Source organism: Manduca sexta, chromosome 6, assembly GCF_014839805.1.
Source record: "Manduca sexta isolate Smith_Timp_Sample1 chromosome 6, JHU_Msex_v1.0, whole genome shotgun sequence".
In the NCBI taxonomy this organism is placed as follows: Eukaryota; Metazoa; Arthropoda; class Insecta; order Lepidoptera; family Sphingidae; genus Manduca; species Manduca sexta.
In genome coordinates, this window is record NC_051120.1 from 4198948 (window position 1) to 4312561 (window position 113614).

General features: G+C 34.5%; 2 protein-coding genes and 2 non-coding genes across 4 annotated transcripts; 3 read left to right on the plus strand and 1 right to left on the minus strand.

Moving 5' to 3' along the window:
* Positions 1-4053: 4053 nt before the first annotated feature.
* On the plus strand, positions 4054-4192 carry LOC115444456. The gene has a single exon (XR_003938733.1). It is a non-coding gene; the product is annotated as a U4 spliceosomal RNA (small nuclear RNA).
* Positions 4193-29360: 25168 nt separating this feature from the next.
* Trnaa-cgc lies at positions 29361-29432 on the plus strand. Its single transcript has one exon. It is a non-coding gene; the product is annotated as a tRNA-Ala (tRNA).
* A 3286-nt stretch (positions 29433-32718) lies between these two features.
* LOC115444445 (protein trachealess) lies at positions 32719-102071 on the plus strand. The gene is made up of 10 exons (XM_030170224.2): positions 32719-33427; positions 55358-55596; positions 71497-71573; positions 77014-77103; positions 81881-82049; positions 87394-87518; positions 89656-89849; positions 90128-90237; positions 97260-97407; positions 99014-102071. The coding sequence occupies exons 1-10, from the start codon at positions 33204-33206 to the stop codon at positions 100221-100223; spliced, it is 2586 nt and encodes an 861-aa protein (XP_030026084.1). The 5' UTR covers positions 32719-33203; the 3' UTR covers positions 100224-102071.
* Positions 102072-102521: 450 nt separating this feature from the next.
* LOC115444453 lies at positions 102522-108539 on the minus strand. Its single transcript, XM_030170234.2, has 6 exons — positions 108357-108539; positions 107956-108192; positions 106751-106818; positions 106441-106560; positions 105467-105517; positions 102522-104505 (listed from the first exon to the last, which is right to left on the minus strand). The coding sequence occupies exons 2-6, from the start codon at positions 108140-108142 to the stop codon at positions 104419-104421; spliced, it is 513 nt and encodes a 170-aa protein (XP_030026094.1). The 5' UTR covers positions 108143-108192; positions 108357-108539; the 3' UTR covers positions 102522-104418.
* Positions 108540-113614: the final 5075 nt, after the last annotated feature.

Consider the following 113614-nt stretch of genomic DNA (forward strand, 5'->3'; position numbering starts at 1 on the left):
GAAATCCCATAGTAATGTACGACGACAGCCATGACATCAATCACATTGATTATTCCGCTCAGGATTCGAACCCACTACCGCTTCCTGCCAGCCCGTCGGTTGGGCAGTAGTACTCTGTTACCAACCACCATATAAATGAAAATAAGATAATAAATCAACTATCTATATATGGTTATGTTTTGTTATAACTGTCGGAGCTTTCCAAGGGCATGGAAGCTTTGAAAGCTCTGTTGAATGATAAGTTATTCAGGCTGTGGGAAAAAATAAACTGATTGTGTTGGGGATCATGGGACTCATTTGATATGTGGAGCTAATGAACGTATTTTGTGCGGAGCTGTTTAGTTTCATATATCACACCCATATACTCACGTCAGGACACCCACTTTTCGCCTGTGTGTTCTGTCCCATGATGTGATAGGGGGTGAGCCAATCATCATATCGGGCACAAATTCCAAACACCGAGATATTGAGCAGAAAAACCTAAAATATAATTTTGTCTAACCCGGGATTCGAAGGACCTCAGAGCGCTACCGTATCGCGCATGCAGTACAACTGCGCCACCGAGGCAGTCATTCGCGAAAAACTTACAACAATGACTCATTCTAGTGATTCGTTTCTAGGCCAGCAAATATATCCGGTTGCTATAAAGGCGCATGGCCGATGTGGCTGATGACACTTGGAGGTTGGTTTTGATATAATATTATTTTTTTATAAAAAGGAGTAGGAATATATTCATTTTTTAAACTTCGTAAACATCAGACGTTGATAAAAATATTATTGACATTTTAATTTTTACATTCAGTTTAAATTAAAATGTATGCTCGTTAGCAGTGCCGTTGGGTCCATATAACCCGAATTCTGCCAGCTTCCCTTTACGCAGAATCTTATATCATCAGAAAGATTTGCAGGTTGCATTTATGCATACCTATATGTGGGGTACTCTTTCGAAAAATTTCACCTTCCGCTACTTCTCGATAGACTTGTTTTCTATTAGATTATGGGACGGAATAAGCTTTAGAACGTTGTTTTTTGTTATGAATGGTCTGTAACATTGCTGGTCCAATCCCCTCTTTCCAATTCCCATTCTCTCAAGCACCGCGTCATTTCAATTACCAACATGATTTTTAAAACAATCACCTATCAAGTAACCTATAAAATCATATAAAACATAAAAACGCAAACAAATCGCACCACAATTATCAACCGATTTAATCCAAAAAATCAACCCTCCAACATTAATATTGGACTACCCCATAAATAAACATAAAAAAACCTCAAAGACATTGTTAAAATATTCATCTCTTATGGGATGCGGTTCACACCTCGAGTTACTTAGCGATTTTTTCTGCGGAGATTTTGCTCTTTCCTTTGGAATAATATTAACATATTTCATTTGTGTGTGAGATTACTCTGCTGATGCCTTTGGGAATTGAGAGTGGTGTAGTCATGTTTTGACGTTCGAAGTTGTATTTTTAAATAGATTTTGTACTAGTTGAAGGTTAATAAACAATGTTTAAGAATTTGGCGAGCGAAAAATAGTTGTACCATTTATTTAAGTTTAAGGAATTATTTCTCAAAAAAACTACAGTGAAGCCGTAGGTAAAATAATGATCAGACGAATTAATATTTAAGAGAGCTTGGTGAGCGAAAAATAAATGTCTTATAACTTTTTAAAGTTAAAAATATTTTCAAGAATACTACTGTAACTTACATGGGAATACAATATGCCTAAAAGTATACACAAATTTGATCATTTTTGCACAATGAACTCGTAACATAAGCACCATATTAGTACTAAATAAAAACATCATTATTTTTTTAAAACATATTGGGCCAGTTTACTTTAAATGTGTTATTTTGTTATAACTTTGTGCACCTTCATAATTACAAGTAGACGCCATATGATAAAGGTAGATTTTATATTAGTTGTTTAGATGATTTCTATTCAAATGTTGACGTTTTGCTGGTGGTAGGATATATTTATATCCGCCCGGATAGTGACCACCGTTCACAAGGTATTAAAACCCGCCAGATTGGCTCATGTAAGTAAGTCGCGTATCGAGATGAGACTATGTATACCTGGTTTCAAAAGGCCGGCATAATTGTGGCGACTGCCCAGGGGTAATCATCTCTCGTCAGTCGATATTCTATTGGACCTCATTCCACTTACCATCAGGTGCAGCGGGGTAAAAAAAACTAGTAAAAATCGATTACAGTTCTCTATTTGTATACATTACTTTGTTATAAGTTTTATCTCTCATACAATTTCAATATAAATAAACAATATGTGTTAAAAAGTTTGAATTAAATATAGATACTTGAGCTAAATTATTAAATAAATAATCCGCTATGCACTGAATGAAATAAAATTTTGATCATAATAATGAAATCAAATAAATTATTCTTATTTATTATATAATATGAATTGACCGGTTTGATGCTATTGTAAGCGGCAATAAGAATGTTGAAGACCGATAAAATGTTACCCCTCCAATGCACGGTTCAAAGGATAATGGACCTTTTAGCCTATAAAGATACTGGTTATTATTAATCTAGAGTCTAGACTTAATCAGTTTTACCTATAAACTTGTTTTAGCCTTAAGAGTTGATTAAGAAATGCTTCAATAACTGTCAAAAAGATCACCGGTTTCCTAATTTAAACCTTATTAGGAAGCAAGATGGCTGGTTTTGACTTACAGCTGATCGAGTAATTATGTGTTTTAACTAAGCATAGCTTTGCGAAATTTTTATAAGACTGTATGACTAAAGAACTAAACGTTTTAAAAATCTAAATTTTTTGCACAAAATATTTTTTGCTTTGTTTTATTTAGCAAATAAAGTGGAAATTTTGATTTACATCGCCATAAACAAGAAAACATATTCATGACGAGTCAAATCTGTCCACCAAGCGTGTGACGTCATATCGCCAAAATCTGACATGACAAATGATCGTTTTTTATCACCACCACTTTACTTTGACACACCCCGCCCCGCTCCGCATCTTAAGTGGCGTACAAAAAAGGGATAAATCATCACCGCGCGCGGATCAAGATAAACTGGTCGCGTAATATCCGGCTAAAACAAGGGACTTTTTGATAAACGCCCGAGCCAAGAGAGTTTGCACCCTTTCAAAATGTGAAAGATTATTATATTTGTGATAAGAGGAAAATATATTTACGCGGAATGATTTCTAGCGGAGGGTGGGCAGGGCTTAAATTGACTCTCCATTAAGTCTTAAATTTTTTTTGGATTTTGTAGCGAGATAATGCATAAAACGATTGTATTATTTTCGTAATCAATTACATTACTGTTTTTTATTTATTAAATATTACAAAATGATTACTATACTTGTTATAACTACCAAAAATATTTTTCCATTTAGGAAATCACTAAACAATCGTATCTAATTTATATGCATGAAGGCACATCATCATTGTAGGCTTTGGCAGAAAAATTTAAATTTGCATACAGCACAAGTATTTATATTTGGAAATTTCTGTCATCCGTTTCCAACGCGCTGAATAAACAATGATTTATTTTTGAAGCTTTCTAAGAATACCCGCATTATAATGTTGAATTGCAGCATTAGTTTTTATAGTCATTTTAGTGAGGAATGCGCGCGTACTCGGCGCGCACTCTGAATATTTTATATGCAATATAAAATGAATAGACTGATTAATAAACGTCTCATGAAACGCTACCGTCAACTGTACTGTCCACCTACTCAGTATGGCCGGTGTGTTCTATTTTTGAAATGTGCAAGTAACGGTCCGTCTGTGCGTGATCGTGTTACGATTCGAATTTTGACGTTCGGTGAAATTCGGCCGCGTATCCCCGGCCAATCGCGGGGCGCCATTGCGAAATTTGCATCGTTTCTCTTTTTGAATATTTAAATCGAAATGCCTTTATGCAACTCCGTGTGTCACCCCAGTTTGTGTTACTTTGTGTGATGTTTAACAAAATCGTCAACAGATGGCGCCACAGTAGAATTGAATCGCGCTATAGAGTTGTGCACTCCAAAATATGACATGCCTCGGCCGCGCCGAGATTGTTAACTTTGCGCAGAGGCAATATCGTAACCAATGAGGTTTATCCGAGGTGCGATTATTGCTAGTTGAAAACTTTACCAATACCCCGCCGTGTGGACGTGAAATACCGTCCGCTATGGCAATTTTTGGAAGGCCGTTAAGGCCTCATATACCCAGAAAATACTTGAGAAATATGCTCTATACCGTTCTAATACTAACTAATCTTACAATTTTGTTGATAGTAGACAGTCAATCAGCCTTAGTGTCTTTAAAATATAAATTTGAAGAAAGAATCATGTATTTCTAAAGTAAATATATAATTTATAGTTCAGTAATAATCGTAGAACTACGTATAAGCCGCTCTATACAGCTCTAGCATTTTCGTTCAGTTAGTATATTCATTTATAATCCGACTTAGATTCTTGGAAATAACAGTTTGGTTTTAGAATTCTGTACTTTTTAAAGCTTATATAGAATTTATGATTAAGAAGTTATGAAGTAGTAACCATAGCTTGATGTAAGGACCAACATCACGCCGGTACAAAACATCATGAAGTAATTCTGAGATAAAACTCGGGTACAGCTATCGTAGAGTTCTCATTAACCTTGTGGTAACTTGAGCAATAAATTACACAATTAGTGCAATAAGTACTAAAGCAACGAATTAGAATCTCTACATTAAAATAAAAGGAATGAAGATAAAATGGAACCTAATTTTGCTAAATTAACTAGCACATTTGCTCACAACCGCTCTAGCGCCCCATGCAGTGTGCTGCATTTGTAAAAAAAGACGAGAAAATGTGTAGAGTCGATTTGAATTCATATTCTTCACTATTTTTTTTTTTGGATTCAAAAGTTACATACAAGCCGCGTCTTATTATTTGTACTGGAATGGTGAAGTTATTTGAAATTTAAAATAGAAAATTATATAAAGAGGATCTATTAAAGAAATAAGTCCTTCGCCACTGCAAAATAGAGTTTTAGAACGTATAATACAATCACAAATCATATAAATAAAGAAGTCTCTCTTATTGATTACCATTTCTTTATAATTTTATGTTTACGCGTTTACTTCTCACGGGGGCGTGACCACGAAGGTTGCAGTCTTCGCAACGTCGGGAGAAAATATTAAAATATAAAAACCGCGATAAAATCCGAAGAATAGTTTAATTTTAATATCCATTTCTTTATAATTCAACATACTTTTTAACCGACTTCAAAAAAGGAGGAGGTTATCAATTCGACGTGATTTTTTTTTTTATTTAAGATTTAATTTCCAGTAATAAGTCGACTCCACACCTTCCTTTATTTTTCTATGGCAAAAAGCCAGTGGTACAGTATTTTCGATGGTAATGAGGGGTCACGTTGCATTGAATGGTGTGTAATGATCGCTAATCGACAATTTGTCGCGCTATTGGGCAAAACGTACGCAATATTATACTTTATAAATTGGTATTAAAATATGAAATGGTTAAGCAGTTTTTTATCTTAGCAGGGTAATGGGATTACATTGCCGTAGTTTATGACGGCGAAGAAGGTAATATGTATGAAATTGTCAATTTAGACTTATATTTTTTTTTTGTTTAAGTTGTTTGAACGATGTATTCGATTATCTGTACTAATATAAACCTGAAGAGTTTATTTGAACACCTTTTGAACTGGTTTTGATTTTCACTAATAGGAAGATAATTATTCCTGAGTGCTATAGGCTACATTTTATCCCGCGAAAATATAAAGCGGGACTTTTATGATGGAAAAAATTTTAACGCGGGTAGAGTCGGGAGCAAAAGCTATTTGATTTTTTTGCTCATTATTAGGTCCACAAAACTGATTACAAACACTTAACATTCATAAAATAAAGTTATACTGTTAACCTTCAAAATATTTGGAACGTTCTTGAAATGAAGTCGACATGCACAAATTAGTGATAGCATAAATGAGGATGAGAAATTGTGAAACCCAATGAAATGCACGGTACAAATTTTGTGTTTAGATTTAATTGTATGTTTAAATATATTTGTTGCAGAGGCAAGTGAACTAAAATATATGTCGTAATAATTAGAAATACTGTTGTAAAAGCACATGCGATAGAGGAGTGAATGTGGCCCAAATACGTTTTCTTTTGTATAAAGGCCGAGCAAAGATTTTTAGATTTGGTAAGCTGCTTATAAATAATGTCAAGTTGTATTCGGACCTACGACGTCTGTAAAACTTGTGATGTTTAAAAATGTAATTATAAAAAGAAATCCATCAATAAATTATACATCCCACATGTATAAAAAAATACAAAAATAATTACCGTTTATTATTTGTAAAAGTTCTAATATATTGCTTTTCTCGTAGAGTTAAAGTATAAGGGACCAAGACGTTGTTTAAGGGTAAAAAAGTCCCCAAACAAATTGTTTCTTGTGCGATTCTAAGCACGGACAACGCGGGACCTTTCATTGTACCCGGCGTGTAAAGTAGTGTAACCGAAAAAATCACTTTTTTTTGTTGTACGTTTTTAAAAATAATGAAAAAGTATCTTAGTATTTATTTCGATTACAAAACATACACAAATAAATAGTCATAATATATTGTAGAAAATGCTATTTTTTATCTTGATTTGAAGGAGCTTGGTCGTAATTTCGCGACCATGTCGCTCCATACGTCAGTCCGACGACGACATCCGGTATTCACTCATTTTTCACGATTTTGAAATATTATTTTAATAAACCCTTATGCCCTTTCGCCGCAGGAACCGACAAAAAATATTTACAATGCCCACATATGAAATACTTAAAGCATAAACCATGAGAATGTGTTTATTTAATGAAAATAATATTGTATGAAAAACAAAAACTGGGGTGTATATTAATAATTTTAATCACAGCAATACCTTGTGCATGTAATCTTAGCTTTTACTTTATCGTTCCTCAGTAATCATCATACTATTTTCAACATAAAATTATTTATCAAAATTATTTACTTACCTATCTCTGCTCCCCGGCTCCAAGGCTAGGGTTGGATGAAAAACGACCGTGCAGAAATTAACTCTAGCGAATGAAAAATGGTTTTCCTCGTGGACAACGGAGACGGTATAGCAAACACGTCGGCTATAATCTTTGATAAATTTACTTAACGTATGGCGAGTTAAAAGCTTTTGAAGAACTATCGATCAACGTGATATCAGATTCGTTTTTTGGAAGCAAATATGAATCGGTAATATTTGGGTGCCGTAATGAAAGATCCGTAGTTGCTGAAACAATTCATTTTGATACGGCTCTTTTTGTATTCTTTCTTCTAATTTGTGTTTGACCCCAACATAACCGCTCAGTCGCCCCCTACGAAGGCTAGGCGGTAGTCATAAGGCACTTTCTCCGCGAAAAAAAAAAGGGGCTATGGTGACAGCGCTCTGTAGATTATCGATATTTCTACTCAGTACAAGCTAGGAAACTAGAATTTGTGCCCGATTTGGTGATAGGTTCGCCCCCATTATATCATAGGACGGAAATTGTATAGCGAACAGCGGAGTCTCCAGTTGATTGTATCGTTTTTTTGTATCTCAGCTCCCAAATTAGCCTGAAAGGTCTCCCGTTAATCGATTATACTAAGTAAAAAAGGAGAAGTGGCGATAGCCTAAATGGTTGTGGAATGGACTGCTGAGACGAATGTCCGCAGGTTCAAATCATAAGGGCACATACCTCTGACTTTTCTAAAAAATATGTGTGTATTCTTTGTGAATTATCGCTAGCTTTAACGGTTTAGGAAAACATCGTGTGGAAACCTGCATACCTGAGAAGTTTTCTATAGACATTTTGAGGGTGTGTGAAGTCTACCAATCCGCACTAGGCTAGCGTGGTGGACTAAGGCCTAATCCCTCTCAGTAATAGAGGACCCAACAGTGGGACAGTATACAGGTATACAGGGCTGATATTATTATTATATTATTAAGTTAAAAAAAAATACATGTATTTCATAGGTAATAGTAATAGGATGTAAAATATTATCACAAACTGTTTTAAAATTCAACGCCAAAAATAAAAACGAAAGATGGAATTCAACAAAACTTTTTAAGTACATTTTGAACCCAAACTCACGCCCTAAAGGTCTAAAACAAATGTCTTCTAAAAGCAATAAAAGTTACACACAAACAAATTGCTTACAAGAATCAACAACGATCTATATGATTTATAATTTTTTTTTATAATATTCCCAGCATTTCGCTCGGATTAAGTCATATATTACCACAAATAGCTAAAGATAGAATCAGAGGTGTTCCCTTACGTCTCTTAACAAAAGGCGTGTTTTTGTGCGAATGTTTTAATTTATTATCTATTAGTTATTTTTGGTAAAGAATTAGATGCGTATTGAGGATGGTTATGGTGATGCTGATGAGATGTGAATGATGAGAACTTATCTTGTCATTTTGTATCCGTATAGGGGTAGTTATGTATACTGGTAGTAGGTATCTCATATGTGAGAGTACGCCTGGGTAGGTACCATCGCAATGTCTATTTCTGTCGCCAAGCTGCAGTGTGTAGTCGCTGTCGTGTTCCGGTTTGAAGGACATTGCAGCCAGTGTAACTTTTGGACATAATAAGATCTCACGTCTCAAGATGGCGAGCGCAGTGGAATACCAAACAATACTTTGTAATTTAAGGTGTTGGATGGTGTTTGTACTGTTTATGGTCGTATCGCTTACCATCAGGCGAACGGCAAGCTCGTCTCGTCAAGCAAGTGGATTGCTTGATTCGGGCCGCATCCAATAGGTCGATCTGGATATATTTAGGCGAGGCCCATGTTCAGCAGTGGATATCCTGCGGCTGATGATGATGATGATAGGAGTAGCGATTGGTTAAGTATATTTTTTATGATAAGGAATTTTCCAAGAGTTATTATGATCAATTTTTGGTTTCGTGTCTTTGTGCCTTAGAATATTTTATTGGTAAAAAATCTTAGCTTTTCCTTTTTGCAATGGCATTGAAGGAGCTATTAGTTTTAAAAATGGTCTTAATTTTTTTATATTTTTCGTTAATTTGTGCTGATATGATTGAATATTTCAGAATTGTCATTTCTAATAAACGCCAATGTATTATTACCTGTCATAAATAAAAAAAACAGTCTCCCACAAATCACAAAAATCTCTACGTCACATCAAAAATACCTAATCAAAATTAACACCGACATTTATTGCAACAAACAAAAAATCGAATGTAAATAAATAAAAACAAAACAATCCCGATTAAGCCATAAAAATGCTACTGTTTTTTGACACTGTCCCCATTCCCGGAACACGTATAAAACTGTGCAACGATTTGTTTATATCACATTAACAGGAATAGAGGACCCTTAATAAAGTAATAAAAACCCAAAAGGACGGCCACGAGTATAATTTCGCTATTAATATTCAATTTTATACACAAAACTTTATTTCAACTTCAAAGAAAAATCTTAGATGTGGATCTCAAGTTTCCGAGTACGCGCGAAGGGTTAGCGGAATGTTGTCAGTGTGTGCGTGAGGTTTGTGTGCGTGTGCGGTGTAATTACAGAGTGTTAACACTTTCGAAGCGCGCGTGATGAGATTGAGTTACATATTTTGGCTTCTGAAGTAAGAACAAAGCAGTTCAAAGAATCTTTATTTGTTAACGTTTGAGTTTACGTATTTTTAATTCATGATATTAAAAATAAATAGGATTATAAAATACTTTAGGCGTTAATTACTTATTGTATTATTCAACTTTTTTCATGAAAAATATTTTAATTTTATATTTTTTTTTAATTTGACATATTTCGTCATGATTTAGAAAAAACATTTTAACGTCTCCAAAACAAGTTAATGTTTGTCTTAGAAACCCAGCCTACGTAATGGTCAAGTGTGTAGGCTTCAATGTGTCCAGATCTAGGGCTGATTAGTGCCCAACTTCTCTACGTGTAGGTGTCTTCATTACAACAATGCGTAGGAACAGTCGTAATGATGATCTTATAGTATCCATCTAAGTAGTATTTTTTTATGACGCAATATTACTATGTTTATGATGAAATATAATTTGAAAGTGAATTTAATAATATAATTTTTTTGCTGACTTTACGACAAAATATAATTTGAGAGCCAATTTAAAAATATTTTTTTTGCTGACTGTAAAAAAATACGTTTATGTATAAGGAGCTTTTTATAGTGTTTCATGTTACTAGTGGCTTGTCTGAGCCCGTTGAATTTCCTACGTTCATGGTTGATGGTGACCACTTACTATAGGGTGGGTTGCTTCTTCGTGTAACTACGGATATGATAAAGAAAGGAGCCGGCTTGAATTATTATCACTTATATATCAAATTACGTCAGCTCTATATTCTACAGGGACAAAGTAGAACGATAAAGCCCTATTTATATCTAAACTTAATCTAGGTCCAAAATCACATTGCAGTGCACAAAACATTTTTATGGTCTTTTTTTAATTTCACAGAAAACTCAACCCCTCGGTGGTAGGCAGGTACACCTGAGAGTTTTGACAGTTGATTATCGAGAGATCATAATGGCATGAGATTTACGACGTCGTAAACTGCGGCGCCCGCGCACCACAATGACTTGTTGACAAAGCGGGCGCCCACACGGCTATCATAGGGAGGATGGGGTTTGAATATTAGTAAGATAATTGTTTAATGATATCTTATGTTTACGCGAATGTTAGACATCGAAATAAAACTAGTTTTCGGATTTTATCGTGTTTTTTTTTTATTATAATTTTCTCCCATAGTGTATAATATATAATTATTGAATATAGAAGGTATTTTAAATTATTTCCCTGTATAAAATACGGCTGTAGTTGTGGAGATCTTAAATAAAATAAATAAAAAAACACAATTCAATTCTACTCCGCCCTGTATGAAAAAATAATTATGCACTAAATTTTTCAGTCAACAAAATAGACAAATACACGAGTTATAGAAACCGTGGAATATCCACAACATCCTATCGTTTTATGAATCGCATCAACCATACAAGTTTGACCATAATATCATAGCTACGACCACAAAAAGCGGTATATCGACGGCCTCCCATATTTTTAGCACTTTACGAGGCATCACACTGGGTACGGTAGCTACAAGTTATAATTATTGACAGAAATCACAAGAATATTATATCAGTAAGATAGTTTTGTATTTGTAAAATCATGATTTGGCGATGAAATTGGATATTATCAGTCTTATAAAAAATTCGCAAAGCTACGATCAGCTTTAAGTCAAAACCAGCCATCTTGTCTCTTAATAAGGTTTGAACTAGGAAACCGGTAATGTTTTTGACAGCTATTTAGGCCATTCTTAATCACTTCTTAACGAAAAAAAAATATATAAGTAAGATTGTATATCTTAAACTAGTTGTTGTTTGCGGATGCACCTGCATGGAAAGCCTCTCCCGCTACAAAGGTCCTTAAAGCACTTAGAGATTCATAGAGTTACATTTACAAGGCCAGCGCTATCTATTTAAAAAAATAGATTAAATATCCCATTATTTATTATGGAAGCAAATTATTAGTATAAAATAGGCTATGTGTTAATCTAAGACATTGTTTATCCATGTGTAAAAGTTTATCTAAATCTGTTTATCTATTTCATCGTTTACTTCTAACAAACATCCAAACCACCATAATTTTTTTAAACTTTTGCATTTATAGTATTAATAAAATAAGTAAGATTTGGCATGACAATCATCTTAAATTTTAATGTCTAAACCATTTTAGCTTTGAAACTGGAAAGAAAGAAAAAATAAGTTTTTACGCTTGGACAAAAAATAAATTCAAAAACACTAAAAGCTTTTATAGTTTTAGAATTTCTAAAAAAAGAAACAAAATTTTCATAGTATATAAAAATGGTACAATAAACTTGAAGTTAACCCTCAAAGGCAGCGCTAAATTAAAAAGTACCCGCGCGTGCCTATGATTAATGCTCAACGAAATTAAAATAACTTGCGATAATGTTATTTTTATCTCTCTCGCTTTATTTACGGCTCGGTGTCGCGCCCACTTCCTTTTAGATTTTGTAAAACTTATTCGGTGATATTTTTTCCATTAAAATTAGCTTTTTGTTAAAATACGTGCGGTTGTTGTCGCTTTAATGTTATTTTAATGGCGGTGATTAAAGTTCGTTTTTTGTATATGAGTAACAATATTGTAATGAAACCTAGTATTTTTTAAGAGACTTGCTAAACATGAACTGAATAAAATTCTTGTAAGTTACAAAGACTAGCGAGCTATTAGCGTTGTGGGTCTTTTTATGAACTTCTTACAGTGTTTGATTTCTTGATAGACAACCAATTCGGACATAATATATATCGTTATTTTATGAATTAATAACTATTCATTCAGAATATAGCCAGGAACATGTATAAGCTAATTTAATTATCTAAAAAATATAATCAATGATATAAAATGCTGTCATAAATATTGATACAAATCCAAAAAAAATTGAGTGCTTTTAAAATATCTTATAAAATTCAACTTCTGAAAACATCGTCAGGCTTTTCATTAGCATTTTCATTAATGCGGCGACGAAAAAAGCGACCTCCTCGGTGCAGTTAAAAGAAACGCGCAACGACACCCGCGGGCCTCCTATACCGCTTGTAGTGAAAATTCGCGAGATTTATTTGAATAAATTACTTCACCCACCTGCAGTGAAGGGTTGTTAAGATTATTTATGGTTTTATTCCGCCTTAGATTTTATATTTCTGTATTTATATATATTTTAAGGTTTTCTTTAGAAATTATTGGAAAATTATTTAGATTTTTTTTAATTATACAATTTTAGTTTACTGCGATTGACTTTTTAGCAGGTTTTTCCGTTCCGATGTGTAATATTTTTCAAGGTTATATACATTATTACTAATGTTTTACCTAGATATTTCGGTAAACTTTTGATTGCAAATAAACGGACTTATTTTCAATCCTGTTGGTTTTTAATGTCAATTAAGTATTATAAACTAGTTTAGTGAATATTTTCTTATACGGCAATTATGAGGTCCTTTGTTTGATTGTTAGGTCGAGCTCTACCTACATTGTTTTCCTTTAATTAAATTACGATTTATTTTCCTTAATATCAGATCGTAGTAGAGCAAGTTGGTTTTAAAATTTCAATATCCTACAGTGAGTAAGAACCCAAAATCCTTTACTCACAAACTTTAAGAAATTAGGAATACAATCGCGTTCGCAAATTGCCCCGTAAATAACAATATAGCGATCCGACTTCCGTAATGACTCAAAACAACTATGTACATAAAACAAATGTACTTATATAAAACTTATATATTTACGATTCCCTTGAAAGCCGCGGTGACATCATCGTCGGTTCAGAGATACCAAACACAATGGGCGAAAGAGACCTTTAACAGGAAATAGTTTATATTCTTAAAACAATTGCAATAAACGGTTGATGTCTTCTGACGATACAGATCCGTCAAAAACCAACTCTACTACACGATACATAAAACAGAAAATCGAACGCGCAACGATAACTGTAAAATTATATTAGAAAACACGAATAACATCTGTAAAATTGAAGTGATTGGTTTGAAAATTGATATGCCGATGTGTTGCTTTAAGCCCGTTCGTAATGGAGGCGGGTGATTGGTGATTTTGAATTTGGAATTCAGCGCGCGAACGCGGCTGATAGATCGGTGATGGGTACACGCAGGACGGCCGGCGGTGCATTTGACCAGAAAAATTGGCGAGCGTGGCCTCTTTCACATGACGACGGTAGTGGAGGGTTATACGTAACTTGGATCAAATTGATTGAAAGTCTGGTGTATTTTGTTATGTAATGTCTTGAAATTTATTTTCGGTCTATGATTTTCTATTGATCATGAGTTGTTTCTTTCTAGTTAATTTCAAATATAAAATATTGTGTATGTCAATTCATTAGTCAATTTTTATAATAATCCTTTCATTTAGATTGTCGCCAAGGGTCGTAGCACGAATGAACAAGAGGCTAAGGACACTACACAAGTCTCGTATCGTAAGCTCATTCAGGGTCGGGCAAAAAGATATTTCGTTTTTTTTTCAGTGTTAGGTCGGTCTGGAATTTGTGCCCGATAGGCGATATGTTCGCCCCCTATCACATCATGGGACGGAATACACAAGGCGGGAAGAGGGTGCACTAGCCTTTGCCTATCCCTTCGGAGATAAAAGACGTGAGTTGGTGTGTGTGTGTGTAATTTTTAAAACACAGAGGTGATATGTAGTTACAACTCTCCATCCGTTATCTGATACAAACATAAGCTTATATTTTTCTTTAAAACCTCACCGCAATTTACCATATTCCATACAAAATTTTTAGCATTAATTTTCAACTCGTCCATCCCTTTCGCTCTTCCACATTTATACATGTTAGAAAAGGGCAGATATATTCACGATCCTGTCTCCCAAAGCCCAGGAGTCAGTCGTGCGTGCCGCCAACAGAATTGAATTGCGGATCGATGTAAGAAAAACGTCGCTTTGTGACACGTCGAATTGTTGAGAATTGAAATGGCGGATTTTTGGAATTGTCAAGTGAAATAGGAAACTTTAACTGTCTAAAACAGATTTGGGATGAGTTTATGTAATTGAATTATACAGCTGATTGTATGTATGTGCTTTCTCTTGAGACAGCACTTTAGATTTTAATAATGCTTGTGAAGGGTTCCTATAATTCCTTCAGGCTACGTTTTATGTAGAATCTAATTATCGTAAGAACGATTTACAAATGCAAACGCTTCTCTAGAAATACTGTTTCATTTTTGACTCTCTGTTGTTTAAACGTTTAAACGATTTACGGACGCACACACAAACACTTTTGATTCCCTGTTGCTTAAACGCGTAAACAAAATGTAAATCCGTTATTGGCCTTAAGAATCCATCAGATTGTATCACTCTATTATTAAAGGTTGTGGATTTTTAATAAATAAATAAATACAGACTACATTTACGCATATTGGTAACTATATGTTGGAGTTCCCTTTCGAAAAATTTCACCTTTCGCCACTGGTGCTTGCTTGGCAGTGAGCAGAGCACATAGCTCGTAGAAATGACAACTGGTAGAAAAGTTCTCGAGTAGAGACCACGTACTGGTAAGTTTAGCCTTGGTAGTCCTCCTACAAGGTGGGCCGATGACTTCTTAAAGGTTCAGGAATCCGCTGGATGTAGGCCGTTTCTAACAGCGCTTCTGGCATCAGGTTGGTCAGGAATTTTTTGGGGGAGAATTATGTTCAGCAGTGGACTTCCAAAGGCTGATGAAGAAGTGCTTGCTTTGATCGGGAAGAGGCATTCAGGCATTCACGTGTAGAATGGACTTGCTTGTAATTATCAATTGGTAGGATTTTTATTATTTGATTATTAATTGCATATATCTTGTTTTTGTGCTTTAATAAATGAGATAATATTTACAGCCTTTAACTAATTGACTGTCTCGGTGGCGCAGTTGGTACGACTGCAGTGCTGAGGTCTCGGGTTCGATACCCGGGTCGGGCAGTGTTATTGGTTTTCTACTTAGTTAGACCGGAGTTTGGAACTTAAGATATGGTATTAGGCTAGTCCTTATCACATTATGGGATAGAATGCTCGGGACGGAAATCGGATGTACCAGGTGCGCCTCTGTCTACCTCCTCGGGGATAAAGATGTGTGTGTGTATGTGATACATTCAATAATTAAATTTTATATATTTGAACTCACTTTTGGGTTTGACTGCCTAAAATTGACTAATGTTATAAATATGCATCAGCTTATGAAGATACTTTGATATTTGTAATAAGTAAATGCCGAAACAGTTATAAATTAAATTAGGTTTAGAGTACTTTATATTCCCAAAAAGTATTATCTTTGGAGAAAAGTCTCAAACACAAGCAGAGCCGCGAGTAATACTTAGTCATAGAAATTTCCTACACGATGTAGCCAATGGTTTAACAAACTACATAATATTATCAAATGACATACGAACAACGAACCTTGATTCCCAACACGTCCTCAATACTCTAAAATAAACACGAAATTTTCCTCCCAGGTCGGCCGATGTCCCACTGTGGGCTCAAAGAAAATCCATCAACGCCTTATAGAGTGATGTCAAAGCACCTAATTCTGCCTTCCACTATTCAGATTTCCCGACGGATCGTTGCGTGGGAGGAGGACGGGTAGATGCCGGGTTGTGTACGAGTGAAAGGGACAGACGTATGGTCACGGACACGCTTCAGATGATTGGTGTACGTGCGCCGAGGACCGCGCCTCTACGTGACTTTTGAGAACATCCGAGTGTACAGCGATTGATTGATTTTGATACTTGTGAGGTTCGTTTTGGAATGATGAAGGCGTAATTTATTGAGTGAATATTGATTTTGATGTTTTTCGGGGTTTGCTTGTTTGATATTTCGTTGTGAAATATAAATTACTTTTAACTGATTTAGTTAATAACTTACGAGAATATAATTGAATTTGATGGTTTAGTTAGAGAATTGACATAATTATATTGTGTTTTAGATTGATCAATTTGTAGAAATTATATATTTGTTACTGTGTAGATTTTCGCACGAATTACTAAATGATTACTTCTGTTTGGCGGGTAGCAAAAATTACACTTCCCACTCAAATTTCATTAATGTGACCATTATAAAAAAGGAGAGGGCCAGGTTATAGATCCAATTCAAAAACATAAATAAGTCAAGTCAGTAATAATGATAGTCATTGTTTCTTATCCTATATATTTTTTTGTTAGTTAAGATTTTTATAAATGAGTTCATGTCATAATTATAATTGTGTTTTTTATAATAAACCATATTCGACTATTAATTAATGAAAAAAAAATCATGGACTACTAACCAAAATTAAAACACACATCACGCCTTTACTCTGATGCTGTAAGGTAGAGGTGTGCTCGCTTTCGCCACATCAGACATTAATTTAAATCTCCGGGCTGATACTGAAGAGAAAATCCCAAAATAATTTTGCCCGAACTGGGATTCGAACCCAAGAACTCAGTGCGGTGTCATACGCGCATACGATACAACTATGCTTCTGAGGCAGTCTTATAATACGTATTCTAAAAACCTTTACTAATTTATTATTTAAATTTATAAATATGATTTTATAAATCAACATTTCACTGCACTAATTCGTACATATTTAAATCAATTCAAGTATCTTATCGCTCGCATCGCTGTACCGTGCAGTAGGCGTTGAGTCTACGAACTATCGCATACCAAGGCTACCGGCTGTCCCGTTCATTCATTGTTTTGTCTATAAAAACAACGGGCTTACTAATTGTAATGTATTATTATAAAAAAAATGAAATTCTGAATGGTAAGCTGGTACAGCATTTCATTCTACTCGGTATAAGGTTCGGATTGATGTTATTTCTTCTTTATTTAACAACACACAGACATACGCTGAGATAGTAATGAGGGAGACTATCTTATGTTTATTTGCGTCAGTTATTTCAATTTACGCTATAGTAGTGTAGTTGTAGACTGCAGTGTTGAGGTCTTGGGTTCGATACCCGAGTTGTCCAGTGATGGGTTTCTATACAGTATTAATCTGGAGTTTGGAATTGTAAGATGTGCCTGATATGGCGATACGCTCGCCCCCTATCATGGAACAGAATATACGGTGAAAAGTGGTGCACATGATGTGCCTCTGCCCACCCCTGATAACAAGAGCGGGTAGATACCCACCACCTTACGTAATATCCGCCGTCCAACACCCACAAGTCCAGAAAGCTTATTGACGACCAGTCCTAATGACATAACTAATCAGGATCTGGAGCCAAAAAACCTTTCCACAATCGTTAACGCAAAGATTATGTACGGGAATGATATGTACTAGCGAAAGACTTATCGTTAAGTAATGTCATTCTAGTTTTAATGATTGTAGAAGGTATCATAGTATCAGCCTCAGGTTTATTGATTAAATTTTCAAACCGTAGTTTAATGATAGTTCCAAATAAAAAGCCAAGATAGTTAGTTTAGCTCGCATAGCTGAGAAAGTTATGATAGCTTGGTTTACGATTTTACAAATATGAAAAAATATCTCAGATCTGCGAGCTGAGGTAAACTAAAATAGTTAAGTTTTGGTGGCAAAAGGTGAAATTTTTCGAAAAGGAACCTGACATAACATGTTGGTACCTACTAATAGTTCTAATGATAATTAGATATCACATCGACGCTTGGAAGTCAATCACATCTAAGCGACAATCAATAAATTTTTGAGTAGAGAGTTTTAAAGTTTTAATTTCAATATGAAAATTCATAACAATTCACCTTTTTATTTTATAAAGATATAATCTAATGATATTAAAATTGCCCTAGATCTACAAAACCTAGATTAAATGACGCAGAAAAATATGGCGATTCTAAATATTTAAACATTTTATTTATGGTATTTGTCGCTTAGATAGGATTACCTTTGAAGCGTCGACATAAAGTGCGAAAGGAAAGGTCAGTTTTCGATGTGCATCCCGTCGAACATTAACTTCATGATTTTCCATTGAATTTTATAAGTAATTGTTTTTAAATAAATATAAATGTTTTATTATAGAATATGGTGATAATGTAACATAATAATGTAAATTGGCAACTATTTAGACCTTTTAATTCTTTCTTAATGCGCGACTCATGTTTTAAAGAGGGACGTTTTTTTACATTTTTTTTTCGATTTAATTTTCCGCTCACCCACAAGATTGCCCTTCTTACTGCTGAGTCTGGGGTGGACTGTAGAGTTACTATGATATTAGACAGATTAAAGAAAAAAAATACATGATTATGATTGACTGTTTTCAAATTCAATTTTTTATGGTAGAGCCTGAGTGATGTTGCTTAAAGTATTTGCTGGTAATTTTATTGTACTTATCTATAGTTGTATTTTGTTATTAAAATTAGATATTTGTAAAAAGGTTTTAATGCTAATGGTGTTTCGATATCGTTAAGCATTTATGGTGATTTTATTTTTCATAACACAGCTTTAGTCGATTCGTCTATGTTTGAAAATCTTATGTAATCTTTTTAAAGTGGTTTATTTCTTTTGTACTAACTGTAACTTATAAAAAAAACAAAGAAAAAACAATATTATTTATGATCAATCAAGTAGATTTTACGTTACAATATTTATGTTCAGCGCATTTCATTTTTTTATATAATATTATTATTCACTTTGAGTGCCTGTCTATAAGTTTCTCGCTCTACCGCGAGCGTCAGAGTGTACAATCGTGGGTGGGTAACATTTTTGCCGGCTGTCAACACGTCATTGACATGCGCTTTTTGACTTCTGTTCTTTACAACCAATTGTAAGTGCACTTAGCACAGTTATAATGTTAAAGAAAAAATATATAAAAGAAAAAAAAGTTTTCTTTTTTTAATATTCAATATGCATTATAGAACACCCTAATATAAATACGTCATACTTAACAGATATTGAATGAAATATTTTTAACCAATATATTTAGTTTATAAAAGACATGAATACATGATGTAGTCTGTATTTTAAGTAAGTTAAAGTCAATTTTAGTTTGACAACCGAATATTTTAATAAAAATTAAATGATAAATATACCTTACAACTGGCCACATAAAAAAAAAGATATCTTTCAGTAAATATTTAAATAACATTTTAATAAAGACTAAAACTACCCAAAAATATAACTGGCCACGTCTTTTTAAAAAAAGAATATATCTTTCAGTAAATATTTAAAACGTTTTTTCTATATTCTTGAGCACATTTCCTACTTCACTATATTGAAGAGCACCGCAGAGTGAGTGTAATGATGACAGATGGAAGATTTCACGAGTTGTTAAAGCGAACACTGCTTGTCTAACAAAAAGAACAATATTACGAGAAAGAAAAATCGTATGCAAATTGTTTGGATGGGTTTATGTTAGATGGAGCATTTCGTTAATGCTCAAAATTTAAGGGGTTATTGAATAGGTCTTTATGCTATCGCTTTAAGAAGTGGTTTGCCGTAGCCGAAAATAATTTTTTTTAGCCACATGTATACTTTTACCGATAATGCATTATACAATGTAAGTGTATGCGAAAAAGAACATGAGCAGATATTAAATATAATATGAGCCAGTGATGTATCAAGATAGTTAATTGTTCTTATATTATAATACTTAAATGATAATATTTTTGCTTCCGTGTAGAGCTAGACATTTTTAAATGACTTAACAAACACAATTCATGATCTTTCTAACTTGTATCACCATTATCCACAAACAGTACCAATACCAATATCAAATAAAAAAAACACATCATTTTGAGAAAACAACATCAAATCTAAAAATAATTTACAGCTAGATAAAAAATAAGCATTTTCGCACTCCATGCATAAACCCGTCCAAAAAAAAGCTAACACGGCCAATTGAAAAATTACCCCGCGTTATTAGGTTCCGTAGCACCTTAAAATTCACGCCCTTAGAAAAATGCAAGGACAGGGGGAGTTAACGTAATCTCACTTTAAATGAATGCGGCAATTTGTACAAATTACAGGTTTTTTCTTTGGAGCTTTTTAAGGCGCCGCGCAGACGTCACCTGGCTGTCACATTGATGAGAAATACTATAGTGCCATGAAACTAATGGTTACTATAGGTTGGCTTTATAATACTATGAAAATAAAAAAAAAAGATTTAATGTCTGCCTTGGTCTTCGATATTGTCTGACAAGAAAACTCTTTGAGATTTCACTTTCCATTAATGGATACCAGAACAATTTCTATATGCTGTAGGAAAATTTTCATGGTAATAACTGATCATAATCTAAGTTTTTATAAAAATATTTTAAGTCTAAAAGGTCATTTTGCTATACAATGAGAAGTACAGTTTGTTTATTTGTTATGATTTATTAATTTCAAATTATGGCTAGAGTACTTCGTACCTACAAAAGCATTGATATTGCAGTTATTTTCCGACAAACGTATTGTAAGTTACGAAATAAATAGTAGAGAAGTGACATATTGGCACATTTACCCTCATTCTTAAATAAATTATGTTTAGAGAAACCTTTACTTTTACTCATTACTCCTATTTGCAATTATTCAGTAAACATATCGCTGGCTCACAAGGTCCTATGTTCATTTTTAATCTTGTGAAAATAAAAATATTAATTTTCATGTTGGTAAAAATTAAAAAGGGCAATAATTAATGACTCCCTTAATTTTACCTTTCAGTATTATCCGAACTTTTCACTGAAATAATCTTACAATCATGTGATATATAATTCAATTTGCACATCAAATATAACATATAATATAGTCAGCTATATTTAATTACTGAGGCCTGCCTCGATTGCGTGGTTGTACTGCATGTGGGGTACGGCAGCGCTCCGATATCCTGGGTTCGAATTCCGGGTCGGGCATTTGTGCCCGATATGGCGATAGGCTCGCCTTCTATCCCATCATGGGACGGAACACACTTGGCGAAAAGTGGATATCTTGGTTGCGTCTCTGCATACCCTTCCGTTGATGCGTGATGTGTGTGTGTGTGTGTGTGTATTGAATTACGAGACGAAAAGTAACTTTTCAAATTATTTTTACTGATCCTGGAATTTTTAGATCTTCAAAACATTTGTATTATTCCAGAAACAGACGTCATGTCCTTCAATCGAAACGGCGTACATAAAACTATAAGCATCATAATGAACCTATTCAAATGTTAATCAAAATACACAAAAGGTAATTCCATTTGTAATACTGCGTGCTTGTATGTGTTTTACGACTTGTATTACTGTTGAGGAAAATATGCAGAATATAATGAAAAACTTTGTACTTTGATAATAAGTCATTAATAACAACTTAATATTAAGATTATTTAAGTTTTAGTTGAAATTATAGTATGAATTTCTCGTTATTTTTAAAGCTCTTTTTAACATTTTATATATATTTTTAATAAAAATCAATGAATATAAAAAAAAAAAATTATCGCCCATCAACGGCAAAGCTCAAGACCCAAGCCACTAGTGGTTAGGGATTCAAAGAGAGTGAGTCAACGTAGTTCGTAAAAAAAGGTTGAGTAATTTTTTAACCTTATTTAGGTTCTGAATATAATGCTACATAGCTATAAATTAGAGAGATATAGCAAACATTTGCTACTCTTAATTTACTATGTAGATAGATTCTTGATTATTTTAATACAGTCTTGTGCGTTCATTTATCGTTTTCAATAAAAAGTAATATGAGTGTTCGATTTAAACAGATTTTTGCATTAATTTATCATTTACAATAAAAAGAAACATTAGTGACTAGCAGTAGCCAAACATCAATGTAACTTTAATAAGAAAATACATGAAAATAGTCGGTAAGCGCCATGAGATTGTAAACAATCCTTCGAATGCCCTCGCCCGCCGCGCCGCGCCGCGCCGTGACGCGCATACCGATCGTCAACTCCCAAACTCATATCCGGCTTGGTATGATTTTTACTTGCCCTGTCAAGATCCTTTTAATATCTTTGTTTATTGTCGGATGCGGGATTAGGTAGGTATTTTGAAATTAGAAGTTATGGTAGAAGGGGAAAATATTTATTGAGTCACTATTGGGTATCTTGACCATGAAGGCTGCAAAGTCTTCGAAACGCCGGGAGAAAATTAAAATAATTAAAATCGCGATAAAATCCGAAAAATATTTTTATTTTAATCATTAATCATAACCTGAAATTAGTTGTTATTGTAGAGGGGGTAAAAGGATCACCTAATGGTATCTGATCAGCAACATCATACTAATTTTTAGCCTTTCAAAGTCCACTGGCGAACATATGTTTCCCCCAAAGATTCGTAATCAGCAGTGACCTGCATACAGCGAGTTCCTGCGACTTTTATGACTACGTTTGTCACAAATAAACATCCACAATAGCAAAACAACTCCTGCATTTTGAGGTAGAAATGGCCTCTTTTCTTAAAGATCTCAAAAACCATAAAAGTCCGACCCGTGACCATGCAAGCTGCAGTCTTCGAAATGTCGGGAGAAAATAATAATAATAACCAGCGATAAAATCCGTAAAATAGTATTTCAATGTCTAAGATTCAAGTAAATACAAGAGATCATTGTCTAAATCCTATCGTTTTGAAAGTACAGCAATCGAAAGCTGGTTCCATGACGTTTGACATGCAAGGAAGTTGCTTGCTAATCGGTCGACTTGATTTCGGATTAGGACGTCAAAACCTTCGACTAATATTGGAAAGAAAGTAGGAAGGTATATTACAGAATATAAAATTAATATTTTTTTATTGTATTGATATGAGTGAAACAAACAGAGCAATATTAGACTTTAAATAAATTAACACATGGGTGCATGGGTAGCGAGACCAAGAGCACAAGAATCGCCTAGGGGGATGAAGTTATATGTTCTAGAAGATTGTTCGAGCTTGTATACTGTGTAGATAATATATGAATTGACGATGTAAACTATACTAAAATATAAAGCTGGTGACTTTGGTTTTGTATTTGAGCGTGCTAATCTCAGACACTTATGAACAGATTTTGAAACTCTTTTCCCTAAAAAGTTACATTACTCCTGAGATCATCACCATCATTTCAGCCCTTGAATCGTCCACTGCTGGACATAGGACTCCCCCATTGAGCGCCACAGGGACCGGTTCTGGGCCGCCCTCATCCATCGGACTTCGGCGACCCTGACCACCACCGTCCTGAGATAGGATACATTTAATCCGGGAAAAAAAAATCATACGGATGGTGTTGCATGGCAAAGGCTAGCATATATAGAATAGGCAACTGCAAATTGTAAGATACATGAGAAGATTATAGATTTAACTGCAACGACTCTTTGTTGAGATTGTTTTGAACAACTAATATGTATATATAATAATATCAACCCTGTATTATATACTTGCCCACTGCTGAGCACGGGCCTCCTTTACTACTGAGAGGGATTAGGCCTTAGTCCACCACGCTGGCCTATTGCGGATTGGTGGACTTCACACACCTTCGCAATTCCCATAGAGAACTTCTCAGATGTGCAGATTTCCTCACGATGTTTTCCTTCACCGTTAAAGCGAACGATAAATTCACAAAGAATACACACATAATTTTTTTGAAAAGTCAGAGATGTGTGCCTTTGTGATTTGAACCTGCGGACATTCGTCTTGGCAGTCCGTTCCACACCCAACTAGGCTATCGCCGCTTCAATAAATAAGAATATGTATATACCTCCTGAAAAATACAATGGACAATTCAGACTCGAATTTATGGTTTATAAGTTTCGTCAGCCTGCAAAAACTAATAGACGCTGTTCTTGTTCCAGTTTTTATGATCGAGTAAACAGACAAGTTCGATTATAAATTTGATTTAATTTAACAATTCTGATCTAAGTATTAAATAATTAGATCCGGGAGACCTCATTGAAAAAGTTAATTTTTAATTAATTGGTTTAAAAATATTGCATTCAAGATGTAATTCGCGCGACGATCTGAAGATCTTTTTGTGTCTAACCAGCTGACAGCTGCAAGCTGCTTTATGTTTAAGTTAATAAAAACTTTAGAAATAATATAAAATGGAAAACTTTAATTTTTGGAGCAAGAATCAAAATAATAAAACTTACGAGTCAAAAATCATTGCAGAAGTTTTTATACGACGCGCATACTTTGACGGAATCAACCTATCGAGTCATCTATATAAATAGATATTGCAACGTCTGAGATGGTATATATGGTAGTTTTAAAAATAGAGACTAAAAGACTTAGCACACCAACAATAACTTTTATTTTTAATAGTTAGTAACGGGTCTCTCTAAACACTAGCTTAGCCTAGTCATTTATTCTTTCATTCGGTTCTCACACAAAAGAGCATGTTATAAACTTTCAAAGCAATAGCATTTTGGGTTAACTGATATTTTTATTTTATGTATGAGTACCTGTATATTAGTACGTATGAAAACAATTTTGCAATCCTTTTAAAGACATTTACAGGGCTGATATTATTATGTTGTCGATTATATTATTTAATTATATTATATAAATTGTTTTACTGGTGGTAGGTCTCTCATATGTGAGTCTACCTGGGTAGGTACCGCTGCAATGTCTATTTCTGCCGCCAAGCAGCAGTGTGTAGTCACTGTTGTGTTCCGATTTCCGAGTGCAGTGGAATACCAACCAATACTTTGTAATTCAAAGTATTGGATTGAGTTTTTCTGTTTATGGGCAGTCGTATCATTTACCATCAGGCGAACAGCGGGTTCGTCTAGCCATCAAAGTAACAAAAAAAATATATAAAAAATCAATTCTGAAAAAAGTTCAACATAGAAAAATTAAAGTTCAACGTTAAAGCAAGCGATAATTCACATGGTTTAATAATTTATTTTATATAAAACCTATTAATAAACATTTGATTATAATATAATACACCAATGTAAAAGTTATTCCAAAATTATTTACAAACATTCCCTAACACTAAACTTGGAGCATTAAACGGAAGGGTTGAAAGATCATATCGTTTCGTTTAAATCTTAACCCTTCCCAGAGGGTTGTTTTATTAATTTATTTACGCGTATCTCGACTTTATGATACAAATACGACCATAATTGGACCCATATGCAAAGTTTAGTGTTGTTCAGATTTTATCTACGGTTAATACATTTCCTTGGAGGGTTTGCGGGGTTATATTTGATACTGAAGTAAAACTCATGGTGTATAAATAAAAGTAGCAACGCATTTATAGAACATACTAGCTTTGCTCGTGGTTTTTCTGGGATAAAAACCCGCTTTATATTTTCTCGGGATAAAATGGAGCTTATATTTTAAGTTAGACCTCTAGCAATATGTCGGTGAAAACTGTATGCAATTCCATGCAGTAGTTATGGCGTGATGCGTGTACAAACAGATAGATATAAATTCCTAAGACTGTTTTGGCTTCCGCTGCTCTAATAAAGACCCCTAAGACATAATAGTCTTTCTTCAATATCTGTAATGTACAGACATCGGCCTATTACAATTTCATTACATGTATAGATTAATATTTTCATGTCAGTATTAATATTATATAAAATTAAGGTAAATTAGAAAAAAAAAATTTGATTTTGACACTTTTGCACAATATTAATGGATTATTGAAATGATTATGCTTCATAATCAACATCATATATAAATAAGAATAAAACATGTTTAAATTATGAAGTACATATAATCGATATTTATATTTTGTGAGAGACCAATTATAATCAAAAATGGAGAATTTATCTCTGAACATTTATGTCAATAGTGCAAACCTATTACAATCTATAACCAATGAATTAATTAACCAATATTCTAAATAGATGTTATTAACAAAACTTCCCATCTCCAAACAATTACTAAAGATATTACGAAGACCCGTCCACAACTTTACCTTAAAACAAAGGAAATTCCCTTAGCAAGCAACACAGAGACATCTAGCAATTAAAATTAGAATATCTTAATTCATATCGAAGTATCTGGGTTGCCATCTTAATGCGCGCTACCCTAATTCTGGCTTAATTTGGGGATAACTGTGTGCATGTAAGTGAATGTTATGTATGCGTTTAGGAGATTGTAATCTGGATTTTTGGGGAATATGTGGACTTTGGTATTTTTGTTTTAATTAAATATTTAAGAGGTGTATTTATAAAAATTGTAACCTATACGTGAAATATAAACTTAGTAACCCTGTTTTTTTTTTTATTGCTTTGAATGACGAAACGAGCTTGCCGTTCGCTAAGCGGTAAGCGATAAACAGTAGAAATACTATCCAACACCTTGTATTTTCTTTTACATTACAAAGTATTATTTGGTATTCCATTGCGTTCGCCATCATGAGACAAGTCTTATATTTAGTAGTTACACCGGCTACAATGTTCTTCAAACCAGAATTCAACAGTGACTACAAACTGCTGCTTGGCGACAGTAATAGACATTGCGGTGATACCTACGTAGAACTCTCACATATGACAGACCTACCACCAGTAATGTGATGTTTAGATAATTACGCGAATGAATGAGTATGAAATAAAGCACGGTTAAAGTTTATGTTTAAGCTAGCTTTTGTTCACGACTCCACCCTTGTGAAGAAGCTTTTCCGGGTTAAAAAACCGTTTTTTCGGGATGAAAAGCAGTCTATAGCACTTAGGAATAATGTAGTTTCTTAATAGTAAAAAAAAAACAAAATCGGTTTAATAATTTTTGAGATTAGCGCGTTCAAACAAACAAACTCAGCTTTATATATTAGTATAGATTATAGATAGGTCAAGTCTTAAAGGTCATGTGCTGAGTGGAACCTATGAATGACCCCTATCAAAAGTCCAAAGATTTATAGGCACCAATAACGCGGTCAGGTCGATGTACGTGAACGAATGTGGGGCAGAAACGATCGATTCTGCTTAAAATTCCGCATCGTTACTGAGGGAGATGAAGGGTATATGGAAGGCGCGGGTTTACTCGCGAATTACAAGCCTTACTTAATATTATAATAGTGAAGTTAGCTATAATAGAACGAGGAAACATCGCGAATTATTATTAGTCTTACTTAATATTGTAAATACCAAGTTGGTTAGAAGTTAATGAAGACACGGCCGAATCAATTTGGGTGAATTTGGGAACATAAATAGATTATATCTACAGTTGAAAGGGTTGAATAAGCGATATTATTTTGCAAAGTATTATATATATTTAAAATCATCACTTTTTTCTATGTTTTTTAACGTACATAAAATTTTTGGAAAAAATATTCGCTTATGTCAATTCGATTTTTACCGGTGTATTATTTTGAATTAATACATGTTATTATGTCGGTATACAGTGAGACTGCTTCGAAGAAGTTAGGCGATGTTAAGCCGTTCCAATTTGGTACATGGTGCAAAATAAACTAGCAAGTATATAGTCATTTTGACTTTGCGTTAATAAATGAAACCATATACTCGTTTTAACCTTTATTAACATTGTGCTAAATCATTCACGAAAAAAAAAATACCAAAAATCGCAGTTTTACTTTTCAATTATTTTTTTTCTTTTTGTAGTTTAGTGCGAATATGTGTGTGCGTGAATTTATTTCTGACTGAAAGTGTGATGTTGCCGATGCGACAAATTCTCTTAGAGTAGTGTGCCATGAGGACATTTAAAATTAAAATATTTTTTCATTGATTTTAATTTTGTAGGAAACTTACACTATTTTATTTTACATCTACACTTTACAGCCAGAGTAACTTATTGTAAAGCGTTATTTTCAAGAAGATTAGTATGTTAAAAGCCCTTTATAAACTGGAATCAACCAATTATCATATCTGGAAATCTATGACAATTACACTATTCTTCGGAATATCTTTTATGTGGACGCTGCTGGGGGCAAACCCGAGTGTAGACATAAAAACAGTTAATAACACTATTGGTTGATATTAATGTTTGCTTTATTTCCGAATACATTATCTCGAATTTGCCTGTTGTCAATTATATACAAAGATATTTACAATGTATTTAAATAAGTTTGCGGTATTCAAATTAGTTTTAGCATTGCATTCGTAATATGAATATTAAACGAAATCATCTATTTAGATTGAGGAATAGTCTACGAAATAACTGTTACTCAAATATTCAATTTATTCAATGTCATCACAATCAACGTGGCAAAAAAAAGAAATTACTTATTGAATCCCGAGAGAATTATTCGAAAACTAAAAAAAAATCTCGTTTAAAAATCAAATAAGATGATTGGTGCAAAAAGCTAATTTATATCACGATTTCCAATATGATCAACGAATCACAAATCTATAACAAGGATAACTAAAATGGAAAAATAAAACCAATTCGTGAAAACAATTTTATTGAAATCATCGGACACAAAATCGCCCACATTACGCACAATCGAATCGGAAGCGATTATTCGCGTCGTAATCGATTACGTGTAACTGTACAATCGATTTGTCAATAATCGAGTTCACTGACACCCCTCGCCATTGGTGCGTTCTGAAATCTAAACAACAATGTCAAGATCGTGGACGGCAGGTCTTCAACACCTGTCGCAATGGAGCGCGCGAGAGAAAAAAATGAAAATCACGAATAATTATCCAATAAGAAGCAAGTTTTCTGGCAGTTACAGGCGACTAAGGCGCGGACATAGTGGTAAACATTGCTTGGAGAAACACACTAAAGATATAATTTTTTTGTTGGAGGTTCTCTAATTCAGAATGTCATGATTATTTTGAAACGTATTACATATTCGATTATTGGCGTTAGCAATATCCTATATCTTTAGTTTAGTCACTCAAACGTTGTAAGCTTAATTTTAACTAAATAAATCTATGCGCTCGCTCAGTTCAATTGTTTGTTGCATTCTCTTGAGCCCTATTTATACATAACAAAATACTCGAATGTGATCCTTAATTTCGCCAACGTACCCAACGGGGGTGTAACTCAGTGGTAGAGTGTCTGCTTCGCATGCTGAAAGTCCTGGGTTCAAATCCCAGCACCTCCAATGACCTTCTATATTTATTTTTACCGCTCCCGCTGCCGCTTTCCCTCGCCACTAAGCCATCACCCGGCGTACCATCGCGTCCGCACTTGAGAACGTACCCCGCGTGACCGTGTCCACTAGAACGATCTCTTTATTGATCATAGCCAGAGGATTCCCGGGTTTTCGAACGCTCTTTATCGTAATAGACCGACAAAACATTGCATTAAACATCTCAAATATTTTAATTTGTATTTAGAACAGCCAATATGCGTTCTAATTTTTAAAATTGAAATTTGAAAAGTTTCACTTTTCACGCTATTTGTTCGAAATTTAAAATCAAAACGGTACGTATATTTAGAAAATACCTAATATATTGTTTTATTAATCTAGTTACTGGCAGGCAGTTCACGCAGAACGTTGCCTTAGTGAGATAATTTACGCTACGTTCGTAAATTAAAATGTAAATAGAGTTTCGCGGATGAAATTTGTTTTGATTTCTATCACGTTGGACTTAATTTAAGATTTGAACGTAAGGTCAGATTCCTACACCCGGTTACCTAAATTTTTATACGTAATTTTACTACTCGTTTAATTTGACGCACATTAGCAGAGGTTAAACAAGACGAATTTTTAATTTCGTTCGTTCTATTTTTGAATGTATTAAAAAGTTGAAGATATAAAGATCTTAATTATGTTTATTATTTTAATGATTTATGTACTAAATTCTTTTTTTACATAATGTTGACTTTTTAATGATATATCCAATCTATTTGTTTATGAACGTAATGTTGACTAGTGAATTTATTTAGTAACTTACATATAGATAACATTATTTTATGGCATAATGTGTTCAAATTCTTTTTAATCATTTAATTTATATTCTAGATTCTATAAATTTCGGTTAACGCTCCAGTAAGCGTCGATGGAACTAATCGATCCTTCACAGAGGTATTACATAATTTCGGTCTATTTTAATTCTAGGAAATGCTGAAATGGTTACTTAGATATTTAGTTTGGCACGAGTATTGCATTTCTGGGAACGTGGTGCTCAAAATAAAGTCTTTGAGATAACTTGATAAACTTTTTATTGTATATTATTTATGTATTAAGTAAAAGAAATGGGATTTTAATTTGATTTATAAGCCTTTTTTGTTAAGGTACATTATTCAACAAACTAAGCCTCGGTGCTCAGACGGTCTGTTATAGTATTGTAGGTATGATATATAATATCGACTACGTAGGATGTTTAACTGACATTGAATGCAAGTTGTTATATCCTTTAAAGCGATTATCAATGGCTATTTTTATAATTTATTTAACTATATTACGTATAGGTACACGATGAAGTACTAATCCTTATACACCATCAAACAGGCCGGCATAATTGTATCGACTGGCAAGCAGAACCATCTCGGCACTCGATCTGGCTCCCGCTTGCCATCAGAGCTATTGGGGCTAGTTTAACGTGCCTGTATGAAATAATTGAACCTTTAGTATCAAAGTCGCTTGAACGCATTTCAAAATTACGAACAGCAACATTTAGCAAAAGGCTCTACATACAAATAAGAGTTTCTTTATTTACAATAAACGTATAAGATACCTGTGTGTTTTCTAGAATTTAAATATCCGGTTATAAAACGAAGCGACGTAGAGACAATAGTTTCTAACAATGTGTTTAGTTTAGCACACAAATCGGCGCATAGAGCCAACCGGAAGCCGCAACAGCGGCAGTTCCGGCGCGCGGTCATCTAACTGGACCGGACCATAGACGGGTGTTTAGATCATCGACAATAATCATTTGCACTGGACAAATTGAGTGGAAAATCAAACGGATTTGCGGCGTGGAATAAATTCGTCTATTGTTTATTGAAATTGCCGTTTCAATGTAATCGATGAGGACGAATTTGGCATAGATAATTTCGGTTTGAATTTGGAATTTTATTATTGTTAGTTGAAAAAATTGGTGGAGCAAAGAGATGATAAAAATACGCATTTGAAAGGCAGATTTTTATTAAAAATTAAAATAATGTTATGGGCAATTTACATTTGGATACTGGCCGTTAGAATTTCAATTTCAGGTTCTAATTTCGAATTCAAGATGTCTATTGTTTTATTTTCCGTATTTTTTTTTAAATATTATCAAAACGTCATTTGCAGTGCTTCGGAATTTTACTATGAAATCAAAAATATCTATAAAGATATAAAATTTTGAAAAGACAAATCAAAATACAGCTTTCATTTAACTTTCAGCTTGATGTTCCCTGTTATAAGACACAAAATGCGTGTTAAATAGCCATTATTATAATATCAATCGAAATAGCCTCAGCGGAGATGCCCTCGCGACGGCTCGCGCTACGTGACCGAACTTGAACTCCAGTATTGATCTGAACAATAACAAGACTTTAGGGAACATAAGGGATGTGAGTTCGAATCCCGGAAAGGAAAATTTATAGTTAGTTAATTTTTCGTATCGGATTAATTATGAACGTTTTGAATTCCTACATATTTAATTTCATAAATGTTGATTGCATTTATCTCTCGATTACGATCCGTGCGCGTCATTCCGTCTGTGGATATAAACAATGCATTTAACTAATGCCGGCATAAATCAGCTGAACGACACGCCCGCGTCCATTCAACCGACAAGTTAGCATTCTATAAACACAGCTTACACATTAACGGCCGAACATAATTAAAAAGCATTACACGCTATCCGGGAACTAAACCGCAACAAGCCACATCTCGCCCTGGCGTGGATCCAACCAGCTGTGGAAGTCAGAACGGCCTATGTCCAAACTTAATGAAAATACACTCAAAATATTAAAATAAAATTTTATAATTTGCATATCTGATAAATTTATCGGTGGTTTATTTTTCGGAATGTTCTTTTTTCAAAATGCTCGTAGGGCTGAGTGTGTGTACAAAAAACCGTTTTCCAATTGAGATGAGTCCACTAACTCATTCCTGAATAAAATGTTGGTTAGGCCGTTCTGCGCTCGCGGGCTCACTCACTTATTATATTCTATGAGCGAAGGCTATAAGCGTATTCCTGAACATATCACGTAGTCGACTACTAGCAATTTCAACCAATCAGGGCGCGACAATTCAACTTAATAGGTCGGGCCACGCCCAATCACGTAACCGCCTATTACGGGCCGTGTAACGACGCAGGCTTTTAACTCGCCGACGGCGGCCGATCGATGCGCCCGTACTCTTTTTGTATAGCGCGCTGTCCTCTTCGTATCGCCGAGCGGCAGACATCCACGGTTGTCTAGGCCGAGTGTGATAGAGTCGCGTTTGGCGCGCGTGCTTGGTTTCAGTTGCACGTCCGAGGTCGCAGGAGGGGGACGCATGCAACTGTTTTTGATAATCGGCCGCGCGTTCCGTACGTGAAAATCGGACAGTATCGCGCCAGTCACGTCCGCGTAAAAACGGATATATGCCCAGAATATTTATTAAGTGGGTGGCTGTGCGTGACTTTTCCCCTGTGAATAGCTAACCGCGTAAATGATCGGTCCCACGAAAACGCGTTTGTTTGATAACTGAAAAGTTCTGCGGCGCGCCGGGCCGACGTTGCGTGGACTGTGAATGCTGTGTGACATTAACATTGTTTGGACTGTGTTTGTGTTTACTGAAGAACTGCAGCTGTGTTCGAAATTTAAAATATAAATATGGAACACTTTTGAAAAAGGAATTTCACCCTGGACACAATGACGTCATGCACGAAAACGCGGGAACTGGACAGAAATGTGCAGTCAGACTAATCAGTTGCAATAGTAGTGTTTAGTGACGATGTTGCCGTACCAAGCGGTAGCTATGGACTACGCGGTGGCCTCAGCTGGTTTCCACCACCACCAGCGGCCCGGCGGGTTGCCCGGAGTGATGGGCCTCCCGGGGCCAGGATCCGGGCTGAACCCGGGCCTCAACCCGGCCTTCACCCATTCCTGGTTCGTACAGACAAGCCCGGATATCTGTCGGCAGCAACAAGCATCCAACCAATCGCATCTCGAACCTGGGCACGTTTCATTTTTCTTTATATTTTTTATTTATTAGTTAGTGTTTTTCTTGTGTTTACGGTAACTTGTTGAAATTATTTTTATTTAAACAATTAATGAATAATATATCAATAAATTACAATAATAAATACATTTAAATTAAATATTATTGATAAACATTATTTTTCAAATAAATAAATAATAATTACAATGAAAATAGTCAACAAGTTAACCTAAAATAAGTAGAATTATAAGTTGCTTTACTTTCCGTTGCAGTTACTTTTTATGTGCTTATTATTAACGCTTTTAGAACTCTTACAACTGTTTAAATTAAACCTCTTTTGACGTTTCACGACACTTCAAAACGTCAATGTGACAGCTCATGTTATTACGTCAAATGGCCCACAGAGTACGAGATAATAAAATTTAAATGACCACGCGTAAGAAATTACCGTCCAAAAATACTTCCTGATTTTTATCTTCATGACATTGTCATACGGGTTTTCTAACGTTACGATTTTGACGTGTGCTGTCATATTACCTTAAAAGCGGAGAGAATATGTGACAGGAAGTAATTTTTTTTATTGCTACACAAGCGAAATAATTGTGCTACTTATTTAGAAAGCTATAAAAACCTTGATAGTTGTGACATAAATGTTAGAATGACATGAAGATTTTTTCTTAATAGCATTAAAATAAGTCGATTACAATTTCCTTATAGCTTCCAACACTACAATTGTAGAGACAAACATCTATACTACTTTATGTAATTCGAAAATTATATTCTTAATTGTGCAAGATTTTAAATAAATGATTCATTACTGTCCTAAGACTCTCAGTCTTCCAATCATTCCTTTTTTAAATTTAACTGTTTTTAAGAATTGTAGCGTATATTTTTTTAAACGCGTATTGGCTGACGTATGCTTGGGAATATCGAAAGGTTGGTTATTTATAAAAAAAAAGAAATTAAAACCTATGTCATTTAAGAGTAAAATGTCACTGGCCGTTAACTGATAGCGGGTATTTTTTAACTAGACAAAGTCATTGGTGGCTTTTTGCTGATCAGTGTGTAATTGAAGTTTTCACATTAGCCGCTACTCTTTCTATTTTAACCCCTGATTTAAATACTCGCCTTGTACAAATGGTCACGAACACAAGTGTGTAAGCTTATGGACGTACTCATTACTCATAAGTTATACTCATATTCGAGAACGAATTATTAACCAAGTTATTCAGCGAATTATTCGCCAATAGTCTAAATGAGACATACATTTATTTTCTAAATTCAAACGACAAAATTTTAAAGATTATAAAACAATAGGTATACCTGTTCTGCTAGTATTAAACAGAGGTTCCACATTTAAAATTCAAACTTATCCGAAATATTTTATCACAAAAAATAAATTTAAATTATATTTATTATTTTAATATTTATATAAATGTTTTATTTTATTATTGTACAATTCCAATTAGAATCCTCAGCCCCATCGAACTTGCCGTTTTTAAACAATTTGAAGGTTAACATCTGAAGCGGGTCCGTTTAAAATGCTCAGCCTCGAAGGAAAACGATGTTTTAAGTCGAGACAATATCTCTGCGCGGAACGAGTTACACACAAATTAAGATGTTATCGTCACATGACGGTTGTCGAGCCATGCAGTCTTACGAAAATAAAACGTTTATTGTAAAAACATTTTGTAAACTGAACTCAACATACTTATTTCTTGTTGACAAGTCGTATACAAAATAAAGAATATTGAGTTGTTAAACTATAAAGAATATACACACATCACGTATTTATCCCCGAAGGGTTATGCTGAGGCCAGGGCACACACTTTTCGCCAAGTGTGTTCCGTCACATGATGTGATAGGGGGCAAGACTATCGCTAAATCGGGCACAAATTCCAGACTTCGGGCTGATACTGAGCAGAAAAACCCAAATATCACTTTTCTAACCTGGGATTCGAATCCAGTCCCTCAGAGCGTTACCGTACCGCGCATGCAGTACAACTACGCCACTAAGGCAGTCAACTATAAAATATAAAAAAATTGTCGCAGAGGGGTTTGGTCATTGATTTTAGAGGATTTGTCAGGCTGCGAAGAGCAGGTTAGTAATAAGTCTTGGTTAATATCAGTCAAGTACATCCATGCAGATGAGGATTTGAGGTTAACAACTTATTACACTCCGACAATGGTTTGTGATCACATTTATATGGAAATATTGGGAAAGATTTTTGGTTCCGAATAAAAAATGGCCCTATCGTCGGAAAGCTCGTCTTCACTTCGAAATATGGTTTGAGATTTTTAGTATTTTAGCAAAATCATTGAACGTTCTTTTTATTTATTTCGAGATAACTATTTATAAAATTTACATTCTAATGAACAAGACTTAAGTTTCCCTATCCAATGCACGATGTACACATAAAAAATCCTCATTAATTTTAATCACATCACAAATGAATTTTAACTCTACTAAAATAACAATAAAACTTTTTATCCAACAAAATTCCAATTACGTCAACTAATGTAAACACAGAAACGCTGAGTCATGCAAAAATTTCGGCGTTGCAAAGTAAGCTTGGGAGAGTGTCACGATTCGTGGACATGTCATGATCAAGCTATAAATCCATTGTATGTACTGTTAGGAAGGCACTGGATTGAACTGGATCGAAAGCGACTGAAAACTCAATGACTCAAGAAGATGCAAGGTTATGTATTTTATATTATGGGTTCCATTTTATATTATTTGCCAAGTTTGAGTAATGATACAAGCAGTTTAAATCATGCTGGAGAGTGAACAAGTTCGGTAAAACATAGTTGCTGGATCAGTTAAGGCATTGTACTGGATTGGATAAGTGTGAACTATATAAAAATTCAGTGATTTAGGCTAAGAGAAACTAGATTAAATCTTACTGGATAATCAACATTGTCTTGGTGAATCTTAATGACATGCAGTTGCACAGCGGTCGCTATCCAGTTTAATACTAATAAGTACGTCAAACTTATCCCACTCTAGTATAGGGCTAGATGCTAATACCATCTTGCAAAAAATATCCAATTTTATAACCTGCTAAGATCCAGATCCAAGAAAATGGGAGTAGAAATGCACACAATTTTTTCTCTAACAATTGAACCTAGGACATCCCATTGCACAACACATTCAGATACACCATCAATAACCCAAGAACGCACTGATGCTAAACACCCATTAAGAATATAAATCAATTATTTCCAACCATCTTACAGCATCTTGCCAAACGAAAGGTATTACCCAACAAATTCAAAGACAAAGTAATATAACAATAAAAAGGCCAAACAAAAGAGAAACGGTTCAATTATATGTTTTTTTAAAGATGTAAATCTCGGTTAACTACTCAACATACAGAGATATTACGACAGGTTCACCTTCATAATTTGGCGTTTTCCCAGAATGTAACTTAATGAGATTTATGAATTGTAATATGCAGGTTTTGAGGTACCGAATTGGGATGCGAAGGTCATTAAGGTTGAAAACTGCTTAGAGGAGCACGCCTGGTGGTAAGCGACTTCATTGTCTATTAGCACCGGAACTGAGTTATACAGCAATGCTTGCACTTAATTTTGGCACGATAAAATAAGTCTTAGTAGTTATAAGGGTCGGCAAAAAACTTGAGAATACTATAGCATAGTGGACAGCGTCGGCATTGGGCCGTAAGACTGGTGAAACCAACATCACCGCTTCACTTCCCGATGTTATGGCAGTGAAAGTGCGTTTTTTGCCCGCGAAAAAAAAGAAAAAGGGGTAGTGTGCTCAAGTTGTTTGACTAATACAATGACAACCGAAATATCAATGCTTGAAAGAAAAACAGACAATGCAATGGTACAAACTCGTGTACAAGACCATCGAAGTTTGGACATTGCAGTCATACCATTATCTGATATCTCGTCAAGGCTGTTGGTCCTGCGCCTGATATCTCTCCGGTCATGTCGGATTCCCGTCTCACCGGACTATAACAGTCAAGGAACAGAGAGTGCACCTGTGTATTGCGCACGCACTAGTGCACTATATCTCCTGCGTGGCTGATCTCCGTTGAGAGGCTGCCGTGGCCGAAATTTGTCTACGAAGGATTCATATAATAATAATAATATTATTATATGAATCCTTCGTAGACAAATTGTATGTAGTAATTTTAGAACTAGTTAACATTCAGTCATCTTACTGTGCCTGGATGGTTGTAATTTTAGAACTAGTTAATTATAAACGTGTACTCTAATTTTAAACGTCTAAAATTGTTATAATTATGAGCGGCACATTAAAGTTAACGCCGCACTAACTATAAACATAATTACGTAGACCTTGACGGAATTATCAAAATATTCAAGAGTACACAAACGCTGATGACGTCTAACTTCTCATGATGAACGCAGCTATAGGTCATTATCTGCAATAAGTCCTTTGCTGAAAGACCTCTCCTAGGATTTCCAAACCTGTTAGAAGCGGTTTACATCCTGCGATTTCCAGCGACCTTTATCAGAAATGGTGCTTAGGCAAAGCGGGATAGTTCTGTCTAAATTATGAATATTCCTTTTTTTAAAAATATGGTGGCACAGACTTATACTTCAGTTGTTATAATATGGTATATATCTATACATATTATAAAACAAAGTTCCCAAAAAGTTGTCTGTCTGTATGTGATCGATTTTCTCAAAATCTACTGAACGGATTTTGTACGAGTTTTTGGTAAAACATAGTGCAATTCTTGAGGAAGTTTTAGGTTCATAGTACATTACGGTATTATATAAATCGTCTGAAATATAACGATTACACTTGAAGAGGTCGCGTGTTTGTAAAAAATCTTGTGGGTCGGGATTTACACGAGAAAACCTTTGTGTCACATTGATTTCCACGCGGGCGAAGCCACGGGCACAGCTAGTAATATATCATAATACGGTAAATAAAAATATGGTAGAAAATATTCCTATTGTATACAAGGATCCCAGCAATATGATGCCTAGTGGTCCACCTATTTTGTTGTAGAAAAAGCGGTAAATGTATTTAAAAATTTCACGCAACTCTAGTACCATAAAAAATAATATTTTGCCTCAACACCAACAATCTTAAGTACTGACCAAACGCTAAGACGTATTTGAAATATTTCCAAACCATCTACACTTTGATAAAAAAAGCATCTAAATAACAATAACAATAGAGTACAAAACAGGGTGTTTCACTTTTTTACTTTGACAACACCGAATCCTTTGACTCAATCAGAAACAAGAAACCCTTTCACACTTCATCAAAATAACTGAAGCACACACAAAAACGTAGTTTAAAAAACCACATCCGTTTACAAAAATATTTTGATTGGAAAATAAAGGGCGTGACTAAATCATGTGAAAAGGGCTATTGTGTGTAAGATTTATTTCTTTTTAATATTTTTACTGTGGAAAAAGCCAGATCTCCAGATGGTATTAAAAACGAAAAAACATCAGGTATGTTAAAAAAAATAAAAATAAGTAATATTTTTAGTAAGTGAAAGTTTACAATGTAGAATATGACTATAAAAGAGAAATCATATTTATTGTTAAAATAACTGCAAAAAACAATATTCGTATAATGTAAAACCATCAAATTTCACAATCATAAAATATAGGTAGCGCCTGACACAAAGAAATCAACCGCACTTGTGAATAATTCGTAAAAAACGCTTATTGCGAGTATGCGATTTGAGTGTAAACCGCAGTAACTGCCTGTAATCACAACACGTTATTTTTCTGCTATTGCTATACCAACGTATTATTTTTTGCTATAAAACAATAAATAAAATAGAACCGTTATTGAAAATATTAACGGTTTCAACAATAGAACTTGGCCGTTAAGTTCGTAACTTATTTTTAAAAATGGAATATTCATAATTTGAAAATAGAACTATTTCGCTTTGCATAAATACTATTTCTGTAATACCTAGAAGGATGTAGTTTTCCTCAAGTTGAGGTTGAATAAGAATGATTGATGGAAGTTTATATACATTTATAATAGAACATACATTACAACTTTAGATCTAAAGTTAATCTGTAATACAAAAAAATCATTTAATAATATTTTCATAATTAAATATATCCACTCTCTCATATTTGCGCGACACAATCGATTGTTATTTATTGGGGTACCAACATAATCATAAAGTAGTAACTAAAACTTTAGTAGGTACTTTTTGTCCATCTTAAACGTCTGTAGTCAATTGTAAGGTAATGAAACAAGTTTCCAGTTCATTTTCATATAACTCAACCAATTTAATAACACATAGACTCATCGTCTGTCACGATTATGACCTACATTTCTCAACAAAAAAATCAATAAACATTACTCCACGTAAAGAATATTCAATAGTGTTGCGTAAAGTTATACAACGGATGTTTTTTTGCGATTAAAAAGCATAAAACGTAACAAAAAAGTTAATATCAAATATCCGGGTTAAATATTGTGTATTATCTGTCTATAATACGTCTGAGATTGGTCCACTGCTGTCTAGATGGATCAGTTGGTTATGAAATTGTTTATTATACAATTTTCAACTCTAATCCGTTGCAATAATGATTTATGATGGATTGACAATCGGCAAACCGTGATTGGTCGCGACACGCCGGCCCTTGAATGTATGGATCTATAACAAATTGTCTTGTTGTTGTTTTTTGTTTTGCTAATTCACAGGTTGTTGTTATTTTTGCAGTAACTTATTTATGTACTAAGATGTAGTTTAAGAATATGGGAACAATTTTATGTAGAGTTCAATACGTACAGGGTGTTTGAAATATAATTAGTTGGTTCGGAGTGCTCAAAGCGGTAATCTCTATCACACATGATTCTAAGTAAGATTTTTGTTTAATAATTTTATTAATAAAATAATGAGATTCTGCAGAATTTGTATTTTCCAGACTTTATGAGTTTTTTTTTTGCTTTGAACTAATACACCAACAGTCAATTGTATTCATTCTTTTATTTTAACCAACGTTTATTTTTAAAACAGAGAAATACAAATTGTCAAAAAAAATTCTAAGTTCCTTAGACCTCACTTTTAATAGACTAAGTACATTGCCAAACAAAAACCTTAATATTTCCTCAAGCCTTAATAATTTTCCTTAAAAGATCAACATACATTCCAAACCTACCCACCTTTTTACTTATATTAAGCATAAATTAACAAATTTCCATTGACAGTAATTATATAAAACACCCTGTAGCTCAACTCGACCTCAATCAAGCTCTAACCGCTGCATCACTGCAATTCGTAACGCCTCCGTCTATTCCAGTTTTTACAAGGCCCCAACGTCAAACCGAACGCGCTACCCGTTCCGTATCGCATCTTCAGGTAGTTTCAAAGGTGGTATACTTTCCTCAATATTCCGAAATATGCTAACAGTACTCCGAGATATGCTAACAGCTAGTATTAGGACTGGTCTTTCGGTTCGAGGAAAGTCCTTCTATAGATCTCAATCAGCTAATAGAGGACTGGATTTTCGGTAGCGGAAGTTTCTTCTAGAGCTCATAGAGAAATTGGGGATTTAAATTAGTATAAAAGACGTAGGAATCTGGTGGCTAGTTTCAAAGGTGCTATTATAGTTTCGTTCATTCCGAGATATGCTAACAGCTAGTATTAGGACTGGTCTTTCGGTTCGAGGAAAGTCCTTCTATAGATCTCAATCAGCTAATAGAGGACTGGATTTTCGGTAGCGGAAGTTTCTTCTAGAGCTCATAGAGATATTGGGAATTTTAATTAGTATAAAAGACGTAGGAATCTGGTGGCTAGTTTCAAAGGTGCTACTATAGTTTCGTTCATTCCGAGATATGTTAACAGCTAGTATTGGGCCTGGTCTTTCGGTTCGAGGAAGGTCCTTCTATAGATCTCAAACAGCTAATAGTAGGACTGGATTTGCGGTAGCGGAAGTTTCTTCTAGAGCTCATAGAGGAATTGGGGATTTTAATTAGTATAAAAGACGTAGGAATCTGGTGGCTAGTTTCAAAGGTGCTATAGTTTCGTTCATTCCGAGATATGCTAACAGCTAGTAGTAGGACTGGTCTTTCGGTTCGAAGGTCCTTCTATAGATCTCATAAAGAACTTGGGCGTTTCCAATTGGTACAAAATGCGTTGGCGATAGGCTCGCCCCCTATCACATCATAGGAACACACTTGGCAAAAATTGAGTGCCCTAGTCGCGCCTCTTCATACCCCTTCGGGGATATATACATGATGTGTGTTTAAAAGGTGTTGAAGTCTCGTGGCCAGTTTCAAAGGTCCTATAGTTTTGTCAATATTCCGAGTTGTGCTGACAGCTAGCAGCAGTACTGGACTTTTGGTCCAAGGAAGGTGCTTCAAAAGAACTGATAGAAAACGACTTGGTTTTTGTTCGGTACAAAAGGCGTTTAAATCTGGTGGCCAGCTTCAAAGGTGCTATTATAGTATGGTTAGTTAGTATTTCGATTTATGCTTTAACGACTAGCAGCAGGACTGGACTTTTGGTCCGAAGAAGGTGCTTCTAAAGAGCTCATAGCGAACTTGGGAGATTTTAATTGGTATAAAAGGCGTTGAAATCTGGTGGCCAGTTTCAAAGGTGCTACTACAGTTTCATCAATATTCCGAGATATGCTACAACTAATAGTATGACTGTATTTTCGGCTCGAGTAAGGTCCTTCTAGAGCTCATAGAAAATTTGGGGTAAATTCAGTACAATTTACTGGGACTAGGTCTCTCATATATGAGAGTCTGGGTACCATCGCAATGCCTGTTTCCGCCGCCAAGCAACAGTGTGTAGTCACTGTTGTGTTCCGGTTTGAAGGACATATTAGCCAGTGTAACTACTGGACATAATAAGACTTGAGATCTCATGTTTTAGGATGGCAAGCGCAGTGGAATAACAAATAATACTTTGTAATTCAAGGAGATGGACTAATATATCTAGCAAAGAATAGTGGGAATAATAATGTCAACTTTTTTTAGAGTTTACAATTTACTAAAGAATTACCATCCAGCACGTCAAAAAATCTCAATAAATTTTACTAAAATCAAAACTTTCTTCCACCACAAAAATAATAATTCCTGTAATAATGAAATTCACAAAAAACTCAGCCGCAATAAAAAGTTCGCCCGGCGACCGCAGACGGATCGGTGCTTTTAAAAAATCGATTTTTGTAACATTCATTCGATTCTATAATGACAGATAATACTCGGTAATCGATATGATTTCAGTTTATATGTTTAAGGGATCGGAAATGTAAAATCAAATTGGTTTTGGTGATTTTTATCTTAAGAGATTATTTTAAAATTGCACCACGATTAGTCAACATTTCGTATAATAGCTATGCCTAAAAGTAAAAATACACGTTGAATATTATCAAACTCCTCGTTTTTAAAGTCGGTTAAAAATGATAAATCTCGTGACGTCAGACTAGTTTAAGATATTTAATACATCACGGTTTTTAGGGTTAAGTACCTTACCTAATAAATGTTATACTATGATTTTCTTTTGTCAAAATGACCTAGAATAACCTTTATTCTTGATTACTACGTATACTATAAAATTACATTGTTATATAAATGAACTAAAAGCTTCCGCAATACAGTAATAAATAACATTATGAAGGACGGTTGCGCTTTTTTGTACATTTATTATTATTTAAATCTGTTTTGTAGTATTTTTATATGACAATAGTGCCTTACTAGTGTATTTTTATTCAAAGATCTAGACGGCATTGCTTCCACTGCCTGAAAATTTTATCCGTGGCGTCTTTATTTAGGGTTGATGTTCTTGCTTCATTATTTTAAACATTTCTAATCACATAAAACTTTCCTACCAAAAACATAAAAAAATCACACAACAAACAACCCTATCGAAATTCTATGTTTAATGGACATTCCAATAAGAAATAGCTTGTGCGGTCATCGATCAGCGGGTCGCTCAGATCAACTGCACGACAAGTGTCCCGAAAATGATCTATTAGGTCCCCTTTACCTCATCAGGGAACTTTTGTGCCAACCCTTCATTTTAATTCCTTTATTTTAGGGTTGAGTTGGCAGGGTTGATACTTGTAGTATTGTAATGTAAAATATATTTTCTTATTTCTGATTTGAATTTTTAAATAAAGAACACAACATTACCTAAACAAAGAAAACAGACGAAATTTCCAGACAGTAACAAATAAATTCACCAAACAGAAAAGAGAACAGTAAATAAAGTTAGCGAACAGTGCGCCGAAACTGCAAGTTGTCAGACAAAACACGGCAAAAATTCTAGCGCGCCCCGGGCGCAATCAGCCGTCCCTTCAGCCGATTATTGCAAATAACTATTATTTCCTTCTCCTTTCAATTGGCGGCGAACGCGCGCCCGACGTTTCTCTTTGTATTGCTAATTTCGCCGAGGCTAGTTTTATTTACTCAGAAACAGTTCGTATTGTACTCAAATTTTCTTCGAGAAAAGGGTGGAAAAATCGAATCCAATTCCGTCGCATAATAAATAAACATTTGTCCGTCTGACATCCGAAAACCGCTATCACATGGGGCCGGCAAATCCTGGTTATTTTATTCATCAGAATGCCATAAACGAAATCCCTGTGTATTGCATTTATGAATGAAACAATTTTCCAGTTTCGCAGCGATTTTGGCAGGCAATTTGCTAAGCGACGCAAGACCATTAGTCATGGCCGTATCGACGCGCCTACCAGATTGGTCATTTTTTGTAAACTAGCGGGATCGCCCACTGGGGTGCGTGGGCGATATCATCTCTGTACGATTTAGTTTATGCGTTTCTTTACCTCGTGATGAGCATAAATGGTTTATAAAATGTTTATGACTTTGTTTAAAAAAATATGAAATGTTTTTTGACATTGTTAATTAAAGTACTATTGAAGCAGGTTGTCGACTTCCTGAATAATTGCGTATTATTACTTGGTAACCAAATAAAACAAGGCTCGTTAATTCTCAACTTTAATCTCCAAATTAAACCATTATTTTCCAGTATTGTACCTTGCACTTGAACCAACACGAACTAATTTATAACATATCATTATCACAAACGATTGCAATATTCAATCAACACGGCACATTTGTATTCCTTGTGCGTTTCAAAGGAAAATTGGATATGACGTGATTATTAAAGTCCGTCTAAAGAGCGGCAATTTGGCGAGCGTACAAATCGCTTGTCCCACCGGACCGGGCCCGGGGCTCGGCCATCGCTTTATTTTTGTCCAAATACTGATAGAAATGCGCCAATGTGCATCGGATTTTTTTGTCCAGATGTTTGTAGTAAGCCAATGGTTCGGATTTGATAAGAATTTTTGTTCATATTAAGAATATTATTAAAGTTATTATATTACCTATTGAAGTTTAAAAAACACATTTCAACAATTTTCCAATTTTAAAAAGCTAATTCAAATTTTGAAAATGGAACGAGATAATTTCGAAAACCGAATCATCCATGAAAGCATAATGCCAATCGTTTAATTTCCACATTTTGTGTACCCGTCCACAATTTCCGTGAGGTTACCTGTCACGTGGCCATCGTGACCCCAAACCTGCCGACTCACTCGACTCATCTGTAAAACGTTCCTCCGAGACTGCCCTTGTGATTATTTCGTACGGGGAATGAGGTGTTTTGATAGTTTCGGATTTTTCCCTTATTGCGATTCAAATGATTTGGCTTTCAGATATCTTTACTGGATATATTTTTTTTGTCTGCGATATTATTTTCCTGGAAAAAAATAACAGTAATTCAAAATAAGCTGAAATATTTTCACTTCACAAAAAGTCTGCAAAAAATGTGCGTATGAAAAAAACGAGAAAAAAATAACTTAGACGTCTTTTTTAAAAAAGTTACGGACAAGTTTTTAATGTAAAAAATATCACGTTCTGCGAATCATCACATCATTAGGGTCTGGTCATACACGATTTTTGTTGCATCCACGAGTAGCGAAATACATCCATCATGGTCGCTACGAACATTCCAATCTTATCGATCATTCTAGAAGCTACATTGCCTACGCTTTACACCTAGATAAATCTTAAACAATAGCGGCCACGCTGCTCATCACTTCAGGCCAGAAACTCTATAATATTTTTAGTAGACAAGTAAAGTGACTACACCGAACCTATCCTCTCTATTTTTCTATTTGATTTATTTCGTTGCGTTGACAAATTAGTTTTTCTTGAGACCTGAGCTTCACCGCTCGGTGTCATAATGCGTGCCACTGCTGATCCTGGCTTACAGGAGTTGTAGTGGTGGTTGTGCGTTAAAGTCTCTACACCGAACCTAATGCTAAATGTCCAAACAAATGCCAACTAGATAATGAGATATCTTGATCATAGTTCTAATCATTAATGAATATTTCCTTCGCTATTTATAGTAAAATATCCCATTTATGTGAACAAGCCTTTATATTTTATTGTCCGCCTCTAGGTGACATTTAATTCGACAACGTGACCCCTACTTGGACATGGTTCGGAGCGCTTTTTGTCCATTTTCAAATAAAAAAAAATACAATGAAATGATACGTCAATTGTGCTGAGCCTGTTACAAATATCGATACTTGAATAAGATATCAATGATAGTATCGCAAAAAGTATCCAAAAATATTTTTAACATTAAATCGTACTTTTACGTCTGAAAGTTTTTTAAAAAAAATATAAAAGTCACGACTTTTTAGAGAGCAGCTTTTTTATTTGTTACATAGAAAATAATTTTCTACGTATTTTTTGTATACATTAATTGAGCCATTTAAGGATCAGACTTACAACGATAAAACAATTATTACAGACAATGCTCAATAACATTAGCCTTACATATCTTCTAATCATCAATAATCCACGAAGCACAATGAATGCCATTAACAGCACAATGCTAATAATCTGCGAATATCAAATACAATTCGCTCATATCAATAATATCTAATAACTGGATGACATTTTCATTTCCTAAATCAAATAGTGTCGCCCTGTCGCCCTCGCTGTCACCCCTCGTATAAATACGACGTCATTAGATCATTTAGTCAGACGAATGACTGACGTATATTAGCAATAATATTTATTATGTGCATAAATTTTATTTCAATTAATTGTATACCAGCCAGTTTTATTCATTTGCGTTCTAAATTTGAATTTTCAATCAACGTCTCTAATTTCTATTAACTAAAATTAAAATTGTAAAATTTGCCACCATTATTTTTGAATTTTAATTCCAAATTGGAATAATTTTAAATTTGTTTAAAATAATTGGTGTAAGTTCGTACGATACTTTTCTTTTAATAGGCAAACATAATTCATCCAGCGTGGTGGACTAAGGCCTAATCCCTCTCAGTAGTAGAGGAGGCCCGTGCTCAGCAGTGGGCAAGTATATAATACAGGGCTGATATTATTATTATTTAATTCAAGCAGACAGCCTTTTAATAAATTCCACGAGCAAATGAAAACATATCTATAAATCCTCTTTTTAAAATGTAACAACAAAGATTGTAAGAATGTGTCGATTTATTCGAATTTCCTTCTAAGTGACCGTGGGGCGAGCCCTAGGGACGGAACGCTTGACTAAATTCCGAGGGTACAAGTGTCCGCTCCTTTAAGAACCACCCTTTAGGGTGTGAATATCTTTTGAAGAAGTTATGTGGCATTCAACGGCTACTGGAAAATTGGTTAAAGGTGACTTGGCAAAAGGCAAGGATAAGATGGATGTATGTATCGAAGAGTTAACTTGAGAATATATTCTGACGCCATTTTCATAGATTTTTTTTATCTAAGGACGAAGCATTGCTGTAATAACAAGTCTATTTCTCTTCTTATTGTGGTATCTCAATATTAGCCATTTACAATGGCCCTATGTCTATGCGCGAGTTAATTAATAAGTGAGTTAATGTATAAAGATTCTTTGGAACTGTAGCCGACTAAACAATAAAATAATCTTTTTGTATTTGTATAGATATTTATGAGCAAAATTTCATACCTCCAAGTTAATAAATTATATTAATACATTAGTGAAGTACATACTTACATTAATTAATATAAGCATATTTCTTTACTAAGTTTGTAATTAATTAAAACATTTATTATAAGTAAGTACTTTATTCTTTTGAGCACAATAAATAAAGTTAGTAGACACTCAGTTCTATGATAGTATTCCCATGCCAGGATTTTTACCATTATAGGAATGCACACCACTTGCATAAAGGACCCATCCCACATTGTGTCACACAGCGGGAATCGATCCCGTAACTATCGGCAGCTCATTCTATGGAGTTCATAAAAGAATCTTAAGCTACGCCATAGGCGTTTAAAATATAATAACTACTTATAACCCTAAAGTGTGATATTAAAAATTGTATTATTATCGCGGTCTTTCATGCCCCATACGTTTAGAGTGCTCACTTAAAGATGACAAAACCACTTCAAAGTGACAATATAGTTGTCATATTTGATGCACTGTGAGATATTAACGGAAAAAAAAAGAAATTGTCCGTGAAATAAAAAAAAGTTACTAGTTCTCTAAAAAAAGGAATTGTCCATGAAAATTTGAATAAATTAAAAAAAGAACAAGTTCTTTTCTTCTTATTTAGAAAAAAATATATGCAGGACGAGTGTTATATAAAGTTAAATTTAATTTATCTTTTTATTTTAAATTATCATGTGCCCAAGAAAAAGATTTCTAAAACAGCTTCACAAATCCTCAATGTTAATTAATTAATACTATTAATAAATAAAAATTCTTAAGAAATTATCACAAAAATATTCATAATTCAAAAATTAATTACTATATTATTAACACGTTCAAGGGTATATTACCACTACCTAACAGAGATGAGAAACGTATCAATCAGAATTATTACCTTAAGGCACAAAAAAAGAAAAAAAAAACCGCTACCGTGACGTCTTCATAAAAACCGGATTAACACTTATAAAACATTTTAGGGTTAACCCTATACTAATAAAAGCATTACAACCACAATAATAGACACTGTTTATATTTGTCTCCATTCATGCAGAAAATACTCGAAAATTCCCATGGTCTGAACGACCGTCCGTAATTTGAGGGTTAATCGAAGGTGTCGACAACCCTTCAAGGTGACAATTTAATGGGGTACTTTATACCTTAACGAGTGTAATCTTTGTACCGTTTTTGAGATTAGGAAGCTGTGATTTTCTCTGTCAGGGTTTTGATCTCGTTCGATTCATTGGATTGTGTCAGTATTGTTAATTCTTCGGTTATTTTTTTTATATACGAGCGATTTGCTTGCTTGTTGGTAACTACTGCCTATTAGTAATATTATCTAAAACTTTATGGTGTAAATCTGTGTATAACACAGACTGTTAAATATAATTATATTTGTGTATATCTGTTGGAAATAAAATGCCAGCTAATAAGGGTATACAATTATTGTGAATATCAATAAGTGTTTAAATCTTTGACATAAAAAAAAATACAACTGCACTCGTCACTTTGAGACATAAAACCTCATAATCCTTATTAATATCACTAAAAAATATTAAAATTGGAAAATAATAGTGCTTAGATTGAATTGGCAGTCATACCACAAATGCATATTAATCTAGAAGGAAAACAAATTCTGCTATGTCCACAGTGACGTAACACAATACACATAAATATCATATGGCTTACAGGCGTTGAGTCCCCCGGGATAGCTAATTTTCCTATCCCGGGCACAACTCAATTTGCCCCGGACACATTAACTGTAAGTACTGCGACACGGTTGGGCACTACACGGCTTTTTACGAGCCATAGTAGGTTCGATTCCGAATTCTTTCCTCACTTTCTCCTATTTTAATTTGCAAAGGAATTCTTTTTTGCCATCTCACCTACTTTCTTTTCTGATTGTTAAGACGTTCGCGTAAGGTGCAATATCGCTTGCCGTGTTTGATTCATACGACTTTCTGTTGTAAAGCTACCAATCATCACTGACCAGTAGGTGGTGTGCATTGTGTTCCGAATTTGGATTTTATGTGTTAGGTGTAAGATAGGTTTTGGCTTGTTGATTAGTATGGTGTTTTAGGGGGGTCAAGATGGCGTTGTGGGTTCGATTCCCAGGTGTACGGGGCGTCGGAACACGTACGCTGACACTTAAAGACGGCCAATTCTAAGATGAAGGGAGTCCGTCATAAAAATTGGACAACAGCACAAAATGTATTGGAGTGGACTTCTGTTTAGAAAATGTATTACGTATGATGGGGAAACGGTATTAAATCACTTTACGAGTTGGAATGTACAGGGCACTTTAATTATCGTTAGAATACGTTTTAAAAAGTATTTAAGTATGTAAATGGAAACGCATAGGTACCTTATTTTACATAGTTGTACCTGAGCTTTACTACTTGGTCGCAGTTTGGAATAAATATCTCTGCATATCTTTAATATTTAATTCCAAGTTTAAGTTTAAGAATGATTATTCCCGGAGCAACTTTATTCACCGACATGACCATTGCAACTGGTAATCTCATACTTTATACGAGAGTATTTAAAATAAATTAGATTACAAAATCGAACTTGTGACCTCTCTTTACAACTGGTTCATCTCCTTCTGCGCAATATGATATAATAATAATTTATTTATTTTACACCAATTGTTATAGTCCATAGTGTTAGTAAGCATAAAAACTATGTTGCTATGGTATAACTATTATTACATAGTTTTGAGACGTTTGTCCCAGTATAAAAGTCCCGCTGTATATTTTTCTGAGAAAAAATAGCCTATATCCTTTCCAGGGTCTCAAAGTATCTGTATACTAAATTTCATCAAAATCTGTTCAAAAGTTTATGAGTTTATCGCGTTTAGACAGACAGACGTGGCAGGGGATTTTGTTTTATAATATAAGGATTAGAATTAAGATTCAATTGGTCATAAATATGTGAAAAAATATTATACTCAACTAGTAGCATTAAGGCGACATATGACAATATAATTCTAAAACTAACATCGCTCAACCCTCAAATACCTATTAAACAGTAATTAAGATTCAAATGGTCATAAATATATGAAAAAAATATTAAATTCAGTAGCATTAAAGATGGCATATGAAAATACAATTCTAAAACTAATATCGCTCAACCTCCGAACCCTTATTGACCGTTCAAAAAACACAAGCCGGACCCCTATTTAAACTTATTTAACTGACCACGGACCCCAACGTTAAATCAAGTGAAATAGACTTGTTTTATACTTAAATTTATCTGAAATCTGATAAAGGATATTGGGATTTTCTTTATATTTTAAATGTTATTAGTCCCTTGGTTGTAGTTTCGTGATATCTGAGTTTCTTTTAAATGTTTAAAGGATTAAGTGTAGGGGTCAGTTTAAGTTGATGGGGTCAGAAGTTGATAATGAAAAGTCGATTTAAAGACTGTAGTTGTATTCAAAAGATGAATTGTTTTGTTTATGTGAAGGACTACAGAATTAATACACAAGTTATAATCCGCCATAGTGGCTCACGTGGGTGGCGTTCTGGGATGCCTGTGTATATCTGTTTGTAACAAAATTGTGTCGACTGTCGAGGGGTAATTATCTTTCGTCAGTCGACATTATGTGTCGAGTGTCGAGGCATCTCTCGTCAGTCGACATTTTATTGGATTCAATTTCACTTACCATCAGCTGTAGGTTCACCAGTGTGAACATCAGGTGTAATGAGGTCAATTTTCCATGACCGTGAATAAAAAAACTATATTGTAAAAAAGAAATGAGAGGGATCATCATCAACCTATGACTAATGTTATGCATATTTTTATTAACAATATTCTTGAAATCCTTGTAATTTGTACTCGATATGGTGATAAGCTTGCTCTCTTTCAAATTATGGAATTAAACAAACAAGGCAAAGATGAATGTCCTGGATGCACTTCTGCCTACGTCTTCGGGAAAAAGATGTAACATCTGTTTTTTTTGTACTCCTTAAATTTTGATAACTTGTATACTGTTTTGGTAATATTTGTTCTTTTTTTTTAAATACTAGAAATCTCAAAGTGATGTGACAATGTTGTATCCAAATACATAAAAGCCGGTGCTTTAAAAAAGCCGTAAAGCTTAACAACGGTTTACTCAGGTGCCAGTACTCACGGGACAAGCCGCTCGTAAAGTTTACATCGCGGAACCGATGACGCAGCTCCAAATGTTTAGCACCCCTGGATATCTGCCCGTAAGGACTTAATGTTCACATTATTTTTAGAGTCTGGCTTTTTTGTCGCTTCAACATGGTGTTTTTTCATGTTTGATATCTGATTTTTTTAAAATCTGTTTGATATTTTAAAAAAATCCTCGTTTAGCCTTATTCTTTTGAAATACTTTTTTCGGTTACTTTGTGCTGTCATTATCAATTTTATTTTAAATAAAAATATCCGTAGTGACAACTGTAATTAATATTTTTATGAATTGTTTTGACTTATAATACTATGTCCGCCTATGTGATAAATAAAGTAGCATTTATGTAATTTTCTTTTAAAAAATGTTGAAAGCCCGTCTTTGCACTCTCATTCAGAGTTACTCTGCTTTCATTGTCTAAATATTATTATTTTTCTAGATTTATTAGGCAATAGTTACATACCTCTCAAGACTTGATGCACTGTACTATATAATATTGGCTATATGCTGATGTGAGCGAGTAATTTTAAATACCTCTTGCCAGTTGACACAATTGTGCCGGCCTGAAAACTTGTTGAAATTAAACAATTTTCGGATTTTATAATATAATTATAATATTATCTACATTTTACATTAATACAATTTTTTTTTTTAACTCTTGATGGTCCAATCTACGCAGAATGAGCTCAGTGTATTGAAGTCTGGCAGCCGGTCTTTGAGAATCTGGAAAAATAATTTTATTTCAATTTCTAACATAAGAAATCATTATACTGATTACTTGTTTTTATTTCTACTAGTATCGTGTACCATAAGCAAGTCTAGATTTTTTATTATTCACCCGTCTGTAGACCGGCTATTATATCTTGTGAAATACCCCAACGCGGCACGTAATCTCGTCCAATCGTAAAGTTCACGTCACGACTGAGTTTACACGGCACGACCTAATGTTTAGCACCTCTGGCCTTAATGTCCGAGCCGTTATTGTTGACGATATATGTCCTTTTATGCTAACATGTAATTATTATTGCATTAATTGGAATAGATAATAATAATCGCGATAATTTGATCTAAAAATTGTTACAACAGTTCATGGTGCGGCGGCCGCTGTTTTACTCTCTTGTATCACAGTGGTTAATAAGAATTAAAATAATACTTATATTTCATTCGAAAGTAAATCCGATTTTACATCCCAAAATCATCTCTGTATATAAGGTTTGAAACATCGCAAAATTTTTACAATTGAATGATAATTTGTGTAGAAATTTAAGCCACAAAATAGATCATAGTCCAATGATATTATTTATTAACAGATATACTTTTAGAAGCCGCATACTGAAGACTCAAAACTGTCCCAATTAGGACGATTGCATTCTCTATATAAATGACAGATACTAGCTGTTTTGTTGATACAAATACGTCTCTACTACATGACAGCAATATTTAGAATGTGTTAGTGTGAGTACGGAACACGTTTTCCATTGTTTTTTTTAAATGTGCATGGCAAAGTGAACTCACTGCACCTGACGGTAAGTGGGGTCCAATAAAACATCGACTGGCAAGAGATTACCCCTCGACTGTCGACACAATTATGCCGGCCTGTTGATTTGTTATATGTGCATACATTTTGATTAACCATTGACACTTTATTACTAAAATTTAGACATTAACATCGTAGTCTCGTGACAACTTCACAAACCCATTCCGATTACCCTTCGACAGTCGACACAGTTATGCCGGCTTGTTGATTTGTTATATGTATACTTTTTGAATATCTATTGACATAGACTTTATTACTGAAATATAGATATTCACATCGTAGGTTTAACTCCACAAGCCCAACTTCCAATACAAAGTTTACTAATTTAACTTAAACAGACAAAAACACCTTGAGATCCGTTTAAAATGTAAATATCGCAGGTCCCGCCCGCGCCGGTGGGTGTGGCCGTCAGTGCGCACACCTACTTGCATAACGAGATTTCAGCTTTTTATATACATAGTATTTTTTGGAATAAATTTCGATACTCTATAAATATGTGGCAGTTAGTATAAAGATGGTAATCACTGCTATAACTATTCTATGCAATTTATATATAATAAAATTGTTACAGACCGATGTCTGTACATCATAGACGTTAAAGAACTAATATGGGAATATATATTAGAGCAATAAAAGCCAAAATAACAGCGTCAAGATTTTTTGTATCTCTATATGTTTGTTCTCGCATCATGCAAAAACTATTCCATGGAATTGAATGCAGTATTCACCGATGTATTGCTAGAGGTTTAACTTAAAATATATGATCCATTTTGTCCAGGAAAAATATAAAGCGGGTATTCTAACCCGGTGTTTTAAGCCGTGAGTAGAAGCGAGTGGTAATGAGAAGATAAATGAGGACAATTTAAGATTACAAAATATCCTTGGGAGACCATGATTCATGATTATAACCATATTCATTATACTTTCAATTGACTGCCTTGGTGTAGTTATATTACGATACGACTGTATAGCAAAGGTCTCGGGTTCGATCCTCGGGTTGGGAAAATTATATTGGGTTTTTCTACTCAGTATCAGCCTGGAATTTGTATCTGATATGGTAGTATGCTCGCCCTCTAACACATCATGGGTCCCTGGTACTCCTTCGGGGATAAAATGCGTGAGTGTATATATGAGTGTCAATTTGTCTATCCCGTGGCGCCGCCCTGGTGGTAATAAACTGTATTAAATCTATATTGTAAAAACGTCATGAGTATTTTGTTCCGATGGAACTGGCAGTAGAAGAAGAATAATTAACAATTTCAGTAAATACTCATTTTTAACATGTTAGTATTTTTAATATGGAAGTATTTATAAATTAGATTCAATAAGTATGTAAGGGAACGATTTGACCATATTTCTTTACAATTACAATTGAAATAAGCATAAAATAACCGAAAGCATAAGAAACTTCTATAGTACTTCGCAATTACTGTAATTAGTTTTATTGTTGTTATTTAGATCGTAATGTTAATAACAGATACTAAAAACAACATAACTATACAATAATTAATATGCTAATATAGAAAAAACTTGGAATTATAGCGCCGGTAATTGCAATTACAAAGTATTGTAATTATGTGTTGAACGCTATAAATATAAAAAGCTAATTCCTACCGCTGCGTGCATAAACAGAGTTTTTCACACTCATTATCGAAGTTGTATATCATTACAATATAACAATAATACGCTGATAATAATGCATAATCTTATACCCTTATACTCGAGATGGTTATGTAGAGAGACGGAAGTATCAAGTAGTGCAAAAACGGCTTGATTTTGGTTATTTCGAGCACAAATTTCATGCCAGTTACGGATCAAGAACTAAGTTAATAGTTTAGCTCGGCTATAGCTGACAAATTTAAACATAATCTACGTTTACTTACTTTGTTGTATTACACAAGTATGTATAATGTATTGAAATTATCTCAACTACGTGTTAACCTAAATTAACTTAGTTTTTGGTCTAATCGGCATACATTACGGCGAATGCCGATAAGTTTAGTTGTCAAAAAACTAATATATATTGTTCATCTGAAAAACCATCTAAAAGGTCCACGTTTCTTAGCCCACGGTATCAATACCTCTAAATGAGGAAACATTGCACTCACTATCAATACCAATTGTAAGAGGCTTTCCCGTCTCCACAGTTTAAACACTACAACTCCTAAGCTAAAATTAGTAGCAGTATAACACTGAACGATGAACCTCAGGAAGTGTGGAAATAATAAATCAAATAGAAAGATAGGAAATAATTGACCGAAAAAGATGAAAGAAAATATGAAATCCAAACCCAACCTAACCTAAAATCTCTTTACAGCATCCTAGAGCTGCGGAAAGAGAAGAGTAGAGACGCGGCTCGATCCAGACGAGGGAAGGAGAACTACGAGTTCTACGAGCTGGCGAAGATGTTACCGTTGCCGGCCGCCATCACAAGCCAGCTGGACAAAGCGTCGATCATAAGGCTGACGATAAGCTACCTCAAACTCCGAGACTTTTCGGGTCATGGCGACCCGCCGTGGAGCCGGGACCCTCCCCCCTCCAGCAAGGCGTTGAAAGGTTGGTACATGATTTTTTATGAGATATGATTTCGGTTGGTAGACCAACGTCATCTATAAATTTTAATTAGAAAAATATATTCATATTGGTAAAAAAAAAAAATTTTTTGTTATAGGCTGTTCCTTTTTTCTTCCGTGTCTCAATTCAATTTAGATTAAAATAAACACATAACATTTAAGAAAATAGCAACTCGAAAATAATACGAAATTCACACATGATTATAATATAATGTATCATTAGAACATATAATCTTTTGCATACATATTACACATTTTTTTAAGTATATTATTTAAATATGGAACAGCATTAAAACCAAATATTTTACTACAAATTTCAACCGCCCTATGCAAAGCGGGTTGGTTTAAAATAACTTTGGAGGGTACACAAATCAGATTTGCCTTCGTCAAGTCATTGTCGTTGGTAACCGCGTTAGCGCCCCCTAGTACTGATGGCAAAACAATTCTACGGTCGGCAAAATAACATTATTATACTATTATTTCGATATTGTAAAGTTGTAATTTATATAAACTATTGATGGATTGGCTACAAAATAATACCACAATCTCAGAAAATTTAACTGTCAGCTTGCTTTTAGCTCATGACAAGTATAATAACATTTTCAGGAGCCCTTTTCCAATTCATGATTCTTCTGGTTTTATCTCATTTGGCTGTTAAATATTAAACAAAAAACGTATAAAAATTATAAACTATTTTATGGGATTATTAAATTGCTTGGTTTGATTTCATTTGTTTATGATATAAGTGAAGGAAGTAGGGGCAGCCTGTTACAACTTCGAAATCGTCTCGTATTTTTAAAGTATCTTGCCTAGCAAATGTTAGACTCATTACTAAGTCCTTTAATTTGCAACACAATATTGTCTACGCTCTGTTTGATGCAGAAATAAAGCGCTCATAACAAAAAAAAAGCTCTCGCATACAAAATATCTAACCCGTATTAAAATATATTTTGTCAAATGTAAATACCCAAACTTTTTTATTTCCAAAACAGTTATTTAACAACAGTTGCCAAAAACAATTTGACGCACAGTGTTGCAGTACCGTTTTTTGCGGACAAAAAGTGGGGTAAATCACACATATTGGCAAGCGAGGCGTGCACACAAATAAATGCGCCTTAGGGACACTGATTCAGCGCTATACGTCAAATAAATATCACCTATTCACTTTTTTTGGCCGCGAACCAATATTTACAGAGCCATTGCGCGTGTGATTTTGTCAACGGTATTTTTGTATTTTTGTTTACCGTATTTTAAGTGTGGGTCTATGTTCAATAAGAATTTTTAGTTTATTTTGGGAGTATTAATAAATACAGTGTTTGATATTTTCTCTTATTTTTATTTATGTATCGGTAGTTGGATATAGTCATGTATTAAAAAAAAAACTTTCATATTTTGTTTCTCATAAACTACATGAAAAAATACTAATAAAGCTAGTTAGTAACTCACATATAGTTCTTTATGAAATTATATACTAAAGATATTTCCCTAAACTTTCAACGATAAAAAACATTTCTCTATCTAATAAAAATTATGCTAATTCTCCCACACGCGTCCCCACATTCTTCAACAGACTTTGACAAAAAGGTTTTTTAACACACACGCACAGTGGTCTTAAATTCGTAACAAGTGTACCAATAAAACGCCCCACAGCAAATCCAATTTTGGCCCCTAATGCGCTTAATGCGACCACCGGGCGAATCACTGTATGCCACTGTCATTTTAACTCAATTTTCAAACTGGCTCTCCTTCGCTGCATACGTAGTTAAAGTTTGTACAGTGCACGGCGTTGCTTTGTGCGATAGTCCATGTAATTGGACAAAATTTAGAGGTTATGATTTGATTATCAAGAGGGCTCTGTAGACTTTAGAATAGTAGAAATACATTATGATTAGTTTTGTCTACGTAATTTTGGGAGTTTTAATATTGAAATGGAACATGTTTCCCTAATTTTGTTCTAACGATTCAAACCTTACGACTTTTTGGTTCCATAACTTTATTATTTTATTTTTAGTTATTTATTTCCAACAAAAAACATAGTATGTTACAGATACCACTTACAATTTACATGTTCAGTTATAAAATGCACATATAACAAAAATATGTAGTAGGTATCTCATAAGAGATCCAAATTCACAAAACACAATATGTCCAACTCTCAATGTAAGAAAAACCGCGCACGGAAACTAGCAAATGTATTCAAATAAAAATATATTCGAGCCAATAAAACATGGGCGTTTAGGGATGTCAAAATTGTCTTACAAAATGTTTAGAGAGGGAAATAGCACGCTGCAATAAAGGTACTGAGGGGAACATACGAAAGTAACTCGAGTTATTCATAAAAAGCTGTTTGATATGTGTCTCGTGTCTTGCAAACTTTTCATATAAATATCATGGCATTTGTTTTGGATACGACAAATTCTGACAAATGCAATAAGAACTTGTACGTTTAAAGACTTAAAGGACTGAAGTGTAATGTTATCGATCTGATAAATATAACATCTATTACTCACACACAAATTGATTATAAAGCATCTTCGTCGACAAGAACATAAATAATTTACGTACAATAGTATATTATGCAAATCCAACAAAACAAGATTACCACACAATGCGAATGTCAACATGAAAATTGTAAAAGACACCGGCGCTATTAAAAATATTTAATTAATTCGTTAGGGACCGGACCCCAGTGTAACAATACGCGGTGAATTGGGACAAAATTTTTAATCTAATCAATTAACAATCAGTGCAAGCGATATACCGCTTGTTAGTACTGCTTATTTGACGAACGTGACTTGGTTTATTCAAATTTGCGCCGGGGTTCGTTTGACAATTTTGTCTGTACCGTTTAATTGGCGTAACCACTGTGCGTCTTGAGATTGCATAATGTTCAACGGTGTTTATTAGTTTCCACACTGTGGAAGGAACTATGAAGTTATTATTAATTAATGTAAATATAATAATTAGGTCAGCCCTGTATTATATACTGTTCCACTGCTGACACGAGCCTCTACTACTGAGAACGATTAGGCATTAGTCCACCACGCTGGTCTAGTGGGGATTGGTAGACTTCACGCACTCTAAAAATTGCTATAGAGAATTACTCATGATGTTTTCTTTCACCGTTAAAGCAAGCGATAATTAACAGAGAATACACACATAATTTTGGAATAGAGATGTGTGCCGTTAGGTTTTGAACCTGCGGACATACGTCTCGGTAGTCCGTTCCACACCCAACTGGGGTATCACCGCTTATTAATTAAATTTTCATCTGTTATTACTCAAATATAATGTAACGCGTAAAGCTGTTGGTCCTGCGCCTGATCTCTCTCCGGTCATGTCGGATTGCCGTCTCACCGAACTATGAGAGTGAAGGAACAGAGAGTGCACCTGTGTATTGCGCACACACTTGTGCACTATAATATCTCTTGCGTTACTGATCGCCGTTAAGATTGACCGCTGTGCCCGAAATTCGGCTACGAGTGATTCATTCACTATGTTAGTTGTTAGTGTTCATAACCTACTTCGTTTCTTAAAGCACAACTATATTATATACTATTACAATACAAGGTACAAGACTGTCACAGAAGGCCAGAAATAAACCTAATGACATCACGCGGATTTCCATAAAACAAATATGTTATTATGATACATCTGATTATGAATAATCAGTTAAATTTATTTAAGGACTGTATATTTTGATATTGACTACAGCTGCATCACAACACTATTAATACTTGGCATATACTTTAAATAATGTAGTAGGTATTCAGGCTGAGTAATATGTTATTGCAATCTGAACTCTATTAACTACAGCCACAGGTTCAACTTGTCAAGTTGTCATGCCGAGTAATGAGTTAATTGATGGTGGACAGTGGGAGGGTCGAACCAATTAGGCATGTCAGCGCGTTGTAATCAGTGTTGAAACGAAATGTTCGAGAACTTTCGATGACATTTATAAATCGTTTGGAAGAGGTAGGTAGATAGGCGATGATGGTAAGTGATTCGGTAATCGTCATTGTCCAAGAGTACTGCCAAAGATACTATAGATGTTATGAAGTTTAAGGAAGAGGAAGTGGAATTTTGAGCATCCTTATTTATTGATAAACTTTTTTACTTTTTGATGTAGAGACTTACTTCATTGGAAGTGGTTTTTTGAGCATCCTCGTTTATTGTTTTTTTTTTTTACTTTTTGGGGTAGACTTCATTGCATATTCCTGGCCAGTTGATACATTTATGCCGGCCTTATCGAATACTTATTGATGACACCGTAAAATATCGTCGATAAAGTATTAAAAATACGAAAACGAATCAAACATACCTTTACAAATAAAAACACCTACAAATGATAAACACAATAAACAACGAAACAAAAGCAACGCAATATTTCTCAATAGCAGAGACAAGGCTGATAAATTCGACAAATTAACTTCTGTGTAAACACATGTTTCGTTCCCCATATTGCCGCTTGGTGGCAGCACGGTTGATTTATGGCATAAGGGCATCGGCTTTCGCGCCCACCGCACGTGTTTTGATTTGTGTCTGTTAAAATTATGGTTCTTGCTTTTGATTTAGTATTGTTTAGGTTTATGGTTTGTTATCTAGTTTCGAAACTTTATTTCTATAATCTTATTATATATTTCATACATAACAATCAGTCATAAACAAATATAAATAATTTAAAAACGAAATTTTATTTATTAATTTCTTTCTTTTTTGTTACTTTTTTTAAACGATGCGCGACATGTTATATTATTTTGTAGGTTCTCAACGTAGAAGAACGACCTCCGTAAAGGTAGCGAGAAACCATTACTCTAATAATGACCATAGAAACCAGTTTTATTAATATTATGAATGGACTTGACCGAGATTGTATCTTCAACTCTTAGAAGGAAGGTGCAGTGGCCGGGTTTCTGAAGGGTGTAAAATCAACCACACCCTAATGCCTATTAATTTCTACCTTTATTAATATTGTCAGAAATGACAATGGTCCCATTATGGGCCATGATCACTCACCATCAGGTGTTTAAACGTTTCCCACCACTCATAAATAACAAAAGTACGGTTCAAACGGCCGGCATAATTGTATCAACTGGCGGTTATTATCTCTTATCAATCGTCGTTCTATCTAGACCCCACTACGCTTTATTTACCGTACAACATCAGCATTTATTTTGTACTGAGTTGCCTTCATAATAACTAAAAGCAGCTTTTAGTGTAAACATCTAAACACCAGATTCTTATACATTTTCTATACAAAAACAAACAACCAGACATGTAATTCACGCACGTTTCTTAATACGGCCCGGTCCGTAAATCATCCCACGAACATCTGCCGGCGAAATAGAAAAATAACAATAAATAAAGGGAAAAGAGTGGACGGCCCGACACGGGATATATTGGACGGGTGTTAGTTTTTGGTTTTTACCCGACTGCAAAAGGGGATGAGAACTTACTAATATGAGATGTTTAGAATATATAATACCAGCCTTGTATGATACTGATTCAAAGCTGAGCCGTTGTCTGTACAGCACGTTATTTGATGCTTGTCTAGAACATTAATAGGTGTATCAGAAAGCAAGCAAACCAGTAGATAGGAGGCGATGATAAGTGACCAGTTATCACCATAAAACCTTGAATGTTACAGGATTCTGAGTATTTAAGAAACGTAACAGAAATTTTGCTGACTAGGAATTGAAATAGAAAAGCAAACGTTACAATATATAAGTGGATTTCTTTTTTATTACTGAGAGGCCTGAGTCCACGTTGGTCTAATGCTGATTGACAGACTTCACATACCTTCGTCTGATATACATTTTTTAGGCATGTTAGGTTTCCTCACAATATTTTCCTTCACCATTAAAGCGAGCGATAATTGGTAAACAACACATATAACTTTCGAACAGCCGGTGTGTCTTGGATTTTGAACCTGAGGACTTTCGTCTCGACAGACCGTTCTAACTAAGCTACTGTCGTCTAGGTTCGAATAAGTTTGCTTAAAGTTATATCAACTGCGTATACAATAACTATATGATATATTAAGTACACAATTGCAGATCAAATGTATCCTTATATAATTCACCTTTGTTAACTTCGTCTCAATACGATCTCAGCTTAATACCTTTAACCCCAAAAGAAAGTAGTCCGGTCTCTTATACCCCGGAAATCCTTCGGCTCAATAAGCTAACCCTTTCACTAATCCCGGCTATAATGAAATGGTCGGACGTATTAAATACTGCCAACACTTTCTTTTCTCCCATTTATATGGTAATGGGGTATTCGGTCTCAATTTACTCATAATTTTTATGTAATTAACACGTAATTGAAAAATAGAACGTATTGTTTTAGATGGATTATAGTTTAATTGTTAACTTTGACGATTGGGTTTAATTAATAACACTATCTGTCTTACTTATAAACTTGTTTTAGCGTTAAGAGGTGGTTAAGAATTGCTTAAATAGCTGTCAAAAACATCACCGGTTTTCTAGTTTAAACCTTAAGAGGCAAGATGGCGGGTTTTGACTTACAGCTGATCGAGTAAATTTGTATTTTAATTAAGCATAGCTTTGCGAATTTTTTATAAGTAAGACTTAATTTGTGTTTTTTAATTATTAAAATGCATAACCTTATCAAAGTTTTGATTATTGCATTATAGTATTGTCATGTCTTAGATGATAGGCCAGTAATGAATCTAAAGAACCCCGGGCATGTACTAAACGTCATCTTCTGGGATAAATTAAGTTAGTGATGACCCTTGTTCACTTTTTAAAATGGTGGTCACCAACCGTTTTAAACTATAATACGTCTGAATAAAATAAATTTTTCATTGAATTTATAAGACAATTGGATTCTTCAAACAATACACCATATTGCGTACTGTATCTATTTCAAAATCGTCATCGGTGACTGTTTGCGGTTTGATCGTAAGTAGTGTTTGAACGATGACTAATGTTTGAAATGCATAAAAAAGGTGGGTGATTAAAAAAAAAGAAAATTAGTATGACTAATTTTCAAGGTTAAAATACTATGTATGAGAGTATATTCGAAAATGTGTATGTATTTTTTTGTGTATTGTCGTGTTTTTTTTTAAATTGTTAAAGCAGTTTTATGTCATGCTTTATTCGATATTTATTATAGCATCATTTCTAAATCGTGCCCACGATTACCTACTATATTTTTGCAACAAAAACCAAAATAAAACTACATTTACGTTTATTTATCAATCAATACCCGCCAGTCCCCCTGCATCACAATCATCGCCATTCTATATTGACAGTACGTGTCCAGAATCCGGGATAGTTTCCGGGATTTTGCAGCTATTTTTATTCGGCATCGATCGGCCGGGGTCAACGCGGCCCGCGACCGTTGAAGGGTTGCCCGCCCGTGTAATTGACCATTTACAATTCATTATTGCACGGTTGCAATGAATTTTCCGGCGTTTTTAGTTGTGATTCGGGCTTTAACGGAAAATGCAACGTTCATAGATTTTAAGTTTTGTTATATATTGCTTGTGTTTTTTTTTTATATAAAATAGGTTTTTAATGTTTTTTTTACGTTACGTTAAACGTTTTTTTTTATTTTTTTTTCATCACCGTTACTTAAAATTCCAGTAACACGAAGGCCGCCTAAAAATTTGACTCTACACACCATTCGTCTCAAAAATTTATAAGAGCGTCAAAACTAAATTCAGCAGGTACCCACCATACAAATAAAATTAAACATTACCACCTATCACTAGAAAGACTATTTTACAAATACATTAATCAAAACCCGTCCAATAACCCGATAGATGTCGATAGGGTGGTACAAAGGGCGGTAATTCTTCATTAAGGGCCAAAAGTTCCGGTCAAGGGCTGCCCCTGGGGGTTCGCAATCAACGACTCTTACTTGTTATTTTTAAGGGCAAGTCTGCTAAATTCTCTTAAGTCCCTTTGTAGTACAGTCTGACAAATTTTTCCATAACCCCCCCCCCCCCCTCAAAATATTCCCTCGAATTCCGAACCTATGCCATCCTAAGCTTATTGTTTTTAATGACAGTATTTATGAATAGGTAAAAGGATTTCATATCTTTTATGAACTTTTCTAAATATCTTTTACATGGATTTTCAGATAGTTTTCATCATACTTTTATATCCTGTTGGTTTTATTTGTGCTATGCTTTATTCTTTTTCCTATCAGGATGACAAGTGTAGGACATGATGACAATATTATGATGTGGTAGGGGGCGAGCCTATCACTATATCGGACAGGTCGTGCTGTATCGGAGAGATCACAGACAATATCACTTATCATTTTAAGCCTAATAAATTAAACCTAAGAAACAATTTTTAATAATTTATTTAATTTGTAATTTCTTTGTGAATTATCGGCTGCTTTAACGGTGAAGGAAAACGTCGCGAGGAAATTTACATACCAGAGAAGTTCTCTATAGAAATTGTGAGGGTGTGTGAAGTCCACCAATTGACATTAGGCCAGCGCCGTGGAATAAGCCCTAATCCGTCTTAAAAGTAGAAGAGACCAGGGCCCAGCCGTGGGACTCTATATAGTATAGGGCTGATACTATTATTATTGTAAATTTTAATTCCTATTTCGCTTTTATTTATACCAGTCATAAGTCCTTTTTCCATACCTACTTATTTATAAAAAAAACTAAACAATCTTGAACGGTGCAACTTTGCCCTCATAAGGCGTGAGTTTTATTTAATTTGGCGGTTGTGAAAACACCCTCGGACCCGGCAAATGTTAGCACTGTACGAACAAGCCGCACTGGACAAATACTAGCGAATTATTGCTTTCCCAGCGCTAAATATACCAAGATATTCGCCTTTTAGCTATAGTTTTGTTACACCGATGCGAATTGTATAAAGTTATTCTATTTTATATCAAGCCAATAGGATATTTTTATTTTGTGTTTTATTTTTCGAATTATTTGGCGTAAAGCACAAAGTGAATGTATACAATACCAATTAATAAAATTTATTGTTACTAATATGAGATTATGGCAAATTCTTCGAAGAAATGTTTATGTATGTACAGTTCTAATAGATGTAGGTATAGTATTTATGCGTAAAGTCTAGGTAATATAAGATACCTATTCTTTAGATTGAGTATATTGTTAACTATGTCGGTATTGGTATAACATGTAAATAAGACACAAAGACCTTCAAGTTAAATTTATTATTACTCATTTTAATTAATTTTATTTCGTACAATCTAAAATTTAAATGAACGAACTTCACGGAAATACCGATTAAAAATAAAATAAAGTAACTTATCCTTTTGTTGCGTTGAATGATGTTAAAAGTAGGTATTCCTTTTATTTGAAAAGGGTTTTTACATTTATATACGGAATTCAGTTACATTTTGTATATTATTATAATTTGTGGAATAATACCTACTCTATTCAAAAATATTAAAAATATTTCAGATTTTTAGTAATTAATATTTTCATCATTTAAATGTCGAATTCGGCTTCACTCACATGGTAATAACGAAAATATTTTACAAGGTAAAATATTTTCATTATTACCATGCCGAATTCAGGTAAACTTTGCTGGCTTATTATGACAAGGTTCTTATGTTATATTGATTGCACAAATTCAATTATGTATATCACTATCACATAATTCTAATAGTATAAAGGGAGAATCATGATGAACATGAAACTTTTAACTCAAATTTATCCAACATAAAAAATAACATAGGACCTTGTAATAAGAGCCAGGGAATAGTTAAACAAATTATCGTGTTACTTCTTCTTTGTCGGTACCACTCTTGACAGTGCAGTAGTGATCTTCAGGCGTTGGTGACAAGCTTCGCAACACGCCGTCATTCTTTTCTGATGGCAGCCTTCATGTTACACTTCGGTGTGATTGTCGCCGAGTCTTTATTTTGTATCAAATCGATCGTCATGAAGAGTCCTCATTTAGTGGTCACCATTTTAGGGGTGGCTTATTAAATTTATCCCGTCGTGGACGTTGCATTTTAGTTTTAACAAGGGGATGTTATTTATTTATTAGGTATTTGGTGTATAAAAGGTATATTACTCATAATGATTAGTCGAATCGACTCATGGAAAAATCGGTGTTTTATATAAGACTACGAAAACTCGAAAGAAAATTAAAATTTAATAAAAACCACGATAGACTCCGAAAACTAGTTTTATAAATGTTTAACTTTCGCCTAAACATAAGAAAACATTAATATTGGTTTCTTATATTTATTATAGAATTGATTGTCTATATGTACTCTATCTACATAGAATAGAAAATACTGGTTTAGGTTGAAATTAGTCTCAAGATGATATAGCAAGCAGTATCCAATTCGGATCGCTTTGTGTGCTGCCGGGTCACATAATTAACTATCTACTTTATGTTACTAAGCATCCAATGTTTCCACCCATAGCGTTTTCGTGTAGAGTCCCAGTAGAGAAAATATATGAGAAATAAAACTTTTTTTTTCTTTCTAAACGAGGACACTATTGTTACTTCTACACAGATTACGACGAATAAAATTAATGTTAATAATAAATTGTTCAACTAAAATTCAGCTATATGTTTTATGATGTAGGTACGTATACTATCAAACAGCCCTAATTTTCCAAATAAATCCTCGAAGAGAACCATTTATTTGACTCGATTAACCCCAGACGGAACAAATTTTTATTGATGCCTGTAAATCTTCGTATAATTTCGTCATTACGCGAACGCCCGGCTTTGCTCGGTTCTTAGGTTTGTCATTACGTTTAATAACGGTGTTAATGTAGTTTCGTTATTACTTTTGTGGTAATAATTATGTTTTAGACAGACTTGCAAATTGGTTTTATTCTGCTATAGAACAATGTTTTCCACCTTTCATTTTATAAGTCAAGCGTAGTGTCGATGCAAATTTAAAAACAAAATTAATGGAGTAAATATAGTTATTTTAGTTAACTGAAGTAACTAAACTAAACTCAATGTAAAGAAAACAATGTGAACCTAGGTGGAAGTAGAACGGACTGCCGAGACGAATGTCCTCAGGTTCAAAACCGAAGGGCATGCAACTCCTACTTTTCTAAACTTATGTGTGTATTTTTTCAATATTATCGCCTGCGTTCATAGTAAAGGAAAACATTGAATGCAATCAATCTAAAGAAAGCTGCATCAGCCTAGTTCGGACTAGAATGTACTGCCGAGACGAATATTCACCGGTTCAAATCCGAAGTGTACTTTGACTTCTCTTAACTTATGTGTGTATACTTTATGAATTATCGCTTGCTTTAACGGTGAAGGAAAACATCGTGAGTAAACCTACATATCTGAGAAGTTCTCTATAAGAATTTTAAAGGTTTTTGAAGTCTGTCAATCCGTACCAGGCTCGCGTGGTGGACTAAGTCCTAATCCCTCTCAGTAGTAGAGGAGATCCGTGCCCAGAAGTGGGACGGTATATAATACAATGGCGGTATTATTATATTATATAAAGTAGGTCTTCAATCATTATGCGTTTGAATAGAAATGGCCTTGACCGGTACCGAACCTACATAATTTTTTATCGTTCTATTACTACCTTCTCTACTGAAGAATAATTACAACACGATAACTTCTATTCTTATCACGATTTTACGTTTACGTTTTGTTAGTTATTGAATAAATATGTATTATCTGAATTAAATAGGTGACCTTTTTATTGCTTTGAATGACGAGACGAGCTTGCCGTTCGCCTGATGGTAAGTGATACGACCGTCCATAAACAGTAGAAACACCATCCAACACCTTGAATTACAAAGTATTGTTTGGTGTTCCACTGCGCTCGCTATCCTGAAACATAAAATGTTAAGTCGTATTATGTTCAGTAGTGACACTGGCTACAATCCTTTAAACTGGTACACAACAATGACTATATACTGCTGCTTGGTAGCTGAAATGGACTCTCACATATGAGAAACCTACTAACAGTGACTTACGTCTTATAAGAAGGAAAGAAGATTGGCAAATATTTCTCTTGATTGTAAATAAAACCAAAAGACTACCATACCTGAGTCTGGATCCTCTGAGAGAAATAGACACACTACCACATAATTTTTTGATAAGGCAACATCTGCCTTCTGTCTCTTTATTTAGTGACTATTATCTACTATCACAACTCCCATGTTACACTGAGTTAAACAACTGACATTTAGGTTCACATGGTCGATTTAGGCGGGAGACCATATTTAAACGATGTGATGCGCAGATAGCCAGCCCGTGTTCTTTATTACGATTTAATTCAACAAAACAGACTGAAACCGCCTTTGATACGCCGACATACACGCTACCTAGTGACACCATGATTTCTGTAATATGTAATTTTCCCACCAAAATTGTAAGGTGTTTACGAAGTCTAGTTTTAAATGTGATTTTCCTGTGACTGCCTTGGTGGCATAGTTGTATTACGGTATATCAACGTGGTGAGATCTCTGATCCTCTGGTTATATAGATATATTGTTTTTTTATGCTCAATATAAGGCCGGAGTTTTTTGCTTAGCAAATGGCAATAGACTTGCTCTCATGCTTGCTTATTACATGGGAGTTTGGACCTTACATGACAAAATGTGGGAATGATAAGTGGCAACACCTCTGCCTATCCCTAAGAAGGATATAAAACGTGATACAATGTACCTTTATTATTTACTTATCGTGGTTTTAGATACAAAGATTTTTCAAGACTCTATACTTAAACCCTTATACATTTAAAAGAAACTCAGATATCGCGTAACTACAGCTGGGGGACCAATAACATTTAAAATATAAAGAAAATCACGAATTCCCTTTCTAGGATCCGATTTAAGATAAATTTAAGTACAAAACAAGTCTTTGCTGCTTGATTTAAAGCTGGGGTCCGCGGTCAGTTTAAGGGGTCTGCCTTGTTATTTTTTACCGAATAAAAACCTCTTAGCCTAAAGGAAATTTCTATTTAAGAAAGATCTGTAAAACAAGTAGCCAATCCTGATTCTAAACTCAATCTATTACTTAATATTTAGTTTGTTTAAGCTGTTTGAATTATTTTTCAAGTTTTCTTCTTAAAATGCATATGAAATATCCACTTAAATAATTGTATATAAAAAAACAAGGTTTTGGATAATTCCGATAACTAAGCCGAGGACTGTCCGTTAAAATCATAAGATCATGGTTACTATATTCAAGAATAAAGTCATAGAGCAAATCTGTTGTTTTGCTCAGTTTTGAAGCACAACACGCGATGTCAAGCGCAGGAACGGTCTTACTTAGACCAGCTTTATTAGGGTCTATTTATAGAAAATATATTGTTTACTTTAATTTTATTCATTGGAGTTAAGTTATGGTTGACTTCTGAATCGTATCTTTTTGACTTGGTTGTTCTGGGTTCGTTTCTGAAATGGGCAACTATTGTAGATTTTTTACTTCCAAGGAACGGGATCTTTCAGAATATATTGACGTTAGACAAAAAGCCAGTCGCAGAATCTCAAAGTTTAGCACTTAACAGTAGGTAGAAGATCATCTGTAGATAAGACTGAAAACCCAATTGATTAAAGTCAGTACCCATTTGAGAACACGGTTACTTTTAAAATATCAATAGCATACTTTAATACCAATAAGGTTTAAATTAACTGGATTCAAAAAAAGAATGTTCTCAACTTTATTTTAAAGGCAAACGATAGACTATATTGACTCTAAAACTGTTCTAATAACATTAGCAATATAGCTCGTGACTTCTCCAGGCCATCACAACCGCAGCCGACGTCACGACGCCCGGGCACGACGCAACACGCATGTCCTTGTGACATGTCCGTTTGTTGGACACTTTCGTTTGTTCTGGTTTATAGCATTGGCCAAGGAAGTAAATGAATGCTTGTTAACTAATCTTCAATAAACATGCATCACGCATTTATCCCCGAAGGAATATGCAGAGGTGCAACTAGGGCACCCATTTTTCGCCAAGCATGTTGATGTGACAGGGGGCGAGCCTATCGCCATATCGGGCACAAATTCCAGACTCCGGGCTAATACTGAGCAGAAAAACCCACGTATCACTTTGCCCGACCTGGGATTCGAACCCGGGACCTCAGAGCGCTGCCGTACCGCGCATGCATTACAATACGCCACTGAGGCAGTCAACTAAAGCAAGCAGTTAACTGATCTTCATTAACTAGAATTTAATTCTAGAACCATGAATCCTCTGCCATATAAAGAAAATCACCTTTCCTTATACCTAATCTTTAGGGAAGCTATGAATTCTCCAGTAGGCAACAGCAAAGGCAATGACATAGCATAAACATGTATCACAATATTTCGTCTGATATACAAGAGAAATTTTACAACAAATCTCAGGAATGCAAAATCGTGACCCGAAAGTTCGAGACAGATATATTATCTGAAGTCTAGACTTAATCGCATAATGAGTCATGGCGGTACGAAAACTACTGAAAAACTAACGGCATTGATACAAAGTAAAAAATATACTAAACGTTCCCGGAATTTGCACAGCTAGAGTGCATTTAATTTGTTTAGCGGTATTGAGATTCGGAAGTCACCAATTTTATATTATCCTACGTTATTTCCTTGATAGTGATTAACATAAAAGCATACTTAAGGCTTCTTATACGTTTGTTTGTACTTTTGTAAGTGTTTAATTTAAATTGATTACTAAGCTTCAAAGCAGTTGTAAGTAACATAAAAATACGCTAACGTTCTTAGACCTAGTCAAAATTTTATCCATTTTTTTCGAAAGCAAATCGATGGCTCCTAACTAAGCTATTGTATCTAAAAAATAGTGATTTTCACTTTTAACGTTTCGTTATCTCTGTAATGTTTACTACTAAACCCATTAACAAACTCTTCATTTGTAAACTTTTTTAGTGGGTTTGGAAATAAGTTAGTAAATAGGTAAAGCTGAAAGATGCATATTACAACATGGATACGAAATCCTATATAAGTGTAAAGCGAATTTTATTTAGAGAGTTTACTCAGGAGCCATCGAAATAAACAGGAATTTATATAACAAACTATAATTTTAGTAATATACAGTATTAGGTTATCCAAAGTGAATTCAGTGTAACAAGCATTTTCCAACAACAGTCGGTGGATCTAACATTACCTCTTTTCGGACTGTATACTCCTTACTTACCCTTACTACCACTTGGTTCATAAAAGACCTCTCCAACTTTTGAATCAGAACGCACGCAATTCAGTATCCTTAAAATCTCAGAACAGTATATTAAAGCCATCATCCAGTTACCATGAAGGACAAAGAACCGCGACGAGTCGTAAACTCGCGTGCAACCCGACACCGGCTGATAACATCGCATCATGGCGGACGGTAGCGCATGACTTATTGTTGTCTGTCTTTGTTTTACTTGTATGAAGGATTTATGTATTCTCTTGCATCTATCCCTGAAGGGAAGCTCTGCTTTGTTTATAAGCAGTGGCTTGCGTAGATGACTTACTTTGTTATTTGGTAGAGACTCCACTGCTGATGGTAAGTAGGTCCTATAGAATGTCGACTAACGAGATGGATTACTCGACAGTCGACACAATTATGCCTGTTGGAACCTGACATATACAGGCTGATCCCACGACACGTTACGCGACCTACTTGCTTATTCGAACTAACTACTTTGTAACTTTGTCTCTTATTGTGATAGGTGGATAACTTATTGAATCTAACGTAAATGTACCACTCATCCTCCCATTGATGGGGAGGGTACCACGTTTTTCACCTTAAGAAAACCATAACGAAATAACCGTAAGGATTAAATTCGAATACCATTCAAAATTATTTTCCTTCCCATTCCATTCAAAATTATTTTGTTACTTTAAGAGGGATTTTTTACTTTAAGCAACATTTTCATCTTAAGGTTTGTATCTAAATGTTTAATTCGTTGTTCCAGGAGCACAAAACAGGCGGACGGCGATTGGCCTCGCGATGGAGCTCTTCGAGCAACACCAGGGCACGCACATATTGCAGGTAAAGTTCTATTACTACCTACCTACTTCCAAATAATGTCTCATGATAGTATAAAAAAATTACTTTAAAATTGAACCTTATTTCGCAGACAATAATTTTTGTCGAATGAATTGTAGCAATAATAAATTGTATTTCTGTCTTTCTTTCAACATTTCTTAGACGTTTTATTCTGTACTTTAATCGTAATGTTTCTTTGCCATATATTGAAAGGGAAAAGTAACATTGCGTATGTATTGACATAAAGCTATAGAGCCTTAATAATACTTATAATAATCATTTGCCTGTCGAAGTTACAAGCAATTGAAACGAATCCCAAACTCAATGACGGAATTTGAGCTAAAGAATGTTCCCTCCATGCACTGTTAATTTGAGCATAAAATCGATTACCGCGACAAAAGCCGACGTAAAACAAAGAGTTGCGACATTTCAATCGACAGTTTGTTTATTTTCGTCACGACAATCACACTAGAACTTGAATTTACATTGCGCAATGACTTGGCCGACTTAACGCTTTTCAGCTAAACAAACACACAATGGATGGCGCACAAAGGCCGGCCATACACTACCGTCCGTTACGAAACGTCAATTTAATATTTCACGGATTTCGCTGGAAAAAAATTTCATAACGACCAAATTAATTGTACACACGCTTTCTGGGCCAATTTTGATAGGGTTGTGTAAAAAAAAATCTATTATAAGACTTAAATTATTATTTTGCAATCGATATTCTGTCATTATAGCATTGTGGTGCTGCGGTTTTCTATTCTTTATTGAAAATGGCCGTGTACGTGATTCCTTGGTTCGGTTTTTTTTTTAATCAGGTGCAACTGTTTTGCGGGACAAGTTGTACGTTTTGTGTGAAAAAACAAGAGTGTGCACTAAAGTACGAAGGTTGAGTGGCGAAATCCTTTATGATTTAAATACGTGAGTTACAAAGAATATAAAAAAAATACTGGGCATTGTTTAAATTGGCGAGGTTGTGGCAGTCTTAACCTATATTGAATTCATTTACAATACTATCAGCGCTAAAATATTAAAAGATTTAGACTATTTGTACTTATGCTTATTACCAACATTATACTGCAACATAAAGTACTAGTGAACAACCATTGCCTTTCGTATGCCAAAGAACGTTGGTAACAAAACGACCCTTTAGTACTCAATCCCCTTCAAATGTCAGGATAACTGCTACTCTGGGGGCTTGTACTGTAAGTTCTTATCACCATGATCTATATGTACTTTAGCATGCCGTACACATCTCTGTAGGACGAGCTGTCGCACAATGAACTGACGACTTGGAAAAAGCAGGTAGCGGATGGATGCGGGCTGCTTAAGACCAGGGTAATTGGCACTCACCTGGAGAGGCATATGTTCAGGAAGCAGTGATAGATTGATTGATTGATTTACATATAAACGAAAAAACATAAACAAAACAAGTTAGTACTTGATCAAGTTAGATAGTACGCAAATAACATCTGGGGTTGTATACTACATGAATCTTGTAGAGGTTGGACAGGACTTCATGCTTAGATCATTCTATTAGAAGCGACCTGCTTCCTGCGTTCATTCCATGCTAATGTGTTATCGGAGTGAACGTAACTTAACTCTAGACTGGTGAAAATTGGATACTAGCTTATCTAAATAAAACATAAACTTAGTAGATTCTGTCATGTTCATATCATGAAAGATCAGAAACTTAGCTTCCGAGATGTTCTAGATGTTTCTAAGGTCCTTTCACATGTCTGGGTAAGAAGATAGAAGTTTCTAGATCAGTTGGAATACTGTAACACTGCGATACGTAGAATTCATATTATATATGTACATCTGCAAAATGTAGGTTGCCAACTACCCAATTATTACGCGTACTAACTGATTCAGGCTCAAATAACTTGCTTTTTGTCGAAACAAGTCTTTATATTACCAAAAAATCTGAAATTTCAACACGGTATTTAGGTAATAATTCTTTTACCAAATCAAACTATGAAATAATTTCACTTTTTCTAAACTAAATATTTTCTGTAACACCTAAATCGATTAAAATCTGAACAGTAATAGTTATTTAAGCGATCAAAGTAAAGTTATGAAGGCCAGATTACAGTAGCAGTTTTAAAATACAAACTAATCTTTGACACAGCGGTAACACTTTTTATAATAAACTAGATCCACGTACACAAAGCCGTTAAAAAAAACAACAATAGACTATTACCGACATAATCCACACTTTTATTTTTAATTTCGACCTCATCTTGCTTTTAAACGCAGATTTACAAAAAGTTTATTAGATATAAAGTATTTTGTCAACCGTGCATCTCATTAAAAAGTTTGATGAAGTCGTCCCAGGTTTAAAGAGTCTGGAAATGGTAACGGTGCATCGAATGGAATCCAATTGATCTGGAATACATTAGTCTAGATTCAGGCACTAAGTGTGGCCTTTGTTGAAGCAATTGCAATTTTAAATTCGAAAAAACTAAATTCAAACGTAAACTTGTCTAAATAAGTCCTCAAATTGAATTTGGAATTGAAACATATCGAACATGACTAGGAAATTTACTTTTATGGAAATGTTGATGGGCGTTACATACGAAAATCATATTAATTGGTTATTAGTTAAGAATTATAATCGCTTGGTCTCACCCAGTGCGTTTAGATCTGTGTCGTTCATTTTGCCTTGTGTTCGTTTTTCATCAGACCACTGTTTGTTTTCTTTTTTTCTGTATCAACGGATAGAAAATTGATCTTATCTGTCGACTGATACTATTAATTTCTGATTTATAAGTACCGTTCGCAAAATCTCAATCGCTTTAATTATTTTGTTTTTAGTAAAAATATTTTTATTTACAATATGACAGTAATGATAGAAAAATATGCATTTATGACGATAAAACAATAATAAAAGTGTTTTATAAAACTGAAACTCATTTTTCCTTGATTATATTACTTTAAACTTTTCCGTATTAACTTATGCTGTTTACCAATTGCAACAAAATGCCTAAAAAGAGTAATACTTTGAATCAAACAATAAGCACTTAAAGCTCACTTGTAAGGATAATGCGGTCTTCAAATAATGATGATTAAGCCAAATAGCCATTGTTTATTTTCCTGTTAAAAATGTTTGTGACGTCATCATTGTATTGATGTTAAATTTAAGGTGAGATTCCGTACACGAATCCAAATATGAAGTCCGCAGCATCAAATCGTTAACAACGTAAGTACATTGATATTCCGTGTTGATAGCATTGCTGCGAGCAGTTGGAGTACTTATTAAACGAAATCAGCAATTTGTTCCCTGATCATAAACTGTTCATTAACAGTAGTACTTGAACTTTATGCAAACCACTGCATCGGACTGCGCTCGTCATCTGACAGGGATAACGAAGTTTATTAATTAAGTATGGTATTGTTGAAAAAAATTATGTGGGTATATAGTGCCATTCAGGTTGACTGAGATGACGAACCTAATTAACAAAGTATGCCATTATATATGAAAAAAAAATGTGCATATAACGTGCCATACAGGCTGGACTTAGCTACTTGACCTCCCCTATTCTGGCTACCTTTTTTTAGGTACCAAAAATATTTAAAATTTTGGCGTCCTTTCATAAGATCATCTTTTCCCTAAGATATAAGATGCAGTAACTATACTGACAACAATATCTTTGATATACTGCAGTCTACACTCAATATTATCATTTAATTTGCTATCTGTACTTGTTAATTGGAAAATTTTGGAGACGCCTGAACGTTTACTGCAACTTATAATGTTTTTTATTGGATATCCAATGATGAATGATTTTTTACTATTGATAAATGTACCGGCTCCACCTCAATTAGATATTAGTTTGATATACTTTTAAATGCGTTCACAAAAAAGTGTTAGAGGAAAATTAGGACGCTAATAGCCATTAATTTCGATATCATAGATTTGTAGTGCAGCTCTTTGATAAAAAAAACTACTTAAAACCCGATAACCATAATACAACGATTGTATGAATCTTTTGGATGTTTTAGAGTTAGGATAGCTGCTATCAACTCAGTGCCTTGCTCATTTGTCCTTTAAAAACACGAAATTAACGCCAAGGTCTTTATCCCCGAAAAGGTAGGCAGAGGTGCAACCATGACACCCACTTTTCGTCAAGTGTGTTCCGTCCCATTATGTGATGGGGCGGGCCTATTGCCATAACTTAAACTCCAGATTCTGGACTGTCACTGATCAGAAACATCTAACATCACCTTGGATATTTTTGTTTTAATAAATTCCTCGAATTGTTGATCTGTTGCACAACATATAGTCCTTTACCAAAAGTAGAATCCAAGTTCTGTATAACGCTACGTGACTTTCACTGTTAAGCGTAAGAAGATCGCCTAATCCATGACAATAATCGTTGTACGCACGGACAGACATTTCCACGGTGTTTTCATTGCGATTATTCGTAAAAACAACTTGTTGCACCGTTTTTGTTACTTGTTTAGTTTAGTTATCTGAATGGTGTACGGAATATACAGTTATTATTATTTATATGAATGAGAGAAGGTCCTTTTTAGATGGAAAATTTGTTGAAATAAAACTATTTTTATGTTTTGTCGGGGTTTCGAAAACTACAGCGTTCATGGTCAGTGGGAAAGAGTCCAAGTTTTATTTGAATGTCTAACATCTGCTTAACCATAAGAAATAATTATAGAAAATTTATATAAATTTGGTATGATTATGAGTTCGCGTGGATTGATTGATGACTGAATGCGAACTGATTGGACAATATATTGATACTATGATAATTCAAATGTCACAAAATGCTGATGATACAGTTTGTACACGCTTGTCCGTACAGGTGGATGTTACTTTTTATATAAATGGTGTCCAACTTCATAAATTTTCTTAATACTTTTCATGATATTTTTTCGTATGGAATACTACATTACAACTTTTGATTATTGAAGAAAAGTATCTAAGTGTCATCATTTAAACTCAATATTTTATTTTAATTGTTTATTTTATAGTATTATAAAAAAATATTATTAGTGACAACTTAAATAAGTCAATGTTTTATTTCTTACTTTCAAATTATTTAACCCATACGTAACAAAAGAGTGAAATCTAAAACGAACTGTCTGGCCTATCGATGTCAAGCTAGGCTAGATTTAGGTCACAGAACACGATATCAATTCGTTGAATAGTTGCACGAAATATCTATTTTGGAGTATATTTAATACGAAAAGTCTCAAATTGAGAACTGCTGTTCAGGTCACATTCAAAAAATGGGACTGAAGATATCTCAGAAAAAGCTGCACTTTTGGATTGAAAACGAATGCACTATTGCAAATAATTTCATTTAATAAACTTTATTTTTTAAATTTGCATCATCTATCTACAGAAAATATCATTTAATCCAATTTATTTTTTGACATAAATGTACTTACTTAATTGTTTTCAATTTGTTCACAGTCGCTAGACGGGTTCGCGTTGTCAGTGGCGGCGGATGGGAGGTTCCTGTACATATCCGAAACGGTTTCTATATATTTAGGATTATCACAAGTAAGTCAGAACATTCTAGAATCTACATGTTATTTCATTTTTGAACAGGTCGACATTATTGACTGGTGAAGGATAATCATCTTGTCACTCTGTCTTGACTTGACTTGACTCTATCTTGACTTGACTTGACTCTATCTTGACGCGCTAGTAGTCAGTGCCATCCCCTATTGAAAAAAATTGCGGCGTCAACGACTGTATCTTTTGATGGCGTTGGCTTAGAAGTTTGATTTTTTCACAGCTTCAAAGGACGGTAGACCTGAGTATTTGATATAAATTTCAGCTTAATACCTCAACGCGTTCCTGAGAAAAAGCGTCTTGACATACGGACAACAAAGTGATCCTATAAGCGTTCCGTGTTTTTCCTTTCGAGTGACGGAACTCTAAAAAAACAGACCCAACCGCAGGCAAAAGCTAGTAGTATAGTATTTAGGCAAGTTACTGGAGAATGATTTAATAATTTTAATCCCATCAGTCTCCTATGCTTACTAATAGCTAAAGAAAAGAACTTAGCATTGACGTCAGCCATTCATAAAGTAACTGATTTAATTGCAGCATCATTTACATTAAGGATTTGAATATAGGACGATGTAGGCAAAGATAAATTGTTGTATGCTCTCTTTATATAGAGAATGAGTTTTCCAAAATGTTTTAATTCAGCTTAGAATGGGATGGGAGCATGTAGAGTCAACGCCAAACTGGACGAAAATTTGAAGTTTGCTGACTTTAATATTCACAGTTCAGGTACTGACACACAAGACCAAGTTTTGATTTAACATTCTATAATGGGACTTTTAATACAAAAATGTTTGCACGTATGAAGCTTTCAAAACCTGGTATTTATTATATTTCTTTGAATGACGAGACAAACTTGCCGTTCGTCTGATGGTAAGCGATACATCTGTCTATAAACAGTAGAAACACCACCCAACAACTTGAATTACAAAGTATTGTTTGGTATTCCACTGCGCTTACCATCCTGAGACATGAAATTTTAAGTCTCATTATGTCCTGTAATTACACTGTCCTTCAAACCGGTACACAACAGTGACTATACACTTCTGCTTGGCGGAAGAAATAGACATTGCGGTGGTACCTACCCAGGTGGACTCTCATATATGAGAGATCTACCACTAGTATTTTATAAAGATGTAAACCGTCTTCAGCTACCAGTTCACTCTGAGCAGATAAAATCAGTAGAAATTCGACGGCGCTAGAAACATCCGGTGTACGTTGCAGCAAGATAAAATCATTTTACACGTGTCCTCTTGCGTACGTGGGCCGAGTTTATATTTCTATGCCTTTTTTAACGTGAAGGGTTGATTCTTCGAAGATATCTTGGGCTTGGATGTGACGCGCCGTTGAATACAAAGTTGGTGAGGTGATAACTGCATTTATTTTTACTAGGCGACTCATTTAGAAAATTCAAATGCCTTTATATTTTGTAATGTCTTGTAAGATCACTATTTCTCGCTTCTCTGGGGGAATTTGATTTATCATAAATGACTTCTAAAAATGTAGCCTGTGAGCTTTTTATTGTGTACCAAATTTCAGCAAAATCGAGATGGTGATTTACCCGTGAAAGCGAAGCAGACGGACTTAATTTTATAATTATAATAAAAGAAAGAATAATAATGTAGAACATATTAAGGAGAAAAGCAAAAACATCTTACGTAGCAGAACATAGCTTATTTAAATTAAAAATAATGATAATGCGAATCTAGTTACCTATAGATTGGCGCTTAGAAAATAGATAAGTAAACATATTAGAATAATATTTTGTATGCAAATTTAATTCCTTTGATCATGCGGTTATATGGTTTCGTGGAATTCTAGAACCATAAATCCATGCATTGATTAAAGACGTATGTATTATTAAAGTCTACGTTATACGATAATACTTGAATGACAAATACATAAAAATTAGCCGTTCTTGCAACGATCAGTAAAATACAAATAGGTAGTGGAAATCAAAGTATATAAAATTTACTTAATTATAGAGCTGGGTGAAAACTAACTGAAATCAATTACAATTAATATTCATTATCAAGTAAGATCTATGTATTATGAAAAAGTAACGGGAAAATTGCACTGAAACTAACAAAAAATTTAATGGAAGTCACTATGTACAAATTGCAAAAACCTAATAGAATTGTCGCACTTGACTACAAAACCGTATCGCAGACGCTGAAAGAGGCACATCAAAATTAAATAACGTTACGAAATTAAAAGGCGATGTGGAAAGAGTCCGAAAAGTGGGAAATTCAACATGGCTGGCTTTAGGGATGGTGCGAGCGAGATAGATGATAGGGGGAAAGGGACGATACGATATGCCAGTCACGTCTTGGGCAAGCACAGGCGTGCTTCCCATCCTAATATGTCTGCGAACCACACACACCCACTCCTATACCTTTCACACATTGTATGTGTGTGCACATAAACTTCCTGGTAAATAAGAGTAGATACTTTCTTACTAACATGTCAGGCTATTTTGGGGTATATTAAATTCGTTTTGTTTTCCTCGACGTCGACAGTAGGAAATCATATTTCGTTTGGGGAATGAGGATTTCGGGGATTAGGAATTGCTTTTGTAGTTGGAACATATTTGATGCGGTGGAATGAATCAAAAATATTCGAACTGAATATGCATCATTAGAATAAGAACTTAATTTAAAAAAAATAAAGATATTGCTGTTTACAGATTTTTGAGTAATCCTCGACATATTTATAACACAAAAAGTAGATTACCTCTTTTAAAATGACTTGTTTTGACATACAACTTTAGTAGAACATTGCTGGATTAAAACCAACTTGATCAATCGAAATCAATTCACCTCAACAACAGTTACATTCAAATTGTACCAGTGAATTCCTGTACGTGTCGTGTTGAAAATTTGTACGCCGTCAATGATATATCAGTAAACACCATAAAATCCTTAGAATCTTTCCGAGAAGCGACCACCTCTACAGCACCATTGTTTTATACTATATTTACATGCAACCGTCCACTGCGGATACACGAACGCTGAATGCGTAATAGGGTCCCACAATTATATTTGATAAATTTATTTAAACACATTTGCATACACCGTGAAAGGATCATCGAGAAAGTTTTATTTGCATATCTGTTATCGTTTGATTTGTTTCATCTTTTTGATTTTATTGTTTTTTCTAGCTCAGTGATATTGGTATGATTCCTCAATCATTTAGGTCTAATTTCATTGTTCATTTACCTTGATATTCACGTAGTTTATATGTATTTTTTAAGCTTCGTTTGGTGCTGTTCAATTCGGTTTTTTCTAACTTAGTGATATTGGTATGATTGAAGACCATTTAGGTCCAATTTCATTGTTCATTTATCTTGATATTCACGTAGTTTACATGTATTTTTGAGCTTTGTTTGGTGCTGTTCAATTCAGATTTCATGATCCAAAAAAATAGTACAGAGGTATATATTATATGAGTTGAATAACAATTGAGATCGAATTTTTGGTGTTATTAAATCGAATAACCTACAAGTACCAAGTGACCTACCAGGTCAAGCAATAAAACAACAGCAATTACACAAAACACACTTCACAGCTCAGATCGGGTCCCGTTTCTTGGAGATAAGGCAACAATTTCCATCAAACAGCCAGGCTAGGCTCCACGTAGCCGTGATGCGTGATAACAGCGTTCATTCATAACGATGGCTTGCTACGTGACGCGGTCGGCCATTCAATTGTGTCATTAAGTATTTTTTGTCATTTAGTTAGTTTTATAAATATGATGTTTGAGGAGTCCGTGATGTAGTACAGGTTTTTGATCAGGTTTAACGTTCCGTTCCTCATTAAAGAACTTTACAGAATTTGATGGAATATATTTTGTTGGTGGTAGGATATATTTTATACTTGCCTGGATATCAACTACTGTACAACCGGCCATAGTGGCACTCGGATATGTGTCGCCTTCTGGGATCAGCCTGTGTGTATCCGGGTCCAACAGGACGGCATAATTGCATCGACTGCCGAGGGGTAATCACCTCTCATTAGTGGACATTATATTCGACTCCACTCCACTTACCATTAAAAGAAAAATATCGGAATTAATGTTAGCTTCCGTCTTCAATATTCAGGTTTCGGTAAGATGTTACCTGTACCGTTAGGTTAGGAAAATATATTTCAACTTTAATTAGTTTTAGTTGTAGTTTTGTCCCCTGGAGTGCCTTTAACAGTAATGAGTATTTAAGTTTTTAAACTGAACTGAACCATAAATAGAATTTTATTCAAAACTTTTTGTGTTATCCGGTTATAGCCGGACTGCCTTTTTAAATCTTTTCTATTGATGCTAGTTTTTAGTCTCTAGTTTTTTGAAGTTCTTAATATATGAGTGAAGTTGTTTACTATTATATCGGTGCAAATTTCTGTAAATGTAAATAAAAGTCTCCGTTTTGTTTGTTTGTTTCCCAACATAATTGGACAAAAATTATATTTTTATTATATTTTAAAGAATACGACATGTTTCTACAGAAAATTTTGATAACTCTTAATTTGATTGAGTTCCATCCAATTGTACATCATCAAACGAAAGCCAATAATTATTCTATGACCAGTTCAATACTAAAAAGCATTCAATAAAAAATATTAATGCTAAATCATAAGTTATACTGGTGGGCTGATCATGTCTCCTTAATCGATACTCTATTTGAGCTAGTCCTCTTACAATCAGGTGCAGTGGAGGCCTTTGTCTGCCTTAAAAAAATATAATATATCCAAATAACAAAGAAATCTTTCTTCACCAGGTAGAAATGACTGGAAGTAGTATATTCGACTACGTACACCAGGCTGACCATGCGGAAATCGCTGAGCAGCTGGGTCTCTCGCTAGCAGGACGAGGAGGCGGAGCTGGACTAAACAGTCCCGCGTCAGGAAGCGAAGAGGGAAGCCAGCACGGGACTAACAATCCAGATGGTAAAGATATGTATTATTCATTACCCGACTGCCGTACGAGGGTTAAATTTGATAGCAGACGATGGAACATGTGTAGAAGATACGAAAAGATCAACATCATCCATTATCGTACCAAAGGAATAATAAGATATTGTTGACCTTAAAGACTTTTCTTTAATTTGAATTAGGTAGAAATTTCAGTGGTTTTTCAATTTAACTGACCGTATGGAGGTTACTTCACATATTTTTTGTGTAGGACAGTAATTGACCCGATTGGGCCGGTTCATCCATTACTATAGTGTGTTCAGAAAGAGAACTGTCGTGGGATTTGAGGTCGCCACTGTCGTTAATTACCTTTTGTCGCTTAGTTTCGACATGTTTCTATACAAGAATCATTAAAAACAACACGGAAAATTATGACTGACTGCCTCGGTGGCGTAGTTGTACTGCATGCGCGGTACGGCAGCGCTCTGAGGTCCTGGGTTCGAATCCCGGGTCGGGCAAAGTGATATTTGGGTTTTTCTGCTCAGTATCAGCCTGGAGTCTGGAATTTGTGCCCGATATGGCGATAGGCTCGCCCCCTATCACATCATGGGACGGAACACACTTGACGAAAAGTGGGTGCCATGGTTGCGCCTCTGCATACCCCTTTGGGGATAAAATGCGTGATGTTGTGTGTGGAAAATTATTGAATAAAAAAAATACGATATACGGTAAATGTTAAACTGTCAGTTTAACATTTACCAGATGGCGGGGAAGGGTTGCTATGTAAAAATAGTCAAGCCAGTTCACTGTTCGGCCACGACGGTTCTCTTTTTGAACAAACTATATAGATTTAAATGCAATTCTACATTTCAATTCTGCAGAGACACTTATGTGATCACGTACAAGTGATTATGTTAATACTAAAAATACATTATCACTGGTGTCATAATCAGTTGAATGAATGACATAGTTGCAGGGAACGCACAGTTTTATTAAGCTATAAGGATAAGAAGTCGTATATTAGAATATGGGTAGACAGCAGAAATAATAGACATAGCAGACGTAATATAAGCTTCTGAATAGCAATTGTCATTAGAGTTCAAACATTATCTTATATATGGAACATCTACAAAGTTACAAGTTTTTGTATTTGTAAAATATGAGGAAAATCAAGGAGTGAGTGAGTGACGGGCGAGTAAAGATTGCTTTCCTTCCGCTCCCATTTTTTGTCATCAAGTCATGACAGATTCTATTTCAGTCATTATAAAATGATTTTATATATATTAAGTTATAAGTTTTTTCACGATTCGTTTCTAAGATATTATTGGTTGCGTTTTTATAAAGAAAACATCATATTGCACAAAGTAGATGCAATTTTGCACTTTATAATGTTACTCTTATGGTACAATGTGATTTGTTGTGTGTATCGAACACTGCACTGCCGATTTCTATTATTACAAATGGCTTGGTCACCTTCCATTCTGTTCTACTTTACATTGATGATACCGTTTAACATCATTTAACTCAAGCAAAAAATTATCTAAAAACAGTACTGACGTCATTGCTACACCGTTACTCATTACCTCCAAATAGGTGTCACACCAGAAGCAACAAAAGAAAAGTTGGAATTCACCAAATCGTCTTCACGGGCCGTAAGAAAAAATCTGAAAAAAAATCCCGTTCAGAATTCAATTAAACTTCACTTATTTCTGAGGGCGTTGCACCTATTTCAATCAGTGACAATACCGATCCAGAAATTTCACTCGGTATGTCGAATCGCCCAGTGTGATCAATAATAAGTTGTGGACCAAATTGAAATTAGATTACCGGCTCTTCACGGCGCGTTGGGAGCTTATGAAATGGTCAATGGGGTGTCAGTACGCACCTTTGTCCGACAAATTAATATTTCATTTCATTTCTATGGGAACTGTTTAAAGTTCAGCGCGACTCGACGGGCGCCCAGCAGTACTTCCCTGCAATAAGTACGCGGTGCATCTAACTTTAATTTCAAAATGGGCGCTCGCTTCAATTAAACGTGGAAATAAGCAAAAAATTCATTCGTATAATAATTTTTATTGTCAAACGGTTGTTCCCCGCTTGACTGCATTCGGAGTTTTTATTATTGTTGTGGCTTTAAGTCGCGACATAGAAAAAATGTCGTTTGAATATACGCAATTTGAATTTGTGTATTTTCATTTGATTGTTTTGCGTGTTAGTTGGCATTCCAATTGTGAAATCACACGGAACTCGATTCAGGAACTGTGACGAGACGAGCCGGGGCACTGCTGAGCTTTATTGCTTTTTTATATCATTCATTTGTGTAAACTAATCACACTAAGAAGTAGCAGAAACTAATTGTCCTACTGACTGGCTGGTGTAACGGTCAACAAAAAAAATCTTTATTTGCCATGAAACCGGCTCGATTTTTTCGAAATTTGATTTTCAAACAGCCAGACGCGTTAAAGGGCCAGAATCGATTTCAATTTACTCTCATGAGATGTTAAAAACGTTATCGGTAAAAAATCAATCAGGATCTTGGTGGCTGACACTTGCCCATTGTGTGTTGACGGGCGTGGTGAAATGTACCCACAGAATATTGGTCCGTGGAGAACTAGCCACATTGTCACCCGTTAACCATTGACTACCGAGCTGAAATTTCGTGTGATGATGTCAGTAAATTGATAGGTGTCAGCGGTTCCAAAATCGAGGTACCGTTGCTCTTAGAAATCTAATGTAGATACTGTAAAAAGTCGCTCATATTCGCGATAAATCAATTGCGCTCAATTCAAGTTTAATGAAATTCAAATAGCTGGAGGCGCTGATAGCAAAAACTGAAATAGACTATAAGTAGCTTATTTGTTCGCGTTACATATCAATAGGTTTGGTTCAGTAGCTTTTTGTGACGGTTTAGATATTCATGAGTCTATAAAAAATGGGTATTCCACTGAAGTTCCTTTAGATTGTGAAATAAATTTCTTTGCAATTAACCAGTAAGTATACAACTGTTATAATAATAAAGACATGAATCTAAGCATCTTCTCTTAAAGTTCTAAACTTTGGCTGTTTAGAAATTCAACTTGTGTAGGTTATATGAAATCATGAGGATTTCCCATGTTGGTATAGTGTTATAACAATGGAAATGAAAATTCAAATTCTGATACCTAAAATGACAGAGTAGATCCCTAATGACCATAGAAATACCTAATGTCACCTATTCAAATACAATAAAAAACACGCCAAGGTTGTTTGAATAGCTTAGTACTGAGTCAATCTCGTTACGTGTTTGGTACAAAGAGTCGATTCAAATTGACATTGAGTATTGTCGCCAATAATGGACATAGTGCTGCTATTGCCAAAGATTAAAATGGCTGATGCAATTGTGAAAGTAATTGAGACGTCCAGGATAGCGGTCGTTTAAATAACTTTTTTATTCGCAATGTTAGTGGTAAAATAAATAACTCTATTAGAAGCGTAGACTGGTTTAGGCTGAAATTAGATTTAGAAAAAACTTCTCGGAAATTATTTTGATAGTGGCTATTATGGGTGCGAATGTTTTTGGTAATTTTTTTTGCTAAATATAATAGAAATATTTGTTGCTAAAATAGACTCATAAATCAAGTGGTGATGGTGGTCTAATAGGTTAAATTTAGAACAGTCATTACTGTAGTCTTTGTATTGTCAGTGGAGCTGAGGCAGTATTTGTATGAGTACATGAAATCGTCAATATGCATCCCATTCCGTGACATAGCGATAGATTCGTCATCATTATGGTATTAGAAATGACTCAGAATAATAGGTATTAGGACATTTACATTTTTAAACGTCTATTGTTCATTTTGATATCGCCTGAAGTCTCCAAAAGTTTGCACGTATATATCTATTTTGTGGTATTTGATAGACGGAAATTTTGTACAGAGCAATCATCAATTTTAATTCTAGTAAATTTAGTGGTACAGAATACCTATTCACAAATTCTGAAGAACAACATACATTAAACCGTATAGTAAATGTATAAAAAATATAGACTTCAGTCATAACATCAAACTTAAGATGACAAAACTAAAGTCCTTAAGACTGATGAAATAGTCAAACTAGAAAACCAAACTTTTAGAAACGCAGCCAAATTGATTTCCAAAATTGAGGTGGTTGAAATCAATTAAGCCGTGATGTCGATGGAACGGGCCCAGCCTCACGGAGCTAAGGCTTTTAATTATTTATCCAGTGGACCAATCAATCAACCCTGGGACGTTTCTCTTGTTTGTCTGTTAAATCTCATTCATTGTGTCGAAATTAATGGTGTACGTGTAGAAAATTGATTCTGTAGATGTTTGGGATGATTTGGAAATATTTTGATGTGGTTTTTATTTATTTTGATGTGTTTGAAATTCATCGGAATGTAAATAGTAGAAAATTTAACAAAAAGTATTATAGAAAAGTCTAGAATTCGTCCTATATGTTAGTCATTTGCGTAATTAATAAAGCTAATTTCAAATTATGTGTTTATATATACTGTAATAAATGAATAAAAAAACTAGTATAAAATACAATTCATCGCTTCTTATGATCCGAATAAGTATATTTGTATATACAACTAACAAATTTATTTCGAATATATAACTAACAACTTTATGTTTTGCGGTCTAAGAACACGTGCCGTTTGATTTAAAATATAAATGTTAAAGGCCTAATAATTTCATTTTATGATATTTTTATTTCAATACTTCCCACGCATATTAGTATGTTATAGCAAAGTATACTTGTTAGTAAGATTAGTGGAAAGATAGTCACGTAGCACTAGGCAATAATTGTACACCGTACACGTGACGCTTAACATGTTTTGACAAAGGACAATGTTCCCAAATGACGCAGAATATGACCTGCGTCATACTTTTTAAGTACCTGTAAATCAAGTTAGTTGATAATTAGGAAAAGCAAAGTGTCGTCGTCCATCACACTCGGTCACACATCGAGCAACGTGTTGGCCTTACAGTTTTTTTTCACTAAAGAATACTATGCTGCTAAATTTCAAGCAGTAGTATGAGACACGACCCAATGTTGAAACAAGCAAACATATTTATTTTTATACAATTCCTATATAATATAACATGTGCCCATTAATTAGATACTTATTTTAATATATAAGATTAATCAAAGTTCATTAATTTCTATTATAATTTTAATAATCTGTTTTCTAAGCCCGAGTCAGGCAGTGGTAAAGGGTTCTTCACCTTAATGTTAGGCTAACCTTCTAAATCTATCTCATTATTGGATGGAACACATATGGCTAAAACAGGGTGTCCTGGGTATATCTCTTTCTTCCCCTTCGGTGATGAAGGCGTGATATGTGTTTGTGGTTGTAATTCTTACATTTTGCCAACAGTGTCATCCCAAATGAGTTTGGCGGCGAGCGGGGCGCTGTACCGAGGGATGGACAGAGCATTCTGCGTGAGAATGAAGAGTACACTGACCAAACGAGGCTGCCATTTCAAATCATCAGGATACAGGGTAAGGAGACGTCATAGATACTGGGGATGATGAAGATTTTATAACAAAATGTATTGGGAAATACGAATTTGCTATTGATTTGTATGTGATAGTCGGAAAAGAATGTGTGCAAAGATGCAAATATTTTGAAGATTTTTGTTTCGTATGATTTACCGTTAAACGTTTCAAAAATCATGGGAAAGTTATATGAATTGGAAGTTACAAAATTTTCAATATCCCCAATTGTTGAAAATATTTAACTTACTAACTAAAAAGCAAAAAAGCTAACATTAGTTGTCTTAAATGTGGTAAACACTCCAAAAATTGCTGAACTTAAGAGAAGACTATGGAAATTTGTGGACATGTTTCTTATCTAGCTATAGAATGAGAAATAAATGCACGCTGAATTTTCATTTTCGATCTAGGTTGGAAGAAGCAAGGAGGGTGAACCGACGAGGTACGGAGAGAGTGGTAACTGGCGGGTGGGTATCTAATGATGAAGTGGAAAACATAAATAGATGTATTGTTATAGATCCAGAGATTTTATTTGGTTTAGACGCTAGAGTGACTGATTGGATACATAAGTTTTGCTCAATAGTTTACTAATTATTGACATTGTGGATTTCATAATTACTATTAAAACTGTACCTACGTATCTATTTACGATGAGATTATCTATTATAATATAAACGGGCATCACATTTCTTTCAATTCCAGCAATAATATTGATCTAAACAATAACGTTTATCCCACAAACGTTTATATTATCATTTATTGTTACAAATGGATTCATAGCACTTTATCTTTCTTAGATGGCGAATATTATTAGAATTATTGCGCGGGCTGGGGTGCCCCCAGGCATGGTTATACTGCCCATAATTTTTGCCTTAACTCGGTGCTAGGTCATAAAACGCGATTATATCTCAAGCGACTTGCGAAATGCACAAAGACAGTAAAATTGCTTGTGGATTGTTTTCTAGGGGTGTAAATTTCATCTTTATTTGATAAGGGGTTTTTGGGCCATTGAGGGTGTTTTATTCTTTTTTTCTCTACAGCGTATATCTACTTAGTAAGTTCGGTATTATAAGTTCAATTCTGATTCGTTAGATTTACAATTTTAAATCTCTCTTAGTAATTCTTATTTAAAACATTCGCATCATTATTCACCACTGTCTCTTTCAAGTCAAATACTTAAGTCTTACAATTAGTTTCATCTTCTGTTCCTACTATTGGAACAGAAATTTATACCATAACTCCTGTTATCTCAATCTAAATGACTCATACAGTTCTGATATCGATAAAGCAATTAATACAGGCCGTTTATTCGGCATAATGCGGCAACACGCCCGAAGCAAAGGTTTTATTGGTAAAATTGTAAATTAGTTAATCCTTACTCCGAAACTTTGCCAGGTAATATGCATCAGTTCTCGTACGTGATTCCATAATGTCGTTCGTGACAAAAAGCTTTTCAGTTTCTCTATTATATTCCAGTTTATTACTGTTATGGGACACGTCTTCTGTTTACTGTTTGTTTCAAATTTGGCAAGTTTCGATGAGGTTCTTTATGTTTTTGTTATAGTTTGTGGTTTGGATTCTGGTTTGATTTTATTTTGAACTTTGTTTGGTACTCATTTAAGTCTTTATTACGGTTTCTGTTTCAGTAAATGGAAAATATATCAAATCCAAGCCAATTTATTCTTATTTTCAGTGTTGTAACTCTTTTGGCTGTAAGCTTACTCCATATGATATTATCGCGAGTAAAATAAATGTGAGAATTAATATTTATGTAGCAGTTTAGTGTGTAACGACTACGCTGAGTGAATTCTGAATGGTCTTATTAGTTTTCTGAATGTAGCTGTATTGCCCAATGAAGAGGTAATAAAATGTGTTTCAGGTAGAAACTGAATATTATGTAGACATGCATGTATTTGAATATTTAATACAAATATTATGTAAATAAATTATATCATTATAATGTAATGGTAATAATTTTTTTTAAGCTGTTGAACTTACCTAAGCAATATCTAAAATATTAAATTTAAACGAAATATGGATCAATATTTCATATAGCAAATTCATTCATAAATAATTTTCAAATCCCAGGCATTGAAATCCCCAGTTTTCTTTCATACTTTAACATCCATCTCTTTCTTTCCAGGTGGTGCTGATGCTGTGCAGGTTACGACCACAGTACTCCTTCTCACACAGTCGGAAGTCGCCAACAGTACTCCTGGGCATGGTAGCATTAGCCATAGCGCTACCACCGCCCTCAGTCCACGAGATCAGGCTGGAGTCAGACATGTTCGTGACGAGGATCAACTTCGATTTTAGGATAGCGCACTGCGAGCCGAGGTATTTAAATTTTGTTAATATCTGTTTTAGTATTTTCAAACTTGTTCTTCAAACGCGGTTTTAATTTTTTACGGTATATAATGGTTTAGTTGCCCCTGGCATTGCTGACGTACATGGGCGACGGTAACCACTTACCATCAGGTGGGCCGTAAGCTCGTCTGTCTGTCGAATGAAGCAAAATTTTATAAAGACATACACAACTGATAGTAAAGCTGGATTTCAAAGTCTCTAAAAAATATTTAAAAGAATGATGTATATTAACCATTTTTTTATACCAGCCGGGTGTCAGAGCTCCTCGGATACACCGCGGAGGAACTAACGGGGAAGAACCTATACACGCTGTGTCACGGAGAAGATGCCAACAAACTTAGGAAATGTCACGTAGATTGTAAGTAATCACTCGTAATTTTATTATAAATCTCCTTATTTTAATATCGTAAATTTTAAGGTTATGTTTTTTGCACGCTATAAACTTTGGAGTTTGGTACTGTTCGGATTCTGAAATTTCTTGTGCAATTATAAAGCGCTATTATCTGGGTGGTAAAGGTTGCTTTTATTAAGAGGAATATCTTAAACAACGACGGAGTCAGAATCAAAAGCTAACATACAGAGCATAATGAAAAAACCTTCCGTTCAAGTTTTATCCTAAAATGTCGTAGCTAGTTGTATAGAAATCTGCAATCTAAGAGCGATCGTCTCAAATGGAAGCTGGCAATCTTGATGGCTAGTAACAACTAATGTTCCCACGGAAATTTGACTTTAATTTTAAGGCTTGTTAACTTTAACGACAAATGCAAAGACATTATGAAACTAAAAAATAGATATATAAAATTAATAGATAAAGTATCTGTAGCAAGTCAAAAAGGTATATCTAGTATAAGTAAAGGTATATGTAGTTCATAACGAGCATCTGAAGATGTCATCTTCCTTAAAGTAGTTACATTATTTGTTAATCACACAGATCTACCTGAACCAAAAACTTCAATCTTTCCAAAACATTTTATCTTAACTTTTATCTGTTTCAACCTTAATACATGTGAGAATTGGAATTTAAAAACTCCATTAGGCCAGCTCGCTTCGCTTGGCTCTGGTCCAAGCGTACTGGACTACTTGCACCTTAAGTGATCATCGCATGGACGGTAAGAGCGGCCGGAATTGCAAATCAGTCGGAGACTCGCGTTTTGTAAATCTTGCATTTTAGTTGGTAGTAAAGATGCTAGTTTATATAGTATGAGATTTCATATTGTTTATCTTAGTGATTCCTTTCTTAGTGTTACCTTGCATTTCGCATTGTGCTCAATCCAAAACTTGTGTTCCAATATCGGCAAATCTTTGAATCATTTTAGTAAATAGTTTCTTATAAATGATTGAGATGTTATAATTTTAAAATCGTCTTGTCTTATTATTTTTTCTAATTCAAATAGTCCTTTTATATTATTATTGACATCATATTTGTTATCATATTATATCTCTGTCGTAATGTGTCTTCCACTCTGTAGTATTTCATTTAAATCATTGCCTCGATTTTGATCAATCATTTTCCTCCACCGTATTTTCAATTAATTTCTAATGAAATCATATTCATGTCAGTGTATCGATGAGTCTTTTTAATTATCCTTCGTGCATAATGAGTGTATAAACGTTGCTCGTCCCATGACCCAGTATCGTGGTGAAATCCTCCTGTCGTAAGTATCGATTTGTATTCAGTGTGTTACCTATAGAAATCCATGTCAAGTAGACAGGCAGCTCAAGGCGTATACGTTACGAGGAAAAATTTATGAGTCTGATGTTTTGTGTTTTTTTGTGGGAATTTCTTTCACAATCACTTGCGTATTGTTTATTTCGTCTTTTGTTGTTCTTTTCTTGTTTTAGAGATGTGTTTTGGCGAATTAATTTTCCTGTATTTCTTTATTTTTCTTATATAGTATATTTGATTAATAAGCTTTTGTGTAAGTGAAGATTTTCTTCTAAAGAAGCGGGTCGGTTATTTAGGAAAATGAAGTGGTTGTCTAAATGTAAATTGTTTGTCGTTATTGAACATATTTCACCTATTGCAATGCATGTGTCTTGCTATATAAATAACAATAAAAGACATACAGACGCATATATAGCTTGTTTAACATTAATGTGTCCAAAAGCAATACATCTTCATAACATAAAGAGCTTATTGCAGTGACAGGAGAATGATAACATCAAAAATGTAATATTTTGCGGTTACAATTTGGGCGGGCACGTTTCATATTCCTGGCATATTCAAAATATTCATATAATATGTACGCGTATTATATTTGTACACATCCGTCAGTGAAATACAATTTAGGCCTAACGCCATGCGCCGGCCCGTCTCTACGATGTTTGTGATTTGAATAATAATTTTTATACAGTCATTTTTGTTTCCTTTCTCCGCACATAGACGTGGGAAATGTCATGGTTTGATGTCCTTCGAGATCGCTACGGGCTTTGTGATCTTTGTTTTTGACAGATTGTGTGACGGCATCGGTGTTTTCTTCGCTTATCATGTCCATTTGCGGTAAATGTAAATTTAGTTGCTACTTAAATTTTAACTTTGCAGTTACTTGAGTTACTTTCAGTTATTCTATTCAATGGAGGGGGTCAGTGGATATCATTCTAAGGAATCAGAGCTTGAGTACCTAATTCCTTAATCAATCCACAAAGCAACTGCATTTTGAATGCGTACGTAATGGTTTTCTTTAAGATTGAAATTCCTTACAAATGATTAATCTACTATATTTTCAAGCTTTAAACGATTTATTGTCTTCATAACCGAACAGGATATAAGGAAAAATCATCAACCAATCGAATGACGACCTTCGTCGTCCGATTTTGTCACCTCAACTAATCCATTGTCGAACGAACAAATCCGAACCAAAAGGTCGCATGAATGGAAGGACTCATAATCCTGACGTAACATTCTTGACCAATCAAATGGACAAGATGGCCGCCATCAACATGCCAATCACGGACGAAGTTAGCGTCATACCACGCTAGCACCTTACCATTTGATAGCTTTACGAGAACATCAATTTGAATTTAAAATGTACATCTATGTAGATGGCGGTCAAATGTGGCCGTATACGTTGGTGAATACCAATTGTTCAAATTATCATAAAAGTCCGGGTGTTTGTTAGAAAGCGGGTAATTTGGTTACGATCGAACACGCGGTTGGCTTACCTGATGGAATTGTTGACGGCACCGACGATTATAATATTCAAATTTGTGCATACGATAATAAAAATCAATGATTATGTTCGGGACTTCCGACAATGATACGTTGGCATTTGGTGACTGAGTCATAAATTTTGTGATTTATCGCTTAATCGCCGGTGGAACGTAAACGGTTACACTGTAAGATGGAAATGATGGAACATTGTTGCTAACCATTGTTTTATTCACTTTAATGCTATCTGTCCATTTCTAAACCAATGCTTATTTGAGTTGGCAGATCTGATGAAGTTGGAAGCCAAAATAATTTGAATTAAAGGTTTAGCAAATAAATTCAAGATGACACCATCGTATTTACCTTTGCTAGTTTCTTGTGTTTTCAACAATCTTAATTTCGTATTCAGGACAACATCGCAATCCGTTATAAGAACGTAAATACTTAAGATACTTTTTAGGACACTTTTTGTAATACCAACTCTTGATAGACCCCACAAATGTAAAGAACTAATATATTAAAGCAGTTATAACAATGAGTATGCATCTGCCAACCCGCATTACGACTGCATGGCAGACTATAAATTATAATCTATATATGCTTCAATAATACTTACAATACATAGGCTGGACTGATCTATATTAATCAAAGGAGTGGCTATGGGGGTGGGGATATATTTTTTTTCGATCGGGAGATAACATTTTAAAATTTCTGCTTCGCATTTCCAAATCAGCGGTCATAACATTTGAGTATCTACTAAAATAAATTTTGGGATAGGTCAGTATCTAATTTATTAAAATCATAATTCCCTACCATCGGTACAACAGCTACCTATATGATATCGGATTAACCTCTGAGATACGTCGAATTATAAAAACCTAGAGACCGGATTAAATTGGAACCCAAGACACCGGCTGCCAGACACTGTGAGCTCATTTTGTATAGATCAATAGCTAAAAAATTTAAATTTGTAGAATTGTAAAATGTAGGTGGATATTGTAACTATGACTTGTAAACGACCAACACGACTTGTGACCATGAAGGCTGCAAAGTCTTCGAAACGTCGGGAGAAAATACTAATATAAACAACAGAAATAAAATTCTAAGTCTAACATTCGTGTAAACATAGGAAATTAAAATATTATTATGGGCAACGTTTTAATTTTGTTTTTAAAGGTGACATTTTGTATAACATATCAACTCACTAATATCGTTCTACCTACAGGTTACTTGCAACTGATTTGGATAATCAAAACCAAACAATATAAAGCCATTAGATTATAGACAACAAAAGGCCCCTAGCTGGCCTGGGTCCAACTCAACATTCGACAATTAATACTATGCAATATACAAACAAAACCAAAAAGCTCGACGATTCTAATGACTCACGTACAACAATACACGTGTCCTTAAGTCTTGTACGCAACCAATTGAATATAATGATCGAGTCATATGTTTTGTTCTTGCGAACGTCGGTAGTGACTTAATCTGAATTATTACCAGCTATATTAATAGTCATTATAGGACACGTGTCTTCTATGATTCTTGAAGTTTCTTAAATGTAATGACAAGATTATCGACTTCATATTCTCGAAATATTCAGATTTATTGCGGTGTTTCGCATGATTCAATAATTATTAAGTTGATCTCCAGACGTATACTGGTTTGGCCCATATTTCCCCCAGTATTTTTGATGCCTACACTAGAATATTGTAGCCTATTACTACTACAAAGAACACATTTTTGTACATAACAAATTTATCATATTTAAGATTAAGGATAAGGGTATTTGTCTTAAGCAACGATGACCTCGGAAATTACACATCTGTTGAATTTGAGTCCTCTGTATCATTAGTCTGTTGTACTCCAGAAAGTTAACAGCTCGTTTTACGTAATCATGTTGCAAAATGATTGCATGTAGCCTCGAGATAAATTCTTTATTACTTTCAAGATTTAATTAATTTACATTTCATTACAGCAATGGATTCATTTCAGCTCGAAATTAGGTTACTAATTGATATTAGATTAATTTCTAGTATTCGAAAATACCTAGTCATTGTGTTACAGATGACAAATAGAATATCGTTTTTTGGTTCAATAGAATTGTAATAAAGTTGCAGTTACGATGATGTAGTGTAAAATAATTCTTAGACTTGATTTGTTTAGTATCTCATTGGCGTCTAATACCAACCGCTGATCATATGGAAAATCGTCCCAGTTCAGCTAAAGCTAAGCTTTATTGTTGAGTAACACTTAGTAAGACTCTGGGCGTCGAAATAGTATTAGGTCAAGATTTATGGTGCACATAGATGGAATCGTCATTTGTCATGAATTATCATTTTGTCCATTCCGAGCTCCCGTTGCATGTAAAATATTATCAAAAGTGCATCCAAGAACTATCTACATAGAAACCACATCTACTTTTACTAATGTCCTACAATGTCTAAATTAATTGTTTGACCTTTGATGTATGTTGTTGTGTTTTTAATCTTGCCGACGCTAGTTTAACCTAACTCGACTAGCAAAAACACACAATAGCTTCATTGTTGACCAAAGAATTGTGTTGAAAATATTCAGTAATCTCATGTTTTGTTCATGAACCATCTGATTTCCACATACACCTGGATCTGTTTGGCATGAGTCCGATTGCAAACTTTTGTATACTTGATTTCTTATTTGTATTGGAGGCGGAGACAATGGGTGTGTCTTCTCCCTTCACTTTGTTTGTGTATTTAAATGTATAATCCTACTTATTTAAGCAATTGTTGCAATAAGTAAGTTGCATAAATTGCTGATGAGTAGTTGTTGAGGGATCACTTGAATCTATCATCTATAGTTTCACCAATTGCGAACGAAATACATACACGTCACACAGATAAAATAAAAAAAAAATGTTTAATACTCCTCATCATCCGTCTAATGGATTAAGGTTAGTGTAACTAGACGTCTTATGAGTTAATGCCAACGACTTTGCGATTTAACGATCAAACGGCATATAATAATAATAATATCAGCCCTGTATTATATACTTGCCCACTGCTGAGCACGGGCCTCCTCTACTACTGAGAGGGATTAGGCCTTAGTCCACCACGCTGGCCTAGTGCGGATTGGTAGACTTCACACACCTTCGAAATTCCCATAGAGAACTTCTCAGATGTGCAGGTTTCCTCACGATGTTTTCCTTCACCGTTAAAGCGAACGATAAATTCACAAAGAATACACACATGATTTTAGAAAAGTCAGAGGTGTGTGCCCTTGGGATTTGAACCTGTGGACATTCGTCTTGGCAGTCCGTTCCACACCCAACTAGGCTATCGCCGCTTTTTTGAACTTTTTTGAAACGGCATATACTTAATTATATACCTATGTTTGGAACAAATAGATTTGTATATTAAATATAAATTTATATTCCAAGAATAATTTGTTCTTAGATGACAACAAGACTTCGAAATCATTAGTAATTATCATTTTCTAAGTAAATAAAAGTCGTTTAAGTCGGTTATTAGTGCAGGCCCTATCAGACACAAAACCATTATTAGCCCCGATATTTTTTACCGAAACTTCTGTAAAAACGGTCCAATGGAGCATGACATGACAACTGACATGTTAAGAATAAAGTTAATAATAGTCTCACCGTCAAAGCATAATGACAATTATTAACAAAATTGGAGTTCGAGGAACTAATTCAAGTCTATTTTCGTGGCGTTAACTTGTGAAATCAACGGCAATAAACACACTGAAAGGCGGTATTAACTTCAATAACGTTCATAAAAATATAGAATGTACCGTAATGTAACAAAATTGAGGCAAGAAAAAAGCGAGAGCAAAAAATATTCGCGGTAGAACACTTATGCTTTCTACTCGATTTTTGTGATCACAAATATAAAGCGAATTTTGATGATAAACTTGAATGGACGCTACTTGCTCGTGTTCTGAATGTGCTAAAAATGAATCCATAAACTTAACCTCTACTGTTTACAGCCAGGTGAATGTCAGTAGTAATAAATAATGAGTTCATAAACTTAACTTCTCATAGTATAGAAAAAGTCATAGTAATACTAAATATTTCGATAAGTACCAGATTTAATAGCATTTTCCTTGTAGAAAATGCCTTCTGTAATATCATTTCGATTTCTTAACAAGCAAAATATTATTTCAAGTCACAAAAACATTTCCAATATTTAGAATATCGTTTATTGTTTTTTTAATCACATATTATGTCGTTGTTTCAGTAATGAACAAAGGTCAAGTTTTGACGCACTACTACAGGATAATGAATAAATTAGGAGGCTACACCTGGATGCAGACGTGCGCCACTGTCGTCTGCTCCTCCAAGAACGCAGAGGAACAGAACATCATATGCGTCAACTATGTTATCAGGTAAATAGAACATTATATTTGATTTATCAGTATTTTGTCATAGGTGGAATATGGATTTCAGAGTAAGCGGAAGGATTTATTAAATCTCCAATAAAACAAAAATGTTCTTGTTCGTCATGAAATAATTATTTAAGAAAAAAAGTGTTTCGTAATTTTATTTAGTACTTACCTAGTCTTGCCATAAATATTGTAATAAAGAAAAAAGAAAATTGTTAACTGCAAATAACATTTATTACTTTTACAGTGTGTCAGTTTAATACATAAATATAAAACAATTAAAAATATAAAAAGCTTATTCGAAGTGGTCTCCATTGGCTGCAATACAGTCCTTTAAACGATGAGGCCAGTTATCAATAGAAGCACGCACTCTTTCCATGGGAAAATTCTTCACTGCCAATCGTATAGATTGTTTTAGGGACTCCAAATTATCATGGCGTTTAGAGCAAGCTGTACTCTCTAAAACTGACCACAAATCATAATCCAGCGGATTAAGATCGGGACTAGACGACGGCCAGTCTTCAGCTCTGATGAAGTCCGAAACGTTCGATTCCAACCAAGACTGCGTGGACCGAGCTTTATGACCCGGCGCCGAGTCTTGCTGGAAGGACCATACTTGGTTATTGAACATGGTGATGTTAAGGGGCTTAACTACCTTCTCAAGAATGGTATCTTGATACACTTGTGCCGATGTTTTGATACCTTTTTCACAAAAATATGGCTCAGTCACTCCTTCATAGCTAACACCCCACCAAACCATCACTGAAGTCGGATAATGTCCACGTTGCACTCTGTCGACTAATTGGGAAGCTTCCTTAGAGCTTTGAGCATAAATACGGTCATTTTGTTTGTTAAAATGTTGCTCAATTGTAAAAATTTTCTCATCCGTAAACAAAATTTTTCTGTGACCTCCCTTTGCGTACCGCTTCAGTAGTTGTTTCGATTTTACCACCCTATTCTTCTTTAAATTATCAGTTAAGAAATGGCCAGTGCGTCTCTTATAGGCTGCAAGTCCTAAGTCATCTTTTAAAATACGCGACATGGTTCTAGGTGCTATCTTCATTTCCCGAGATAAAATCTTTTGCTTTCGGACAGGATTTCTTCGAATTCTTTCCCTTACTGCTTTGACCACCTTTTTCGTACGAACACTACGTGGACGGCCAGATCTTTGTCTGTCACAAACAGAGGAGGTCTCATTGTACCTATTAATAGCCCGGTACACAAACATTTTACTAATACCAAGTGTATGGAGAGTTTTAAAAATTGCATTTGGCTCCATACCTACTTTGTGTAATGCTATCACAGCGATTCGGTTCTCTTTATCACCCCACACCATTTTAATATCGCAAAAATATTTTACAATGTATTGGCGCCAAAATGAGAAAACACAATGAACAATCGTATAAAAATGACAGATTCGAAATTCAAATGTAATATTTTTTTATAATTAAGTGTAACAGTATTTATGGCCAGACTAAGTAGTTCTCGTAAATAACAAAATTAAATAAAATATTTATCCAAAATTAAATAACTACTAGGTTTGCTCAACAATAATTTTAGAAACTGAACACTTATTTTTGTAATTTCAAACAACAAATTATCATTTCAGTGGTCGAGAGTATCCAAACACGGTGATGGACTGCTGCCAGCTAGAAGAGAGCGTACAAGGAGTCAAACGGGAAGAAACGACGGGAGACCCCGAAAACGGTCCACCAGACACCGACAACTCCGGAGCCCCTCCACCACCGCCACGACATCCAACCGAACGAACAGAACCACCGTCGAACACAGATACTGCGTCATCCGCGCCAGTACCAACATCTGACGTCACGCATCTCACTAGACTAAACGACGCTCAACCCTTACCTCTCCACACGACACCAGAAAGGACATCGCCAATGCCCGCGAGAAGACTGAAGAAGCGAAAGCACACGACTGACTGCGAAGACGAAGATAGGGAGGAGGATCGACGAAAGTCGACGCCTAATCCCGGAGCGGCGATATCGCCTGCTGAACGGGACATGAATAAAACGAATATCGCTATGCCCGAAGGTGGGAATGATGCGACGTCAGTGCGAGATTTGGAGAATGCCATGTCTAAACATCTACCAGCGGTAGCTATGGACGGGAAGGAGATATCCCACCGGCCAACTGACTTCTCGACGGATGCGTTACTGAAACAACAACAACAGAAGTCGACAATCCAGTGGATAGGGACACAGAACCATCATCTAAACCACCTAAACAGGCAAATACCTGGGAACCACACGTCCACGCCGGCATCAGCATTGTTAAGGCAGTTGTACGCAAACCGGGAGAGCGTTATTCGAAGCAATTTCTTAGGAGATGGACGGACTGGTGGGTATTATTCGAGCGATGGGCAATCAGGTCCATTGCCGACTCCACCGGGCAGTGAGGGGTCTGGCTATAGTGAACAACTTGGTCATAAAAGCACTGACATAGGTTCGCTTGCTTATGGGGGTTATGCTGATTACCACTCAGCGATGACCCCTCCCGGATCGGTATCGCCACGAGACAAGCAGCAATACGCTCTGCCGTACGACAACAGCGCTTATTCCGAAGCATTAAGGCACTCGTATCTTGGCGAGGCTCCTTTACCTTTGAAGCCACAAGCGTATTCAGCTGTGCCAGGGGCTTTGGACTATGCTTCTCCGTTAGACCAGTCTCAATTCTTCCATCCTCCATCATCGTTCCATCTCTATCACCCTCAGGCGCATTCGGCTCATGCGTCTCACTCGCACCAACCAGTCGAGAAGTCAGCTCCGCCAAACACAAACTGGTACTCAGCAGGTTCATAGCTTGCGATACTTTTGTAACTGTTTCGGTTATTTGTTGTTAAGTTTTTTTTTGTTACATTTGAGACTCGATCATGACTTCAGCTCAAGGTTGTAAATATAAGAATTTTATTGGAAATCGTATACGGTTAAGACAATTGAATACTCAGAATGGCTACTTTATTTTGACGGTAACTTAAGTCAATGTGCCAAAAAGATTTTCATTTTGCATTTAATGTTTATTTAATGACATAGCTCGCTCATTATTACAAGAACCTATGTTTGTTATTGATGTTGGAAGAATGAGATCTAAAATTGTCATGTTGGTAAAAATTAGAAAAGCCAATAATTCATTCCCTTAATTATCTTTCTGGTTATCGATATTTTAATTGAAAAAGACAGAATTATATATTTAATAATGAATTTATGCAAAAGAAATATAATATCAAACCTTGTAATAGTGAGCCAGCGTGTAAAGTCGATATGACCGGTTTTAATATTGTGAGATGAACTTGTATAATCATCTCCGAAAATTAAACCAAATCGTCTTTTGGAGAAAAACGTGTGGGAATCAGAGTGATGGTTAGGGGGCCCTATTCCGCCTATAGGGGCGAATCCGTCTTTGCAATTACGGGCGTTCTTTCCCAACGACCGCTTCGATAGCCGTACGGGTAAGAGTAAAAAAACCCCTAATTACCTATACTTACTATCAATGTTGTCCTTTGATTAGAGCACCCGTACTTGCAAAAAGTCGGATATACCCATGTAGACGGATATACCCGCGTAGACGGAATAAGCTACCCTGATCTCATGTGAATTAATCGTAGAAAAAGACTTGTTTAAACTCTATAGAATGCCTGAAAATCAATGTTCGAGGGTCTATTATTAAACCGACGCTTGGTCGACTCCAGTGACGTGATGAGCAACCGTGGGTGATCATGGCTTCTTGCATATCATTTATAACTTAAGCTTCTTTGTAAATTATTGTATAATAATTACGACGACTGTACTTAGCATTAGTGATACATTTTAACTGTACATTTTAGATTAAGTATTGTATAATATTTTTATTGTTCGAAATAAGATTTCAATGTAAATACAAGTAAGTTATCGTATTAGGATAGCTTTTAAAGTCGATAATTTTAATTTATCGAGCAATAGACTACGTTTACTGTCATATCGATACATTGTTCGTATTGAGCTTGTTTTTATAGATATATCGATACTCCCACATTCCAAATATTGTTAGTCTTATCGACATCATAGTAATAAAGCCTACTTTTCTCTATACAGTGCCAACGATATAAATTTTATGACAAATATTTATAAAATTATGCATTCCAATTGTCGATACGTAAGTGATAAATCGAATAAATGTGCCGTTAACTATCGATATCGATAAACAATATTGTCGAATAATTTTTTAAAATGAAATACTAGAAGTCTGATTTTACACTACAATTCATGACAAAATATTTATTTGTAGTCGAAATACTCAAACATTCCACTTTAGTTCATTCAAGCCAAATGTTTTATATAAATATGATAAAATTGTAATTTTTATAAATGAAATTAGATGGTATTACATTAATTAAATTGGTAATATTTATGCTACTTTTAACTGTGCAATACACGTGGAAGGTTCGGATTTCATTTTGTAATGCTTCGTTAATGTGTCGTAATTTAAGGTAATTATACATTAAAATTGTAATAAATTTGTAATTATAAAGATCGGGATAGGCTTGTAACGCGATTATCTGTTGATTATATTTTTCCTTTAAAATTCTTCCACTCGGATGTATTTTTTATTTTAAATCATGAACAAAAAAGGGAAACGTTTATTTCTCCGAATAAATTAATTAAGAATTTTCATATGTGTTTTATTGGACGGGTCAAGCACAATTAAAGGAACAATTTAAAATTAAATTGTCAATAAAAATAACCCTTAGGTCGTGTAAGATCGTATCTATTATATTTGTGGTAATAAGGTAAAATATATTTTTGAAATGTGGTCATGGAAAATATTGATAGTAAAAAAACAAAAATCTTATCGTATAAGAACAAAAATATATATTTACCAAACAAAACTTCACACTCAGGAACCAGTTTACCAGAGTTTTTTGTAAGCATCGAAAACGTACCCTACTTTCTTATACATTTATCGGAAATACAAAGGAAAGCCTTTGTCAAACATTGTGTCTAAATAAATTGAATTTTCCTTTTGATAATATAAAAACCGACACAAGATGGACACAACCGACCTATTTCGATACTGGTAAAATACATCAAATTAGGGAAAAAGAGTATAAGAATAATAGTACCTTTTGATATCATAACTATTTTATTGCGAAATTCAGTTAACACATCTGTTAGAGTATAAGAAGTCTTATAAAATTAAAACAACGCCATCTAGTTTACACACAACACATTTCATACAGACTACAATTTTTACGACAGATGTCGCGATCATCGCCAATTCAATACATTGTAAAAAAAAAATATTTTTGAGATTCAAACGTATATTACAAATGAGTCAAAAATGGACGGATAATTAAGTCATTATTCTTATATCTAAGGGGCTTCGTTTTTACCAATCAATATTTTTATTAAGAAATCCAGAACAGATTTTTTACTAAATGCCTGTTTTACTATATAATAAATAAATGTTATGGGCGGATTATTGCATCATCAATATGTATATATTTATTGCTTTGAATCACGAGACGAGCTTGTCGTTCGCCTGATGGTAAGCCATACGACCGCGCATAAACAATAGAAACACCATCGAACACCTTGAATTACATAGTATTGTTTGTTATTCCACTGCACTCAGCATCCAGATATATGAGATGTTAAGTCTTAGTATGTCGAGTAGTTACACTGACTACAATATAAATATAATATGAAATAGATATTAAAATTACAATCATAATTCTATCAGGCACTTGTCAAAATGTCAGTTCATCAATATACTCTTAATATACAATACAAATATTGATTTATCTACTCTTACACTAAATTGTGTTAAAAACAATAAATCACGACATTAAACAACAATACAATACTCGGCAGTGTACACAAAGAATAATCGATTATCGATAATTGATTTCAAAGAATTTTTACTTTGCTATTGGTGCAAATCACTTCAAACATTATCTAGTGATCCAACATATCAAAAAGCTGCTTAAACTAATGATAATATGACGTTATCTATTGTAATTCCAAACATATTAAACTATAAAATATAATCGATTATCGAGAATCGATTTCATAAAAAAAAATTTCCCCTATTGGTGCAAATTACATGGACATTATCTAGTGACCCCAACACATAAAAAAGTTGCTTAAACTAAAAATAATCTATTGTAATTTCAAAAATATTAAACTACAAAATATATGGAATAATATTCGAACACATTTGAGAAAATTCATTGATGTTAATAAAATTTGTTAATCTATTTAAAAGTAATAACTACAATATTTATAGATACATTATAACATAATTGACATATATGTATATCTATTTGTGGACATTTTAGTTGCTTTGGACTTAACACAATAATTCGAATGATATTATAAAATTATAAATAAGCCATACCCAACATGGTTTCAAATAATTCATCCTTTTCACACGATTCACATGTCGTGTGAAAAGGATGAATTATTTAAAACTATTTTATAAAAAAAGCCAATAATTATACAGTGTATGAAAACATTTCAATAGTGTATTTGCCTTATTTTGATTTATTGCTTTTATAAAATATGTATGAGGTATAATTTTTTAAACGGAACAAAAAATTAAAATCTGGTAAAAAAAAACCCACAAGTTATAAGCCATTAAAATTAGGTAATAGAGGTCAGTGTCTAAAACGGAAAAAGGTCGAAATAATTGCACGTGACGTCATCGGGGATCACGACGCCTGTGAAAGAAAGAGATGGGGCAATATCCCCACTTCGCGCACACTCCAGCATGTAGCAATATTTGAGATATGAATTCTATAGTTTTTAAATATCATTGAATAAGCTCCTTTAAATTAAATGCTTTAAAAACAAAAATAAGATCCTATTTTTAAAGTTTTAAAGGGAAATACACTATTGGATTACCGGGTGAATTGAATTCTATATTCATTTAGCACTAGCATTACTTATAAAGTGTTAAAGTCTTCAAAGAATAAAAAAATACACTGTAAGTCAGTCAATAACACTAAAGATAAAACAATTAATACTCTACTAATATCTCGATGTTTGGCGACTGCATCTCCAGTATTATTTGGTACTGAGAAAACACACACAACCAGCAGTACACCTGAAAAATAAATATATAATATTAATTAAACAGATTTATATATATTTTTTACCTTACTTTAGCCTGACGAGGGTCGGCTTATACAAACACATCGGACTTTTGGGTGGGAGCTTTAGGCACTCGCAACCCTTTGAATTAAGCGAACATGCTGAGGGCAACCCACTAACAGGTTAAGAACCTCGGCTGAAACCGGTCACTGGGAGAGGATGAGATATCAACTATTAGGATGTTGTATGTATGTCCAAAATAAATAACAGAGAATTGACTACGCCATATTCACCTAAGATAAACCATTCGATCGAGTCAGATCAATCCAGGTCAGACAAAGTGATACCAATATCACTTTACCAATAACACCCAAGTGTTTCTGCTCCGTATCAAGCCGGAGTAAGGAATTTGACGTGGACACAGGCTCGCCCCCTATCACATCATGGAACGGAACACGCTTGGCGAAAAGTGGATGTTTTGATCACACCTCTGCCTACACATCCAGGGATAATGACATGTGTATTTTAGTCAGTGGCACTTTCATTCATATGCCAAACACCTAGCAGTGGTGTACCCACTGTTGTGTTACGGTTTGAAGGGCAATGTAGCCAGCGATATTCGGGTTAAAAATCTTATGTCTCTTGGTGGAGCACAGTAAAATACCATCGTACTCTACACAAGTATTTTATGATTCGAAATCAGTGTATTGCTACTGTTTATAAGCGGTCAAATTGCTTAGTATCAAGCGAGAGATATGCTCCTCTCCAATCCAATGATAAAAAAATCAGTAAGTAGTGACAATGAAGCATGTGTCTGCATCAAACTTCACACGTATAAATGTATTTTGTATTTGCAAGCAACCATTGGTATTCAAAACGATTCTGATTATGGCATGATTACTTTTAGAATTTATGACAACGGAATTACTTCTAGAATTATGATCACAATTGTAATAATATGTATTTTAACTTACATTATATGCCAGCCAGAGAAAATCTATGAGAGCAGCAAATGTTGCATCCAACTGAAATGTTAAAGATAATAAAATTAATTATGGTACAACCAAACATTTTTGATTCATGTACAATAACATGTTTTTGACTGTCAGAGACAAAATTCATAACGGTAATTACTATTAGACTTTTGTTATGCTAAAGGTAATATTTGTTGACTGCGAGCATTACACATATACATTACTTTAGATTCTGCTGATTCACTTAGGATAAAATGGGTTGTGGCTATGCGTTCTAGGTAATTCAAAGTTTATTAATTTAATTAAGAACTTGGGCTACTTTTCAACAAAGAATCATTATTTAAGCTATGTAATTTCTTGATTAAATTGAGTATGTACTTTTTTTTCAAATTGACACACTTTTAGTTGGAAATATAATACACAAGCTACATTTGCCGTAACCTACAAATTTTACAATAAAATTGTAAGTTATATTGAGATTTTCAGTTGAAATATTAATTATTCATGGATTTTTGACACATTGTAATAACACAATGTAAAAATTTAATTGTATATTGTAATAACTCTATAATCTATAAGTAATTCTATAATAACTATTAATAATTGTATTAAATTGAGTAAATTGTAAAATGCATTTATCATTATGAACCACATGAATTGGCCTACCTAAAGGTTTCAAGATCTTTCAAAATCGGCCGGCATCCAGTTAGTTCCTGCAGTCTCTATCAAGTATTCCGCTCATTTTGCGGGTGGATGTCTCTGATAATGTATTAGTGGTCATTCAGTGGCCAAAATTTTATCATTTAATTTATTAAATTTATCACTTATTATGCGTAAATTTTATTAGTTTGCTTACCTCTATATGACCTTTAATTATGTGAAATTAAATGCTCCTCTGTGGATATAATATGCTTTAAAATGGGTAGAACTTTTTCTCTAAACATAGTAATAATAGTCTATAGCTTTATACTTACATAAATATAATAACCACCAAGCAGCCACAATCCAAACACTAACTGGAAGGCTATTATCAGTCCCATTATAAACAGCCAGGGTAGTATGAAGCCTCTCATCCATATGTTAATACCAATCACCTGGAAATAGACAAAAGAAATGAGCTGTACTCGTACTATAATCTTTGAAACATAGACTAGAATCTTTATGGAGCCCTTGTTTATTAAGTTATTAGCAGCTGAATTAAATTAAATAATATTTTGACGATAGTATTTAAAATTTCTAACTTCCTTTTCATAATTTGATCATATTATTGAACTTTTTGCTTACCATAAATATTGAAGACACAATTAGCCCAATTAAGATGACAATGAATATGATGCCAAATACTTGGAGAGCTGGAACATACAATGGAAATATTATAAGGTGCGAGATATAGCCTACAGTTCTGCCAATGTTAAGTCGGTTTACTTATTTATTTAATAGTTACAGCATTGGCTTACCACTATAACAATATTGTGAATAGAATGTTCATTCTAATGCTAGGTGAAAATACTTTACTTTCTTCTATAAGGTGATATTACAAAATCATTTTAAAAATAATTTTTGATAACATATTCAGAAACTAAATTCATTAAAAAGAATGAAAAAAATAAGTTTTACTATGTAGTGTGATATTAAGATAAAAGTATCTATAAGCTTTGTTTAAGTTCAAATGGTTCTCAGGGTAAAACTTTTATAACTCAGGGATCACTAAGCATTCTATTACAATATGTTTCGACTTTGATAAGCTATAGTTACAGAAATCATGTTGAAACATACTTTAGAGTGTGATATGGGGCTGGTCTGGTTATTATACAATGTTCTTCTCAACGAATAACATCATATATTTTGTATTTTCACAGCCAAGTAACAAGAAAAATTTGCTTCTGGAAAGTCCTTGTCTTCCAAATAAAGTCAAATATTTATGTTTTACAAAAATATGTTACATAATAAGTCTTTCAGGTATCCTGATGTAAAATTCTTTCCATGTTAAAGTTACATTATTTAGATAAAAGGTAACACTATTGTGCAATCTTGTTGGCATCATGAAAGGACCAGTGCAAGCTTGTCAGTATTGCTGTCTCAAAAAAAGATAACAAGTGTATCAAGGACCGATCGGTTCAGTGTGTATGCCACATAAAGTATAGCCCAACCTAAGGATCAAATGCAGTACAAGAACAACAGCTTGTGCCACTAGACCTTGGGTTTCTAACCTGGGGATAATTACCCCCATGGGGGTAAATCAGCAATTTTACAGGGATAACAAAGAACCTTATGATAGGATCGTAAAACTAAAACAAAAGTAACACAGCTGATATTAAAATTTGTAAGGCTGTTGTGCAATTTATCATTAATGTAAAGATGTTTGTATTTACTTATATTTTGGAGGCAGGGTAAAATTAGTTTTCCACATATCACAAGGGTAACAATACAGAAAATGTTAGGAACCACTGTACGAGACCGAGATTGCCAGTTGTAGTGAAAAAACTTACATCCTCTAACATCAGCTTCAAACAGCGGGTTCCAGAGCTGCGTAGAGTCTCCACCACTCATCTGATAAGCTATGAACGTTATCAACACTATGCTCATAGCCGCAGTGTAGACTGCAACCGCCTTGCTCCCACTCTTGGTATCTGACGACCAAATGCATGGCGACCAGCAAGATTCCAGCACAGGCATTTTGATATTAGTGTTCTACAACTTAAAGATTGTTTTGGCACTGTTTAAACCTGTAATTGAGACATTATATTATGGTGAATTGTCGCAAAATTACGTGCCACACCTATTTCGGTTTTTGAATCGGTTTTTCTGTGAATATACTTATGAAGACCTTTACAAAATAATATCTGACTACAGAAAATTATTACAAGGTAGTGATTTATAAAGGTTTTACCTTGTTTTTATTCAGAATTATTAATTTGTTCTAATTTTACAATTTTATATCGTAAACAATTCCTGTTTTTTTTTGTTTGTTGAATATTCCAAGTCCATCGTGGGCGCGGCTAAATAATATATGTGTCTCTTTCTAGCAAGTACAAATACATGAGAACAAATAATATGCAATGCTGAACTTACGGAATGAATTCAGAAATAAACTATAGGTTGACAGATGCACCGTTACAAACCATAGACTAAATAATTTTGCGTTTTGTTCGTACATAATTGTAAAACTGTTACTTTTTATGTACTAAGCCAAAAATAATTGAATTAATGCTAATCGCTATTTATGACGTGTATTTGAATAAAGAAAATAATATATAATATTTTACAAGTAATCTTTTATTATACTTAATGTCTGATACCAAATATCTATGCTGATACGCATATAATAAGTAGGAACATATGTTCTAAGTATATATCTGTAACATAAAAGTTGGTAGGTAGGTACTTACTACGTTGGTAAAAGCAGTGTAATATTCCCAAGAGATAATTGCTGTACGTTATAATCATGACAAAATTATCAATAAGTAAGAAAGTATGCGTGATGCAAGACGAAAATAAACAACTTTCTCTTTTGTATGAAATTGTATACAACAGGCATTGAAATCAATAAGAAATGGGAAAGGTCAATTTCGAGCCCTTTATATTTAAATTTTATATCGGATGGCGTCTTTTGGTACGGCCGATCAAACTACACAATTGAAAAGTAACATGGTCGTAATCTTTTTGAATAAAACAAACATCAAGTTACAATAACAATGACCACGCATCTCGCCGGGTTCCCGGAACTTGGGACCCGTTATGGTGTTCTGGTTAAAGGTGGAGCCTTAGTGCTGGCGGACTACGTTTCATTATGTTGACTTTGGCGTCTCAATTAGGATTAATTGCATTGTATTGAAGGTTTACAATTTTTAAGTTCATAAAATTTTATTATAATACTTATCTATATATCTACTTGAAAAATAAAATACTTTGTATCCCTTTCGAACACATTGTGCGCACGGAGCGTGAGATTTGACATAATTAAAATTCATATAGAGAAGTGCAGAAAAATAAAACTCATGTATAATATGTGTTACAAATATATTAAATTCGATGATGTAATTTCGACCACTGGACGACCACCAATATTTAATACTGATTATTCTAGTCCGTCATACGTGCGTAATGCTAATTTATCACAGAAATAAAGTTCATAATCGGACAGAATGTAAATTCCTTGACTCTATAATGTCTTTGTCTCTACTAAATCTATAATTTTTCTATGCAGACTTAAAAATTGTAGTGAAAATAATATAACAATACCTACTTATAAGTGTCAACATAAACGCGAATTATATATGCAATTAATAACAAATTGCTGTATAATTATAGTTCCCTACACCGACCGAAATATGAAAAAAATAAATCATCTTAAATATCCGCTCACAGTGAGACCTCACGCTGAGGAAATATAGTACGAAAAATCGAGATTACTAAGTTTTTTCGATGAGTGATTTATTGCTTTGGCCAGCTACTGTATTAAAAATTACCACCGTTATTAATTACTGTACTCTACAGTTATTCTTGAACAGCTGGTACGTACGGTTTTGTTTTTCTTTTGCGTTGAAGTAGGCGGATTAAAATAAAATCCTGTAATTTTTTAAATTTAGAATCAGATTTCAACCTACCATTGGAAAAAGGAGTTCGTTATGTATTTTTTGATCAGTACCTTAGATCATTGCGATCTTAAGTTGGGAACGTCCTTTCTTCGATTAGGGTAAGATTTTGTAATGCGTGATTCCCCTGGGATTGGTAAAATACCTGAATGAAGCCGCGACTAAGAGGTATCAATGAAGAACCTCCCTCGAGCAAATGGCCTTGTAAGCATCGTTCCATTTTCGCCTCACGCGTTACGGCGGGAATATGAAATTCAAAGATTTATGAATAATTTCTTTAAAAAATCAATTGAAGATCTTTTTTAAAAGTTAAAACTTTCAAAATATTCCTTATTGAGTAAATTATCTATACAACAGGGAGGAGATACACGAAATCAATATTTTATGTGGCATGTTATTTTGAAGTTAATGTTACAATATCTAAATTATAAAAAAAAAACCTACCAAAGTTAACATTTTGTACAAATAATATGTTTATTTTTTCTATATGTTATATAAATTTCGAAAACACTTCTAAAAATATGTTTAACGCGCCGTTTTGCCGGGTGAGCACCTTCATAAAGACTACCAAATCAAAATACGTAGGTCCCTAATAATTGCTACCACCATAAGCACTTGTCAAGGTCACTGTTACAAGATTGTAAATCAGATAATACGTTAATTTTATGTTATATCCTCGAATTTCATTTATGTAATTTACGGCAAGTAATCTAACTCGATCCTAATTCGATTCCATACTCGGCCCAAAATCTTTACAGAACACATAGTAGTGGTCGTTTCATAGTGGATCCAATTTGTTTACCCGCAATCCAATTTGAAAGTGAATTATTTTAGTTGTGATAAGAAACTGTATCTAATTAAAGTTGTGCGAGAATTAGTGTTCGGCTAAATACGAACTAGGTTAGGCATGCGGTTTCATTCACTGTATTTTTAGTTAGGGTTTTTCGACTACCTATTACCTACCTATTGCAAGCATAGGAAATATATATACTTTGGTCGAAATTGTGTACCAGAAATATGCCTTTCGATCGAAATAGCAAGCAACAATTATAGTGGATATTATATTTATTTGAACGGGGCAATCTAGAACTGATTCTGAAAATTCTTCCATTATCTTTAAGTGCAAGTTTATTCCGCGAAAGGACTCTTATGTGGTCGAAGCCTCAAACACTCATTAGTTTTAAAAGCATTCCCTAACCTTCTGAACAACGAAAAATAAACTTTATTGTATTCACCATATTTCTCGAATCAACTGTCAATGCAAATATGGGCTGTATTCTTTATTATAATCGTGTTAGACTTTCACATATTGTCCAATATAAGCATGTGCCATAATTAAATTTACTAATAGACTGTTATAGTTGCAATGTTTGGTATTTTTTTTCACAAAGATGCTGATTGGACAGAGAGTATGGGCGACGTGACTAGGGATTGCAATCCGGCACAAACTTAAATCCGGCCGGATTCAGCCGGAATCACGAGAATTCCGCCGGATCCGGCCGGATCCGGATTGGTATTATGGGTGTTCAACATAGCGCATATTTCTAACTTCATGGCATAATATAAGGAATAATCTACGGGGAAAAATTATTCCTTGACGCTTGAAAATTTGTTCAGATGGCAACATCGCGAGCCAAGAGTTTTGCATACGCCGTGTTTTTTAGTACTTTCGCACGGTTTTGATAGAGAAATTACGTTTTTCTTAATATATCGGAACCGGCCACCGGATCCGGTGATATTGTTGGATCCGGTAGGCAACGAAAACGTACCGGATCCGCCGGACCGGATTGCAATCCCTAGGGATTGCAATTAACCAACGTCACGTCTAGACGTGACGTTGGTTAATTGCAATTGGACTATTGCTGATTCGTAAGCATTGTTTTTCTTTGTTTTTTATTATTATTGCTTTGTCCAGTTTTTTTTTTTGCAATCTCACGTTAAGGTAATATTTATTTGTATTAACTCATATGTGATTATTTTCTGTAAGCTTTTTAAAATAAATAAAAAAGATACGTTGGTGTAACCACGAGTAATAGTAGTAATTAGGATACTTAACATATAATAAAAATTTAACGGGCCTTTATATTATAAATGTTGAAAAACGAATATGGGAGTCTTTAATAGAGGAACAGAAACCAAAACAATTTTTTTATTTGTCTGCTTATATGTTTGCATGCACGTCACGCAAAAACTACTCCATGGAATTTAATGCAGTTTTCACCGATTTATTTCTACAGGTCTTACAAAAAATATAGGCTCTATTTTATTCCGGAAAAATTTAAGCGGGACTTTTATCTCAGAAAAAACATTTTCAGTTATAAATAAAGCCGTAATTTATACATGAACTAGAAATAACGAAAACTCAGCATAACTTTCTTTTCCTACAAAATCAAGTCTTGTTTCACAACATACAGACTTATTCAAAACCTTATTATATTCTATTAAGGCTCCTTAATTTAACTCGCTATCTGTAAAACGATTAGTAACTGGACTAGAAAAGCCAGAGATTAGCTTGAAGGCGCGGCTTAGAAATGTCTGCGTGTGGGCTGAATGATAAATACCCAAGACATTGTTTTTTGATATTAATTATGAGTAATTGGTTGTCTGTGCGTGTTTGACACATTGAACATAGATTGTAGAGACTGCTTCGATGGTGTAGTAATACGTATACCTAGGTCCTGCGTTCTTATCCCGGGTCGGGCAAATAAGTGACTAGGTATTTCAATGTGAAATAAGACTCAGTCGCAGTTTGGAGTTAAGAAGTTAGCTGTGAGATTTTCTCGTGCCTCGGAAAGCACGTAGTTGTTGGTCATGCGCATGATTTGGCAGTCGCTATTCGGGCGGAATAGAAACCAGAAGCGTTTATATCAAACATCCAAATACACAAACTAATTAGTAAGATACCGTACAGAAAGGTATAAGAAATCATTAATTTTCTAATACGAGTTGGCGCCGACACATTTCTCTTTATCTATAACGCTGGGCGAGCCATATTCGCTACTATCAGATATCGGGTGTTTACGATTGCAACCGATTTGTTAAATGGTGCTTATCTACGCATTATCGGTCAGACTATATGGGCCATAATTGTCTTTGAGTCTTAAGTCTTTAATTTAGGTAAAGTTATTCAGTACTTTAATTTCTTAGGTATGTAGGCTAGCGTGTTTTTTTTATATGGACCTCGCAGTCAACACTGGTGGATACCTGCGAATGAGAAACTGGAATCCCTGGCTTAGCGAGCAGGGACCTGGAGAAAAGTTGGGAGGGCATATCTGGGGAAGGAAGTGTGGGGAAGAAGAAGGAACTCTCTTAGAATGGGAGTATGGGAGAAGACCAGGAATTGTTCTCGAACCCTCATAGGCTTTAATATGAATTGGCAACCATGGGGCAGTGGCGGCCTTAGTGGATGCGAGGCGCCAGGCGAAATCAAGAATACAACGCGTTGCCCCGGACGGCGCAAGAAAATTCCCCGGTTTTAACAGTTTGCTTGGTAAGATTGTAAACAAAGTCCTCCAAAGCACCGCGCGCGAGGCCCCTGTAGGCGTGAGGCCCT

Excerpts from the sequence above, each read along its gene's own strand:
- LOC115444445 (XM_030170224.2), top strand. The coding sequence starts at position 33,204 with ATGTTGCCGTACCAAGCGGTAGCTATGGACTACGCGGTGGCCTCAGCT. Across the intron at positions 55,597-71,496 it reads CTCCAGCAAGGCGTTGAAAG|GAGCACAAAACAGGCGGACG; the intron begins GTTGGTACATGA and ends TCGTTGTTCCAG. Across the intron at positions 82,050-87,393 it reads CGGGACTAACAATCCAGATG|TGTCATCCCAAATGAGTTTG; the intron begins GTAAAGATATGT and ends TTTTGCCAACAG.
- LOC115444453 (XM_030170234.2), bottom strand. The coding sequence starts at position 108,142 with ATGCCTGTGCTGGAATCTTGCTGGTCGCCATGCATTTGGTCGTCAGAT. Across the intron at positions 105,518-106,440 it reads TTGGTGGTTATTATATTTAT|TTGGATGCAACATTTGCTGC; the intron begins GTAAGTATAAAG and ends TTAACATTTCAG. Across the intron at positions 104,506-105,466 it reads TTCTCTGGCTGGCATATAAT|GTGTACTGCTGGTTGTGTGT; the intron begins GTAAGTTAAAAT and ends TTTATTTTTCAG.